This window comes from Callorhinchus milii, unplaced genomic scaffold (genome assembly GCF_018977255.1).
Source record: "Callorhinchus milii isolate IMCB2004 unplaced genomic scaffold, IMCB_Cmil_1.0 Scaffold6, whole genome shotgun sequence".
Taxonomy (NCBI): Eukaryota; Metazoa; Chordata; class Chondrichthyes; order Chimaeriformes; family Callorhinchidae; genus Callorhinchus; species Callorhinchus milii.
Window position 1 is genome coordinate 18284690 of NW_024704747.1, and position 144179 is coordinate 18428868.

At 41.8% G+C, this 144179-nt stretch overlaps 1 protein-coding gene across 1 annotated transcript; it reads left to right on the top strand.

The window, feature by feature from the left end:
• The first annotated feature begins 1187 nt into the window (after positions 1-1187).
• Positions 1188-117132, top strand: plcl1 (phospholipase C like 1). The gene is made up of 6 exons (XM_007900070.2): positions 1188-1654; positions 89958-92426; positions 93321-93524; positions 104192-104267; positions 105761-105870; positions 114992-117132. Exons 1-6 carry the CDS (start codon positions 1379-1381, stop codon positions 115169-115171), a joined length of 3315 nt encoding a protein of 1104 aa, XP_007898261.1. The 5' UTR covers positions 1188-1378; the 3' UTR covers positions 115172-117132.
• Positions 117133-144179: the final 27047 nt, after the last annotated feature.

Consider the following 144179-nt stretch of genomic DNA (forward strand, 5'->3'; position numbering starts at 1 on the left):
TAGTTCCAACCGGTCTTTTTGTGTCCCTCCTCTGTAACTTTAGGGAAGAGAGAGAGAGAGAGAGTTGGAGGAGAGCGCCGCCCTCCCTCCCTCCCTCCCTCCCCAGTGCTGTGAGGAACTCCCGCCCTGCGCTGAGTGCTGAGTGGCTCTGACAGGGACGGGGGTGAGGATGGCGGCGCGGTGACGGGCGCAGATCCCCGTCAATCACAGAGGGGTCCCCGGTGCCCGGTGCCCGGGGTGGTGGGGGGGGGTTTGTCCGCTCTCCCAGACTCAACGAGAGAAAGGAGAGTGTCAGTGAGTTGTGCTGTCACACAGCCTCAGCCACAGCGCTGTTTATTTGAAGTATTCTTTTTTTTAAAAAAAATATGCAATTGCTACTTTGCACAGTTTTTTTTGTTGGTTTTTCTTTAAAAAAGACTAGTGGTAGATATCATTTGCAAATGTAAGTTTTGCACTGGCACGTGGACCTGAGTTCCCCTCCTCTCCCTCTCTCTCTCCCTCTCTCTCTCACTCCCTCCCTCCTCTCTCTCACTCCCTCCCTCCCTCCCCACCTCCTTTTGCAGCACAGCCTGGAGTTGCGCTCCGCTCGCTGTTCGCTTCTTGTGGTGACTTGACAGCTGGAGGCGGGCGGGCAGGGACCAGGGAGGGCAGGGACAGGGCAGGGAGGGCAGAGCAGGGAGGGCAGGGACAGGGCAGGGAGGGAGGGCAGGGACAGGGCAGGACAGGGAGGGGAGGGCAGAGCAGGGAGGGGAGGGGAGGGCAGGGCAGGGAGGGCGGAGCAGGCAGGGAGGGCAGAACAGGGAGGGGAGGGCAGAGCAGGGGAGAGCAGGGCAGGGAGGGCAGAGCAGGGCAGTGAGGGCAGGACAGGGGCAGAGCAGGGCAGGGAGGGCAGAGCAGGGCAGGCAGAGCAGGGCAGGGAGGGCAGGGCAGGCAGGGAGGGCAGAGCAGGCAGGGAGGGGAGGGCAGGGGCAGGGAGGCAGAGCAGGCAGGGAGGGAGGGCAGAGCAGGCAGGGAGGGGAGGGCAGGGGCAGGGAGGGCAGAGCAGGGCAGGGAGAGCAGGACAGAGCAGGCAGGGCAGGGAGGGCAGAGCAGGGAGGGCAGGGCAGGGAGGGCAGGGCAGAGCAGGCAGGGAGGGCAGAGCAGGGCAGGGCAGGGAGGGCAGGACAGGGGCAGAGCAGGGCAGGGAGGGCAGAGCAGGGCAGGGAGGGAGGGCAGGTATGGGAGAGGGAGAGGGAGCCTCGCCTGGCAGCGCGGCTGTGGTAAGACTTTCCTGAGAGGATCTTACAAGGCGTTATTGGCTTTTTTTTTCACAGTCTTTTTTGGGGGCGGTTTTCTTCTCTATTTTTTTTCATTGTATATCTATATATCGTTTTAATTGATGCACAAAATGGCGGAAGGTCCGAAAGTGAATGAACTCTCCGGCGTCTCCGAGTTTTCTGCCAACAACGCCGGAGAGCAAAAGGAGAGGGGCGGCGGCGGCGGCGGCGGTGGGTCCCTCGAGGTGACGGCGGGAGTGAGCGCGGCGGCGGCGGCGGCGGCGGCGGCCACGGCGGGGAGTCACAGGGCGCTCTCCGGCAGCTTCCTGACCGAGGACAGCGAGGCGGCGCTCACCGAGGCTTCCAGGTCCACGGGTCGTAGGAGCAGCATCATCAAGGTACCCCTCCCCCAACCCTCCCCCCCCGGGGGGGTCTGCACCAGGGGTCTGTGTGTGTGGGGGGGGTCTGTGTCAGGGGTCTGTGTGTGGGGGGGGTCTGTGTCAGGGGTCTGTGTGGGGGGGGGGGGGGTCTGTGTCAGGGGTCTGTGTGGGGGGGGGTCTGCGTCAGGGGTCTGTGTGGGGGGGGGTCTGTGTGTGGGGGGGGGGTGGGTCTGCACCAGGGGTCTGTGTGGGGGGGGTCTGCGTCAGGGGTCTGTGTGGGGGGGGGGTCTGCACCAGGGGTCTGTGTGGGGGGTCTGTGTCAGGGGTCTGTGTGGGGGGGGTCTGTGTCAGTGGTCTGTGTGGGGGGGTCTGTGTCAGGGTCTGTGTGGGTGGGGGGTCTGCACCAGGGGTCTGTGTGGGGGGGGGTCTGTGTCAGGGGTCTGTGTGTGTGTGGTGGGGGGGGGGGGGTCTGAGTGTGTGTGTGGGGGGGTCTGTGTGTGTGTGGGGGGGTCTGTGTGTGTGTGGGGGTGGGTCAGTGTGTGTGTGGGGGTGGGTCAGTGTGTGTGGGGGGGGTCTGTGTGTGTGTGGGGGGGGTCTGTGTGTGTGGGGGGGGGGTCTGTGTGTGTGTGTGGGGGGTCTGTGTGTGTGTGGGGGGGGGGGTCTGTGTGTGTGTGTGGTGGGGGGGGGGTCTGTGTGTGTGTGTGGGGGGGGGGTCTGTGTGTGTGGGGGTGGGGGTGTGTGTGTGGGGGGGGGGTCTGTGTGTGTGTGGGGGGGGGTCTGTGTGTGTGTGTGTGTGTGGGGGGGGGGGTCTGTGTGTGTGTGTGATGGGGGAATGATCTCATGTGAAAGTTTTCCAGGTATTTTGCTGCACTGCACGTACTGTATTTCTTTGAATGAACTCTCTCTCTCTCTCTCTCTCCGCCTCTCTCTCTCTCTCTCTCTCCCCAGTGAGTAGCTTTCCCACAGACTGTGGGTAACACTGGCAGATGACTCGCGTCGGGGGTGGGAGGGGGGGAGGGGGGTGGGAGGGGGGCATCTAGTTTTAGCGCCCGGTGGAGGGTGGGGAATGGGGGAGAAAGTGGTGCCTTACGTTATTTTTCCTTTCGTCTCCGGGCGAGTTACCAGGTTGTTTGGGTTGTGATGGAGGGATCCCGTACAATACCACACGGGTGTCTGTCTGTGTGTGTGTGTGTCTGTGTGTCTGTCTGTCTGTATCCCATCGTGATGGTGGTGCAGTGAGTCAGGAGCACCGTCACAGCCTTCCTTTGCTGCAGTGACTTAAACTTCACAAACCCCAACCAGAAATGGATTTGAACCTAAACCCCCAGACATGTGTGCACTGTCCGGTTTACATCGCGTCCGTGCTGTAATAATAATAACAATAATAATAATCCTCGCATTTGATACAGCGCTTTTCACGTCGGGAGGACGTCCCAAAGCGCTTCACGGAACGCGCTGTAAAGTGAATTGACTGTATATTTGTGGGCGAACGCGGCAGCCAATTGCGCACAGCAATGTCCCACAAACAGTCGTAGATTGAAAATGACCAATTTATTATTGTTTTGGTTTTTTTTGGAGGGATTATTATTAGGTGTGTGGAGTAAGGAAACTTGCCCAAGGATTCGCCCTCTGCCTGGGATTGAACTCAGGTCTCTCACTTGCAAAGCGAGTGCTCTAATCACTGAGCCACAGGACTGTACTACTTGTACTACACTATCCGCACCTCCATGTATGTGTACACTGCAGTGCCCTATGTCCAGATGACTTACAAGGTGCATCGTGGCAGTGCAGGAAGTTACTCCGAGGTGCAGGTGACATTTGGCAAAGCTGATAGCCACTCTTGGCCATCTGAGCAACGGTGAGATAAAGGAGCAACTCATCTATTTTGTTGATCTTGGATGAGAGGAACTTTGGCCAGAATACCAGAGGAATGACTCGCTTCCCTCCCTCCTTCCCTCCCTCCCCCCCCCCCACCACCCCACCCCCCCAAAAAAAAGTGCCATACCATTTTTAATCTTCATCTGAATCCCGAAACAGAGCGGATCTCTTCATAGTGCTGAAATCCGCAACCTTTATATTCTGAAAGCAAGCGTTCCCTCGACTGAGCAGTTTGAAAAATGTCAAGTTATATTGCTTGTTTTATGGCAAAGAGCAAGTCTGTTAAAAGTTTCTTGTGAACTTTAGCTTCGGTGCGACTGTTTCCATTTTGAAATTCTGTTTCAAATCAAATATTTTGTGAGCTGAAACTGTCCTGTCATTCTGGCCTGACAAAGAGCGTCAGAAAATTTTCTGTTCACATCCTTTGAGAGAGGTTCGGTGACCAAAGTTGGATGTCGTAATGTTTTTATGGTTCACGCATAGATTTAATATTAAATATTTTATCTATTTCAAACAACGTGTAACAGTGATACTCAGGAAACTACATGTTTTTCTCCTTTGAAATCGAAGTGTCCACTGATAATCTTGCATCTCGATTATTCCAATGGCCTCGGCGACAGTCTCTCCAGCTCCACTATCCACAAAATTCGACTAATTCAAAACGCTGCACCCATACACTCACCTGCTCTAAACTCCGTACCCCCCTCATCAGTCATAGCCAGGCTCCACTGGCTCTTTATTACAGGACGGATCGACTTCAAGCTCGTCAAACTCGCCTAGAAAATTAATTCATGCCCTGGCGCCTCCCTATCTCTCCAAGCTGTTTGCTTCCCACTCAACCACCCGCCACCTCCACTTGGCTGGCTCCAGCCCCTTGTTTGTCCCTTATTCTCTCCACTATCGGCGGCCATGCTTTCAGCCACTACCACTGAAACTTTGGAACTGTCCCTCAATCCCTCCGCATTGCCCCCTCCTTCCCCCATTTCAGATCGGGCCTGAAGTACTTCTCTTCAACCGTGCTTACGGTCACCTCCTTCCTTCCCCCAGCTCGGCGTCAGGTGCAGCCACAAGACGCTACCCGACGTGAAGGGGGCTATATAAATGGAAGTTGTTGTGGTTGCATCTGAAAACTTGTATATTGACTGGGTAACTCTATGCAGATTAAATCTGAGGTAGGACTGCTGGCATGTGCTGATTCTATTAAATAGGTCTGCAGGTGTTTAACTGCTTACAATAGCTAACATTATCCAGGCCAGTAGCAAATAATTGATTTCACATTGTTTTGAGTTATGCTCCATCAACCTTTGTTCTACAAGTGATGGTTAACACTTAGACTGCCGATTTCTTCAGAGAATTCTGTGTTTCAAGATTTCAGCTAGTGTTCAATGATATAACACAATCCACATTTATGTAGCACCTTTCATGTTGTGACGATGTCTTAACAGTGGCTGTGCACCCGAGCTGGGAGTGAAATGATGCTGAAATGAACACTAATCGCTGCAATAAAGCGTCCCTGATTAGTTTTAATTGCGATACTTAACAACAAAAACAACAACATTTATGTAGCGCCCCTCTCGTTGCGTCTCAAAGCGCTTGACATTGGCGGAAGGTGACACTGAGCTCCAATTACTAAATTAATTTACTGAAGTAAACACAATTTTACCAACCCTGCTTCCCCCTCCCCCCATTCTCTTCTAGTTTCTAACATTTTCATTTTTTTGTAATTTTAGGTTTGATGTTTATTTAATCTTTGAATCCCTGTAGAAGGAATGAATGGGCAGCATTATGTCAGCCCTCTCGGTGGTGTTGACTTGGTGTTCTGAATGCTGTATGTCCAGTTCTGTCTATTAAGTCTCTTTCGCGATTCAATTTCTGATTGACTTTCCATGGATTGTTAACTACTTTGCAGTAAATTGCAACATCAGCTAAGAGATCAGTGGAGACAATGAGAGTGACTTGAATAAGCAAGTGAGCTTTCCTAAGGGATCCCTGGATATGTGTTTCAGGGACCTATTTAATCAGTATTTTCTGAGGAAATCCTATATCTAGTTCAGTCACTCCATCTTTGTAAATCTCCCCTGAAACTTCATCATATATAAAGAGTGTAATATCAATGCAGGTTGATGCTGTCAAATATACCTAAAAATGGTGCTGAATAGCCATATCATATCAAAGCGTTTTGAAATATTTGGGAGTATTACTGACTTTCTGATGAAAGAAAATTGCATTATTTTTGGCAATGAGATTAAAAGATGAGCAACTAGCCCTGAAGCCAAATTGGTGACAACGTGGTAGATTATTGTGATTAAGTTCTAACTTGGAAAGTGGTTCTGATAAGATCCTGATACTACTTAAAATAGGATTGCTGGTGCTTAGTGACTGGAGTTTTTGACTTATTTTTAGTGGGTAAGCAGCTTGGTATACTCTCAAAAGGGGAAACACCAGTTGATGGGAAGAGTATATACAGTATTACACAGAGAAGCATATATGCAGTGCATTCAATAAAGCATTGAAAACCCAGAGAACTGTGGTGCTGGGTCCAGTAGTTTGTGTGGGATCAAACTTTTAAAAATGTAATTAACTTTCTTGCACCTGATGTTTACTGGGTTCCCTCAGTGACTGAAACCAGCAAAACTTCTATTATGTTGTTTTCTATATTATATTAATAGTTTGGGTTTTCAGGGAACTGTCAGAAATTGTACGTAAGATGCCATGAATTATTTAAAAGTTCACATTTCTCTTGGCATCCTTCAGGATGTGTACTTTTGATATTGAGAGCTTGCATTGTATTTTAAACTTGGGAGGAGGAAGAAAGAAGTTAAGCAACTAGTAGGCGTAGAGAAACATCAGAATGCTATGTGTAAGCCTTTTTAAAGTGAGAATTATAATATCTGGTAGATCATCATTTGTTTAAAAAATGAAGTATTTTCTTTCCATGAATTATGACTGAAATATTGCAGTAGTTTTGAGAAGAGGCAAATACGTTTTGACGGATCGCTTACTGTAGTCAATATTGTATGGTGGCTGTTTTTTAACAACCATGGGCTCATGTATATTTATTAAGCAAATCACTTTTGTGTAAAATGATCAGAGTTCAAGTTTGATTTTCACCTGATTGTGAACTTGGAATTAAGTAAAATGAAAACAATGGGTTAGTTCTTTCTGATTTGAATGGCAAACTAGGTGGTAGAAGGTGAACATCCTTTGACAGATTCAAACAAATTATTGTTTGGGAATTTATACTGTAATTGGCTAGGCTTCTGAATGATATACTTCTCAGGTAATATTTTTCTGTAGCAAAGCTGATTTACACTTCAGCAGCTAGCATTTTTTGGGGGTAATAACAGCAACAATTTACATTCACAGAAGTGCTTTTCACGTCTGCAGGACGTTTCAAAGCACTTGATCACTTCAAATGCTTAAAAACAACTCATTAGATACACTTGCATCTTACCCTCTCGGTGATATACCTACAAATCTCAGCTTGGTTTGGATACTCTTAAGCATGATGATGGGTTTCTGCAAATGTCAAGACACCTGGCTGACCCCCCAAAAATACATATTCAGATACAATTGCTCAGCTATCTTAGTTGCTAAAAGGATTGTGATGAAGATTGCAATTTTTGATGGCGATACTTTTATTTGCCTGCCCTTGTTCTTTCTGTTATGTGTCAGTCAGGATGATTATTTCCCTGCACACCGTTCCAAGAATTACATCAATTTGTCTTCTTTCTTGACCTTTGAGTTTTGTGGAAACTACCATTCCAGTAGTTACGTTTTCTTTGAAAATAATACAAGTGACTTTCAGCCTGAGGCCTTTGGTTCTCCAGTGTCTGGGCAAAGAAAGCACTTAAACAACAGGAGTGAAACTGAGGTGGGTGAGTGCCTCAGCTGCACAGCCCACTTTGGACAGAAAGTGTGACAATTTGATGGCATTGGAGACAACCCTGCTGTTGTGGTGGTGGTCGGGCCAATTACTCACCTACTTTGCCACTGATCTTGGAGCTCTCATCGGTGGCAAAGTAAATATCCATAAATCCAGAACAGGCTGGTTCTATTCTGGCCGCACCTTAGTCACAAGCCTTGCAGAGTGCTTAATTTTACTCCTGCCGACTCCCAGGCCCCACAGAGAGGTAAACTCCAATCTGGTTGTTCCTTTATTCCCAACAGTACCTGGAGGTTAGCAGTTTGTTGTCTTATTTGTAAGTAAAGGTCAGGTGACCTGCTCCTCAGAGCTTCTTGAGAGTAATCTGGAGAAACTCGATTCCATGTTCCATCACGAACCAGCTCCTCCGCCCGCCCTCTCACGCCTCACCCATCCTCATCTCCAATGCCAACTGCGATCAATATTGTTGTAAGTGCTGGACTTCCTCGAATCCAAAGTCGAGGGAATCTGCTCAGCTGCCTCTGCCACTGCAAATGCTACCCCCTCCCCATCTCCTCCTCCCACCCTGGCCCCTACCCACTCTTCCTTCCACACCTTTGAACCTGTCTCCCCTCCTCTCTCATCACTACCATAACCCATATGAAACCTACAACCTGCTCCCTTGACCCCATCCCTACCCCTCTCCTTACCTCCAGGCTCCACTTAATTGCCCCTCTAGTCGCTGACATTTTAAACCTCTCCCTGTCCTCTGGTACTGTTCCCACTCCATTAAAAACCTCGTCCACCGCCTTTCATCTCACCTCAACCTCCACGGCGCTGTCCTTGACTGGTTCAGATCGTACCTCTCACACCGCCTGCACTTCCATCTCCTCAAACGGCTTCTCATCTAGCTCCCGGACAGTCTCGTGCGGCGTTCCCCAGGTCTCTGTCCTTGGACCCCTCCTCTTCAATATCTATATGCTCCCTCTTGGTGACATCATCCGCAGACGTGGGGTCAACTTCCATATGTATGTGGATGACACCCAACTCTACCTCTCTGCCTCCACCCCCGATTCTAGGACCACTGCTGTCCTGACAGAATGTCTGTCAGACATCAAGTCCTGGATGAGAGCTAACTTTCTTCAGTTGAATGTCAACAAGACCGAGGTTCTCCTGATTGGCTGCTGTCAGCGCCTCCTCACCTCAGGCGCTGACGGCATCACCATCCGTGGTTGCACAATCCACCTTGCTAAGCCAGTCCAGAACCTTGGGGTCCTGTTTGATACTCAACTATCCTTTCTACCCCACATTTGTGTCATGACCCTCTCTGCCTTCCCGCACCTCCGCAACATACCCGGCTCCGACACTATCTCACACCGCAAGCCGACGAAACCCTCATATACGCACGCCTTCATTACATCAACTATGCAAACTCATTGCTTGTTGGCCTCCCCAACTTCTCCCTCCGCAGATCATCCAGAACTCTGCAGCCCGTGTCCTCTCCCGCACTAGGCTCCGAGACCCTTTCACGCCCCTCCTTGCCCAACACCACTGGCTTCCCATTGCACAGAGGATACAGTTCAAGATTCTGGTCCTCACCTTCAAAGCCCTCCATGGTCTTGCTCCCCCCTAGCCCTGAAATCTCCTAACCCTTACCACCCCGTTCGTTCCCTCTGCTCAGCGGACTCCAGCCTGCTTCACCTCCCCCGCCTCGCCCGCCACTATTGGCGGGCGGATCTTCCGCCTCCCTGTCCCCACCCTCTGGAATTCCATCCCGCAGTCCCTCCATCTCACCCCTTCCCTTGCCACCTTGAAGACCCACCTCAAGACCCTCCTCTTCAACCTTGCTTTCGATCTCCCTGCTTCTCCAGCCTCTTTTGCCCTCCACCTTCCCCAACCCACAGCTCAGGTCCGTAACTCTGTCTGTTGCAGCGCCTTGGGACATCCTCCCGACATGAAAGGTGCTATACAAATGTAATTTTGTTGTTGTTTCCCTATCTGTGGAATAGGCTCAGTTTTCCTTCCCTGTAAACTCACCTGGCAACGAGAGGAGCCAGTATATGCAAAATGCCGAGTCCTTTCTGATTTGAATAGCAAACTAGTGATACAGGGTGAACAGGCTTTGACAATTAAAACAAATCAATCTAAACTATATTTGTATACACAATGCCATCGATCACTTTGGAAATTACACTACAGGCATAGAAATAAAATATTGGCAATCGGCGAGTTGCCTAAGCTGCTATTTTTGAATGTTGGTGAAAAACATATTTACTTGCTGTGATTTCTTAAATTTCAAAGTTGTTTCTTAATGTGGACATGTAAGCTTATCAATTGGGCTTGCACGTTCTCCTCATGCTGCCAATTTGCCTTCACCATCAAAACTGATGCAACGCATCAGCTAGAAAGACTCGAGGAATGCCAATGTATTCCTCACCATAGATCCTGGAGTGCAATGTGGAGCAGTCAGCACTTATGAGAGAGAATGGATATTATATCCACTGCATGGAGAGTAAAAGAATCGCATGTACTACATTTTGGTTATCAGATAGCGGTCAGATGATCTGAAGCAAACAGTTGTGCAATTTACTGCCCCTAAAATTATTTTATCTTAAAATGTTATTGATCTTGCAACCTGTTGGACATGTTCAGTTGCCTCAGTTATACTGTAGAAACATTGTGGATTTAAGGTGTGATGAAAATTTTGTCCACAGAGAGAGTATATAATAGTTGCATAAATGTAAAGCTTTTCTTCATAACTAAAGAACACATGTGGAATAGGTGCCAATGCATCCAATGCAATCTTGTTAACCAGGATTATCTGTTTGACAAACAGACCAGATTCCTTGTGTAATTCTCATTGTATATTTTTATTTACCTCCAGTTTAAAATTGCCCACGAGCACAATGAAAGTCCAGATGATAAAAGAAAGCTGTACGTATTTGGTTATATATGCTTTGGGTTTGTGTGGCTTCTGAAGGCATTTTGTAAACAGTAGCTATGAACATTGAGATTGCAATTGAGACTGTAAACAGAGTATTTTAGAGAATTCTAACATCGTTGATTGACGGCCTCCTTTTGGGAGCTATGGAGTCCTGTAGTTCAGTGGTTAGAATACTCGCTTTGCAAGTGAGCGACCTGAGTTTAATTCCAGGCAGCGCGAAACCTTGGGCAAGTTTCCTTACTCCACACGCCTAATAAAAATCCCTCCAAAAAAACAAAACAATAATAAATTGGTCATTTTTCAATCCATAACTGTTTGTGGGGCATTGCTGTGCGCAATTGGCTGCCGCGTTCGCCCACAAACATACAGTCAATTCACTTCACAGTATATTCAGCGCCTTGGGACGTCATCCTGACGTGAAAGGCGCTTTATAAATGGAATCTTGTTGTTGTTGTTGTTGTTGTTGTGAAGCGCTTTGGGACGTCTAGAAGACGTGAAAAGCACTATATCAAATGCAAATATTATTATTATATATTGTAAATAAATTCTGAAAGGGAATAGAATACTGCACTTTTCAAAGACTGTCATCCTTTATTTTGGAAACAGTGAGAATGTGCAAATTTTCTTATCTGTTCATTCTTTAGTGATATGTTAGTGTCCACATTACTTCTCTAATAGTCAAGTAGAGGTTTCCTTTGTCTCTGTTGTGTATGGCATTATATACTTCATTTTATAGTGTTGCTAATTGAAAAGACTTGCAAACATCACAGCTGTCATATTTTTCAAGCGTAGAACAAATTATCATTAATTTGAACACATATTAATTCTCTCCCTCTCTTCTCACCTGATTGTTGAATATTATTGCATTGGTGAGTCCTGATAGACAGGGTGGAGGGTCACAAAATCAATATAATATGATGTCAGGGCCATTGTCTTCAGTTATGTGCAGATCAATTCAGTTCACTCAAGCCATTTGCTCAGTAATTCCGCCAAGCCTTTTTCCAATGAAGATGTTGGGACTTATTACTTAAAATATAATGGCCAAGCACACAACAACATCAAAATTACATTAGTATAGCGCCTTTCACATCGGGAGGCCGTCCCAAGGTGCTGGACAATCGGTGTTTCGGACCCGAGCTGGGGGTCGGGATTGGAGAGGGTGGAGGGAGGGGGTAAAGGTGGATGACCAAAGGCACAGTCGATGAGGAGGGTCTTGAGACTAGTCTTGGAGGCAAAGGAGGGGCCAAGGTGGAGGGATTGTGGGATGGAGTTTCAGATGGTTGTGGCTGAAGGCCCACCTGTCAATGGTGGGGCAGGCGAGGCGGGGGACGTGAAGCAGGCTGAGCAGAGGGAGTGGGCAGGTTGGTAGGGAGTTAGGAGGTCGCAGTGGTTGGGGGGAGCAAGGCCCCGGAGGGCTTTGTAAGTGAAGACTAGGATCTTGAATTGTATGCTCTGTGTGGTGGGAAGCCAGTGGAGTCTTGCGAGGATAGGGTAGCGGAGCCTGGTGCGGGAGAGGACCCGGGCTGCAGAGTTCTGGATGATCTGCAGTCTGTGGAGGGAGGAGTTGGGGAGGCCGACAAGCAGGGAGTTTGCATAGTCAAGCCTGGATGTTATGAATGCATGTTTGAGGGTTTTGGCGGAACTGCGGTGTGAGACAACGGTGGAGCCGGGTGATGTTGCGGAGGTGGGGAAAGGCTGAAGATTACTGTATTATTTCTCAACGAGCTAATTTATAAAAGGGATTCTGATGATGAGACTGAACATATGCCATCAGTTTAAAACTGAATTGCAGGCATAAAATGAAAATCAAAAGTGTTTTATACAAGTGCATTCTATTACAGAAGGAATTTTGTTGCTTTAGAATTTCTAGCTGTGACTTTCAGAGGTTTGACATTTTCTCAAAGTCTCGGTCTTAAGTCTTGAAATACAAGCTTAACTTTAGGAAAATGTTCATTTAAAATCACTCTTTAATTTTGAAGCTGGGGGGGTGACCTGCAGTTATTTATAAGCGTTGCGTAGAAAACAAAAGCCTTGGCTTTCAAATTAGGGTTGAATAATCCAAAAAAAAATGCACAGTCTTAAAATTTAAGACAATTGTCTTGAGGTCGAAGACCCTGAGAGATGTCAGACCTCAGCTCCTTTCAAAACTCTGTCTTGATTGCTGTGGAGGTGGCGGGAGAGGAAGAAAGAACAGCTGGGATAGCGGCATTGTAATGTGTCTGACGCAGTAGCATGAATTGTGCCATGGCAAGCAGAAAATAACATTTGACGAGCACTTTTGAACAAAGACGTGAGCACCTTTTCAAGTCTTGGTCTCTATTCACTATAAAAGTGGCTGCCTTCTTTCCAGTTGTCTGTAACACAAGCTGTAGACGAATACCTTTCTCTGGCTTGGAATATACATAATGCATTGGCTGTTATCAAAGCTTGAATTGTCCAGGTGCCTGACAAATGTAGTGATTAGCAGAATTTCCTGTAACTTAACAGTTTTCTTTTATAAATGCACCTGCTTAGCTTGGAAACGTCTTGCTTGGCCTACATGGGTTTTATAAAGACATGAGATAATACCATAGTGCAATAATATATTTGTCATGCTAAATTGAGCCTTTTTTTGCTGCAATTATTGTGAAATGTCACCTGGGTCTAGATTTTTTTCTATTTTCCTCGTGATTCAGAGCATCCAGAATTTGGCATAGTCTTTAATGCAGTCTTAATTTTGAAGCTGTTTTTCCACAATTCTACACTTAATTTAAGCCGCAATATATAGTGTTAACGACATTCTGAACATCTGCGACCAGAGCTCTCTCTGTCTCCTTGTCCTCCTTGACCTCTCTGCTGCCTCTGACACTGTTGACCATTCTATCCTCCTATACCCAACTCTCCTCTCAGCTCAACCTTCGCGGACCTGCCCTTGCCTGGTTCGAATCTTACCTCTCCCACCGTCTCCACTTTGTTGCCACCAACGGGGTCTCCTGCAGCCCCTGCACCGTCATGTGTGGCGTCTCTGAGGGCTCTGTCCTTGGCCCTCTCCTTTTCAATATCTATGTATTCCCTCTTGGTGACATCATCCGCAGACATGGGATCAACACGTATGAGGATGACACTCAACTCTACCTCTCTGCCTCCACCCCTGATTCTAGGACCACTGCTGCCATCACAGACTGCCTGTCGTACATCAAGTCGTGGATGAATGCTTAAATGCCTGCAGTTGAATGTCAATAAGACCGAGGCCCTCCTGCTTGGCTCCCGTCAGCGTCTCCATACCTTGGGACTGATAGCATCTCCCACCATGGATGTACTCTACATCTCACTGAGGCAATATAGAACCTTGGTGTCCTGTTCGACGCTCAACTGTCCTTCATACCCCACATCTGTGCAATGACCTGCTCCGCCTTTCCCCACCTCTGCAACATTGTCTGACCATGCCACTGTCTCACCCCGCAGCCGCCGAGACCCTCAGACATGCATTCATAACATCAGGCTCGACTATGGAAACTCCTTGTTTGTTGACTTCCCCAACTCCTCCCTCCATAGGCTGCAAATCATCCAGAACTCTGCAGGCTCCATCACCCAATCACCCCATCCTCGCACGACTCCACTGCTTCCTATCATGCAGAGGAGTTTAAGATCCTGGTCCTCACTTTTAAAGCACTCTATAGCCTTGCTCCCCTACCTCTGAGACATCCTAACCCGCTACCAATCTGCTTGCTCCTTCCGCTCAGCGGGCTCCAGCCTGCTTCATGTCCCCCGCCTTCTGCCACTCTGCCCCAATCCTCTGGAATTCCATCCGGCAGTCCCTCTGCTTCGCCCACTCCTTTGCCTCCTTCAAGACGCATCTCAAGAACCTCTTCGACCTTTGGTCACTTTCCTTCCCCCTCCCCCCCCACCTTCCCTGATCCCGACCCCCAGCTCGGGTCCGAAAAACTGATTGTCCAGCATCTTGGGACGTCCTTCCAACGTGAAAAGCGCTATACAAATGTAATTTTGTTGTTGATTTTGTTATTAATACTGCTAATACTGAGTGGAATCTCAGGACTAAAATGCTGTACATTAGTTTATTTTATTGAGGGATATGAAATTCCAACAGATTTAAATCATTGCCTGTGTTGCTCTTGATGTATATTGTTTTCCATTAATGAATTTTTTTTACAGTTGTCATTTTATATGCTGTTAGTTTTGCTTTGCATGAGAGATGTTTTGGTAAATTATCTTAATTGTGGTTAATGTTGTTTCATATGGTCGCAAACCAGAAAGATTCCTGAGTTATTTTCAACTGCAAAGTGTGCAGACTGCAATTATATGTAGATGCACCTTCAGTTCTCAAAGCTTGCAAGGTTGTAGTTTGGCTGCTGGATTCTAAGGGATGTACAAGACTATATTGTGTGAAAGATAGCCTTATATGAGAATTGATGAAACCTTCGCAAAATGACTGATATTCTCAATTTCAGTTGTTGAGACTGGTTAAGACTGTGTGCTGAAAGGAGATAGCAAGTTACTGACAAACGTGTTGTTTCGTTAAGTGTTAATGCAGTTACAGAAAAGGTGCAAGATAAGGATTGTCATCTTTTCTCAGAAAGACTTTGAACATATTCAGACATTTGACATGATGGGTTTAGTGAGTACATTACCACAACAACAACAAATTGCATTTGTATAGCGCTTTTCACGTCGGGAGGATGTTCCAAGGCGCTGGACAGTCAGGGGTTTGTGAGCTGGGGGTTAGGATCAGGAGGGGTGGAGGGTGGGAGGAGGAGGGTAACTGAAGGCGTGGTCGAAGATCAAGGTAGTTATTAAAGTTGAGTACAGAATTGCAAGTTCATTGATCCTCCATAGAATGCGTTTTATGAGGTCTTTCTCAGTCTGTTTGAGGCTCTTAGTTTTTAATTTTTTAGCGCATATCATTACAGAAAATCCAGGTTTGCATTACAGCTTTGAATTCATGGGTCCCTCTGACACATTTACGAATGACACGCAGTATCAGTTGGTATGCATGGTGTTGCCTTTGCATAAATAATACACGTGTTGCATCTAAATGGACTTTTTAAAACAAATTGTACAATATTTGATTGTTTAATGAACCCCAACTAAGCAGGCTTCTGATTTTACTGGCACTCTTTAGCTCATGTTCTAAAATTACAAGCCTATGTTTAAAATTTGATTTTGAACCCTGCCCTTTCTTAACTTTCTTCACTTGTGTAAATATAAAATCCGGGCAGGGGATTTTGAAGTGTTTTAATAACTGTCTCACACCTAAGACTCCATCGTGGCCAGTATTGCAATGGCTGTTACTATAGTTTCTCAAATGTGTTGTTGAGATTTGAGAAGCCGCAACGGGTACAGCTAGTATATATAAATTCTCCTGAACCTGTTGCAGATAAGCTTGCAACCAAAGGATCCAATATGGAATGTAGATTCGATAGAATGTAGACACACGGATAGATAGACAGTCATTTCATCTTTATCTATACTCATCTTGGAAGACTCCTGTGGGAGGACTTATTTTGGCCGTGCTGTTCTTTGAGTGGGCAACTCATTTTGGCACGCTGTTGCAGTCCTTTCAGCATTGAAGTGCAGCAGCGCTGTTCTTTGTTCTTCAGTTTCATTTGATGGGCTTCTCTCTTTTGTCTTGCATTTTTACTTATCCTTGAAAGGTTTAGTTTTCGCTTAGGCTTCTTTATAATGATAAATATATAATTTATAATCACTGGGACATCCTCGTGAAAGGCGCTTTAAAAATGTAATTTTGTTGTTGTTGCCGCGGCTTAGCTTCGTCTGTGTTCTTTATTTTGTTCCCACCGTCGCTTGACTACGTGTGTGCTCTGTGATGCAGGATGCCGTAGCGCCACAGTCAGCCGGTGCGGCCACCAGGTGTAACTGCAGTGCATGCGAACATACGCAGGTGCACTGTGACACAGAATGCTACAGCACCACTTTGACTCGGCAACCACCAGGTGTAACGGCAGCGAAAAATGCAAAACTGAAATACATTTTAGGTGTTAGCTCATGAACGATAGGAGATAGCTGAAAACAAATATGCCCGTGTCACTCCCAGATGCGAGCCCTTTCCGATGAGGTATAAATCATATCTCTCAAGTCAATCAGTTATTGAGATCCTTCTTGAAGCAAAACAGATCCTTCTTGACAGACAGACAGATAAACATTGTTGTTTTATTAGTATAGATAAACACACACAAGAAAACTTGTGTACAAAGTACATATGTTACACATGATGCAGGGCAGTTTTATTTGTGGAAGTCAAGTTGTCCATACGTTATCTGATTTCTTCTTGGCTCCCTTTTCTCTACTAAGATGCTTTATGCTAGTGGTTCATGCTGGGTATGGGTTTCGTTGGCTGCAGCAGTGTTTCTGGTGTGTTACCAAACTGACCTTTCTTTAGAAATGAGCTAAGACACTGGGTGTTAAAAACTTATCAGACCCTGGGAAGTATGGCAGCTGAGCTTGATCGTGTCCTTGCAGAGTGCACACACACTCTCTGGGTGAGACCACTGTAACTTTCACTTCTGGATCAGACCTCTTAACAAATGGGAAGTGATACCCTCCTCTGCCAACTTATTTGACCTTTACACTGTAATAAAACATAACAGCCACACAAACAGCGTCTCTTTGATATGTTTGCTACTTGATGTATTTAAACGGAGGGGAAATAAAACCTGCTTGATTAGTTTGGTCACAATAATCCTGACTTGTCGCGGTTTGTCATTTCACACAATTCTGTCGCTGATGATTTTTATATATTGTAACAAATTTTTTCTTCCTGTTTAGAATAGTTTGGGTACCGAATGGAATGGTCAGATTCAATGCAATACAGTGTACAATACTTTGCAAATGTCTTTTCAGGTTGATGAACATTTATTGGGTGATGAAAGTGACTTTTGACGAGAGTGTGGTTTGGTATAAATGGCTCACGGGGCTATAACTTAGTGCCAAAGCAACACAGTGTGTTAAAATGACATGCAGGAATTCACACGTTTGTTGCTCGGCTTTCCTTCATTATGGGGGGAAATTTGCAGTATTTCTTGCAAGATTTCTTAACAAGAAACATGCCATTGTTGAATTTCTAAAATATCAAGCACATGCAATACATTTATAATAATGATGCTTGCACTTGATACAGAGCCATATCACATTGTCGCGATGCCTCAAAGTGCTTTGCAGGATTTTACTGTAAAGTGTAGTGACCCTCAGTCTGGTAGTCCGGTTGCTAACCCAGGCGGATCTGCAGTACTCCAGGGCACTGCTGATAACAGACCTGACAGCCAGACTGGATTCTTTCCACTCAGCTCTTGTTAACCCTGCAAATTCAAGCTGACAGGTGGTCCTAACTGGACAAGCAGCGGGAAAGCTTGCCAAACAGTTCTGTCAATAGCAAGCTATACAGTTTTAGTTGGTTAGATTCCAGCATTACCCTAACACCACTCTGGGGTCCCCAAACAATGGCTCTTGCCAACCTGTGTCCTAATACTTTCCGGAAATAGGTAAACAGGATATTTCCCTTTATGAAGAGAGTGGGCATTCCATTCCAATAAATATCTTGAATTTCCATGACGAAGCATGGAATTCTCAGTTTGGTTGATGGGTTTCTGCATGTGTCAGAGACCTGGCTGACCAAAAGAAAATTGACTGGAAATCAACACGAAACGAGAGTGCACATCTTGTCGGTTGTGGGGAAAAAATGGCTATGGTATTTTCCAATTAACGAAGAGAAACCCCAGGGGCAAACAAGCTTGTTATTTGTAAAGCAGCAGGCAGATTGTTCCCAGGGGAAGATGTTTTTAAAATGCAGTTCAGAAATGGTTGTGGTTGAATGGTAATTAACTGAAGAACAACTCTACATGGACCAATTATTGTTCAACAAAATACATTGACACCTGTACTGTCCTATTAGCATGAATAGTCTGGTTACAATGATGGGGCGCAAGTGTGTTTATGTCCATATTATTTAAAAATCTCTTAATGTAATACTTTGCTTCCATTGGAATGTAATGCATTGAACAACAGCAACTTGGATTTATATATTGCCCTGCAACCAAGGAGCATCTCGGAGCTCGGACCGTGTAAACAAACAGGATCACACCTTGAATGCATCTTATTCATTTTTATCTGGGTTACAAATACAGCTACGATAAACTCCTGATAGCTTGACCCTGTCTTAACTGAAGTATTGTAACTTAAGTCGTCAATGCTGTAATTATCCTGGCGGCATTTATTTATATGTGTGTGTGTGTGTGTGTATATATATATATATACGGGTAATAGAGGGGAGTAAGCATGTTGGAGAGGTAGGGAAGTGCCAGCCATGAAGGGACGTGGAACGAGTGAAAGGATCTTGAAGTTGATCCGTTCTGTGATTGGGAGCCAGTAAAACTTGGCGAGGATTGGTATGATGGGGGTATGCAATTTAGAGTGGGTGAAAAAACAGACAGCAGAGTTCTAGATAAGTTGGATTTTGTGGATAGTGGAGCTGGGGAGACCGGGGAGGAGTGCATTGGCAGGAACCTTTTGACATGAAACCGTCTGATACCAGCAAAGCCTTCATTCAGGCAGCTCGAATCTGTCCATCGGCATTTGAACTCCCGTCTTGATCTGCTGTAGTGTTTTAACTGCCAGTTTGGGCACAAGGGAATTGTCTTTCATGTTGCATTTGAAATATAATGTTTGATTGAATTGAATAACACCTTTCAAAATCTTTTGATCTAGTCAAACACGGAGTGATTAGATTTGATGTGTGTCTGGTTGGGTGGTTGTCTGGGTAAGGGGAAAAGTGAGTAAGTTTCAGTCAGTATCCAACAATGAAATTTCTGTATAAAATGCTAAGATTTCCCACTTCAAGTTTGTTTTATCCCGATGAATGGCAGCGGATGAATTGGTGCAAACGGCTGCACAACTACTCTGGGGACAGTGGATTATGCTGCCTCAACAGTCTTCCTGAATGTTGCAGCTTTCTGATTGCTTCTGAAACCTGTTACTGTCAATTATAAAGAGTGAGGCCCTCGGGATTTGTGCAATCTGCATAACCTGGCATCTGCGGAGTTCATCTTTTGGGATTTTTAAAATCACAGCTGTTCAAGCTGTTCGCAAGCTGAAAGTGTTAGTGGAGGTTGGGTTGGGATGGTGGGGGGAAGGGGTGTTGAGAGGTTTGGAAGGAGAGGGGAGGGGAAGGGCAGAGGACCCTTCCCAAACTGGATGGGATCTGGTGCAATAATGGTGAAATGAAATAACTGGAAGGATTTGCAAACGCTTAATGTGGAACTCCAGCAAATTTGGGGAATCAGTATTGCATGAGGCAAACTGGCTCTTGGGATCCCCTCAACCAAGGTTTGTAATTTTTGCAGATAAAGCAGGTAGTGGAATGAGATCCCATGACAAAACCTATGATTTAATAACATGTTCTGCACAAATTGGGCATCTGGTTAAAAGCACAATTAGCACAAGACCATTTGGGGCAGATTTTAAAAACTTTTGTCAAGCTAATGCCCGTTTTCATATAAAATCCTCTCTAAGAGTGTAGTTTTTAGTTGGCCTTTTCAGTTTTAAAAGAAAAGATGTACCTTTTAAATTTCATCACAGAACAAATTGTCATTTGAATTCAAATAAAATTATATCTTGTGTTTTATTGCCGTCCCCACCACCCCTTCCCCCCAATAAAAAAAATCACATTTTAAAGTTAAACAGCCATAGTGGTTAGTCAATTCTATTCAATCTTTAGCAAATTTTAGCTGACTGAATGCACCCATGGCAGGTGCAGTGTGAGACACTCTGAACCAATATCAATTTTCCATCCGAGTGATTGGATTGAAGAACAATCAATTATAATAAGAGTTTGTGAATGAATTTTTGGGAATTTCATTTGTGAAATGCTGAACTTTTTTGTGTGACGTGCAATGCTGGCGGTATTTTGGAAGGTTCGAGACTTAAATGTACACAACAAATCGTGTGCTTGACTTCTGAATCAAGTTCAATGGCTGATCTCAGGGTCTTTAAAAATGGTGTCAAAGATATTTTTGTATGTGCACAGTCTACAAGACATCTTTGAGGAGAAGAAGAAAGAAAGCTTGGCGATGAGACTTTGTACAGCAGCTCAGTAGCCAATTGAAGTGCTTGGAGATGTCTCGTTGATGTGATAAGGTGGTGTATCAAATGCAAGGATTGTCATTATTATTACAGTAAACCTCACATAAGTCGTATCGGTTGGGAGCATACATTTTAATGACTTAATGCAAAGTATGAGTTACGTCAAATGTACATAGAATATAAATTCTTGAATGGGAATTGGGCAGATATGCTACTTAGGCAATTATACGATTTAAATAGATCAGACTTGTGTGGGTTTTACCGTTCTCTCCACCCCCCCCCCCCCACCCACCACCACCCCCTCGGTGTCAGACTTTGTCACTGTTAAGCGCTCTGAGACCCGGGCCTGCGTGGAGGGCGCTATATATGTTGTGATTGTTGTTATTCTTCTTTAATTTCTCTCACTCCTTCTCCCCGCCCCTCCCTCCCTTCCACAAAACCCAAGGCCATAAATTGTACCTCTATCATTGCATGCAGCCACAAGGAGGTGAATGAACGGCACATTGGGGATGACCCATCTGATTTCTCCTCCACCCACTGAGTAGAAATGCCTGATCTCTCCGAACATTGGAGATGGTAGCAATAATAATAATAATTATTAAGAGATGAGGAAGTGAGAAGAGTAGAGGGTCAATGTGGTATATCATTTGAATTAGTCTCTTTGTGGTGTGCTTTTCTCTTTTCCTTGCCATTGTAAATGGATATGACATTAATGCAATCCAAACACAATGCAAATTTACATTTATATAGTGCTTTTCACATTGGGAGGTCGTCCCAAGGGCTTAACATTCCTGTCTTGGCCCCCAAGCTGGAATGCAACCTTTTAACTAAGTTGACAAAATTAAGTATATTTTAGCCTGACACAATACCTATAGCTAATAATTATTATTGTTATTATTAATAATAAATGCAGTGCATCATGCATATGTGCCACAAGACTGAATCTTCCTGCATTGAATCAGCTAGACAGATATTGCCAGTACTGGATACGTTGCAGTGAGAAAATGCAATGCAAACTACAGGTAATTCAATTTGAGTCCACTAACAAAATAGAACTGCAGTATAATTTGTGAATGCTAATAATGTCTTGCAACAGTATTTTCATTTTTATAGCAGGACAGCCGGAAATAACCCTAGGACTATCATAACTACAGTGTCTGTTCAATTATTCTTCCAATCGAGTTAGAATCACACAGGGTTACAGTGGAGAAACAGGCCTTTCGACTCATCAGATCCACACTTTTTTTTCTTTCCACGTGCTCTAATCCCAATTTCCTACTCGGGATTTCCCAAATCCTTCACCCAAACTTAAAAGGTACCCTGGGATATCCTCCCGATGTGAAGGACTCTATATAAATTTGTATTGTTGCGCTGTAAATTTAGTATTTTTCAAACATTTAACTGATTCCTTTTAAAATAATTTCTATACTCTGTTTCAAAACGGATTGAAGATGATTCTCTCTCTCTTTCTAAATATATATATGTATATTTATATATAGTGTTCTTTCTCTCTCTTTTATTTTGAAGTATATATTATATATACACCTGGATGTATGTTATATGGAAGAGCACCACAGTGTTTGAGTGTTTGTAGGCCAGTAATGGTTTGGCATTTAAAAGTGATTGAAGAAGAGCAGCTAGGCAGATCCCCTACATTAGAAGGATGAATGATAAAGAATGACTAGATAAGCTTGGGCTTTCAAGCTTAGAACAGAAATGTCTCAAGAGGAAATCTTAACGAGGTGTCTAAGATGCTTAACAGGGATAGATAAAGTAAACCTGGAACAATGCTTTCAAATAACATCAAGGTAACGGGATGAAAGAGCAGAGGGTCAGGGCTGTGATAAAGAATTGTGGAACAGATATCTGGAAGTATTTCTTTACACAGAGCACAACAGTACGAAAGGACTGATTTAAGAAAAAGTGTGATGCTGAAATGATTAGGTGGTAAGGTAAGACCTTTGGAAGGATGAGATCCAAAAGGCCAAAGGATCTTTATCATCCAAATCCCGCGTGTGATTATGCTTTTTCCATAGCACTAAAATTTGTGACCTCTGAAATTTGAGGAATTTGACCTCAGAATGTTATTGGCTTTGGCTTCCCAGCAGCACTGGAGTGGAACAAATCTTTTAAATTTTGCACGCTGCAGGTGGTTTGGTACCATTAGGTATCCGGCTTACTTCACGTCTTGCCCGCCCCACCATTGCAGGCGACCTTCAGCCTCTCTGTTCCCACCCTCTGGAATTCCATCCCATAGTCCCTACGCCCCGCGCCCTCTCTTGCCTCCTTCAAGACCCGTCTCAAGACCCTCCTCTTCAACTGTGTCTTTGGTCACCCTCCTACCCCTACGCTCTCTGCCCTCCAACTCTCCTGATCCCAACCACCAGCTCGGGTGCGGATCCCTGACTATCCAGCGCCTTCAAATGTCCTCCTGACATGAAAGGAGCTATACAAATGTATGTTGTTGTTGTGAAAACATTGAACATTGACCATTTGGTTAATGGAGTGTTGTGCAAGTAGTTGTTCGATATACTGTAGGGTGTGCAGCACAGGATGTGTACATTGTGGTCAAAATCAAACTGATTAAACTGCTCATACTTTGCTCTGATAGGTAGTGATATATTCTCAGCAGTTTATCTGCTGGATGGTGCCTGTATTCCTCTAGTGTGTGTGTGTGTGTACTTTGTCACAACCAAAAACCTATTTTTAGTGAAATAATGCCTACCTTTATCTTAAAGTGAAATGCGAGTCCTCCTACTAGAGATTGAATTATTTAAGCATTGTGTTAACACTGGAACTCCAATTTGTTTTTCATTTACTAACTTGATAATAACAAAAGAAGCTGTACAGTAAGGTACAGTACAAAAAGGTAAGTAAGTAAGTTTGAAGGACCTAACAACAAACTGCCTAATTGGTATTCATATTTAATATGCTGCTTAATAATGCAGTGAAGTGCTGCTGAGCTTGACAGGTTTTCAACAGTAAATAAAGCAATGTCAGAAGGGGGAAAAAAAGCAAGAATATATAGAATGTACTACACTATAATGATATACCAAAGAGGAGATCTTCATTTTATTCTAGCTCTGATGGAGGGAATTCACTGGAGGATTGAAATAATGGCAGTTTCCTTTTTTCAATTGTTCTGTTCTTTTCTTTAAAAAAAACTCTTCCGTCACTCATTTTGTGTGGTTGTGGTCCCTGTTTATAACTGGTCATACAATATTAACAATCCTTGCATTTAACTGTTGCTTTTATGCTATTTGGGTGCACAGCATCCACCCTGTTTGTGGGACATTGCTGTGCGCAATTGGCTGCCACATTTCACACCCAAATACAGTCAATCCACTTTACTACACATGCTGTGAAGCGCTTTGAGGCTTCTCAACAACGTGATAAGGCGCTCCATCAAATGCAAGCATTGTTCTTATAACACCCACCGAAAACTTTTATATTAATATTATTTCTAAAGATAGAATGAGGTATATTATGGGAGTTTATATATTTTAGAACTGTCTCACAGTGGAGAATTGCATTCTCTGTGCAAGTTAATAATCTGAGTTATAGTGGGCCATTTCATTATGAAATGTGTGGATCAACAAACCATGTAATTAGACTGCATTTTTTTCTTTTGCATTTCAAGTCAATGCAGAAGATTCTGTCGATTAAATAGTTGCAGGATTTCTTCCAATGTTATCGCTGACCTTGAAAAAGTTTGAAGGGTTAAACAAACTTGTAGGATTTAACACTGGAACTCATTGATGCCACCTTCTGAGCTACACAGGATGTTATGTGGTTAAAATTCTGAACGATGTTGGTAATTTAGTTGTAAGCAAAGTCTTGTGCCAGGCCTGGAAGACATAAAGACAGAACTAACAAGGTTCAAGATTGCAAGGAATTCTCTCTCCCTCCAGTCCAGGATAATTAATGCTCTGCCAATTAACACTTGTGGAAAAAAACGTAGATAACCAACTGTTCAAATAACAGGATGAAGGCTCTGAGTATATCGCATACTCTGTGGAACACAAATGATTCCTGTGTTGCAGCTGTAACCATGATGTCATCTTTGAAGAGTAATTGGCCAAAGTTGAATTGTAGGGTGTTGTAAAATTGTATTGATCTGTGGGGGGTGGTCGAGTGCCCTCAATGAGTCTGTGCAATGAGTGCCATTGAGCATGAGCAGGGCCGATAGAAAATTGCGGAAATATTTGCCAAAAATTGCAGTGAAATTTGACAAATTTGCAGAACATTGTGTGCAAATTTGATAAATTCTGCAAAAAATTACAGGGGCTTGATTGTTATTCTTGAGAGCATTTCACTTTCTCTGACTGCCAAATCCCTAACTGTCCAGGGCCTTGTGACGTCCTCCCGACGTGAAAGTTGCTATACAAATGTAACCGGATTTATGTATATTTTAAATAGACTTACAATAGAAACTAATTGGGACCTGGCATTTTGTCAGCGCAATTGGCTGCTGCGTTTGCCCACAAATATACAGTCAATTCACTTCACAGTATATTCTGTGAAGCGCTTTGAGACGTCTAGAAGACGTGAAAAGCGCTATATCAAATGCAAGGATTATTATTATTATAGTTTCCAAAGGAACTGAATTCTGATTTAAGAATCAGGGTGTCGTGAAGTGGGTTGACGTGCGTTTAACCCTGTTCTAATTCAAAGCAATTTTGTAGAATTAGAATTAGAATTATAAGGTGTCTCGCTTGCAAGGCGAGTGCTCTCCAATTAACCGTTGTAGCTCATCCCATTAAAACGACTGAAAACATTAGATTGGTTGGGGTTTCTGTGCCTTACTGAAAACCAATTTCCCCCCCTTCCATTCTGTTTTTTTTGCTGGAGATGTTCCCAATACTTGTCGAATTCAAGATCCTCACCCTCACCTACAAGGCCATTCACGGCCTTGCTCCCTCCTACCTCTCCGACCTACTATCCCCCTACCTACCTGCCCGTACCCTCCGTTCCTCTGGCTCCGGTCTGCTCCAAATCCCCCGCCCCAACCGCCCTACTATCGGTGGCCGGGCCTTCAGCCTCTCAGCCCCCAGGCTCTGGAACTCTATCCCCCAGTGCCTTCGCCGCCTCCTCCATTTGCTCCTTCAAGGCCGGTCTCAAGACCTTTCTCTTTGACTGTGCCTTCAGCTCTCCTCTCGACTCTCTACCCCTCCTCGCTCCCTCCCTTCCCTCCCCTCACCCTGACCATTTCCCCCCAACGCTCGGGTCCTGACCCAACTGTACAGCGCCTTGGGACGTCCTCCCGACGTGAAAGGCGCTCAATAAATGGAATCTTGTTGTTGTTGTTGTCTGTAACTGTCTCTCTCCCCCACCCCCACCTCTAACTGTGATTGTTGGTTGTGTGCCAGGCGTTCCAGAAGCTCATTTGATGTATTGTTTTCAAGCTCCTCGATGCTCTTTTGTGTTGCTTAATTGACTTGAATTCTCAGTGCATCGTACATTGTCTGGAGTATTTTCTCTATAATTGTGAAACTAACTTGTTTTGTTAAAAGAGCTAACTATACCAAAAGCAAATTATCACCAACTTGGCCTTTGTTTATGTTTATGATATGCCAGTTTAACTAGAGTGCCACCAAGGGTACATTTTAAAACAAACTTTTTTGCGAATGTCTATGCTCTTGTCTTCATCTTAAAAAAAATCTGTGCTCAAAATTGTTTTGTTGCATGCACAAATGCAACATGTGAGCCTAGGAGTAAGACCATTCATTTTTAATTCACAGATCTGCTTTTTCATCGAGCTGGTTTAATTATTCAGGACAATTGGAGTGTATCACTTCCATACTACCTTAGTTAAAGGAGCGGAAGTTTAATTACACTTTAGGATCCATTCTCTGGGCAGGGCCACAGTAACTGAAGCAGGTCTATTTAAACCTCCCCTACATCTTGACTTCAATGGGATTGGGGCCGTGTTTTTACACACGAGTTATGAAAGTGACTTGTGAAGTTCTTTGTTGGCCCAATTGGAAAAGAAAACTGAAACAGATTCACACTTTTGCTCCTCATTGTAATTTCTTTCAAAACCAACATATTTAGTTAATCTAAGAGTTTCCAGAATATTAACTTCACGTGGAAGACCCGTAAAATAACCTGTCTTAATCCTGACAGAAGGAATGGTGGGCTGTAAGCAAACAGTGAAGTAAGTTGCTTTACCTTGGAAGGGCAAAGGAATTCACCGCACCAAAGAATGATGCTTTGTTTATAGATTCTTTGCGAAGGGCACCAACCCAGAAGAAGACCCTCTTTACAGCATGCTTATTGTGTTACTCAAAAGCTCGTCATACACAGAAGTGTCAGTGTATTTTACATGCACCCTGTCATGTCTGTTGCAAACATTCTCTATGATTACAGTCTATAAATTGTCCTGGTCGTTCAATCCTACTCATGAATTTGTGGTTGTTGCACTATGTAATTGGTGCAAGAGCTACTTCATGTCGTGATTTATTTTGTTGTTGTTTCAAAACCCAATTATTCACAGAAGGATCTGGCCAATGCATTGTTTGAATACTTTATATCAATTGCACTAAATCATGCTGGATAGTATTTTCCCCAAAAAAGTAAGTTTGATTTGTGTTGCCTAGTAAGTAGGAGCTCATGATTTAATGTATGCGCGCACGCCCATGAATGAACGGTGTAGAGAAAATGCGTATGTGTGGGTGTGTTTGGGGGGGGGGGGGGGCGCGTGTGGGGGGGGGGGGCGTCGCTGTGTGTGTGTGGGGGTGGGCATGTGTGGGGGGGGTCGCTGTGTGTGTGTGTGTGGGGGGGGTCGCTGTGTGTGTGTGGGGGGGGGTCGCTGTGTGGGGGGGGGGGGTCGCTGTGTGTGTGTGGGGGGGGGGGGAGGGGTGTGGCTGTGTGTCTGGTGTGGCATATTTCATGGCTCTGGCACAATCTCTGAGTCAGAAGGGCAGTGAATGAATAAACCGAATGCAGACTCTGTTTTGATTTAACATTTTTATAGTTTTTGATTACTTTTGTGACATCTTCCCCCTTTGCTAACATAATATAAAGAATTTACTCATAAAAACACAACAGCTTAAGGCATGGGGATTTGGGTCCCATTTTGTTTTTTTTACTAACTTTCAAAGTAACTTTGAATGATTTCCATCAAAAATAGCTGGCTGCATTTTTTTGAACAGAAGTCATTTTAAAATGAGTTTCTTTTTTTAAAAAAAAAGATTTGAAGCCCTGCAATGAAGTGTTCCATTAGATTATCTATCGACAGTTTGTGGTCACACAAGGTTTATTCTCTGACACCTGCCAGAATACCTGCAACAACACAGCTACAAGAACATACGAATTTGCTAGGCAAAAGAAGTTCGCCTTCCACCATCCTGACAGTCTCACGCACGTGTAGGTCATGTGCCAAACTACATAATATTGTATCCCACGATATTAATTCCAGCAGAAATCTTTATCGAATTTCTTCTTGAAAGAATTGACACTTTGAAGGGAAAAAAGCAGAGATTTTTTTCCCCCAACTAAGATCTATAGTGATATTCATTCATTGGCAGGAAAGAGGCTGACAGCAGCCAACTGCTTTAAACAGTTTTCCATTATCCTTGTTCTTTATCCTCATTTTCCTGTTTACTGTGTTCATGCTTTGACTGGGAAACATAGCTTAGAGAATGCCGTTGTCCTAAAACAGCAAAATTAAGCTTTGAAAAGTTTATTTGGTGAACTTGCAGTTAATGTTTGCAACCCGAGCTTTAATGCTGAACAGAGTTAAAGGTCAGACTTAAGTTTTTTTTAAATGCTTTGGTAATTTGTTTGTAAGGAACTTACTTTCGTCACTTTCGCCAGCAAATTTGTTTTATTGAGGGTAACAGTTTGCCGAAATGTGATAGTTGCATTAGGATTGGATATTAATAGGGCTTCCTTGTTCTTTTGCCTAATCTGTTATTTTAGAAGGGGAGCTAAGGACAAACATCCCTCTGGCTCAGAGCAGAGATGGTGCAACCGTTGTTTTGGCAGTGAGTAATCTTGGGAGAAAATGAAGACAACTTTAAAAGATGGAATGTCTCGAAGACGTGAAAAGCGCTATATCAGATGCAAGGATTTTTTTTATTATTATTTGTTTAGATGGTGAAAGTCACGACTGCTGTATGACACATTGCCACTTTCAAAGTTTATGCTGTGTGAAGATTTAACTCAATTGATAGCCCTCTTAACTAAAAAATAGCCACTACACATAATTAATTGTTGAGGATTTTTTTTACTAACATGGAGTGTTTTTTAAAAAAAGTGTGGCAAAAATTTTTCTTGTGTGACACCAGGAGACTATCACTTTGACTCAATTTGTCATTCACTTCATGGCTGTTTGTGGGGCATTGTTTCACACAAATTGGCTGCCGTGTTCTCCCACAAATACACAAGTCACAACACTTTTACAGTAAAATCCTGTCTGTGATGCGCTTTGAGATGTTGCGACAAAGTAATAACAGATGCAAGGATCATTTGTGTTATTTTATGAAGTGATCATTGAACCAATGTTTCATTTCATGTATTTGATGGAAACTAGAAAGAAGTTTTTTCTGGATGGCTTTACATTGTATAATGGCAGACTACAGGAACATTCAGTAATTGGAAGAATAACATTAAAATATACTTAACATCTCCATTTGAAAATGATTAAGGGGCGTGTTTGAAATATTTGTTCAATGAAATGTAACCTGTGCATTGCTGAAGGGTAAATGTTGCTTCATTTTGGTGATTGTGCTTTAAATTTTTTTCCACAGCACATCTGAAGCGTTGATTTCAATTTTAGTTTCTTTTTCTAGTATGACAGTGATCAACGGTCATATGGCAATGCATTTATCCTTGTTCTTCCAAATCAGTAACAGATGCGTTGATTTGACCGTGCATCTTTCCCCAGTGGCTGTTCGTCACCTTTTCATGCGTAGGAGAACAATTGCGTCCACTGGGACCAGACCAGGACTTGATTACGGGTTTGGCATTCACAGTGCAAGAATGCCCGCCCATAAGAAGCTGCAAAAAGAAACTTCTCATCACAGTTTGTCGAACTTGTACTACTTTCTTCGAATCCCGAATAAAGGTGTTAACTTGTGTAGGCTTGTGCTAGATTTTTGTTTGCTTTGAAACACTTTTAAACGTTTCATTTTAACATACTTTAGAAATTCCCATATTGTTTCGCTGACTTTAATTGTATCCAAAGTCAATAAAGCAAACTCTTAACAATGCTTTCTCCTGAGGGAGCCCATTGAGTGTTGGTAAGAAGTTTAAAAACCCAAGCCTGAGACAGTACAAGGCGTTAGGATGGCAGAGTGCATGGAATGTTTTGTCTTCACTCACTTGAAAATAGAACAGCTGCACATTGCAAACTGGGCAGGTAACTCCCCCATTCTGTTATAAACCAAAGGTGCGGGTAAAAATTCACCCTTTTAAGCAACATATGGAATACAAAGGAGAGAGCTGAGCCCTTTTTTCGGAGGGGGAAGTGACGAAAATAGGCAAAACTCAAAAGAAAAAAAAGTGAAAAGAGTCGAGCCTTTTTAGCTTCCAGACAGATGACATAACCAACGTGCAAAGATCTTCCATGTTTGGATATTTATAGAGATAACAAACATTCTGTCTCTCAGCTGAACTTGATATGAACTGAGAAAATTCCACTCGGTGTCATTGGGTGGCCAAAGAGCAGAATATATCAATTCTGATGTGGATGCATATTTTTGTGTGAAATGCACACATTTTTAGATTCCTTAAATTTGCATATAAATATAACTAAGTTAGTTGGTTCACAATTCTGAAAAAGGTGCTACAATAGGTATGTTGATGGATCCAATGAGAATGCCACAAGTGCGTTGAAAATTGAATTGGAACCATTTGACTGAAGGCCGCGGGTTAATTTGTTTATCTGAATGTTCCATCTCAGGCTGTGCAACCAGTGGTGGGATTGTGTCCGAGAGAGAAATGGTTGCGTACCAAGTTTCGACCACCAAGTGAGGGAATCTGCGGAAGTGAATGTTCCTCAGGCAATATTAAATGTCAGCAAGCTTGCAGTTCAGATTGTTCTGCCCTCGTTCAGTCTTGTCTGGTTAGTGTCAAGCCAATGCAAATTTTGTTTTGCTATTTATTATTTTAAAAGCAGGTTATTCACTTTTCATGTAGTAAATTTCAGTCTGTACAATTCTTTTTAACACAATCAATTCTATGAGTGAGGGAGACTGCATTGCTCCTGAATGAAATAATTGAAAATCCTTACAACTTAACTTAGCTGTTGTGAATTGGATTTTGGTTTGTTGTGCTTGTTTTGGCTGTTGTGTACATATTCTGTGCACTCCAAAATAGAAATGCTGTCTAAAGTGGGAAACCAAAATGCTTGGAGGCTTGTCATCACTGTGAGTCTCAACCTGTCATCAGTTGAACTCCAAGTAAATGTAATGAAGGAGTGTGCCCCCATGACCTTGATTGGTTCAGTTTCATTCAGATTTTATTTGTTTGTGGTATTATATCAGGTCCTTTTTGTTAGTCGTGGTGTGGGTGTACTCTGCCTCCAACTCCAGTTGTTATTATAATGTTGCCGTTCACTTTCTGACTTCCAAACCCCTTCTTTTTGCATTGAAACAATAACAACTTGTATTTACATGCGTGTTGCACCTTCACGCAGGGTGTTGACTCGGAGCACTTCACTGTGGCGGAGCTTGATCAAGCCACGGAGAGAGGGGAGGTAATTCTAGGTGAAATGTTGCAAAGCGCTTTACAGTAATTATTGTCAGGTGTGGTGTAGTGGCTGCTTTGGCTTGCAAACTCGGCAGCCATTCGAGCCAGCACAAAAACACAGGTGGTGGACGGCCAATTATTCTTTTCGAAGAGTGTCACGGGATCTTTAACTTCCATCCGAAAATACCAAATGGTCTTGGTTTAATATCTCGTACTGACAATGCAACTCCAGCATCACATCGGACGGAGTGTCAGCCCATACCATGAGCTCAAGTTCTGTTGTGGGGCTGTTACAAATCTAAAGCCTTCCAACCCATTGAACCAATCGAACACCCAACTCCAGTCCCCACAGTTCTGCCTTGAGTTGTAAGGTGAGTGAGAGGTGGGGAGCAGAAAACTTAACTCCTGTCCAGGAAGGTACTTCCATTTGCTAATATTCCATTGTGAACCTTTTTTGACCTTAATACTTGAAAATGAAACTTGTTTTTTGAGAATTCTACAATATGCTGGAATTCTAGCAGTTTTTTTAAACTAATGATTGCCACAAAAGTACAATCTAACCAAAGAGGTTTCAGCAGTCAATGGATTGATTTTTTAAAAAAAAGTCACCAAACAGTTCTCTAAATCTGCTATTGACCCAATTTTGATTAATGAATGTGTGTCGCAACTGATCATAATTAAACTATTCTATTAAATGGAGCAATTAACTTCTTATTACATTTCTGGTTTATTTATTGTATGGCGTTTATGTTCAGTCTCCCATTGATCAATACGTAAGAGAGAATGAATGAATGAATAAATTAGTGCTGCAATTGAGACAATTGAGCCACTTTAAATTGAACAGAGTATTTCCCATCTTAGAAATCAATGCACATGGATCCAATTAAACTTTCAGCTGAAAGGTATTGGGAGCTGTTAAACATAAAGCAGCCACATGCCAGAAGGCTTGTGTCTCTTACTACTTTCAAACCACATGGCTGATTCTGCATCGTAGTGGGAGCACGAGTTTGCCAATTTTTTTTTGCAATTGTTTCTCCAATTATTGTTCTATCCCCCCCTGCCCCACTAACATATGCCTCTCTGCTCCTGGCTCCCAGTCTGCTCATGTTGTGGTGCAGTTTCATGGGCTCCAGTTATCCTCCGCTGTCCTGCCTTTGCCAAAGTGTGACCCTTGACAGGGTGCTCCACTGTAGAGGGCATCACGGTTGAGTCTGATCTCTCCTTCTCCGGCTGCCACAAAGAAGGTGCTGAACAGGGCCGGGAACTTGGCAGGCTTCCCTGCTTGACCCTGGGCAAGTTGGGATCAATTTAGCCTCGCATGCAGCCTTACCCGAGATCAGCAAGCTCAGAACGGTCTGGGATATGAACCAATGAGCTCTCAGTCCGTAAACTGCAGCTCTGTCCAATACAACATTGGGGCTGCCCTGCTGGTACTCATTTTAAACTGGCTTTCCATACAGTTTGTAGGAAGCTTGAAGCTTTGGAACTCTCCCTCAATATCCACTTTGCCTCCTTCCCCTCTTTAAGGTCACGACCAAAATCCTCCCTCTTTGACTGTGCTTACGGTCACCTCCTCCCTCCCTCCATCTCGGTGTCGGGCTCTGCCACAGTGAAGCACTACGATACCCTGCCCCATGTGAAAGATGTTATATAAATACAAGTTGTTGTAGGTAGTATTTTGTTGTGGATATTTGAGGGAAAAAGAGGGAGAGGGGAAACTGGGTGAGGACAGATAACTGTGACCCAAGAGGATGTACATATAATGATTTTTTTTATATTGAGGAATATGGCATATTATTAAATACAGAATCTAAATGCTCAGGTGAGAAAGCGTTTTAATTAAAATGTTGCAGAACCCTTTTTTGCATAAGGCCCTACTATTTACAATGGTGTTGCACAGGGGGAGTATTGTTCACAGCCTTATAGAACTCTTACGGTTCCGGAAGAAGGCATTCTTCTGCGTAAAGCAACGTGATAACACACTCTGAACATTTCTTTGCCTAAGTAAAACATGCAGGCAGATTGGTTTCAGTTTCTCAGGCGTTGTTTTCCACCTTTTTTTTCCCCCCCCTGTATTGCCTCTGTTCTCCCTAATCTCTTGCCTTCCTGTCCTTGGTGGTTCCCTCACCAAGATGTATGTAAACAACTGCCACAGTTTTCCCTTTGAACTACTGCTGCCTCATCTTGATGCTGTGGTTCGATCTTACATGGCTTACAATGTTGTTATTGAACTATAATGGAAACAACTGAGAATCCACTAATTCATTACCAAAAAATATTTTATCTGCTGCTAAGTTTTTGAAGGTTTTTTTTGCAGTATGTGAAAGCACGGGGTTAGAAAGAGGCACTTGCATTTTATTGCACTGAATTCAGTTGAACTATCTCAAAAGTGCTTGACTTTAATTGATGTGAAGTCAGTGACTTGCGGAATTCCAGAGTAGCGGCAGGCGAAAAAATATAGGGTTCCAGTAAAATTTGGGCGTGTGGGAGTATTTGTTGGCAGTGGTGAATAATTTTAGTTATTTAGTTAGTCTGGATGAACTTTGAGTAAAAGTAGATTTGTGTCATGGCACTGTTTCACACGCTACTCCATGTGAGAAAATAAAAGTAGTGTCTGAAAGAATACTATTTATTGATGAAAGACCTGGGAAAAGAAATATTCAGATTGATTTAAATGTCATTTTCATTTCTTCAAAGCTCACCTTGACACAGTGGGCTGAATAGCCTTCTTCTTTGCTTTAAATTTCAATCTTGCAGAGGTCCCATTGGGACGAATTTGATAATTTACAGAACTATAAATACAGATTACTGAACTTTTTAAAAAAAGAACTTTTTTCCACGTCCATTCTGATTATACTGAACTGCATTTAATATTACAATTCCTTAGTTTTTTAAAAAAAAGGATCCTCACCACAAAACATTTTCATCAGTTACCAAGAAATTATGACTTAGGAGGCTCGTTCTTTTTGGTTTGATCCACCCACTCTCAATGAATCAGAAATATCTTTGCGTAAAGAACGATTGCCTCTAACATCACTTGAAGGACTTTTTTGAGGGTGAAGCTGAAGTTAGACCCAATACTTATGGTGTGGCTTCCAACATTGGTGTAATTTTCTGTAATGCACCTCAACCATGCAACGTTCTGTAATGCACCTCAAACGTACTGCATAGCACATTGGTATTTGCAGTTTTTCCTTCTTCGACAATGATGTACAGGTTTTAAGATGAACCCACATGTGAGCATCCAACAGAATTGTCCATGGGAAAAGCAGGGTGTATTCAAGAAAAGGCCAGCAAAATTTAGGCTCTGCCCCTGTGCCATGTTAATTGACATGGCAAAGCACATTCAAACAACAACAACATTACATTTGTGTAGCGCCTGTCAGGTCGGGAGGAAGTCCCAAGGCGCTGGACAGACAGAGTTTCGGACCTGAGCTGAGGGTTGGGGTGGGGGAGGAGGGAGAAAGGAGGGCAAGGGGGGAGAAGCAGGGAGATCAAAAGCACGGTCGAAGAAGAGGGTCTTGAGGTGGGTCTTAAAGGTGGCGAGGGAGGGGGTGAGATGGAGGGACTGTGGGATGGAGTTCAAGAGGGTGGGGGCAGAGTGGCAGAAGGTCCACCTGCCAATAGTGGGGCGTGCGAGGTGGGGGACGTGAAGCAGGCCGGAGCCCGCTGAGTGGAGGGAGCGAACAGGATGGTAGGGGGTTAGGAGGTCGGAGAGGTGGAGGGGAGCAAGAATGTGGAGGGCTTTGAAAGTGAGGACTAGGATCTTGAACGGTATCCTCTGTGTGATGGGAAGCCAGTGGAGTTGGGCGAGGATGGGAGTGATAGGGCTGCGGAGCCTGGTGCGGAAGAGGACATGAGCTGCAGAGTTCTGGATGATCTGCAGCCTGTGGAGGGAGGAGTTGGGGAAGCCGACAAGCAGTGAGTTTGCATAGTTGAGCCTCGATGTGATGAAGGGGTGTATGAGGGTTTCGGCGGCCTGCAGTGTGAGACAGTGTCGGAGCCGGGTGACGTTGCAGAGGTGGGGCAGGCAGAGCGGGTCATGGCGCAGATGTTGGGTAGAAAGGATAGTTGAGGGTCAAACAAGACCCCAAGGTTCTGGACTGGCTTAGCAAGGTGGAGTTTGCAACATGGATGGTGATGCTGTCAGTGCCTGAGGTGAGGAGGCGCTGATGGGAGCCAATCAGGAGAGCCTTGGTCTTGTTGACTTGTACTCAGTTTCTTGGCCAGGGATGTCATTGAGTAGCTGAGAATTGATCTTGTTGGCATACTCATTTTTTGAAGCAAGGATAGCTCGCTCACACAACCACTTATGATTTGCGTAGTTATGGCAGAGATTCGGGAAATCTTTGGTGTTGAACTCTACTATATCTTGTAAAAGTGGTCCCACAACCTTGGGGTAATCTGAATTTGTCCGTCTGTTGGATCCACTGGATTTTTGCAATCCCCAATTTCCAAAAAGAGATCGGCATATGCCCCAGCTGCGGAACTGCCATGAAGATGGACTCGCATGTTTGTCCTAAGGCTGATTTTCTCCACACGTGCCCACAGCCTGGAAGCTTTAAGGCTGGCATTCAGTTCATCAGCATGGGTACCACATTGTATGACAGATAGTGTCTGGCGGAAGCCTCCCGACAAAATAAGTGTCATCCTTCCCATCATCTGGGTGTTTCCCCCAATGTCCTGAAGTGTTCTATCGAGAGCCTCCAAGACATGCTTGTGCAACATGGTGCATTCATCCCATACAATGGTTTTACAGTCTGTGATCAATGTGGCCACAGCTGTAGCCTTCTTGATATTGCACGCTGTATCCTCTGTATGAGAAAGGTTCAGTGGCCCAAAAAACAGCCATACATTTGTTGCAGAATATATTAGTATAGATGTATCTCTTTAGAAGGGTGTGTGCTTTCCTCTGTCGCTACTTTGTTGCAGAATACCATGCATACCTCATATTTTGGGGTTTAATTAAAGTGTTTTCTTAAATATAGCTCGAAAAAAAAGGCTCATGACACTCCCGCATGCAAGACCTTTCCGATGAGGTATAAATCAATTGGTTATTGCGTTATTGGCGGAAACAGAGACACGCACACGGACCCTTGGTCTTTATAAGTTTCCGATGCTATGTTATATTCTTTGACTTTTTAACAAGCACTTCTTTGTAGCTTTTTGTAACGTATCGTCTATTTTGCTGATTCATTAATGTTTTGTTCATTTCCGATGCATCTTATTACTAGGATATCATCGCTGAAGGTAAAGGGTTTGAATGTCACAATTTACGCTGGCATTTTAAGATGACCTTTTGAGTCAGCAGTGTTTTTTATGTATTACTGGGGAAATGTGGACTCCTCCAGTTGTGCAGCAGCTAATACTCATTGCCTCTCTGAAGGTGCAATTTAGTGCTCATTAATTGTTATGGTAACAAATGGAAAACATTCAATAGGCAGCATATGCAGTTGAAGCCTGATGACAAGCAAAACCAGCTTAACCCAAGTATAACATCAAGGTGGATTTCTGTGAACTGCAATGCAGAATTTTTTTTTCCCGTTGTCCATTTAAAATTTCAGTTTCATAATTTAATCTAAATAAATTACTTCACAAATCTGTTTTGTAGAAAATCGAAGAAAGGACTTCTGAAGGCCCAAGTGTATTAGTATAAAGTGTGCTTGCATGAATTAGATGTACAGCTGTATGCAAAATAATAATAATCCTTAGAATCCTAATCCTTGCGTTTGATACAGCACCTTATCATGTTATCAAGATATCTCAAACCGCCTCGCAGGACTGTATATGTGTTGGTGGTCACAGCAACCAATTTGCACACACCAGTGTCCCACAAACATCCTTGAAGTGAGTGACCATATTATATTGGGTATTGATTGGCAGGTTTATTCTATGGTCAGGTTTCAATTTTCTGAAAATATTTGGAGCGGTGGGAGAAAAGGAGTAGAGATATCTGTTTATGTGTTCTATTACACAAAGGCGGGGAAGGCAGTTACGTAAATCAAAGAAAATGTGACATTTGGGCTTGGTTCCCGAAGTCGCATTCAAAACTCAGTGTCTCTCTTTGTTTTCAGCACTTCATGTGTGACTGCAGTGTGCGCGTATATACATACGTAGGTCCTCTGTGACACATGATGCCACAGCACCACTTTGACTCGGCGGCCACCAGGTGTAACTGCAGTGAAAATTGCAAAACTGAGAAAAACTCATGAATGATAGGAGATACCGAAAACAAATATGCCCATGTCACTCCCAGATGCAAGACCTTTCCAATGAGGTATACATCATGTCTGTACGTCAATCTGTTATTGAGATCCTTCTTGAAGTGTAGACAGACATTGTTTTATATATATATATATGTGTGTGTGTGTAATATGGATAGTTAGATGACCAATACTGTTTAACATATTGGCTACTGTGTACTAATTCTGAGTAGAAATGCCAAGAGATAATTCAAAGCTACATAAATATCCTATTCACAAAAGGTTCGATTATAAACTGCAGCAGTCTGCCATATCACAGTAGACACTGGGCACTGGTTGTACAGTACTGTCATGATGTCTGTGGGAAGAAAATCAATTCTGTAATTCTGTTAGCTTGCGATATTGTCCTCCTTTTTTGGTTTCATTTCCTTGTGAAAAGCGCATGAAATGTCATAATTCTGTCACTCATCTGTGAATACAAATTTACAGCAAGCACAGATGTCAAATCATGCTGTTACGTCTGGACGCAATGATGCCCTGGGACAAAAGATCTTTATTGAGGTTCTCTATTGTTGCTGGCTGGGAAATAGGAGAGAGTAACTATAAACTACACTACATATAGCTCTGTAGTCATACAGTTGATTCTGTAGGTTTTTTCCACAAGTACACCAGTCAAATTTCTCACAAATTTCAGCCTTTTAGTATTCTGCTTCCAGTCTATTGAATCTGGAATTTATTCCGACAGATTACAACAGATGGATGGAAGTGCTGCATAAAATCTGATGTATTGGTGTGAGTTGTTAAACAGATGTTACTTCTGGGAGCTTTTTTCAACCGAAACGTCAGGCAGTAATGGCACAATAGGGGTATGATTCCCGCACCGTGTTTCATAGTCGATTGTTTTGCAGTGTCACATTTAAGGCCAATTCAACTGTATCGTAGTTTTGTTGAATTAGATTCCTTTTACTACGTGGCTTTAGTAAATCTAGCGGCTGTGTTTGGGAGCTGAATGAATGCAAGTGAGTGTGCTGCGTGTTTTGTAGGGCTACAATAGAATGTCTGCTTCCAATAATAAGGAGTGCTTTTGCATATTTGTCCCCAGGGAGAAAAAGTAGCTGGATTTAAAAAATGTGTGATGGAAACCAGCATTCCTACATCCATTTTTCACATAGCATTTGTGGAGTGCATTGGAGACATTTCCTAATTGTGTTGTAAATTACTGCAGTCTGAACTATTCACTTCCTTCTTGTGAATGTACTGAAGAAGACTGGTTGACTGCTGTATCGATATTTTAATGAAACTAAAAATTACAAAGCTTTATGAATTGTTAGTATATTATTACCAGGCTCCACTGGTTCCCCATCACAGAACGAATCGACTTCAAGATCCATAGACTCGTCTACAAATCCCTTCACGCTCTGGCACCTCCCTACATCTCGGACCTGCTTACTCCCCACCGCACAACCCGCTGCCTCTGCTTGGCTGGCTCCGACCTCCTGCTTGCCCCTCGCCCCCTCTACTCCACCATCAGTGGCCGTGCTTTCAGCCATTGCCCCCCCCCCCCCCCCCCCCGAAACTTTGCAACCCTCTCCCTCAATCCCTCCTCCTCGCCTCCTCCTTCCCCATTTTCAGATAACGCCTGAAGCTCTTGCTATTTGGCCATGCCTACGCACACCTCCTCCCTGCTTGGCGTCAGACCACCACCGTTAAGCGCTCTGAGTTGTTACCCCCATTGAGGGGCTCCATATAAATGCAAGTTGTTGTATTATCACAAATATTTCTTTAGAAGTGTGCATGTTTCTCCATCTATCCCCTCCCTTTCCCAAAAGGATTGATTTTTGAGCTGGAAAGTGTGCCAGAAAAGATGAGTAGTTTCATTGTGGTGTTAAAAACTGAAAATGAAATTTTGTGGTGGTTTTAGGAACTGTATTTAGAGATGCAAGATTGTATGATCTCATCTCCATCCTTTTCAAAGTCTTTTGTAATACTGTTTTATGCATAAGACACCTACCAGACATTCTTTTATCAGCAGGTCTGCTATAGGACAAGTTGAAAGCAGATAAGCAAACTTAGGATGTATCGTATCCATCTTTATTTGCTCACTGAGCTGCAAGTCTTTTTTTGGGAAACAATCACTTTTCTTCAAGCTAATGTATAATAGTTGTACCTCGGCTCAATTGATCAGTGATGCTGAATCAAAGTTTAAATTAGTGTAATAATTGCAATAATTTCTCAGAAGCGCAATATGCATGCGTAACCCAACTGAAATGCTATCACAATTAGAGAAGTAAGATCTTCACAAGCTCTATGTTAAGATGTTTTTTTTGATGTTTAGAATTCGGTTCATGAAACATTCAACTCACACAAAGGGTTGTGAAGATGTGGAATGCGTGTTGTGAACTCAAGTAATGTTTTTTTTAAAAAATGCTCCACTCAAAAGCTTACAATGTTTACAACTCGGATTTTGTTTTAAGCACTTGGAAGCTTGAATTGCACGTTATGTTTTTATTGTGTATTTTTGCACTGTAATCTTTCAGTGTCCAATTAAAACACACTTCAACCCCTTGAAACTAATAAGATGGAGAATGATAACTGAATGTAACTTGACACCATGGGAGTCTCATAAAATAAAATTGACTGCTCCTGGTCCAAGAGCTGAGCTGTTCGTCTACTGCTGTAGTTGAACGTATGAGTTTAATATCTTTCCAACTGTGTGTATTTCGAAACATTTTTCAAGCATATCGAGCCGCGTGTCTTTGACACATGTGAAAACCCATCACTGTACTTAAGAGCATCAAACCCATTCTGAGAATATATATATATATATGAGAAACCACATATGGTTGTCACTTATGCATGGAAATTTACCTTGTCTGGAACGCTGTGCTCACTCAACAGTTATTCTGGACAGTATTAGGTGCTGGCTGGGTGTCGAGAATCAATAAGCCTCAGGTGGATTTTCAAACTGGAGTAAAAAGAGTGAAAATTGTTGAAAGCAATGTATGTGGGTTTTCCCCTTGAGGTTTACAATATTCCATAATTCAGTGAAAAGCCACAAGCTGCCCCACACATTCCTCATGAGAATGGAATCCGTTTAATTTCACTTCCTTACAACACTGTTAATATGCGCTCGTCATATCGGTTTTGTCATTTATTAAAATATCCAGTTGAAATTGAATGGCCTTAAAAAAGAGTATTGATAATAATAATAATCTTGCATTTGATATAGCGTTTTTCACGTCTTCTAGACGTCTTAAAGCACTTCATACTGTAAAGTGAATTGACTGTATAGTTGAGGGAGAAACGTGGCAGCCAATTGCGCCCAGCACTTCTGTCCCACAAACAGTCGTGGATTGAAGTGACCAATTTTTTTTTCTTGAGGGATTATTATTAGGTGTGTGGAGTAAGGAAATTTGCCCACGGTTTCACCGTGCTGGGAATCAAATCCAGGTCTCTCGCTTGAGAGGCGAGAGCTCTAAGTACTGAGCTACAGGACTCCACAAATATTATAAGGAATTCTAAAATAGGCACAAAAAAGAGATTTTTTTCTCTGTCTCAAAAGTCGATGGACGCACCTCTGATAATTCAGCACTCACTAGACATTTCACTGGACTGTTAGTCTAGAATATTAATCTCAAGGCCCAATATTTGGGCTCACAACCTTCTAACCCAGAAGTGAGGGAGGAGCAATTCCAACTGAGCCACACTGACATCCTAAAATACTAGAAAATCAGCACTACTTAAACATTCCGTTAGAGCATAATCTTAACCAAAGCAATTGTTTTCTTTAAAATAGGCAAGACACATTAAATGACTAAGAGCCTGAACAACAAAGTCAATAACAAAAATCATTGTCACATCGTAGGGATATTGATCAGATCCACTGGCATATTCAAAGACTATCACATTTCATTTGGTTGTCTGTCTGATGAAGGCACAATATTATTGTAGCTTGTAGTATTATCAGCCATGTGCACCAAATTACTTTTACTGTGAGGTGAGCTGCGGTTGTTATTGGTGGAAGTGGATCAGGGTGAAATTTCCTCAGTGCAAATTAGTTTAGAGATAACATAAACTGTGCGCAGGCCTTATAACTACGCTTCACAGATGCTTAGGCCTCCTCTCTTCAGTTCTGCTTTCTCTCGTTCTGTTAATGTTATGGCATGTCACATAATACAATGGACATAGCTAAAATGTCCAGCATAAATAGAAAAAGTATTTGTGAGCAGATTCAAAATATACAGTAGACTTTGAATAATATAAATATGTTTGAGGTTTTAATTCACATTTTTATAAATTAGGAATCAATGTAACAATCTTCACTGATATTCACTTTCATTAAAGCAATGGCAATTCAAAGCAGCTGGTACTAAAATATTGATTGAAGGTTTTAGCATTTTGTCAGGCCGTGAACAAAAATGTCATTTCCATATCAACCAAAGCGTTTTGTTCGCGTAAATGCCAGCTATCGATTAAGTCATTTACCTTTCTCCAGGTTGGATGAATGTTACTATCATTGGATGAAATTTCTTCAGCAAAACCCTTAGTTATTCTCGGCAGCAGTAAACATCAGTGACAAAGCAATGAGCATGTAATGGTCGAGAAATAACACCTTTTCGATTTTGCTTACTATCACCAGCGAGTGAATTTCCAAATAATATTGACAGACACGATATAAATATATAATATTGATATAAAGCAATTTTTTCTTTGAATGTATTGCAGGGCTTGGCCAACTGTCAATTTCTATAAAATCTAAAGCTGGGACAGCAACGCTCATCTGTTTGTATTTGGGATTTTCAACTTTATTTCTTTACTGGATCTAACAAAGTTTTTTGAGTGAGGTCATAGCATTCCAGTGTTAACAATCTGTGGTTTAAAAAAAACTGTATTAAAAGAAGCTGGAGACTTAAGTGTTGAGAGTTTCCTGATCTTTCATATCCAAAATGATCAGAGACTCTGTGAGACTCTGTGTTTCAGCCTGAGGCATCTTAATAGTAATAATAAACCTTGCATTTGATATAGCGCCTTATCGCGTCTTTGAGACGTCTCAAAGGGCTTCACAGAATATACTGTAAAGTGACCTGACTGTGGGTGAAACGCGGCAGCCAATTGCGTACCTTGGGCCAATTCTGCCCACTTTTACAGATGGCAGAATTAAAGTCCCCTTCAATGTTCAGAGATTCTTTATTCAGAGAAATTATTATAGATACCATTCAGGGATGTATTCATTAATTTAATAATCTGGAATTTTGTCGGCATTTTTTTTCTGTCCACCTAATTATCCACTGATTTGTTATTGATTGTACAATTATTTTTAATTAGTCAGGCTCAGCCATCTATCTTTTGTGTGACTGTTAGGAAGCGTGACCTTTTAGAACATCAATTCTTCTGCATTCAATTTGATTTCATGCATTCTTAATTGGTGAAACTTTACAAGAACTTAATTTACTTTTTAAATGCATGTTCTCAGAGTCAGTCAATGGATGGTATGAAGCATTGCTGGGAGAGAAGGAACATCTGGATAGATGTATTTTTATAGTAGTAATTATTTTTAGTTGTAAGTTTATACATGTATACAGTGTCAATATCAGAGTACCGAGTACGGAAATCAATCACTGCTTTTCACAGAGCTTGTTTTATTTGGGTCTGACATGTGTCGACAAGCCCTTTTGTGTAATTTTCTGGTTCATGTCTTATTCCTGTTTTGGATCTGGTTTTATCATTTTTTTTAAATGGTGCACATTTGTAATCTTAAAGAATCAAAACATTTTCTGCCTTATTTATCAATGTGGATGAGTCCCATTTTTATTTTCTGGCACTTATTTATTTTTGGCTTTGATCTGTGCTAAAACGGGAACGTGTTCACATTGCAGTCCAAAAAATAGATTTACTTCTACTCCTCTGCATCCTTTTCAGCCTTGCTTTGATTCATTATTTCCGAATGGAGACACCTGCCTAAAGAAAAGAGATGTGAAAACTTCTGCTTTGATGCATCTTGCATGGATTTTACCTGATATATTTGCCCATGTCACTGAGACTCAGATTATACTCAGACCACATACCAAGGTGATAAACCAGGTGTAACTCAATAGCCTTCTTTAACAGATTTGTGAATATAAGCCCAACATGGATTTTCATCTTCCCTCAAATACCAAGTTACTTTTACTGCCTTCAGTACTGACGCTATCTGTTGGGATTGGGTGTTATTTTGAGCAGCACCACAGTCATTGCACTGCTGTGACTTCCATCAGATATAATGGGGTTTGTTTTGCCACCAGTACTTGCAATCAATTACCTTCATGTTCAAAACAATGTGGGCAAAGAGGAAATAAGTCAATCCAGTGGTTATGTGAATTGGCAGAGGCTGATAAGCAAGTTGGTTACTCATTCTTTCAACTTGTGTGTGTTGTGCGAAAGCTCAGGCTGATGTGCTAAGCAGTTTTTTTATAACTGAACTGTAGATAATAAAGCAAAATCTTGCAAATGCATTTTCTTATTGCCTACGTTTTACCCACAAAATATATTCAATTCACTTTACAGTATATTCTCTGAGGCGCTTTGAGAAGTCTCGGAAGACGTGATAAGACTTATTTCAATATATATATATATGCACTAACAATGTGCTTTTTATAACTATGCAATCATACTGCATAATATTTTACCTGATGTTTATAACCATGGTGTCCTGCGTGCTAGGGAGAATTGGATATGAGTTTTTCAATATAGCAAAGCCTGTTGTTATCCTAACTAACTTTCAGTAAACTTTAAACTACTCTTTCCATGACTGCCATGATGGCGAGGCTTGATATACTCTCTAATGACATAGTCAGTGGGCTCGCCAGGCTCCAACTGGTTGCTACTCGTTGGGCAGTGATATCAGACGTGAATATATCCCATAGAATTTTTGTACACTACCAAACCAGGGCTAAAAAAGGCACAAATGCATTCACTTTAACCATTTAACTACGTGAATTTTTCAGCCAATGTGAGAAATGGGATTGCTTTTTGGATTGAACTCCTATTTGCACAAGCCTTTATCTCTGGTTAGTGATCATATGAAGCGAAACATGCCAAGTGGAAGTAAAGCTGTGCAATTTGAATGTCGCTTGCGGTTGACCTGATTACATAGTTCTTTAGTGTAACGACATTCAAGACCTGACTTTTTACATTGCAACTTGTTAAAACACAAGTTAGTTAGTCATGCTGATGTTTCACATACAGTACTGCTGTATAAAGTTACAACAAAGCACAGAGTAATGAACCTGTCAGTGCTCCACTGTGGCTCCACAACTGTGGGCCTTTTCATTGGTCGGTCAGGTATCTGACGCATGCAAGCTTTCCTGCTGCTTGTCCAGCTAGGACCACCCTACACGTCCTGACGCAGGTTTGCAGGGTTAACAGGAGCTAAGTGGGAAAAGTCACTGCCCCCAGGCTGCCCTTCCAAATCCTGCCAATGAGCCAGCCTGGCTGTGCTGTCATCAGCCAGTTCAGCTACAAGGAGACCTTGCTTACCTCCCACGTCCCTCTAGGAGGCTACTACAAGTTAGTCATTCGACATCCTAGCAGGGTGGATTTGAACCCTCACTAGGTAGATAGAAGGTTCCAGAAACTCCCTGCAAGCTTCCTGCGGTAGTGGGACACTTGTTTTAGCTCTTGTTGATAACGCCCCTGTACCACAGAACAGAATGGTGCAAACAAGTGTGTGGATGAAAGGGTCTCTTCCTTATCTGTTATTTTTCTTGTTCTGCTTGAAAAACAAGGTGTTTTCAAGATGCTGCAAAAGCAGAGGTAGAACATCCTCTCACATAACCATTTTTTTGTATATTTTGCCCACAAAATATACAGTCAATTCATTTAGTATATTCTGTGAAGCTCTTTGAGAAGCCTCAACAACACGATAAGGTACTATATCAAATGCAAGGATTATTATTGTTGTTATAAAAATCTAGAAAGTGGAAAAACAACCTTTGTAAAGTGAATTTCAGCATAAATCTCACTAACACAAGCCAGGTGAACACATGATTATCTAGTGAACTGCTCGCTTTGATGCTTGTCAGCAAAAAGACATGGGTTTGCTCCTGTCCTTGAAAAACCTGAACTTGCAGCACTCGTCCTCTCCCTCCTGCTTCTCCTCCTCATTCTTGCACAATCGTATCTGTCGAGTGGTGCTAAACGCTGTTTTTTTCTCTTTTTTTAAAAAAAAGCAACTTGTTTTCCTGTAACTTTGCTGAGCAGGTGTTCTCCGTCAGCATTGCATGTGGCAGGGTTGGTTGGCATCCTCGGAATGAATTGAGACAACAAGATAACTTAAACACATTGATTTGTTTTCTTTGACTTTCCTGTTCTTTCTGCAATTAATTCTTTGCTTCTGTTGTTATCAGATTTTCTTTTTTTCTTTCTGGGGTGTGAGATAGGTTTCCTGCTGTTATCTTTCTCCTGATTTTCACTTGCTCCATAAGTGCCAGACAACCTCTTGTACCTCACCCAATTTGCTGTTCTTCCATGTTGTGCAACCATTGTGTCTAATGGGTTGTAGAGCCATAGATATTCACAGCACCGAAGGTGGTAATTTGGGTCATCATTATCCTTGCTGGCTCTTTGAAAGAATAATCCATTGAGTCCCATTTACCAATATCGTGCAAATTATTCCTAACTAGTTCCCTCCACAGTATGGATATTGCTTCGACCACCACACGCACCCAGCAGGGCATTCCACATCTTAACAAATCTGTGTGTGAGATAAGTAAATTTTCCCAATCAACATGTTTGAATGTATTATGAACAAAGGAGATGAAGATGAAGTGTGACCCAGTGCAAAACAGGGCAATCGTCTTGTGAACATGAGGAGAAATTACTTCTGTTGAAAGAGCCAAGTGCCACAACAACAAACTAGCATTTAAATAGCGCCCTTCAAGCCAGACGGCGTCTCGGAGCACTTAACGGTATGAGATGTGACAGCAAGTCTGGTGGTTTATAACCCGGAGGGGAGCTTGATTTTTAAAATAGACTTTCATATTTGTGTTGAGAGGCTGCTTGTTATTTTTTATTGCTGTAGCTCACAGTGAATATCCAGCAGTTACTAAAGTCATGCTGGTGCGGATCCCTGACTATACAGCGCCTTGGGACGTCGTCCTGACATGAAAGGCACTATACAAATGTCATTTGTTGTTGTTGTAATCCCTTCAGTGGAGTTTAGGTAGCATACTTGGGCAAGTTTCCTTACTCCACACGCCTAATAATAATCCCTCCAAAAACAATAATAAATTGGTCATTTTCAATCTACGACTGTTTGTGGGACATTGCTGTGCGCAATTGTCATTTTCAATCTACGACTGTTTGTGGGACATTGCTGTGCGCAATTGACTGCCGCGTTCGCCCACAAATATACAGTCAATTCACTTTACAGTGTGTTCTGTGAAGCGCTTTGGGACGTCCTCCCGACGTGAAAAGCGCTATATCAAATGCAAGGATTATTATTATTATTATTATACTAAAATTTCAGACGCTTTTAAAATCATGGACTGACACAGAAGGAAATATTATCGTCTGTAATTCTCTGTGAATCCATGGATTTTTTACAATGTGTTCTGCGGAGCTAGTGATTTGTCTTTGAGGTTGATGTGGTATTAGCTGTGGGTGACATGGTGGGCACAAGCTGTGATTGTAAGTTGATCTCCACTGTCAGCAGGACCCCACCATATCTCATAGGTTTTTGCGAAGTTGAATAAAGTATTTTGAAACTCTTAAAATGGATCTTCTCCGTGACTTTTATTTATTTGTTAGATACACAGAGTTTCTTTGTAATCAGCAGGCGTAGGGTTAATTCAGCAACAACAGCTTGCATTTATATAGCTCCCTTCACACGGGGTCATGTCTCAGAGTAGTAATTCACTGATAATAACATGAATTGGACCAGCTGACAAAATGTTACAGCTCTTTTATCTGCAAAGAAAAAAATACATTCAAAATCATCTTAAATGTCAAAATGCTGTAAATAAATGTCTTCTTCCTTCTAAAGGCAAATGACGTTGCAGTGAGATCTTTTATGCCAAGTGTGGCATAATCGCCTCATCTCAATGCTGAGCTCTTCAACATCAAATCGTAAAATAGTTTTTCTGTTTTCTTTTACAGTATTGTTTGGTTAACATAACAGCGTAACGGTCACTGTTCAGTATACACACTGAAGCCTCCTGTAAGTATACGATTGAAGGTCCACAGTATTTATACACTTACAAGCAAGGTCTACTTTAATGTACAGAGTAAAGCATTAGAAGTATACTGCAATGTTAAAGTAATAAAGAAATTGGGTAACAGGATGCTTGAGGAGCGCTCTTAAAAACTTCCATTCTTACATGTTTAGTTAATGTTTTCACTCTCCATGATGCCACCCCTCTTGAAGGGCGCGTTATAAATGCAAGTTGTTTCCTTAAAAATTAAGGGGGACAGTTTCAATTAAACAAAAAGTGTTGAAATGGACTTACTATTAGTGGAATTTGATGTTCCGTATTCTAAATTGCAAACAAATTGGTCTTCATAAACAAATGTTGATGCACTGCAATCTGATGATTTGCATTTCTAGTAAAGCAGTAAATTGGTCAGTAGCATTCTGCAAGATTTAGCTTCCCCACCCCACTCCCCAACGTTATCTGGTTAAATATCTCGTTGCCAACGTTTTAGTAGTGAAGCAGTCCTCCTCTCCCCCACCCTCTTTTTATTCTGTATATTAAAATAGACATTACTTACGTTCTTGAGCTTCAGCCTTTTTCTCTTATGTGAGTGAACAGGATCTGAAGTACACTAACATGCATTGTCCCATGACTTCCTTGTGATTTTGATGAGACTACAGATTGATTCTTCTGATTCTTGTTCTCTTCTTTCTCCCCCCAATACCATAGAATGTTTGGCAAATACTTTTCTTCCCCACTGACAACAGCTTAATCTTCCTCTTAATGTTATTTAGAAAAATACTTCCTCACAATTCTAAACCCCCAACTTTTGAATCTCCTGTTTAGTTTAGCTTTCCTTTCACCCCCCCCCCATTCTATGGATGGAAAGGATGGCCAAAATGTTTTGGGATTTGCATATTCCAGTAGACCAGGACAGTCCTCGAAAACTGAACATTTTGTGTGGGCTGAGCAGGTGAGTGTGCAACAAAAAAAAAGCCTTCAGGCCACCTAACTGGTTGCTTTCAAGAACGTGTCCAAATTTGCACCACCAAGGATTCTATTTAAACTCACTCTATGTCCTAAAGTAAGCAGCCAACCACATTCCACTTTGATAAAATCCTGAGAAATTTCTCTCTGATTTCCAAACGTAATCTTAACGAATCTTCAGGATTCTGGTTAATCTGATAATAATAAGTAGTAATCTATTTCATCCAATGTAGCATTTTATTATGTCTGTGATGTCCCAGGCTGACACAGAGTGCACTTTACACGAGTGTTGTGAATGAGAACCTTTAAAAATAGGATAGAAACTTATAATAAGATACAGATGCTCAAATATTTCAGAACATAATGGTCAATCTACTGGGAGCATGTTATTTCGGAACACAACTTCCGAAATGGATTGATATCCTGGAGGTCTGCTTGATTGTGTTTTGATGATTGAGGCTGAAACTTCACTGATTTTATCATTGTGCAAGTTTTATCTAAGGATTAGTTGCTTAGCAGATTGAATCGGTTTTGAAAGTGGTCCATGATAGGGAAATGATAATAATAATAAGTCCTTGCATTTGATATAGCTCCTTATCACGTCTTTGAGTCGTTTCAAAGCACATCACAGAATGTACTGTAAAGTGAATTGACTGAGGAAATAAGGCAGTTGGAGATGTGAAGTTTGGTCTTTGTGTGTGTTTCATTCTCTTAGTGAGCTCTAAGTCGACAAGCTCAGTCCTTACACAGAGGCAAACAAAAGAAACCAACACTATTGGATACAGTGGAGAGGACCTCCCTTTCTCCCTGGGCTGGTTTGTCTCCCTGCCTCCAGATACAGCAGTGCTGCCTTCTTTTTACTGTCCAGGACAAGATCTGAAGCTAGGTTAAATAATCTCTACATTTCATGTCAAGAGAACGTCTCAAAGCCTTTCACTTTGTTCTGCAAAGTATAGTCCCTGTGAACTTTGTTGGTGAACGCCTGCAAAACGTACTATCTGCTGTAGTGTTATGGATTCCATGAACATAACGTTGAACAGAACAAAGTACAGTAGAAGCCAGTCAACAAATCATATTGTTTGTTGCAATATAGCCTAACTGAATTATATATTTGTAATTGCATTTACAGCTGAATAACCTGCAAATACTGAAATTAAACAGTTTTTGTACCTTCACACATGGCGCCAACATCACATTTTGACTGTGAACTACAGTGCATCGATCGCCTCGCTTTGCAAACAATTTCTCAGGCAAACTTGTTTCAATTATCATCATCCTATCACAAACAATGAAACAATGAAATGCAAAGAAACTTGTGTTAATCATCTCCAGAATTTCACTCATTTTTTAAAAAAATTCTGTCCAGATGTTTATCTGACACATTGTCCATAAGTGCCGATGAGCAGTTAACATGCTATAGAGCAAGATGGAGTCCAGGTCAACGATTCTATCAATGAAGAGAAAAGCTCAATTGAGGTTAGAGTGTGGAGAAAATAGATAGCATTGAATTTCAAACACGGGATATTTGCCAGCAAAACTCAGACATGTTTTTGGCATCCCTCACAGCTTTGCTGAATAGCTATATATGGAAAATAGTCTGAATGGAGTATCTCAGATGTGCTTGGATCAGGTTGATTCTGTGTAATTAGTGTGAAATGCCTGCACTCACGAAGACTAATTGCTTTAAAATTTACAGTTGCTGTATTCACGGGGTGGGGGAACGGTGGATTTTCAAGGATTATAGAAGTGAGAAATGGTCTCACCAGTAATGTACCAGTTCATTAATCTGCTTAATGTAGAAGCTTCCCTCTAGATTTTTATCCAATGATCTCCTCACTCTCCCTCACCCGCCAGAAGTGTGCATATAGATGCTGGATGAGAACAACAGCAACAACAACTTGTATTTATATAGCCCCCTCCACACCTGGCAGTGTCCCAGAGCATAGAATTTGTCTAGAGCTATAGTGAGCCATGCTGTTGACCAGTTTAGCTCACTGATGTTTTCCATCTGAGTTCATGAATGAGAAAATGACTAGGTTCAGGAAAGTTACGGATTCCTTGCATAAACTTGTGTTTTTGCAGCACTGTTTCAGTTGAAAATATGCTGAAAATACTTCCAAGCAAAGAAGGTTTCCCTAAACCCAGATCAGGATGTAACAGGACATTAGAACAAAAGGACATAGATTTCGAGGTGTCAAGAGCATTTTCAGGACAGACACCAGGAAGATTTTCGTTACTCAGAGAGTAATCAACAACTGGAGCAGGTTGTGAGGAAAGGTGGTAGAAGGCAGAAGACTGGACTCATTTAAAAAGAAACTTGTGCAGTGAATGGGGACGGTAGGGTGTTCGGTGGGATGTATCTTTTTTTATCCAGACTGATCTTGTGGATGTAATAAATAAACCGAAGGGGTTGGACTGTACTGTGATTTAAATGGAAGGACAACCAAAATACTCTGTCTATTCTATTGGGTTTCTGTGTAGTTTCGGACTTTCTCACTCCAGACTCATTTCTGTGTAGCTAGTTGAGAAATGTTCACTATTTCGGAATGAATGTTTGTAGAAGTGTTGTCATATATCTACATACTTCTAAAGTTGGATCATTCCAAATATATCTGTTTATTTATAAAGTGGTTAATTGCAGCAGTTACTTATGGAGCAGAAACTCAGCTAATGTGTGGAAAAGGAGAAATGACATTTACCTTCTTAAATGTGTATTTGTTTGCTAAACTAGAACCTCAGGCTATGCATTACAGCTAATGAATAGTAATTGAATAGGAATTCAAGCTGGAATTTTATTTGCGGTTCTTGGTAGAAGGCAATTCTGGTCAAAGCACTTAAGCTGTTGGCAATACTGTATATCCAGTGGAAGTTAACATCATTCCAGAGAGATTTCAACCTTAATTTCTGTGAGAAGCAAGTATTATTTCTGTTATAATATCAGGATCAAGTTATATAAATGAAACATTTTCAAAAGATGAAAAAGATTGTCAGCCTGTGGATTTTGCAAACAGGCTGTTTGTGTCAGTGGCTCAATTGCCTCAAAGCACTAAATTCTGCAGAGTTGGCTGCAAAGCGATGCAGTCTGTCATTCCAGATTTGAACTGTGTGTTCTGTGTGGAATCTTGATTTCATTTCAGTGCATGCAATGGTGGATCGGGCAATTTCATAATTGTTTAGTCTAAGCATTCTTGTAAGTGCCATGTTAGTGATTCAGCAAATAAAATTCAACGCAAGGAAAGCCTTGTAACAAAAGGAATGGCCGGAATGTTTACTGTACCCTCTCTTAAAATGCAACCTCTTTTGAATAAAAGTCCCTTAACATTCACCTTGGCGCCACACAAAACCCACTTGCTGGGTAATGGACTAGGCTGGAAATCCCACAGAGATCACTCTATGCCCAATTACCATTATATTTGATTCCTGCGTGGGGAGAAACCTTAGGCAAGTTTCCTTATTCCAATTGCCTCTTTTTACCTAGCAGTAAGTAAGAACCCACTTATTATTCGATTGGCAGATAGCTTCCAGGGGTAATAATCCCGCCCCCCCCCCCCCAATAATTTGGTCACACAATCCATAACTGCTTGTGGGACACTGTTATGTGCAATTGACTGCCTCATTTTGCCCACAAAACACACCGTCAATCCACTTTACAATATCTTCTGTGAAGCGCTTTGAGACATCTTATATCAACTAAGGTACTGTATCAAATTCAACGATTATTATTATATGTGGGGAGAAAGTTTGAAAACCTTACCTTGTGATTATTCCCATTACTTGGGGATTAAATAAATTGGGAAAGGCTCATTGTCAATTGTGCATGGGACTAGCAGGCCTCACAAGATCACGAGATTGGTTTGGATGAAGAAAGCTCTTCAGCTCATCTGATCTTCTCCAACCAGAACACTCAACCTACCATCCCGTCAACACAGCATCAAGCTGCTTTTTAAATGAGTCCAGTGCCCTGTGCTCTAATCAGCTTCCCTGGTAATCTGTTTCACCGGATAGACCTAGTGGCTTTTTCCTCTTCACGCTGTTTTATAATAACAATAATAAAACTCACATAAGTCTTATCTTTATAAATCCTATAATTGCCTAAGTCACACATTCACCCGAGTCCTATTCAGTTTCTTATCAAAAACACTTGGATTTCTTTGCACTATTTAATCATTAATCACCTGTAATGTCTTTCCCACATCCTTATGTCAGGAGGACATCTCTGAGAGATACACGCAGCAGACTAGGGGTGGGGGGGGGGCGGATGCTACTGTGTTACTGTAATTTCTTTTAAAAGAGTTTTGATGACCCTCAAACACTGATTTAAACTTAGATATCTATAAATAATGTCTTGTACTCCCTCCGCTAAACCTTATTGTTCAGATTTAAATGAAAACAAAAAAAATCTTTAATCCAATTCAGTCATTGATCAATTTATGCACTTTGGTCTTATTTAAATTGGGGAGTCATTCTCTCCCCAGCCTGTACTATTTTCCATTCTAATGTTTCAGGGAATTTAATCTGCAGCACTGTTTGGCTTTTACAGCACACTGTGAAATTCCAGCTCACTGTCTGGAAACTCTCAGGATGACTTTTACAGCACTTTGGTGCAGAGGATGTCACAGGATATTTATCTGTCACAGGAGTTCAGGAAACATTTAGTTGGTGGTAAGTGCATTCTAGATAGGATTACTTTAATTTCCCCCCCCCTCCATAAAACCTTAATGGCAATGCCACCGGATGAGTTAACTGGATATTTGTATGCATGTCTGCAGGTCCTTCTGTGGGTTGGTGATTTCTTGAAGGTTACAGATTTTCCGTCTCTTTTCCTTCCCACAGTCCCTCCTCCCAATTTTCGTCTCTTTCTCATCCTACTTCCCTAAATATGGTGATAATAACCACAACAACAACAAAATTACATTTGTATAGCACCTTTCATGTCGGGAGGACATCCCAAGGCACTGGAACAGACAGAGTTACAGACCTGAGCTGGGTGTCGGGGAAAGTGGAGGGCAGAAGAGGGTGGAGGGGGGGGGGAAGCAGGGAGATCGAAAGCACGGTTGAAGAGGAGGGTCTTGAGGTGGGTTTTCAAGGTGGCAAGGGAGGGGGTGAGACGGAGGGACTGCGGGATGGAGTTCCAGAGGGTGGGGGCAGAGTGGCGGAAGGCCTGTCCACCAATAGTAGGGCGAGCGAGGCGGGGGAATTGGTTCAGCCCCTTATCACGTCGTTGAGACGTCTCAAAGTGCTTCACAGGATATACTGTAAAGCGAGTTAACTGAGTATTTTATGGACGAAACGTGTGATTTGATTCATGCCTCAATCCTTTGGAATCACACCAAGGGTCAGCAAGCTGAAGATCTATTCAGCACTTTACAGCTGAGGCTGATCCTGTCCTCCCCAGCACTTTACAGCTGAGGCTGATCCTGTCCTCCCCAGCACTTTACAGCTGAGGCTGATCCTGTCCTCCCCAGCACTTTACAGCAAAAATCACTGAAGAGCCCTCAGAAACAGGAATCCTGGTAGCTTTACTCTCTTAGTGTAGATACTCTGAGGGCAACTGTTGTACCTTCCCCAGCTTCTATGTTCTATGTACGCGTTGTCCCGAGTATAAGAGTCCTCATGGGTGAGGATTGACCAATGAAACAAAAAAGTACTATCATGCCAAAGTCTTCAAAACTGTTTACAATATTTTTATGGTGTTTCACAGCTTCCAACGGAATGCACTTAAACGTGCAAAATGTACTTTGTGGTGTTTTGAACATTGTCGTGGAACATCCTTAGTGTGTTGTTTCGATGCTGACTTCTGATCTCATAAAATAAAAGCATTACATTTCTAAAAACTGGTTGTAAAACATAGGAAATTCCATCCTGATTAAATCAGCGTTTCTGCAACTTAACGCGCCACACTTTCTTTAATGCTGTTTCTTTTGGCTTTGATGATCTAACTGGAGCACTTAGCATTAGATGGCCAATGCATCCAAGTTATTGGAGCATGGCGATTTCGTATAATTTTACCACCACCTTTTACTCCTTTCCCTCCCCTCCATGCTGAACAATGCTGCCTAACTAGTGAAGGAAGGCAACTTGAACTGCAATAGCCAGGAAATGCATCTGAGTGCAACAGAACAACGCTTACTTAATACCAAAAAATTGAATTAGCTAACAAAACACGGTTGTAGTCTTCTATTAAATATTGTGCTAAATTGTAATTGTTGATGTGGCAAGAATTCACACTTGGAGGGGTAGATGAGTCACTGGGAACAGGGATTTTTGTGTCTCGGTGTCTCCCGTTAACCCTGCAAGCCAATGTCCTAACATATAGGGTGCTTTCAGCAAGTAATGCAGCAGGAAGCTTGACAGATAGGGGTTGCATTGCTTTGCTACTCAGGTTTAGGTGGTTAGACTCCAGCAGTACCCCAAAGTACAATCTGGGATTCCTAAACCTTGGCTTCTAGCAATCCACAGTATTCTTCTTGGGGAGAAAGTACTCATTCCATTCCAAGTGGGGGGAACTTTTAATTTAGCATTACAGACGTGGAACTCTCAGTCTGGCTTGTGTATACTCTTAAGGATGGCGATTGGTGACCACAACTATCCAGTAGGTTACAAACTGTTCTATTTTCAGAAAAAAACAACAGGTTCTCATGTGGACAGTCCTGATAAGGTTCAATTAGCCAATGGTACAAGCTTTACCTGGTACAGACCTCTCAAGGAATTTGGAAGTACATCTTGCTTAACCTTATCATAGAAAGTTGTAAAGTTAGGTCACTTGGTATGAATGTTTCATGAATTTCCATGAACCATCGGTTAACGTAGTTTTAAGTGATTAGGCTACAGCGGTAGCCCAACACACACTCTGGGGTCCCCAAGCCTTGGCTCAGGCCAACCTGGACCTAATACAGTACTTTCCGGAATTAAGTAAGCAGGATGCTTACTCCCTCCCTCCATGGAGAGAGTGTGCATTCATTCCAATAAATACCTCTGTAATTTTCATGTGTAGGTGGTGATGGGTTTCCGCATATATCAAGACAGACAGCTGATCCAAAAGAGTGAATTTCAGAGGAAACGATCAGCGCTATAGTTGACGGCATTTCAGAAATTCTCCCGGGTGAGACATTTTTTTTGATCAGCCGGGTCTCCGACACGTGCGGAAACCCATCACCATACTTAAAGTCTCCAAACCAAGCTGTGCAGTCTCTGACCTCAACTACTCCTGTGAAAAATACCTTTTAGTGTGCAATTTTGCTGTTTTCTTTATACATAGTGTTTTGGGAACTTGTCCCTTGGCTGGTCTTCTGATTGTCGCTGCTCCCTTCTCAGTGTCACAAAACTCCTCTTCTTTTAACCAAAACACCCACCGAATGCGGCACTGAAAGAAAAGCACAGAGCAGCTGGGAACTAAAGCTCGGCTCGGAAACATCATGTTTCAAGATTACAGCCTTGGCAATGGTACAAGTGTGGCAGCTGCTACAATTTTCAGCCTTTTCAGTATCATTGCATCTTGGAACAGACCTGCAACAGTTTCCACAAACTTACCATCTCCTCCCCCCACCCAGTGATCTCTGGTAACCTGTGCTTCTGCTCTTCTTGGCCTTATAGCATGTGCCCGAGGGACTGACAATTACTGTGCCCAATTATTCTATGCTTGGATTTTTTTTCAACATGATCATATGAGGCACAATTTTCACGTCGCAAAACCTGGAACAGTAAACTCATCTTTGGCACTCGAAAGGGTTAAAATGATCCAGTAAATGGGTATAAAATTAATGGGCATCTGACGAACACCACTCATATTCTGCAAAGTAGTGGCCCAGTTTGTGGTGTTTCTTAATGCAATTTCTTAATAAACCCCTTCCTCTCTTCTCAGAAAGAAATCCAGGGTGCGTAATTCTGTTTTACAGTAGAGTTGATGATGGTATTTCGAGAGTAAAATAAGGCAATCAGAATTAAAATCCTAGTGAAATCACATCAATTAGTCTTAAAAGCCTTAGCTCTGTAAATTCTGTCATTTAAGACTATTAAGTGTAGTGCTGATTAATGGTTGATAAACATTAGTGTAAACATGCTACATTCTTCAATTCTGCGGATTGGATGGCAAATAAGATGGGCTGCAGGTTCTTTAAGTAAACCTACTTCAGCTTCCCGAACCTCGGGGTCTTGTTCAACCCTCAGCTAGCCTTTCTACCCCACATCTGCGCCGGTACCCGCTCTGAGTTCCCCCACCTCCACAGTGTCGCCCGGCTCCGACACTGTCTCACACCACAGGCCTCCTCGAAATCCTCATACACGCCTTCATTACATCGAAGCTCGACTATGCAAGCTCACTGCTTGTCGGCCTCCCCAACTCCTCGCTCCACGGGCTGCATATCATCCAGAACTCTGCAGTCCGCGTCCTCTCCCGCACTAGGCTCCGCGACTATATCACCCCCTTCCTCGCCCAACTCCACTGGCTTCTCATCACACAGAAGATATAGTTCAAGATCCTGGTCCTCAACGTCAAAGCCCTCCACGGTCTTGCTCCCCGCTACCTCTCCGACCTCCTAATCCTCTACCATCCTGTGCGCTCCCTGCGCTCAGCGGGCTCTGGCCTGCTTCACGTCCCCCGCTTTGCTCGCCCCACTATCGGTGGGCGGGCCTTCCGCCACTCTGCACCCACTTCTGGAACTCCATCCCACAGTCCCTTTGTCTCGCCCCCTCCCTCGCCACCTTCAAGACTCCCCTCAAGACCCTCCTCTTTGACCGTGCTTTCGATCTCCCTGCTTCCCCTCCCCCACCCCGACCCTCAGCTCGGTTCCCGTAACTCTGTCTGTCCAACGCCTTGGGACGTCCTCCCGACGTGAAAGGCGCTATACAAATGTAATTTTGTTGTTGTTGTTCCCTATGCCAGTCTACCAGCTCCCCAGTGATTGAAACTGTTTCCTTTATCATTTGTGACAGTAAAATTGATGATTTGTTTATTGTCCCAAGTGTCAGAAAATCCTTCCAGGAATGAATCTCAACCTTGTATCGTACTCCAGCTTCAGTTTTATCACAAAATCATTCTTATGTTCCTAAGCATCCAAGATCTTTGCCCTCCAGACACGAAAGGTGCTAGACCAAATGCAAGGATTAAGCATTATACAGGGTAACCAAAACGTTGTGATAACTACCTGTTATCTAAAAAAAATTATTTAAGACTTACTATAGACATTGTAATGGTATCACAACTTTTTGGTCACCCAGTACAATTGTGTTCTTTTTTAATGTTTTCTCATGGTAAAATCACTTCACTTGGATGCTTTTATCTGAATATACAAAGGGTGTAAGTGAATTTGGGATCTTGGAAATTGCTGTTGACTGGACCTGTTGTTTAGAGAAACATGGTGATAGATTACTGCTTGTATCCATGGTGGACACGCACCAGTTCATGTCACTGAGCACATGAATTGCCAAAATGGACAGGATTGAGTTTTGATGGCCACATTAAAGGGTTATTAATCTCATTTGCTTTTAAGAATAATTTGCTCATTTTGACTCTCAAGATTTCAGGGTTAATTTCTTGCACCAGATTAAAACTCCACACAATGTTCTTCCTATTGAAGTATTACCATCCCTTCCATTCCTAAGGGTGACTGTTTTATTGCTGATTTCATGTCTTTAGTCATAAATGCTCTGGTGATCTTTTTTTGTGCAGTTGCCAATATAAAATATGCGCTACAAATTCCACTTCCTATCTTGCATTTGGAGGCAAATCCATGTAAAATTAGTCCTTTTATAATTCTGTTACTTTAGATTCCTACTGCCTTGGTTTGTCTTTCAGACAAAGCTTGACGATAAGATACGTAACTTTTCTGAGCTGCTGCACTAATTCTCTGATTTGAATCAAGGTGTACTGTTGTGAGATAGGCTGATCCAGTGTTCTCTCTCTCTTCTTTCCTGGACAATATCGGAGGTGCATTGAATGAGTATGCTGTCCTTTTTGACTCATGAGAACTCGGAATGCTGGAATGAAATGAATCCTCCCATTCTAGCTCCAGAGGTCGTCTGTGAAATGAATTTGGATATTTTCGACTCAGTTCCTTGAAGGGACAGGCCATAATTCAGCAGACGGTAGTAGCTGCACTGTCATGTTATGGCTACACGGATGGGTTGGGACAAGACAGGAACGTTTTATCCTGTTGCAGTACAGGTCTGTGGTTGGGGTTGAGGCACATTGGGGCAGAGCACAGCAAGCTTCTCTCTGAGCTTTACCAGACTTGGGAAAGTAACAGGAAGCTTGCCAGAAATAGTGCTCTCAAGGGCAAGGGTAAGTTTTAGCTGGTTAAACTCCAGCAGTACCTCAACTCACACCCTGAGGTCCTGACCGCTTGCCCCTAATACTGTCTGGAATCAGGCACGCAGGGTGTGTCCCTCTGAGGGTGTGAGCGTGCATTCCATTCCAGATGCAGGGAAATTTACAAGTCCAAGTGGCGTACTTATGCGTAATACGCTGGAATTTGCACACATAGGTGGGACTCATGTAACTTGTAGTTTGGTTTGGATAGTCTTAAGCAAGGTGATGGGTTTCCAGCTGACCCCCCAAAAATGTTTATTGCTCAAAGTTGAATCTGAGATCATTTTGTCATGCTGACTGTGGCATTACTAATTGCATTTATCTCAAGACTTATGTTTAAATGACAGAGAAAGAGACTCACATGTATCATACTTGCCTTCAGATTCTGAATCGAGTCCATTGCTGGAACTAAACCATTTTGTGCAGCAGAATTGACATTTAACATTTCTATCAGATCTATTTCAGTGTAGCAAAACAAGTTCCCAAATGTAATTTAATGAAGTTTTGACTTTTAGTTCAGAAGAGAACTTTTCAAAGACTGTCAGTCAAGCAGAATGCTACTACAAATCGGATGCATGTGCATAGATTACCAAGGAAACTGTGTAAATACCTCATAGTAATCTTATTATACGGGATTATAATTTGCTAAAAATACTTTGTCTGCACAGAAAGAAACCTGCAAGATGACGCACTTTCTGTTTGAAAAATAGAGAATGTGGCGTGCTAGTCTGCATATTGATTCACAGCTGAATTGAAGATCTATCTGGTAAACTACATAGTGATTTGTATCTCCATATTTTTCCTCTTCATGTGCAGCTGAAATGAGCCTCATGGCTTGATAGACGAGGGCTTTGTGACGAGGAAGTTGTTGGGGGTCAATAAAAATCCGTAAAATCCAAACCAACCTTATAACAGGGTGAGATCGCCAGTCAATGTTTTAGTGTCACGCCAGCTACATGATCAGTGATATTGCTGCATGTACAGTGGCCAGCTTCCGGTGCTGACAAATGGCCAACTACTGGGTCACCAAGTCGCTGCTGCCTTCGCTTCTTGTGGGCTGCACATACAGTCTCGCAATACAGAACCTAAGCTGCTACCTGGAATAGGTGAGGTTGCTGCAACCTACCATCTAACCTACCAGTGTGACTGGGTTAAGTTGTGCATTGTCACCTCCTGTAGGAGGCACACAGAGCCGTAAGGCAAACCTGTGCTCTAATGCAGTGTGCTGTAGTGGAGTTCCACTGTGTTAGAGTTACCTTTAATGCCTTTACAAATGGATTGGGTTAGGTTTTTTGAAAATAAATGCACATTGTAACTATATATGGACTTGCATCGAAGAATCTCCCACTGTGGCTGCCTTCAAGAAAAATATGCATTGCAGTGTAAAGTGTATAATGTGCCTTTGTGTGGATGGAGTGCTGCTAACTAGACAAATATATGGTTTAGCTCAAATTGGTACCAGTCCCAGCTTGTTGCTCACATTGTAAACATTGCGAAAACTATTCCTATTTTAAGCTAACGGTTTGTTGTTTGATTGCATAGGACAGGGATCCATCCCAGTGCTAGTCTTGTGCACAGTTAACACAAGAATCTTGTATTGCCTAGGTCTTTTTCACAGGACACATTTAAAAGCATCCCCAGGAGCTTTATTATTGAGTTATTTTTCATATTTTATATCAATCACATTTTTGTACAATTTCCAGAGAATAAAGTAGGGCCATCAAGATTTTATTTAAATAAACCATTGAGTGAGTCCACCTCGAGCAAAACAGTTCATCTTCAACATGTACGTACATGGAGCAGGATTGTTTTTAAAGGATAATAATTGTTTGATAAGAAATGTTTTGTCAGAACCATATTGTGGTGCAATGGTTGGTTAGCAAAGAGCTAGCTCCTGCTCTGTGTAAATTCTAGGTGTTGGGATGCTAGATATTGAAAACATGGGAGGAATTTTGCTTTGTCTTTGATTGAGGATCGAAATTCATTCATTTTTGCACGTGATAATTGTACAGCTACTCCCCCAGTCAAGTGTTTTTCTTGTCCAACGTTAAAAATGAATGGAATTTCTTTTGTTGATGTGTCTGTGTGTTCTTGAGTGTCTTGTTTTCCACACATTGAGAAACAGCCTCCTATTCTGAACCTCCTGGGTGCAGTGTCTGGTATTAGCTGCCCTGGGGTGATGCTGTGTCGAGGGAAATGCAGATGGAGGGGTTGCCACAAGGTCTGTAATTCAGAGGGTTCCCAGAGAAGATGCAGAAATGCACCATCTGTGAACTTGGATTATGAGGACCATTTCACTCGTGGTCATATGGAACTCATTAAAAAGTCCTTCATATCAATTACAGTTTGGCATGAGCGGTGCCAACACATTGGTTTACAATGTGTCCTACATTGGTCTTGTCTTTCTCCAGTTCCCAGGGCTTTTTCGCTTTGCCCTCAAAGGCACGTAAACCAATGAGAAAATCCTTTCTTTAGTCTTTCTCCAGATCCTTCAAATCTTTGAGGGATGTGTTTTAATTGTTCTTCACAGACCATATTATTTTACACCATACACAGGAAATGTGCATAGTCCACAAATTGTTTTACTATGGTTGAATAAATGCGCAATGCTCACTTTTCTGCTTGTATTGATTCAGTCAAACTTAGTTCTGACTTAAGTGCTTCTTTCCTTGTGTCTGTATTAAAATTCGTGACTAGTAGCAGAGCTTCCATATACAGAGCTACGTGGGGGTAATTAATGTAAAAGCTTAAAGCTCGCTGTGCTGTTAAAAAGCACCGTGGTGAAGCTGAGTCCAACCACTTAGTAAAATTAAAATGTGAAAGTCCACTTTAATTTGTACAATAATAATTTTTGACTTTTCACTTGCCAGCATCTAATATCCTTTTCGCAATGGTGGCTGCGTTGCCAACCTGGGCTCGTGCAGAACTACTATTCCAAAAGATTGAAGAATTCAAAGTCGCTTGACTGCAGCAAAGTGCTGTATGGTTTTTTATTGCACACGTGCTTTGTGCCAATAAAATATTTTAGAACTAGAAAGATTGTTTGTATATAGAAGGATCAGTCTCAGCGGCCAACTGAAACATAATTCTTCAGTCGATATTGCGTCGTGGACATATTGAGTGAATTATAATTACTTAGCTATCCTCTCCATTTAGTGGAAAATCCCCAAGTCCCTGCTCTCTCGTCTGTTCTTTTACCACACGCACACAGCAGACTTTTTACACCAGGACTCTCAAACAGCCACAGAGATGAATAATCAATTCATCTGGAGAATTGTTGGCCCAGTGATTGAGAATGAACATACAACGTAGGAGCATAGGAAAACAGGAAGAAGCTATTCAGCCAACCCAGCGTATTCACTAGTGAAATAGATCTTGATAGATCTTTTAATCCCAGTGCCCTTAACGGAGCTGAGTTCCAAACTGCTTTGTTGGATGTACAGTAATTGGAGATTCATGTTTGCCTGGGTTACTAGGTTAACAAATACACTCATCAATTGAAAGGCTTAATTTAACTTGTAACAGAAAAGAGCCTCCGATGCAACAGCTTGCAGTGATGAACTGCTTCTTTTGCATCAAACTACCTGAGCTTTTCAAATTTATTTGAACATCTTAATTTAGGGAGAGATATGCCACTTGCCATTGAAGTGTAGCCACTTTAACAATGTGGTCTTAAAATGGCGAAATCCCACTGTAAGGATAAATTACTGAAGCATGCACACTTAGTAGCATACAGAATATCATTCAAAACTTTTTCTTTGCTTTATCTCATCTGTGGTGGAGTTTCTGGAAACAGAAGTTTGTTTTGTTGGGGGAGTTAATTGTAATCCAATTTAAATGGCTGCACAAAATATAATAAAGAATAAATTGCTTTCAGTCTCGCTGATCTAATAGACATTAGGTCTTAAAACAGTGTAAGTCTAATACTGTTAGACCAATGCCTTCGCTCGCCTCCTCCTACCCCATCAGGCTACCAATTTTGACCTGGATGGACTGAAGAAGCTGCATTGCCAACTCAGCCTGTCATACAATGGATTGCCTGTCCTACTGAACAGGCGGCAACTTCAGTCAATTGGGCTCTGATTTAAAATGATAGTTTTATGAGTGCATTGCATTTTTAAAAATAAAATAAGACAAATTTACACTTATTATAACACCTTTCACCTCGGGAGGATTTCAACCCATACTCTTCCATACTAACATCGAAAATCTCAAAAATACTGGTGGATAATCTGCAAGATGTTAAAGAATTATAAATTGTATGATACTTAATTGGTTCTTTTTAACTCAATATATGGCAATTTTCCATTTTCAATCTCACAATTGGTTTGTACAATCTCAGTGATCTAACTGGGTGAAGTCCGACAGTAACTGCCACGTTCCTTTCTGTTCAACCCTATCCATGGTTGTTTAGACCATCGATAAATCTCACAGATCAAGAATGCTCACTTGGGCCAGATTATTCACATGCTTGTGATTGGCAACTTGGTCATTTTATTCCTGTATTCCTTTATTACTGTTTTCAGGAGATGAGGGAATGAAATTGGGACGGAAAGAGAGATGGAAATTTAAAAGGAAACTAAGCAGAAGAAGAAAAAAAGAATTTACCGAGCGAAAGTTCACAGCTTTAAACGTCTAGATGAAGAATTTATTTAGATTTTCTTTTAAGAATCTTGATAGGAAAGCAGAAAACTGAATACAGTTTACAGGCGTTAAATGTTCCTGATTATCTCAATCGTGTCTTGTGAAATACTGTATTCTTGGCTATTGCCTGTGTTTCAGTTCTGTAGCAGGGAATAGTCGCTGCATGTGTTGGGTTTGAACTTGGCACATTGCGTTAAAAGGAATGTTTCCATAAGAATTGTACCTCTGACAGCAGAGAGAGAAAGTCATAGATAGACAGACCTAATCATTTCCCCATCACTTCCCGCACTGTCTCCTACTCCCGCTCCTCCCCCTGGTACACCACCCACCTCCGCTCACTGAAATGCCAGGTGCGGGCTGCTGAGCGCACCTTTGTCAAATCCGGCTTAACGGTCCACCGACAAATCTGGCTGCACCTCCTCAAAATTTACCGCTCCACTCTAGCCTCGGCCAAGTCGTCCTTCTACTCCAGGATAATCCTGGAGGCGAAGAACAACCCCAGGCTACTGTTTTCCACCACATCCCGACTCCTCCGTCCCCCCCGCCACCCCGCGCAGGTCATCTCCTCCAACCTTCACTGCGAGGAGATGCTGGATTTCCTTGAATCCAAGATCAAGGGAATCCGCTCCGCGGTCACTTCCCCTCCAACTTCCACCCACCACCCACCCCTTCCCTCCCACACTCCGACTCCTACCCATCCTCCCCTACACACCTTCGTACCCGTTTCCCCACCCTCTGTCACTGAACTCATCCTATCCCTAAAACCAACCACCTGCTCCCTTGACCCCATCCCCACTCCACTCCTTATCTCCCAGCTCCATTTTCTTGCCCCACACATCACTGACATCATAAACCTGTCCCTCTCCTCTGGCTCTGTCCCCATTCCATTAAAAACTGCCATCATCACGCCCACCCTGAAAAAACCCTCCCTTGATGCGTCGCAGCTATCAAGCTACCGGCCCATCTCCAACCTCCCCTTTCTCTCCAAGGTCTTGGAAAGAGTTGTCGCCTCCCAACTGCGCTCTTTCCTCTCCACCCATTCTCTTTTTGAACCCCTTCAGTCAGGTTTCCGTGCTGCTCATAGCACAGAAACTGCCCTGGTCAAGGTCACCAATGATATCCTGACTATCTGTGACCAGGGCTCCCTCTGTCTCCTCGTCCTCCTCGACCTATCGGCAGCATTCGATACGGTCGACCACGCTATCCTACTCCACCGCTTGTCCTCCCACCTCAACCTTCAAGGCACTGTCCTTGAATGGTTTAGCTCTTACCTTTCCCACCGTCTTCACTTCGTCTCAACGAATGGCTTCTCCTCCACCCCCCGTACTGTCTCATGTGGTGTCCCTCAGGGCTCTGTCCTCGGTCCCCTCCTCTTCACCCTCTATATGCTCCCCCTCGGTGACATCATCCGCAAACATGGGGTTAACTTCCACATGTATGCGGATGACACCCAACTCTACCTTTCCTCCTCTACTCTCAACTCCACGACCACCGATGTCCTGACAGCCTGCCTGTCCGACATCGAGTCCTGGACGAGAGACAACTTTCTTCAGCTCAACGTGCGAAAAACCGAGGCCCTCCTGATTGGCTCACGTCAGCGCCTCCGCACCTCAGGCGCTGACACCATCAGCATCCAAGGCTGCACTCTCCACCTCTCAAAGCCAGTCAGGAACCTCGGCGTTTTGTTCGACCCTGAGCTGTCCTTTCTCCCTCACATCCGCACCACAACTGGCACCGCCTTCCATCACCTCCGGAATATCGCCAGATTACGGCACTACCTCACCCCTCACGCTGCTGAAACCCTGGTTCACGCCTTTGTCACCTCAAGGCTGGACTATGGGAACTCTCTCCTCGCCGGCCTTCCCGCCACCTCCCTCCACAAGCTGCAGGTCATTCAGAACTCTGCAGCTCGTGTACTGTCCCGCACCAGGCTTCGGGACCACATCACTCCTACCCTCGCTCGCCTCCACTGGCTCCCCATCCCCCAGAGGATTGATTTCAAGATCCTCATCCTCACCTACAAGGCCATTCACGGCCTTGCTCCCTCCTACCTCTCCAACCTACTATCCCCCTACCTACCTGCCCGTACCCTCCGTTCCTCTGGCTCCGGTCTGCTCCACGTCCCCCGCCCCAACCGCCCTACTATCGGTGGTCGGGCCTTCAGCCTCTCAGCCCCGAGGCTCTGGAACTCCATCCCCCAGTGCCTTCGCCTTGCTTCCTCCCTTTCCTCCTTCAAGGCCGGTCTCAAAACCTTTCTCTTTGACCGAGCCTTCAGCTCCCCTCTCGACTCTCTTCCCCTTCTCGCTCCCTCCCTTCCCTCCCCTCACCCTGACCATTTCCCCCTCCTCTCTCCCTCCCTTCCCTCACCCTGACCATTTCCCCCTGCTCGGGTCATGACCCAACTGTGCAGCGCCTTGGGACGTCCTCCTGACGTGAAAGGCGCTCTATAAATGGAATCTTGTTGTTGTTGTTGTTCTTTATCCAGAAAATGAGTGAATTCACTCTGTTTTGAAACAGGTTTCCCCTGCAAATAGATTTTTTTGATTTTGCCTTGATCCTTCCTGTCCAAAAAAATCCTTCCTGCTCACTCAAAATTCATGAACTATAAAGAAAAGCAATGTTAAGATTGTTAATGCTGTGCTGCTCTTTTGTTTACTGAAACCTAAAAGTTCCCACCGGTTGCTGCCAATTCCCACCCAACTGGCAACGCTGGCTTCCTGTGGGAGTAAGTTGGGCTCTGTGCGTCTGTTTCTTCTTCCTCTCCCCCCGCCCCCCCCCCCCCCCACCCCCGACCCAGTGGCTGGCTGGAACAGTGAGAAGCACCAAGAGTTCAGATGTCTTCATTTCATTACCATTCATCTTGCCCTCTAAAACTATTACACTATTCTCCCATGTTGAGATGTGAATTCCTCATCTGCTTTGGGAAAGCTGCTACATCTTTATGCAGAATATAAATATTGATTAGCAGCTGGAAATGTTATTTAGTTGAAGATAGTGCTTTGAAAAAAGTGCTAGGTTAGTAAACTATCTATTTTATATTTGCTTTGCAAAGAGAATTCCATGAGCATATTACCAGTTACTTTAAGGAGTTGCACATGAAGCACATTTTGCAGTGCAAAAGAGCTTTGTTGTCAACATCAGAAATAACTGTGTGTGTGTGTGTGTGTGTGTTACATAAACAGTGGAATCTGTTTTTGCCGGATGCTGGTTAACCCAGAAGTCGGGTAAATTGAACAAAACACCCGGCTCCGATTCATTCATATTCTTACCTGTTGCAAATATGCCTGTTTACCCGCATATTTGCAACAGGTAGGAATACGCATTTTCAGCTGAAAATTAGGCTGAAAATGCGGGTAATCTGGGCAAAATGCCGCGCTGGTCACCGCTGAATGTACTCGGGCTTCCTGTGTGTCCATTGGGCCACAAGGGAATGTAGATGGGAAGAGTCAAACTGCGATTGACAGTGGACTCCAGCTATTCACAAGCGGCTGGAGTTGGGCTGTCAATCAGTGAGGATGGGGGGGAAATCCACCATAGATTGACAGCTGAGCGGTGTGTGAATGGGTGGAACCGGTCTATTCACAAGTGGCTGCAGGCTGTCAACCATCATCTCAACCTCGCCGCTATTCCAATGGGAATGGCAATGGATGGGAACAAGCGCCGCCACTCCTGCTGGGCAGGAAGGTACTTCACTGTGCTCATCAGCAGGACCTGGAAGAGCAGACCAGTCACTGGGGGCAGGGAGTCATCCCACTCAGTTCCTGTTAACCCTACAACATGTAGGGTGGTCCCCGCTGGACAAGCATCGGGAAAGCTTGCCGGACAGCAATATCAATGGTAATCTCTGGGGTTTTAGCTGGTTAGACTCCAGCTGTACCCCAATGTGCCCTTGGGGGTCAACAAACCTCGATTCTTACCAGCCTATGCCTAATATTTTCCGGGATTAGGTAAACAGGATGCATCCCTCCAGGGAGAGAGGAGGCATTCCATTCCAACAGTCTATCTCTAGAATTTCCACATGTAGGTGGGATGCATGGAAATCTCAGCTTGGTTTGGATACTTTTTAGCATGGTGATGGGTTTCCGCATGTGTCAGACACCCGGCTGACCTCCCCAACAAAATGCTCCTCTAACACAGACCTGCTACTTGTTCCTACTACTTACTTGATGCTTCAGTCGTCAAAAATTTGACAAGGGAGCTGAACACTATATCTTGTAGAATGCAGGCAGAATAACAGTGCATTTGGTCACTTATTCCATGACTGCTTGTGCGACACTGTTGGGAGCAGTTGGCTGCTGTGTTTCGCCCACAAAATATACAGTCAATTCACTTTACAGAATATTCCGTGAAGCGCTCTTGAGACATTTCAACAATGTGATAAGGCGCGATATCAAATGCAAGGATCATTATTATTACTGGCTTCTTCGTGAAGTAATTTCTGTGTCCAGATGGGTGGAGGGAGGGTCGTGTTTAATTCACCTCCAACCCCTTGCGACATTAGTTGCTGATTGCAGCCATGTTGCTGCGGCGACTTGACGAGCAGAGGCCAAGCTCGCAGGGAGAAGAAAAGTATTGGACTGCTCTTGCCTGACTCCTGATGACTGGTTGAAGAGCATTATTGACAGAAGCCACGGTCTCTCCATTGCTGACTTTCAAGTATCGGATTTGGCAACACTTGGGAGTGTGGAGTGAGTAAAGGCAGGAAATCATACCTACTCAGGCAGTCCTCCCGGCACAATGTGCCAAATTCATTTTGGAGAGAAATACAGTTAGCCGCGGAAGGGAGAGTAGCACTGGCTCTACTTTGGGTCCTGTTCAAAGGCACCTGTAGTGCCTTTTTTTCTCTCTCTGCTCTCAGCAGAGCTGATGGATTGCAGCAAAGTATGACTATGGTAATTGTTTATCAACCAAATTCGATGTGTAATAGTTGCGCGGTAGTGCACACCAAACCCACTACTGGTCAATACCAATCCAATCTCTTCCCCCCTTGCATCCTGAAGGCGTTTTTAATCGTTTTCCCTTCCACGAGGGCAGAGTGCCATTGGTAATTTCTCCAAATGGCCTTTGTTGATGTCTGAACCTTGACGGTGAGTCTTGGCAGGCTTTTCAAAAGAGGAAGTGTTGCAGCTGAGCCTGTCAGCATCCTGCACACACACACTCACACATACGCGCACACACATACACTGTCCATCAGGGATCACCGAATAACAATCAGGACAGAGAACCATGGCTGCTTGTACCTCGCAGACCTGGGGTTCTGACACCAACCTCTTCTCTGGATGACATCAACTAACTTAGCACAGATCGGGAAACAAACCTGTAACTTTCTGATCTGCGCACTCTAAATAATAATAATACTCCTTACATTTGGTATAACGCCTTTCACATTAGGAGGACATGTCAAAGGACTTCACAGGATGTACTATAAAGTGGGTGGAGTGACTGTGTTTTTGTGGGCGAATGCGGCAGCCAATTTGAGCAAAGCAAGGTCCCACAAACAGCTAAAGTTAATGACTAGTTTTGTTGGGGAATTACCTCCCTTCTTTTCGAGTAGTGCAACAGGATCTTTTAACATCCATTTGGGCAGATGGGATATCGGTTTAACATCTCATCCAAAGGTTGATCACCTTCAACAATGCAGGGTACTCCTGCCACTGCATTGGAATGCCAGCTGAAACTAAATGAGTTCCAACATGGAGCTCGACCATGACAACCTTTTGACTCAGAGGTGAGAGCGCTACCAATTGAGCCAGAATCCATTGTTGCCCACTTAGATCATTGGGATTGCTCACACAAACTCTTAAATCCGGGCTGTGTTGATTCCAGCTGCCATTGAGATTGGGTGGAGCTTCATGTGTGCTTGGGTAAGATCAATGAAGCATATAAGTAGACAAGATGACCTCGTATGAGTATACTTAGGAACCAGTAGTAAATGTTTCCTGTGGAGTGAACTTGAAGACTTGGTTAAAATGAACAGGAACTCGAAGGAAGGAAGGAATCTTTCCGCTTTTCATTTTGCTGTTAAGTCAGTGTGAGGAATTGCTACCCTTCACAGTGTATCACCTTAATCATCTTGATCAGCTTAGCCTGGAGAGGGAGATCCATGGACTTTTAGCTTTCTGTGAAATAATAAACTTGTCATCTTAATACCTTAAAAATGCTTCTCCAATTTGTTAATGCCAGTCAAGAGGTGCCTACGGTGTGAATGAGAGTTATGGTAGCTTAACTGGATCTCATAAAACCCGCTGTGCAGATCACATCTTTGTGTATGTTTGTTTCTAAGGCCTGTAAGCCTAGGGTGTAGTTTTTGCAGTGTATGATCAGAACGCCAGATTTTATATTACATTGGAGACCACAGCTGATGTATTTACTCATGAACATAGGAATGTAGGGAACCGGAAAAGCCCATTACACTCCATCTGGCCGGTTTATTTAACTTGCTTTCCCATGTGAAATATTCACCTGGTGCACACTTAATAAATTAGCATTTTTATTGAACCACTAACACACATCCTGTAAACGCACAAATTGATCCAAATAAAGTAATTGCTCTCCCATGATGAGGTAGAATTAGAATTAACCTTTGTGAGTCATGATGTGCCAGCGCAGTTGCTATGGAGATCTTCCAAGTCCTGCGCTAGAGGAAAAGTATAATTGTGTTGCCTCTGTTTCTTTGCTCTGAAAAGGAGCATAGCCTTAATTGCGAAAGTCATGACTTCAGACCAAGTCCACCTGTGAGAAGGTATACAAAACCATGCACAAATCTACCAGTGTCACCAGCGCTTTGTTATTCGTATGGTTATATTGGTTGTCCCTCTGGATGTGATTTTAGCCAGTAATTGTCACACCATTCTCACTGGCCACGTGCAGCTCGCTAAAGAGAATGTGTATCTGTCTGAATTGTAGTTTTCTAAGAGTTGTGCGAGAGTACGTTATTGTGCACTCATTCGCCAGTAAGCCTGAGTCTTTCTCGTCGCTTGGGGAAAAGAAGACTGAGGGGAGATTGTTGTACGGTATTTGGAAGATTGAAAGATATAGGTGAGGTTAATGTAACCCAGTGTTTACGTTAATTAAGTGAAAGTTCGACCAGAGGACTTGAGAGATCATTTCCCTCCTGAGGGTAGGAGATACAGTATGTGGAGCAGACCACTGATTAAGTAGCTAATGTTCATACGGAGAATGATACAGCAAGGAAACAGGCCATTTGACCCAACTAGTCCGTAGTCGGCATCTGACGAGGAAAGATCCAAGAATCAAAGCATCTCTCCTTGGTTGCCGTAGGGTTAGGTTAGGAGAATGGAAAGCTTAGAGGAAATGTGGAGGTGGACATATTGATAATTGATGATTACGCATGAGCTGTGGAGGGAATGGAGTTGGTAGGTTGAATGGCTTTCTTGTTCCAGGTTTATTGTGTTTCAATTAATTCATGCATTAGCGTCCTTTGTGCTGCTATGATTGTGGATTTAAGGTTGTAAAGTCAGTCTTCAGAGCTGCTTCCTTAGAGAGTCACCCACCAAATAATACCGTAATGATCTCTGCAATAACACTATCAGCTCCAGTACAAAACTGCTGCAGAACATCTGTTGTTCAACATACGTTATGGTGTGTTGTGGAATGATTTTGTATCAACTAATTTAGGGTTAACTCCTTGGGACATTGGCCTTGCATCAGCGGGTTGGTGTAAAATGTGTAACCAGGTCTATAGGATATTGTATTCGGACCTGTACGCAATCTGTTGTCCAAATGGTCTGGTGTAGGTGACAGTGAATCTCAACAATCATTTTGACTATGGGTGGTGTCACAGCAGAACCTAATCCTGTTCCCATCTAATATCCACACATGTGCCTTCCAAAGGTGGCCACTATTTAGCTCATGAACCAGTTACACAGACAAAGGCAATCCCATTCATAGTAGAGTAATTACTTGACCAATTCCTGCTCATAGGAGATTAATTACTTTACCATTACTTGTGACTGAATTCTGGATGCTGTGATCTGAATTGAAAACGTCAGTCAATCTGTCCTGGTAGAGTTTGATTAATAGCTGCGATGGCCTGTATTTCCATTACACCCACTTGTTTTGAAATGATCCACCCGGCTGTTCACTCTGAACCAACTATGAATCTCTTGTTTTTTTTAAAAAGCACGGTTTCCCTGTGTATAATTTTTCTTGAAAAAATTTTGAATCACTTACTGAGTTTGGGAAACTCTCAAAAATTGCCTGGCTTCCTGCTTACTGTGATGAATGCAATTTTAACCCTGACTGTAAGACTATTTTCAGCTTTCAAAGAAATAAATCAATTTAGAGTACATCTGAATATTCAGATGCATCTTAGTGTTTTTTTCGATCCAGAATGAGGGAGTGGGTTAAGTGTTGATTCTCACTGAGAATGCTATTTTACTGGATCCAATAACTGAGCAAGGGGAAGGTTTCCATTCCATTGATGCCTAGTGCCTTGTGCTCTAAAGGTAATACCTTGAAGACGACTTCTCTGGCTATTTCTCTTTTGTCAGACAGAGACTGCACTTTGTGAAAGTGTTAGGTGTACAATAACCATGGCTGAATGTGGGTTCCGTGTCTTGAAGATAGGACTTTGGACTTCAGCCAGTTCTGTTTTCTGTTGCAGTCTGGGATCTGGACATTTTATAGGATTAATCCCTTTTGCAGTGGAAATATTGTGGAAAATAAGGTGATGGAGTGACTGGGTATATGGATCTAGTTGTTCTTATTACAAAGATTTTCTTTTCTGTTTATGTTGTAAAAATCTTAAAGTTCATTTTTCCTGTCAGCAATGTGTGTGCGTGGTGCTTGGGGAACCACATAATTGGAAAATGACGGTTTTGCCCAGTGGTCTTCCTGTACTTAAGTGGCTTTTTTAAACAAAGCTAGTTTTGTTTCAGTATGCCAAAATCGAAATCCGCATATCCTAAAGGATATAGTGAAAAAACAAAATACAATGCCAGCAGATAACAGTGGGAGAGAAACAGCATTCAAACAGATAGACAGACACAGGCAAAGTCCTGAGGTTCACTGTGTTCATCGATTATTGGTGACTCTGGATTCAGACACAGACCACGAGAGACCCGGTCCCCAACAGAAGCAAGAAGGAATGACATTTATTCTGTAGGAAAGGAGGATGTGGAGAAGAAAATGTTGGCAAGGATTGGGGAAATAGATACCTACCTCGAGGGAAAGGTTTGGCTTTCCCCGCATAGGAGGAAAACATAAATTTGACGGCGACTTTGATTTTATTTATCAGACCAAACCAGAGACCCTGTTATTGCCAAAATATGACTTCCGTAATTGTCAATTCATGAATTTTGGTATCAGCACTTTACTGAAGCAGACCTGCCTCAGGCCCCCTGCTGCTGCTTTCCTCTCCCATCCCACCCTTATGTTATTTCTCTGTGCTGCCAGATAAAAGTATATTAAACCGCACATCAAGTTGCCCAATGCAATCAATTTACTTTTACACCAGTCACGCAGCTATTTTAATGTCCTTATGGCTAGCAAAATGAAGCTGCTTAACTTACAGTTTTACATAAACAAATGTGTCGCATTCAATGCATTGATGTGCGTGATATGTAGAAAGGTTCTTATCTTTTATTATGAGAAGCTGCTGAACTCGCTTCATTTCTGTGGAATTTTGTCCCAATCACTCCCTTTCTTTACTCTACGTTAGAAAGACCACAATATGTAAAATAAATGGGAGTGGATTAATAGGAAGCGAAAGAAACATTGCAAGAACTTATTGCACAAGCAGAACATTTCTTAAATGAATTTTGAATAATTATTGATTAAAAAAAAGGAAAACTCTGAGGACCGCTCCAGACAATTCCAAAATAATTTAGAAAAACTCATTCAACTCTCCAAAAGGCTTCACAGAAAGATCCTCTTATAAAATGCTCAATGGGCGGGTTTTATCCTGCACTGATTGTTGAATTTAGCCATCTGCTTGCTGCGTCTTTGTAGTGGGATTATTTGATTATTTGTAATAACTGGGACTGTTCTTAGCTTTGAAGTTCGCGGAAACTTTAAAGATTTGGCCAAAGAACGTTCAACTCGTTAGTCTGCACCTTGTGTTTTTCTTGGATGAGTCGGTCGTTTTAGTACCTTATGAACAACTTGTTTTGCAACAGCTTTCCTCTCCCTTTGCTCCTCTCCCCAGCTCAGGTGCCCATCCAGCATAAGAATCTTGAGACATCCTCCCGATGTGAAAGGCGCTGTATAAATGTAAATTGTATTGCAACATTGTCACTCAGAAGGAATACCTGACAACGTAATCCTCATTCGTAACACCTCATGTCAGCATCAAAAGCTCCCAGGAGTGGTAGATGCCAGCAAGCACCTATTTAACATTTGTAACTTAGCTGGGCTGCTAAGTTACTTGCAGCCACATTTGTGTCCGTGTATTGAGGTCTCTTCATCTGACCCGGTTTTGAAACTGAGTCTCTGAGGTGAACCCACAAGTGTTCTATCCCAACTGTGCCATGATTTTAAGCTTTAAAGGGAGGTGCTCTCAGTTTAACGTTCGTCTGGCTTTGTTTGTATTTAGATGTATTACGATTTCTTGGACGAGCTTTGTGTTCTGCCCACAAACTGCGGCACCTTTCAAGCTTCAATATTAAGACAAAAAAGGTCTTGCAGGCTAAGAGTAGGTGGAATTTTGGAGCTGCTGCTGTCAAGCGTGGGAGACAGGATATGCTTGCGTTAGATCAGCCTAACCGCATCTTGAGTTGCTGGCTGCTGTTCTAATTCTCAGCCTCAAGAATGAATTGCACCAAAAATGTAACCTGCAAATAATTTGTCAAGCAAGTTAGCATGTTTCAGCTGTGTTTATTTTAAGTACGTCTCATTACAAGCAAATAGTTTATGGCTGGACAGAACATGATAAGGCTCTGCGTGATCAGACGTTATAAAAGATCAGACGTTCTTGTCATGTTTTTTCCTTATATTTTCTGTGGTATAAAAGCTGCTCAACGGATACATGACAACGTCATTCGCCTTATCCTTTTCTTCTACACAATTATTGCTGCGTAGAAGTAGCATTTGCATCCCAAACACTTTTTGGCTTCTGTTTATTCTAATTATTCTGATTATTTTAAGACTATAACGTTATTGGTTTAGCAGGTTTGGAGCGGTTCCCCTGACAGCCTGAGGCGCATAAATGAATGTTGAAGCTGAAGCCACTCTGGTTAATGAATTGTACAGCAACTTTACCGAAGGGAAGCCAATGCCAGAAATGGCTATGAACTGGGCACTTGCTCTCCATAATAGGAACTCCACATTCTCTTTAGCTCGCAGACAAGTTGAACAACACGTAAGATTGTGGTTCTGTGTTTACTCCGAGGATCCCCATCAGGGCAGCAAAAGATTAGTTTTGAGTTTATCCTAAAACAAGAGTGCCATTAATTTATAGCTTTTCTCTTTTCAGGACGAACACTCTGTGGGTGGGAAGTTAACTAGGACCGTCCCCTCTTTTTGGGTGGGATTTAGTTAGAATAACCACTTTTGTGGGCAGGCTTTAGCTAGAACCGCCCCTCTTTGTAGGTGGGGTTTACCTCGGGCCACCCCTCTCTGGCAGTGGTTGAGTTGAGTAACTTCTAATCACATTCACAATTTTATTATTAAAATTGCTCATTAGCTCATTCCTACTTGACTCGCTCTTCTTGGGCTGCTTAACTATTCAACATCAGGAATACCATTGTATTCCTTAAGTGACATCTCAGTCCTATGGTTTGGATGGGAGGCTACGTTTGCTTGTGAATACACAATTTGAACATTGAGATGTTTCGAAGTGATAAGATGCATTAACAAATGTGAAGGAAAGTACCATTACTGAGTCCTGAGATTTTTTAAAAAATGCCAACAATACAATTTAATGGAATTCATTCTTGGATTTAGGTCTTGTTCTTCCGTTCATAGTTTTACATAAATTTGAACCAAACAGATTTATTTTTGTGTTTTCCTGCCCTCGCCCAAAAATAGACTCAACGTAATTCAGTCATGATGATAATTCATGTTCATTACGAGCTCCTTTGAAATGGATGAGAACTTATGTTTTTTATTCAGATAATATCTTGAGAGAGATGGCTTCATGATAGCAATTGAAATGATTTAGGTATGTATTGTCAGACTAGTTGTGATGGGAACCATTCTGGTAACTAAGCAACTATACAGTGCAATCTCAGGTTTGGTGTGTGTTTTTTTTGAAAAAATAAGTAGAGTGTTTCTGAGGAAGAAGAATTTTACTGTCTTAACTTTCTTATCAGTGCAGATGTTTTTTTCTTTGAACGATAATGCTGAAAGAATCAACAGCGTGAAATGTTGAGCAATCTAGTGAAAGGCACGTTAAAGTTTCAGACATTACAAAATATGATAGAGATTTTAACTTATTTTTCTCTTTTGCATGCTGGTTGACCAGCTGTCGATTTTCTTTTATATCTTAAAACTTCCAGCACCTGCAGTTTCCCTCTTTGCATTAGAAAAATCAATAGATTGTAGAGCTTTAGCTTTCTTTGTTACAAACACTGTCTACATTTACCAGGGGAGCAACAATGTGGAGCACATTTATGGGGCGGAATGGAATGTGGGTTAAATTTACTGTGTGTGTGTGTGTGGTGGGGCATTTAATTGAGAGTTTACTCTGAGAAATTAATTCAGAGAGGATACATTTACAGGTAGAGTGAGCAAGTGGAGTATACTAATGGTGTAGATTGGATGGGATACATCATAATAATAATAATAATCCTTGCATGGGGATTATTACCTCTGTAAAAGTGATCTGCCAATCGACTAACACCGGGTTCCTACTTATTTCTAGGTGGACAGAGGCATGTGGAGGAAGGAAACTTGTTTAACGTTTCACCCTGCCCGGGAATCGAACCCAGGTCCTCTCGCTTGCGAGGCGAGCGTTCTATCCGCTAAGCTACAGGGCTCCTCGGTGATTTTATGCTTCCGTTAGCTGGTCACCTACTTCAATAATTGTTGCAGTCTGATCTGCATGTAATTATTCAAATAATGAGCAGGGACGAACCCGTTTTGAATTCAGTGTTACTTCACTGTGAGTTTCTGAAGGGTGTACGTTTCTCCCATATTTTACATTGAATACCAGAGTGACAAGGACATAAATAATTCTGAGGAACACTGTTGTCATACAGCTTTACAGGCCTGTGTTTATTACAGCTCACAGTCATTTCCTATGATGCATTACACAAATTAACTTCACAGGAATTTATTACTGGAAGGTGTTAATGAGTCTCAGAAATGTTCTGACCCTGCTGTTACCAAATGCTGCTTTTGGAGTATTTTGCAGTCCAAAAACCTGTGGCGCTGACTCGATTTGTATTCCTACAGCTTTCGTTAAATTTTCTTTCCATTTGCTCCAGTAAATCACCTGTTTCTTTGGCAGCTGGTTTTCCCCTGCACTGAGAGGAGAGGACGTGTGAGAAACAGGCAGGGGCGCAATGCACTTGCTGTTCGTGCATCGTGGAATCCTCTCCTCTTCCCCCATCTCTCCTCTCCTCTCACACCTGCCTCTCCTCTCCCCTCACACCTGTCTCCCCTCATCTCTCACCCCCATCTTTTTTCTCCTGTCATACCTGTCTCTCTTCTCCCCTCACCTCTCGCCCTTGTGGTCCTGCAGAGAGCAGACACTGAAGTACTTATCGTTGGTAGACTGGCGCTTCAGCTGTGCCATCCCCATGTAGAAATACTCGTTGCCAGTAAACTTATGCTCGCACAACGACTCGATCAATTCAACAGTGCAATAAAGATTATCATAGACCTTTAAAATATTGCAGCTGTGCGCAAAAGCCTGTTATTTACGGGTGCTGGGCTTTTTGGTGTGACTTTGGCGTGCACTCATGAGTTTAGAGGAATGAAAGGATGATACTTAGTTCGTAAATGTCTTTCAAACCTGCTTTATTACTTCCATGGGTTTTGGCTCTTTGGTGACACTTAACTGATGTTTGGCAGTCTGCTTTCTCCCACAAAGCTCCAAATGTTTTTAATAGAAAGACCGTCATAAATGGCTTTGCTGAACTGTAAATGCAATAACTGCTTTATGGATACCTGTCTTGTCATTTTAATGTGTTTGGTCAATCGCTCATAGACTATTTTGGGATAGCGACAGAGTTGTGTGTCGAAATGTTTGGCCAAATTTTACATTGCTGGTCTTCTGGGAAAGCCATTGTTAATCTGATGTCGAAAAGTAAGGGCACCTTAATTAAATTCAAGTACTGACCCTTTGAGAGGAAAGGTTTTCCGATTCGTGCTCCAAAATCTTTAAGCAGTCACTGGCTTACAGTGGATTACATACAAATCTTCATTTCATTTGTGCTCTCATTGCTTAAGAGATTGCCTTCTCTGTTACACTGTTAGCCACTGAGCATTTTTTTGACAATGGCTTATTGTACTTTAGAATAAGTAATTCCTCGTGTCTAGAAGACTATTGGTGAGAAACTCCAACTGGGTTTACTAAATTTACTCTGTTTACATAATACTGTAGAATTTGACAAATTGTTGAAATTCAATTACAACTTTGAAGCTGCTCTAGGTACTTCTTAAAAGAAACTCATGGAAAACCAGCTTCAGATTAAAGCTATGTTTTAAGAATTTGCCAAATTCTGTACATCCTGAAATGGCGAAATGCTCCTTAGTTGGAGTAAATCTGGACCCAAGTGGAATATTCTTTCCTATATTTGTAAAGCGCTAAATGCGTCTGCAGCTTGTTTTGTAGGTTTGTGCTTTTGAACAGGATCAGCCCGGTGAAGTTACTGCCGAGTAACCGTCCTCGTTAATAATGGTACAATATATACTGACTGTAGAATTTCTCTTTGGACATCTGTATAAATTTGTAGCCAGAAAGTCACAATTGTTAAACGAGCAATTTGATTATCATCACATGCACCAACAGTTGGCAATAAACTCTAAGAATAAAAATAATAATTCTTGCATTTCATATAGAGCCTTATCACATCGTCGATACGTCTCAAAATGCTTCACAGGATATACTGTAACCAAACAGCCATGGAGTGAGTGACTATTTTTGTGTTTAGAGATTTATTGGCCAGGGTACTGGAGAAACTCCCTTCTCTTTTTCGAATAGTGACAGGGGATCTTTAAGATCCACCTGGACAAGCAGACAGGATCTCGGTTTAACTTCTCATCTGAAGGATTAACAGCACAAAAGAGGAAAACAAAATGGAATTTAAATTGCTGTGTTAAATTTAAACTTGTGTCTGTGCAAGGCAGTATCTCAGGGCTGTAATTTATTGTCTGGTTCAGGCATTGGTTATGAGGCACTTGACCTTTGGTATTGTTTGATATTGTAGTTTAGGAAGTCATTTAAATCTCTTGATTAGACTACTGCCTTGAAATTACTACAGGTATCTATTGCTTTGCAGATAACATTAGCCCAAAGATAGTCATTGTGCCACAGAAACTGAACCTATGCCTCAGCTGTGGAAATATTGAATGGATGAGAGCTTAGAGCTTCTTTGCGTGGCCGAAGTCATGATACCCACCTCGGCAGTAATTTATGCAGTACAACTTTCCATCACAGCATCGATCCGTGAAGCTGCCATTGTATTATTGTTGCTGTGTTCATGTTAACATTTTGTTCTGAGACACTCACTGACACTGACTGACCTGTCTTACCCTCCCAGATGATGAAACACATCATACATTTAGTTGACTTATGCTGGAAGTATTAGCATGGGAATTTTCAAATATATACGTCCTCTTTTACCATAGTCTACGAAAACAGGCACTCCGCTTACTCCACCTAGTACTGTCTTATTAACGGTGCTATTAAAGCTCCTATTTCAATTTCCTCTTCCAGTTAGGCAGGAGCTTTGTTTTCCAATTGTTTTTAAGAATAACTCGCTAGAATCCTTCACTACTTTAGGATTTCAAGACACGCACAATGGTTTGTGTGTTAGGGGAATGATTTACAGTCATCTTGACCCACTTCTTTCTGTTGCAGTTACAACCTTTCATTCTTGAGGTGTTAAGCCTTTGATTGTTTTCTTCAGGCGTTCAGTAAAGATAAGATTGAACCTGGTAAATTCACTATTCTCGTGTGAGACGTGGACTATTTTTCTTTCCATATTTTAAAATTGTGAATTGGACATGAGCTGTTGTTTTATTGGGGCTGAGAAGGTAGAAAGTCTTATTGTTTTGTTTGTGCTTCTCCTTCTTTTGAGGCATGAAACATATCTTTCAAGTTGTTGTTCGTTAGCAGTACCTGCTATCAAACACATGACTGTATATATGATGTTATTTCTGTTCCCACCTTTTGTGCATAACTCAGTCTATGGTTTGAAGGCTATAGAATAGACAACTTTCACGTATTTTGACTGGATAATTTTTATGTTATATTTTCATAACCCTCCTGGATACGTGAGTGCTGTGATTTTCTTGTTGAGGTTTATGGCATTTCTTCACAGCAGATGCAGCTCCCAGGACGCTTCAGACTCGATCGCAATACGTCTTCTTTCACTTTCTGCAAATAGAATTAACATTTGGACCATTTTCTGCTTTATTATTGAGAGTGCTGTTGAACCCCTGTGCGATATTACATTTATTTTAAGAAATCCTCCTAAATCAAGCGCTTTTTCAATGCAACAGCTTTTACATGAGGAAACTGCCCTAATCTGAAAGAAACAACCATATGGTTTTGTAAAAATGTTTTATCATGTTTTTGTATCTTGTGGATGGATATTACTCACTTTCAGATTGCACTTGGTCTTAGTGACCTATGCTCTTCAAGCTCAGGGAAACATCTAGGAACAGAAGGAGGCCATTCCTCCCCTCGAGCCGGTTCCACCATTCTATTAGATCATGACTCAATCTGCACCTCAACTCCAATTACCTGCCTTTGCCCCATATCCCTTGATACTCTTACCTAGCAAAAATCTATCCACCTCAGTCTGGAAAATGTGAATGGCTCCAGCATCCACGGCCTTTTGGGGGATAGAATTCCAGATTTGCTCTGCCGTTTGCGTGAAAAAATGCTTCCTTGCTCAGTTGCTCAATAAGGGAGGTGCTACAAGTAGCAACAAAGTGGAAAATGTCTCAGAAGTTGTTGAAGCGCAAAATAGCTTTCAATAGATACATGACAGATCATCCAATGTACTTGGCATATACCGCGATCTATTAGAGCTGGCAGCCACTGCAAGGCTGCGTTTTCCACGTGCAATTTAACCTCAGTGTAATGGCTTGCTGCATAATGTGTAAATTCCCTGTGAATCCATTTGTTCAATTTGTTTCTATATTGCAGACTAGTATTTTTCTTTTTCATTTGTGCATTAAACTTCTGCTATAAATCGCAGAGTTAAATATAATCTCGTTCTCAGACTGTAATTATTTTTAACATCGTACAATATGTATTTTTCTACTGATTAGTACTCAGCTGAGATGAGGAGCCTCTAGAGAAAGTAATGTATCATTGACATGGCACCACTGGCCAAGTTTGTTGCTGCTATTAGCAGCAGTGATAGTCTTATAAATGTCACATTAGACCAGCTACATTAATCTATAAACTTTTAAATAAATAGTTACAGCGCCTTATCACGTCGTCAAAACATTTACTGCAGAGTGCAGTGACTGTATTAGTAGGGCAACAAATATGCACCACAAACATCCATTGAAAGAAATGCACAATTTTATCTGAGCGATCGTTGGCCAGAACAACAGGAGAACCTCCCTTCTCTTTTCCAATAATGTCACAAGATCTTGAACATCCTCCTGAACAGAAATCTGGACCCTCGGTTTAACATCTCTTCTGACGGACAGCACCTCGGACAGCGTTGCACTGTTTAACAAGTATTCAGTGATGGAGACCTAGATGATTTTAAATGATCAGTTACAAATCTATTGCTCACTATCACTCGAGTCTATATCTAACACTTAGGTCTAAAGCAGATCAGATGGAACAGTGGGCAGTAAGGCTTATAGGCAAATGGAGCAATAATAAGTGTAATATTATACAGCTTCTCCAAATGCGATTTTTTCTATAGCAAGTGAAAGAATACTTTTTTTTAGACATGATTAATGGGAAACTTCTTACAAATATTTTGCTCCATTCAGCACAAGTATTATTCTTCAGTAGATAGTTGGAACTTGACTCCTGCCCAGTATAAACAATGAAGTCTTTTCAACCAGGCAAGAGCTGAATGGTCTGGATGTAGGAAAATTTACAGTGATGTACATTGTTTGGACGTTTAACAACCTGCCAGTTCTTTTGTGGTGAGAGTCGTTCTGCTCTGTTGCAACAAGACACTAAACACACCGTGTAGACGTTGCATTTATTTAAACTTTGAAGAAACATAGATAACAAAAAAATGTATATATTTTTAAAAAATTGTTGACAAAGATAGCAGTTCCCCCAAAAATTGGTAAAATGACCATACTCTTTTAAGATGTTGCCAGAAAGCTTGTCTGACGTTTCCTGTTAGGTTACTCTAATAAAAATTATTTAACAATCAGCTTGTCTTTAGCTCAGCTAGAGTAGGCAAGATCAGCTGAAGCACTGACATTTCCACTGCCTGGGACACTGTTGCCCTGTTTCGTCTGACTGAGAGCAGGACTACCTGTCATAATAATAATAATAATCCCTGCATTTGATATAGCGCTTTATCACATCTTCGCGACATCTCAAAGCGCTTCACAGAATATACTGTAAAGTGAATTGACTGAATTTTGTGGGTGAAACTATCAGGAGTTTGGAGTGATTCAGGAAAGGATGCATTATGTGTTGTGCTGGACTCGGCAAATCTTGTATGTTTACCGAATTTTGGTGTTTGTCATAATAACAATAATAATCTTTGCATTTGGTAGAGAGCATTACCACATTGTCTAGACGTTTCAAAGCGCTTCACAGAATATACTGTAAAGTGCATTTTGCGGCCGAACTCCTTTACCAAACGGGATACAGAAAGGCTCAGGCCATGCAGCAGTACAGTAAATTCATATACAGTTTCTAACCTGCCAAGATGCAATTCCTCTGGTGCTAAACTCCCCATTCCTCATAATCACAGTAATTGCTGGGAACACGCAGCAGGCCAGGCAGCATCCACGGAGAGAGGAAAATGACTTAACGTGTCAGGTCAATGACCTTTCGTCAGATTCTGACAAAAGGTCATAGACCTGAAATGTTATCTCATTTTCCTCTCTCGATGGATCCTGCCTGAGCTGCTGTGTGTTCCCAGTGACTTCTGTATTTATACCGGATTTCCAACATCTGCAGCACTTTGCCTTATTTTTCCCGCAATCTTCAGTTGAGTTAAAATCTTGCAATACACTTGAAGTATTTTCCCACCACCTGCAAACCTTGTGGCTGGTAAGAGGGAAACCTTTTAAAGTAATGGGAGCTGGTTTGCTCGCCCACCCTCATGGACATATTAATCTGATGTTTGATTGTGGGGAGAATGGGAAGACAGAAAAATCTAAAGAGGGGGAGCAACGAGGATGATAATACAATCAATGTGCAAATGTTTAACATTGGTTTCAAACTTCCCTTCACGTGTACAGGATTGCAGTAGTTATATCACTGTTTGAGTCAGCTGGATCAGCCGATAACTTTCCAGCTATGTTCTGATGAAATCTGACAATTTACACTTGGGAGCAGAAATTAATTTGAAATAAATACTACGTCTACGTACTTGATGTGTTTGGTGTCTTGTGGTGCTGGAGCAGAACGACTTTCACCACAAAAGAACTGTCAGTTTGTTAAATGTCGCAATGAACTCGGTCCTAAGTGGGAGTGGGGGCAGGTGGGGGATAGCAGGGGGAGGAAGGAATGATAGCAAAGACTTGTTTCAGTGCGATAGTGAACTGAGTTGCATTGAAGTGCCTTAAAAACAACCTTTCATTGTAAAAAGAGAAACCAATATGACACTATCAGAATTTCAAAACCGCACAGAATCCCAGATACTATACTTGTGGTGAGATTTAAGTGGCAGCTTAATGACTGAGGCCAGTGTGTGTGGTGTGAGTACAGTGTAAAAGACAGACCATACCACCATGTGCATTGCTGGAAAGTAGTTTCTAACTGATGTGGATTGCCCAAGAACCAGATTAATGTAACTTCAACTAATCCTTCGATTTACATTTTTTCGGCCTGTTATTCAGACTGCTCAGAGATGTTCTTAAAATCAAAAGCAGATTAAAATTTGCATCTGTGTCGTATTTGCTGAATTTCAGCAATAGATACTGTACTTTGCTTGGTGATTGTCACTAGTTCCCCTCCCTTTTAGGTCCTTGAAGAGTCATTTACACTGTGCATTGTACTTTTTTTTCTATCGCCTTACTGAATTTGAAAAGGTGCAGTCAAGGAAGATGAGACAGAATTTGCATTCAATATTCATTTTACATTGCTGTGTTTTTGACAACCATTTAATTAAAGTCAAGCTTCAGCATCTACAGGGTTGCAACAAGCTTTGTGATCTATGTTATTCAGAAGAATGGGGGGTTATATAAGGAAATTTTCTTAAATATTGGTTTCTTATTTTAGCTTTTGATTCTGTGTTTGCTGCCTGCAAAGACTTGGTTTGGGGATATGGAGAACTGTTTCTGAGTTCTTATAAGTTTATTTTTTCTCCTTTACCCTCTTCCTCATCTTGGTGATATTCTGCTACTTTCATTCGCACAGTAGTTTACTTTCAGTACTGGAATTACGCCTTGAACAACTGATATCTCCACAACATGTAAAGCGAGTTCCACAAATGGCCTATTTGGTTAAGCTGGCACTAAGTCACACAGTCTGATTGCTGCTTTTTTACATTTGGTTTAAAAATCGCTACTTCAGGATGCCCCCATTGTGGCCTAATGCGTTCCTAATAAAGTACAATTCAATTACATAGCGCCTTTCACGTCGGGAGGACGTCTCAAAGCATGGAAATGCTGGAAACTTCAGGTTTTAATTGTCTTTGAGGCACAAAAACTGAGATGCTTTTCCTTGTGAAAGCAATGACTTCAGTGTCAAACAAGTGAGGCCACAGTTCTTAGTGTACTGAGTAAGCCACATGTTCTTCACCGCATCTTACATAGATAGGGAGATTGTGGAGCCCTGTAGCTCAGTGGGAGACCTGGGTTCAATTCCCGGGCAGGGGGAAGCTTAGGCAAGTTTCTTTGCTCCACACGCCTCTGTTTACTTAGCGGTAAGTAGGAACCCGGTTGTTAATCAATTGGCGGACCGCTATTCCGGGGGTAATAATCCCTTTAAAAATAATTTGATCACTTAATGCATGATTGTTTATGGGGCATTGATGTGTGCAATTGGCTGCTGTGTTTCTCCCACAAAATATACAGACAATTCACATTACAGTATATTCTGTGAAGCGCTTTGAGACATCTTAGAAGATCAGCCATGATCTTATTAAATGGCAGGGCAGGCTCGAGGGGCCAAATGGCCTATGCCTGCTCCTATTTCTTATGTTCCTATGTCTTAACATCTGGATAAGACATTATATCAAATAATGCATTATATCAAATCAATTTTATTATTACTATTATAACCTGTTCTAATCTCAGAGCTCGCATCAAGGAAATTGACATTCCATTGGTAGAAGGCTTCTGCTTACAGTTTGCCTAATTGCTGCCTGCTGCACAGAGACAAAACAAATGGGATAGATTCAGAAATACGTGTTCTCTGCAGTTCATCATATAATTGATTTGCGCGAAGGAGACTTCATGGGAAGAAAATCCTGTTGAAATGGGGTGTGCAGAATTCCTCCTCATTGTTGTTTTTCTTTGTGCTGTTAGTGGCATTGTGTCATGCTTTCAGCCTCCCTACCACCCTACTATGTCCCCTCCCTGCCCCCTAAACACAGTGAGTTCCTAAACTCAACATCACCATCTGGGGGTGGTGATGATTGGACAAGAGGAGTTTTGCTGGAGGGAAGTGGGGCAAAGATGGGTTGACCTACATCAATTCCAATGCATTTCCTTCCCAGCTGGCTAATTTCACTATATATTGACAAAGGTCTGGAAATACATTGTCTTTTCCATGTAAAGTGCAATAACTGGATTTTGTGGGCAGAAGTGTTTGTGAATACTATAGGAGATTTGGCACAAGGTAAAGTGTATATTTTTCAGTATGGTATTAAAAATGTCCAACTGTGAGCTTTGGTCACACAATTATTCAAACTGACTACATTATGATGGCAGTACTATTATAACAATCAAGGCGATTAATGTGTCAGTTGCATGCTGCAAAAAATATTTAGCCAGCCACTATTCACAGAGAGTGTTGACAGGTTTTAGCAATCCTACGGAAGGCTGTTTGATATTGAATGGTGGTTGTGCAAGCAAGAAAGGAATACACAAAGAAGTCCCTCCAGCCTATTTGATCTCATCTCTCTAGAATACTCACTTTACTTCTGATTACCGCATCAAGCTATTTCTTAAATGAGTGCAATGCCCTTGACCTCATTGATATTTCAGTGACTATAGACTGGATTGAAAATTCCCAATTCATTGTACTATAGAACCTTACAGTTTGAGTAGTGCCAAGGGATCTTTAACGTTCACTTGGAACAGGCAGGCGGGACCTTGGGTTAAACTTCTCGTTCGAAGGACGACACTGCCTCTCCCAGCACTGCACTGGAGTGTCAGCCTAGACTGAGATCCAATGTGGAGCTTGTACCCAGAAACTTTTGATTTAGAGGCAAGTTACCAACCAAGCCAGGCTGACAACTGTGAAGACTAGAATCCACTTTATTTCTTAAGCTGTACATAAACTTTAATAATTCCCATCTGGACTTTGCAAATATTGATTGCACTGCCAGTGTTTTTATTTTTAAGCACTGTGATAGTGTCTCAAATCACCTTGTGGCTCCAGCAAAGCAAAATGCTTATTATGTCTCTCTGCATTAGCCCACATGATCTTATCCCCTCAGTAATTCAGAAGTGCTTCATCTTATTTTAGACAAGGTTTAATAAATTACTTCTGTCTTACCCAGCTTCGCCCTCTTGTTAAAGCCTGTAGTTTGTGACGTTTCCAAATCTTATCGAATAAACCTCAAAACACATTCCAAGACATCATTTATTCATTGCATAATAAGGAAAAAATCACACAGCTTCATTGCACCAGGAGGGTTGCACAAACAGCCATGAGAAGAATGACTAATTAATCTGAAGGATACCAAGAAAAACTCTTTAAGGCTAAGACTGAGAAACGTAATGCCTCTGGTGTGCGTACAGTGATGTGTTACAAGACTTTGGAACTTCAAGCTCACAGTTTAGGCTGTGACTAGGCACTCCAGTGCAGTGTTGGGGGAGCACTGCATTATCAGATATGCTGTCCTTTGGATGCGACTTTAAACCAAGGTACTGTCTGCCTGTTCAGGTAATAATCCTTGCATTTGCAAGCTCCGGGTCGCTACCCGTGAAGGGCGCTATATAGATACAAGTTATTATTTGATATAGCGCTTTATCACATCATCAAGGCATCTCAAAGCGCTTCACAGAATATACTGTAAAGTGTGTGACCGGGTGTGTTTTGTGGTGGAAATGAACAGATAGATGTTAGAGATCTCATGTCACTGCTCAAAAGAAAAGGGCGTTTCTACCAATGTCCTGACCAACATTCCCCCAAATTTAAATATATGACAAATTTCCAGTGTTAAGTTTGAGTTTATGTTTGAGTTGGGAGAGAGTTAAATTATGGTGAGTAAGAGAGCATATATCTGGGACCTGATTCAGATACAAAAGCGTTTCTCAAATTTGTTATTGAAATTTTGATTTCCTGTAGCTTTATTGATGCAGTGTTAGTATTAGAACAGAAGTGGTGAGGAGTTCATGGTTTTAGTGCAGGATTGCTTTTTCACCAAATCTATTACAAGATTGCCTCTTAACACTTGCATTTTCAATGGGCGGTTTACTAGGATGTTTGCAAGGATATTATTCAAATAAATAGGAAATTAATCTTTCTTAACACTTCTTGGCTTTCTTTAGTATATTCTGTTTGCATAATGAAGGAGATGAGTAAGGTTACCGAATTACAATATCTCCTTGTTGCCTTCTGACAAAATATTTCTACTGCACAATCCTCCTAGTAGTAATAATAAAAATAATAATCCTTACATCTGACAAATAGCCACAAAATGACTGACCAATTTTATTTGGGGGGTTGTTGGCCTGGACACCGGGAGAAACTCCCTTCTCCTTTTGCATAGTGCCATGGGATCTTTTAATGTTCACATGACCAGCAGACAGGACCTTGGTTTAATGTCTCATCTGAAAAACGACATCTCTGACAATGCAGTGGAGAGTCAGCTTTGATTATATGAGTTCCAAGGCCCGATGTGGGGCTTGAATGCACAATCTTCTGACTCAGAGGCGAGAGTAATAATACTAAGAATAATCCTTGCATTTGATATAACACTTTATCACATCCTTGAGATGACTCAAAGCGCTTCTCAGAATGTACTGTAAAGCAAATTGGCGAAATGTGGCAGCCAATTGTGCACGGCAATGTTCCACAAATAGTCGTGGATTCAGTGACCAAATTATTATTTTTTTTAAGCGAGTGCAACCAACTGAACCAAGATGATCATATTAGTGCACTCCACTCTTTACAAAACCATTAAAAAGCCTGGTAAAGAAAAATTGGCAGGGAAAAATAAATTCAACAATAATTGATGAATAATTCAAATAATTTCTCTCCAGATTCACACAATAAGATACTGTGTAAATATATACATATATATATATCCATAAGTATATGTCAGGCTGTACTTTAATATGTACTTCAGTTACTTGAAAAATCAGCAAATGATAGTCATTTCATACATGGGAAGTGATTGTTAGGAAGGCAGGATTGGAGTTGCCAGGCTCATCAATTAGTCATAAGGATGGAGACTTAACCTAATTGACATTGGAGAAGAAACATTTTGTCGATTTGGTTTTAACAAGTGCAACTCAAAAGGCACATCAGTGATGTCCTGTCAACATCGAAGACGTATGCTCCTGCAAAGTTAGGAACATAGGGCTGGGAAAGAGCGGTATTTCCAGGCCAGTATAGTGATCCATAGCTGGTACCCCGGCTCATTGTTAGCTTAATAGGAAGACCACTTGCAGGAATAATTGTCTATAACATTGAGAAGAGAATATTGAGGTGCATGTGCTGGTATCTGGTGACCACTGATCAGGAACTGGGTTATACTTATTACATGTATATCTAATAGGAAAACACCCAACTGGTAAAAATGTTTTGAATAATGGATGGAGCTGGGGGGAGAATGTTCAGCTGGGTGTTTGTCAGACACGCGGAAACCCATCACCATAATGGATTCCGACATATTTTTTATGTGTGAGCAAGACTAAAGTCTCCCAAATCTTCTGTGTTCAGCTGATGTTTTGGTTGCTGGCAAGCAGCCAGGACAAACCATGAGACTTTTTCTCCTGTGTTGATATTCATTCACATCTGCCTGCTGCTTCTCTGGAACTGCTGGAGTGCGAGCGAGCCGTAGGTCCTCTGCTAAGTGACAGACTATTAGTTAATTGATATATGCTCCCCTGAGGATTTTAAGTGAAAGAAAAGAGGTGTTGCCCCTTATCTGTCATGTAAATAAAGTGTGTTTTATGTTTGATAAAGAAAAGCTGTGTTTTGAGGATGGAACACATTTGTAACTAAGTCCTCACCAGATAACAGTCTTAAGTTCAGTCATGATTTTTTGCATGATCTGCGGCATTATATTGTTTGCAGCGTCTTGAAAAACATTAAAGGCACGTCAACCTGGTTAAACTCGGCAGAGTGTCGTATTGCCAGATGTTTGTGAACCACAGACATACATTGATCTGTGTCTGCAACTGAAACGTATTCAGGTTTAGTTAAAAGAGTGCCAAGATATTTCCAACACATCTTTGTCTCTCTCTCTCCTCGCAGTTGGTGAGAAGGAGCAGAAACGGTCCTACTGGGCACTTGAACTCACACAGTGCAGGCTGACACTCCAGTGCAGTACTGGTGGAGTGCTGCACTTTTGGAGGTGCCAGCCTTTGGAAGATACATTTTAGGGTCTCCATTGAGGTCCTGTTTGCCTGTTCGGGTGGATGTTGATTGAACCGACTGACACTATTGAAAAAGAGAAGGGAGTTTCTCCTGCTTGCCTCGTCCTTGTTGGGCATCATCCTGGGGGAACTATTTTCCTTCTAAACTGCATATAGAACTAATGGTGTGAGATCTCGCCATTCAGTCAGTCAGCAGCTTCTCCTGAAATATTTGATGTAAATCGTTCAGGAATAGAAGAAATTAGTTCATTAATATTTATCCATTGTGTAAAGGCAAAGCCTCACACTTCCCTCACAACACACACAAGCATCAGTAACAGTGTTATGAGTTACTGAGCATAGAATTACATAGAACATGCACTTTTTGAATGCAGTGCCCAACATTCAGTGAGAATGAAAACTAGGTCTGTATGTTTGGTAGCACGTGTTTGGAGTTTTATAAAACTGATGTATTTTTCGGTTCTGACCGTATTTCTAAAATAACACTATTTTAAAATAATACATATATAAACCTTCCAACAGGATGCAACGAGACAGAAAACCGAAAGAAAGAAAACTGTCTCATTCAGCAGCATGCCTTCCGAAAAGAAAATTAGCAAGTCAAGCGATTGCCTGAGTTTCATGCAGGCTGGCTGTGAACTGAAAAAAATCCGTTCAAATTCACGCTTGTACCATCGTTTCTTCATGCTGGACATTGACTTCCAAGCTCTCCGCTGGGAACCTTCCAAGAAGGATCCTGAAAAAGCCAAAATCAACGTCTCATCTATTAAGGAAATTTGGGTCGGCAAAAACACAGAGATTTTCCGAAGCTGTGCTTTTGTGGATCAAATCAGCGAAGAGTGTGCGTTCTCTATAATACACGGAGACAACTATCAGTCATTGGATTTGGTGGCCTATTCTACAGAAGTAGCAAACATTTGGATTACAGGCATACGCTACCTGATTTCACACAGTAATCCCTCTGTAGACCTGGCAAAGGATCAGAACACGCTGAGGCAGAAATGGCTCACAGCTCAGTTTCAGGAAGCTGATGCGGATGGTTTTGGAATCATGCTTGAAGACACAGCAGTGGCATTGATCAAGAAACTCAATCCAGCCATGAAGGAAACAAAAATCAGAAATAAATTTAAGGAGCTCCAGAAAGGTAAAGAAAAGCTAATAAATAGGGTAACGGAGGAAGAGTTTTGTGATGCATATAGTGACCTTTGCACTCGGCCTGAGGTATATTATTTGCTTGTGCAGATATCTAACAATAAAGAATTTATAGGTGCCAAAGACTTGATGTTGTTTCTTGAAACTGAACAAGGTATGACGCAAGTGACAGAAGAAATGTGCCTTGATATTATACAGAGGTATGAACCATCACTGGAGGGTCAGATAAGCAATCAACTTGGTATTGATGGCTTCACTCAATTCCTTATCTCACCAGAATGTGATATATTTGATCCAGAGCACAATAAAGTCTGCCAGGATATGACCCAGCCACTATCCCATTATTATATCAGTTCCTCCCACAACACATACCTGACAGAGGGCCAGTATAGAGGACCAGCCAATCTACAGGGATTCATCAGGGCATTGACCCTGGGCTTCAGAAGCATTGAGCTCAATGTGTACAACGGGCCAGACAACGAACCGATCATCTGCAATCGCAACGCTATGAGCAATGCCCTTACCTTCCGCAATGTGATCGAAGTGATAAGCAAGTATGCCTTTATGTTCTCGGAGTACCCCCTGATCCTGAGCTTGGGGAATCATTGCTCCGTAGAGCAGCAGAGGGTCATGGTCCAGCACATGAAGAAAATCTTGGGAAACAAAATTTTCACCGAGCATCCGAATTCATCACAGACTTACCTCCCATCACCGGAGAAGGTCAAGAGGAAGATCATTCTGAAGGGAAGGGTGATGCCGCCGCACAGTGAATCCTCGGACGGATATCTGACCAATGATGACGAAGAAACTTACGTCACCCAGAAATTAACCGACAACTCTCACAGTGATAACCGCCTCATCCGATTATGTAAGGAGCTGTCTGATTTGATCACTCTGTGCCAATGTATACATTTCACAGACTTTAATACTTCGATGAAGAATCAGAAGTACTGGCACATGTGCAATTTCAATGAAACCATGGCCAGCAAATTGGCGAATGAATTTCCAGAGGAATTTGTGAACCACAACAAGAAATTTCTATCCCGGGTTTACCCCAGCGCAATGAGGATAGATTCAGGCAACATGAACCCACAAGAATTCTGGAATTGTGGCTGCCAGATTGTATCCATGAACTGTCAGACCCCTGGCCCAATGATGGATCTCAACATTGGCTGGTTTCAGCAGAACGGGCGTTGTGGTTACGTCCTGCGACCTTCCATCATGCGAGAAGAAGTGTCCTATTTCAGCGCCAACATCAAGGGGATGGTGCCTGGAGTCTTGCCTCAGACTTTACATCTAAAAATCATCAGCGGACAGAACTTCCCCAAGCCTAAAGGTGCTGGTGCAAAAGGAGACGTCATCGATCCTTACGTTTGTGTGGAAATTCATGGCATTCCTACAGATTGTGCAGAACTGAGGACCAGGACTGTTCACCAAAATGGAGATAATCCTATGTTTGATGCAAGCTTGGAATTTGAGATCAACCTGCCTGAGCTGGTGCAGGTTCGATTTGTGGTTTTGGACGATGATTACATCGGTGATGAATTCATCGGCCAGTACACCATACCATACGAGTGTTTGCAGCCTGGATACCGGCACGTCCCTTTGCTCTCCTTCACCGGGGAACTAATTGAATACGCTACTCTGTTCATTCACGTTGCAATAACTAACCAACGGGGATGTGGAAAGTCTCACAAGCGTCGTCTGTCTGTAAGGAAAGTTAAAAAGGAGAGAGAATACACCATATTGAAGACAACTGGGATCAAAGCAATCGATGATTTTTTCAAAAGTGCAAGCAATCCATTGCAGGAAGCTGCAGATATCCGAGAAAATATGCAGGTACCTAACAATTTGTGCCAAAACTACGTATTCCCTCATTAATTCCTACTATAGAATTCAGTCGGGATCACATTGCTCATTGATAAACAGCAAATCATTTTATTTCTTAAAAATTGTTTTCAGTGTAACTTGGTCTCCACCCCTCCAGAATCCAATCCCCAGCTCGGGTGCAAACCCTCACTGTCCAGCGCCTTGGGACATCCTCCTGATGTGAAAGGCACTATGTAGATGCAATTTGTTGTTGTTGTAACTGCATCATGACCACCCAACTAAATCTAATGATTGAACTGCTGTCCCATGTTTCTTTGTGAGGATTTCGGTAAAGAAAATAATTACAAATCTTTTGTTGGGCTACCTCTCCGGCGTGTCTCTTGGGGAAGTGTAAAGTGTTTAGTGCCGGCCATCGTCAGTGGGCACTGAGTGGTGTTTCTGTCCGTGCCCAATGGATCATTGAGTGATGCCAAAGGTTTAATGAAACCTGCATTGGAGTTCACGAGCATTGCATGTTGACGTTTTTGAGGATCAAAACTCTACAAACTGAGCTATTGGGGAAATTCCCAACTAGTTTTTGGATATAGCTTTATTATCATAATAGTAATAACAATAATAAATATATATCCTATACCAATTTGGACTTTGCATGATTTTACTTGTGTTTTGGAGTCGGTAATTATAAGCTCCCTTATTGTAAGCTTCTTATTGTCACATTAATGAATTGCCATTAATTTATTACTTTACTGATAGATTTTCTTTCCCCCAAAAGTAAGGTGCAGTTTCTGCTAGCCTGAGTTTTAAGACATTGCATATTGACGGGAGGAATTAAATCGTATCACGTATTTTGGTTTCTTTATTATTGCTTTTTTAAACTCTGCCCTTTCTCTTCATTATGGACAGAATGCCGTAGTCTCCTTCAAGGAAGCCTGTGGCCTCTCTCCCATTTCCAATCTGAAGCAGTGCATTAAGTCCTTTTCTCCACGATTGCTGAACAGTGACAACATCCCTATTGTGCAACTGACTAAGAAGGAACAGTATCCATTCTTGGAGACTCAAGGAACAATACCTGAAGCACAGAAGAAGGTCCTGATGTCGTATGATCTGGTTTGGACTTATTTTTTTAAGAGCTACAAGATAGATTATTTATGTCTTTGTGGAAATCCTTGGTCTATCCTTTCTGCTTTGCTGGTTTATGTGGAAGGGAAACAGGAATGTATTTCCTGGATTCACTTTAGAGCATTTGATTTTATGAGAAAATGCATTAATTTCAACGTGAGGCTTGTCAAAATTACTTTGTGGGTTGGGGAAGGAGAAGGTAATAGGTGAATAATCTAGGTCTGAAAGTTTATTTTAATTAAATTCTGCAGTAACTTCCTTTCATGCCAAATGGAAGCCTTTTGGCATGCATTGAAATGGCACCATGACTGTGCTTCTGTATTTTCATAAATAATGTGGAGGATTTTTGCTAAAAAACTGTTTGTATTCTATAGTTCAACAAAGGGAGCTGGTCGATTTTAACAATTAAGATTGCTGATTTAAGAACATGAGAATATAAGAATTTGCTAGGCGAAAGAAAACCAAGGTCTATCCTGAGCTATTCTTTCCAAACAAAAATCTATTTAATTTGTTCTTGAAAGAATCGACACTTTCTACTTCCACTGTCTCCCTAGGGAGCCGGTTCCATATGTTTACTACTTGCTCACTGAAATAGTGATTCCGTTTCGATAGTGCCCAGCGCCTTGGGATGTCCTCGTGAAATGAAAGGCGCTATACAAATGTCATTTGTTGCTATTTATTGAAAGGTGCAGCATCCTTTTGCTTCATTTTTGGGTACCATCCAGGACTAAATTCATGAAACCGCTTGACAGTGTTCATAGAATCATACAGTACATTCGACCCATTGTGTTCGGTGCATGCACTTTGAAAGAGCTGTCCAAGTTCATCCCACTCCCCCACTCATTCCCCGTAGCCTTGAAAATTTGTCCTCCCCATGTTGTGGGAAGACAATAGAGTGTCTATTCTGGAAGGATGAGATCAAATGGGTCAAAGAATGTTTTTTTTTATCAGTACCCCCCTCGCAATCAAACCATTCCTATCTTCCTACCTGTATGAATTGGCATTGAAATGGTCATGGCTGTGTTTTTTCTGCATGTGAAATATCTCAGAAGAATGAATCAATTAGAGGTGAAGATCTCCATTTGCCGATGATTTTTTAAAAAAAACTTAACTGTTTGCAGATGACTAGAAACACAGTGAAAATGCCTCCAAGTCACAGAATTTCATAGGAGAGCGTTACAAAAGCGGAATGTTGCTAGATGCTTACTAATTAAGGAGTGATGAATAGCTTTGCTTTTTAAGGTCTTCTCACTCTGGTCAAAATGAATTGAAATGTCTCACACTTGCCTCAGAAATCCTAATCTATTTCTGACAGCCCTTAAAACCATTTGGTAGTTGATAGTGACTCCTCCTGGCAACACTTGGATCTTAAGGATTTGCTTGGAATTCAGCTGAGCTACCACATAAGCTCTCAGCATGACATAGCCCTGGGTACACGAAGCATTTCGGCTGTTTTGCTTTGCTGATGAAATCTGCTGTGCTTTAATTCAGCATCTGCTGCTGGAAGCTCTGTGACCCAGCTGCTTGAGCCTTGTGCGTCTGGTGAATGTCTCCTTCCATGGGAAACTTCAGAACGGTAGTCTGAGGGGCATTTGATATCAGCTAAGAGCATTAAGCGCCTCTCTCTCTCTGTTAACAGCTTCCTACAACTATTTTAAAAATATTTTTGAGCAAGTAAATCAAGAGCGTGTAACTTGTCAGCTTAATTAAGGCATCACTGATCTTGACACATTCAGTATCCTGCACAGCACAGTTAATGCTCCAGCAATATGGCTTCTACAGTGGGATCTCATTGTAAAATGGGATGTATAAAATCCCAGCCTGTACATTAGAGTCCTGTAGCTCAGTGGTTAGAGCACTCGCCTCACAAGCAAGAGACCTGGGTTCGATTTCCGGCTGGGCAAAACCCTGGGCAAATTTCCTTACTCCACACACCTCCACACACAATCCCTCAAGAAAAAAACAGTAATAATTTGGTCACTTCAATCCGCGACTGTTTGTGGGACACTGCTGTACGCAATTAGCTGCTCACAAAATATACAATCAATTCACTTCACAGTATATTCTGTGAAGCACTTTGAGACGCCTCAAAGACGTGATAAGGCGCTATATCAAATGCAAAGATTATTGTTGAAGGAACCAGCACTACAATGAAGCACATTAGAATTTCCCTTTTGTCTCACCATGAAATCTGTGCCTCAGAATAGGCTGCGTTACATTGCCACCAATTGGAAGGGCAGTATTTCTGGGATTTGTCTTGCAGCTTATAAAAAGAACCAATGCAGTTTAGGGGCTGTATTAGCACCTAATTGACAAGAAGAAATGGGTTCCCTAATACAAACATTTGTGTGTTTTGTTTATCCATTAATCCATTAATTAATGCTGTTGATGTGCTTATGCAAACTCTGTCGCACTTTGACTGCATTTAAATGTTTCGCACATTACAGCACATTCTGGAGATGTGGCTTTGCAGCTTCCTGTTAGGTAACTAACCTACCCTTGCAATTGACAATTCCTTCGTGCCAACAACTGGGGAAAATACAGATACACAGCCTCATTTACATGCTTTTGTACAAAATATTGATACAGTATAGAGTAAACCATTCAGGGTGCAGAAATGAAGTTTGCTCGGCTCCAGGCCTCTGTGGCTGTTTGCTTGACGTCTCTGTGCTGCTCCTGTGGCCGGACCGGGCAAGTAGGAACCCAGGGTGAGGGTAGGCCGTTATTTTGTTGTCACTTAAACATGAAACTTTCACCACCTGGAGGCAGGAATTGTAAGCCCAGCATCTTCAATCAGCAAATAGCAGCTTGCTTCATATCTCCTGCGCCCCCCCCATCTCCCCCTCCCAAAACCCCCAACATTGATGAGCCATTCTACAATCGCTCTCTGCAACTCCATCCTGAAGTCCCTCCACCTTGCCCCTGCCCTTCCCTTCCCACTTTTAAAGCCTGCCTTCAGACTCTGGAACACTCTCCCTCAATCTCTGTGCCTTGCCACCTCTGTCCCCTTTTTCAAGTAGTCCCGCATGAAAACCTTCCTCTTCGACCATGCATTCGATAAAACGCCTTATCACGTTGTTGAGATGTCTCAAAGCGCTTCACAGGATATATTGTAAAGTGGAATGACTGCATTTTGTAGTTGAATTGAACCAGCCCAGTACTTTCTCCTCTATATTAAAATATCACCATCATTGGTGTTCAACTACACCATTTGCAGTCAAGGAGACTGTCTTTCACATATCAAGTCCACAGATTAAATAAATGGTCCTGTTACCCACAGATCAATGACTGATACAATCAGGAGTCGTGTTACAGTGTCTTTGGTTATTATATCAGAAAATTGATTTTGCAGGTCAAGTTGTTTCCTCTGATGTCATTTCGAATACAGTCAGCAGGGGAAAAAAGATAAAACATTCTGTCAAAATATTAGTTACTGAAGAGACTTTAAGAATCTTTCAATTGCTCCATAGCTACTGATTTCTGAATACAGATCAGTAACTGGATTATCCAAATCTTTATTGCAATACAGAAGGATCCAGTGCACAGGGAATGGTTAAAGTACCCTGATGCTGGCCAGACCAAAGGCACAAACGCTTGTTTTTGATTGGTAACTCATTGGGCAACACATCAAATTTTATAGTCCAATTAACATATTTGTTGGGTGAATCATGTTGATTTAGATGCGAGCAGCGTTGGTCAGTATTTTACTGCTAAGTGCAGTTCAATTTCAAAGCAATATTTCTGAAATTTTTTGTAAAGCAATTGCTAAATTAAAAGCTGACCAGAGGAACGAAACAGGACTCAGGATATTGAGTCAACATTTTTTTTCCGCCTCAATTTTGACTTCATCGAAAGACCTTTTTCCCCCCCCCCCCTTCATTGTGGTGATCTGGCCGAGACCACACACTGAACTGATGGCAAATCCTGCCAATCTATGGCAAAGTGCCCCGAGTACACGAAGGCTCCACACTGCTCAGTCACATTTCAGAGTAGAACTTACATTTCTCTGTCCATTTTTTTTTGTAAGATAAGTGCGTTTTATTCATTGGTGCTCAGAAGGTGTCAGGCTCGCTTAGTTGGTAGCACTCTCTCTCGCCTCAGACTTGTGGATTCAAGCCCCACCATCAGTACTTTTAGCTCAGAATCTGGGTTGACACTCAACAGCAACAACAACTTGCATTCATACAGCACCCCTCACGCAGGGTGGCATCTCAGAGCGCTTGACAGTGGCGGAGCACTACTCCGAGCCGGGGGGAGGGGGAGGTGACTGTAGGCACGGTCGAATAGGGAGGTCTTCAGGTGTGACCTGAAAATGGGGAAGGAAGGAGCAAGGTGGAGGGATAGAGGAAGATAGAGGAAGTTGCTAAGGACAACAGCTCCAGTGTTGGAGTTGCTGTCCTTAGGAATGAGATGTTAAATCGAGGTTCTGCCTGCCTGTTCAGGAGGACTTTAAAGATCCCATGGCACTCTCTGAAAAGAAAAGGAATTTCTCCCTAGTCCTGGCCAACAATCCCCTAGATAAAATTGGTTATTAACTTAATTGCAGTCTGTTTTGTGGACATGGCTATTAGGTGCCACACTCGCCTACAGAGTAACGTAGTTACTATATGAAAAGTTATAAATACCCACCAAATCATCATTTGGGGATTTCCCTTGAGATAGTATTTAGGGCATCTGTGCAAACCATTTCCTGAATCAAGATATGATTTGCAAAGATTAGGTTTTCCATTACACTGTTTCTCTCCTCTCTTTATAGTCTTGGTGGGTGTATAATTGTTAAAATACCTCTTCACATTCAACTCATAATTTCTTTATTCAACTAGAATTCTTATTCATCCAGATGAATTGTCTTCTGTTTTGTTTTTATGATTTTCAAACCCGGTGGAAATAGGACAACAGAAATGAAACAACTGAGCCACAAAAACAGATACAGTATATCCATGCTCATTTTGCATCTCTTTCTCCTCTCTCTCTCTCCACTCCCCCCTTCCCCAAAGGCCTTGTGTCTTTAGTTTCTTTTTGCTGCACTTCAAAAAAAACAGGATATCTAAAAATAAATGAAACTCTACAGCATTATTGCATGGTACATTTTGACATGTGCTGACCCTATGACCACGCTCTTTCCTTGTGAAGTGCAATTACTGTAATGTTCTTGGATCCCCCGAGGTGTGAAGATTAGGGAGGGAATGGAACATATGCCCCAGATAGCAAAAAGCCGGCTAGTGCTTTTAACCAAAGTTGAGCAGTTTTTTCTATCTCACTTTCCCCCGCTCATACATTTCCAAGAGTGTGAAAATACTGCCTGAATTTCATGTATCCTAAACCTTAATTTAAAGGGGGAGGGGAGAAATTATTGTCCCAAATGAATTATGTTTTAAAATATGCAGTGAAACAGTGGTGACCATACCTCAGATTCATGTTTTAAAAAAATTAAGATGTCCAATTTGCTCTGAATTTTTCTTCAGTGTGCATTTGCAATAACCTGATGATGGAGCTTGTCAGTAAGAGGCTTATATCACAAATACTGTGGTTTTGTATCAAATAAACGGAAAGTATTCAGCTCTCTAATCTCAGCCACAAATCACAAAATAATATCCCGTGTACAGTACATTATGGAGCCGCTTTCAGAAAAACAAGCTCTACAGTTGCAAAACACAAAATACTGCAGATGCTGGGATCTGAAACAAAAACAGAGAGCTGGCAAAACTCAGCAGGTCAGGCAGCATCTACGGAGAAAGGAAAGTGAGTCAAAAGTTTCGGGTCCACGACCCTTTTTTCCTTTCTCCGTAGATGCTGCCTGACCTGCTGAGTTTTCCTAGCTCTCTGATTTTGTTTCTACAGTTGCATTGTTGGTCCACCGCTGATAAAATTGGTCCATTTAGAGCGCAGAGGGGAGCAATTTCATCGGTAGGAGGGAGAAGACATCCACTGAAACGCAAGGCCACAGCAAGCCCTTGGGCTTTGTTATGTGTCAATGAAATATCTTAATGGTGTGCGGTGAACTTTTTCCGCCATTCAGGAAACTCTTCATTGCTTCTCCTTCAGACATTGTATTGTTTTACACAGCAATCTGCAAACCTTGCTTATTCTCTGGTACAATTTCACCTACAAAATACTCAGTCAATCCGCTTTACAGCATATTCTGTGAAGAGTTTTGAGACATCTCAACAATGTGATGTGGCGCTGTATCAAATGCAACGATTATTATTCTCTTCTAACTGTCTGACAAAACACTACATTTTACTTTGAAGGGGAATGCTATACTAAATGTAAAGATTATTATTATTGTAGATCTAGCTCATTCTGCTAGTGTAATGAAGGCACATTAGATTATGGATTTTTCCATGGCTGCAATGTGCACTCCTGAGTTGTTAATAAATAATAATAATAAACCTTGCAAATGACAAAAGTGCCTTTCACATCAGGAAGATATCTCAAACCCTTCAAGGATGTAATCCTTACATTTGATTTAGTATCTTTGACGTCTGATGTAATACATAATGAACCCTATTGGGTGGACATTCTCAAAGTGCTTCTCAAAGACTGTGTATTTTGTAGGTGAGCGGGTCGGCCAATTTGCGCATAGTGACTCCCACAAAGAACAAGTGATTTTGAGAGAAGAGCAAAATATTATCAAAAAGCAACGGAACCCGAAATCTTCCATTCCATTTGACCCTTCTCACCCCCTCGAAAAGGTCATCAATCTCATTTCCATATAGAACAGCACGTAGCAGCCCCGGCTGACACTGAGGAACCTCGAGCCGTCAGAAGAGAAGAGCTTGGTGTGACAGGCAGCTCCTGGACTGTGATTGAGAGACAAGATCCCAACCATTTGAGCCGCAGGTTGGCCCTGAGCACTCGTCACATTTGATGATCGCTGGAATGACTGAACCCGACACACGGGAAGTCGCATTTTCCGTCAAATCTCTTGCTGCCTTTCAAACAAAAAAGCCCGTGGTTTAGCACTGAATAAAAACGTGACTCTCTTCTCAGCTTTCACTGGGTTTATTTTAAACAACATTTTTCCAGTCGTTTCACTGCACGATTTCATGTTGTCCATGTTATCACTTCACAGGACCACAGTCGCCCTGCTACCACTACTCCCTGTAGCGTGTCCACTTCATAATGCTTTTAAAAATACATTAAATGTCCAATGATTTTGAGCTTGTAAATCAGTTGCTGGATTCTACTGATGTTGCTAATCCCTGCCTGCTCGCCTGTTTCCCCCTCCTTCCTGAGGCACTCAGTTAAATGACTTCCTTACAGGTTCTTGCCCACTATCATTTATTAACCTTTTTTCGCTAGATAAGTTAATTTGCTGATAATTGTACTCTCCCAATGGCTCAGCGTGCAAGGACCAAACTTGGCTTTGCAGCCTCCATTTTTCTTTTAAAATGAGTTCCCTGAAACGTCCAAAGCTGCTCTAAATTGCTCAAGAAAACTTTGGTCTCCTGCACTCCTGATAAGTGATCTTCTCCCCTCCACTGCATCCGACCATCAGGGCCTCACCCTATCAACGCATCTGTTCCCTTCACTCAGCTGCCACTACTCCCGCTCCCCCGCTCAGCCTGACACAGGCAGTGGTAACACTCGCCTCTTGTGGGTTCAAGCTCCAGATCAGGACTTGGAATCACAAAGTCTAAGATGATACTTCAATGCATTGCTGCAGGTGTGTTGCGTTATCGGAGGTGCTGTCCTTTGGCTGAGACCTTAAACCAATGCCTGTTCAAGTGGATGTTAAAGATCCCATGGCACTATTCGAAAAGAGAAGGGAGTTACTCCCGCTGTCCTGGCCAACAATCCCCTAAATAAAATTGGTCACTCACTCCTTGGCCGTTGGAACATTGTGTGCAACTGGCTGCCATGTTTCGCCTACCTTACAGTATATCCTGTGAAGCGCTTTGAGACGTCTCAACAATGTGATAAGGCGCTATATCAAATGCAAGAATTGTTGTTGTTATCCGCCCACCGTCAGCGGTGGAGCTTTCAGCGCCTTGGGACGTCCTCCCGACATAAGAGGCACTATACAAATGTAATTTTGTCGATGTCCTCCGAGTCCTCCGCTCCACCCTCAGCGGCTGTGCCTTCAGCCACTATGGCCCGAAGCTCTGGAACTGCCTTCCTCACTCCCTTCGCCTTCCTATTTTCAGGTCTCTGCTGAAGACCTTTCTTTTCGATCGCGCCTTTGGTCACCTTCCTCCCTCTCCCCCTCCCCGTGGCTCGGCCCCGGGATCCATTACTGTGAAGCGCTCTGAGACGCCGTCCGGCGTGGAGGGCACTATATAAATCCAAGTTGTTGATGTTCAGCCACTTGTCACCCGCTTTCTGGAACTCCATTCCCTGGTCCCTGTGATTTGCTCTATCGCTCCCCAAGGTATGGCTCAAAATGTTCCTCCTCGACCATACTTTCCCTTTCTCAACATCCAGCCTGAATTGTCAGAATTGCTAAGTGTCTTGGGATGTCCTCGATGTGACAGATGCATATAAATGTAAATTTGAATTGTAGAAAGGAGGGAAGGAGACAAACACATTACGTTTCCTTGAACCCTTTAAAGCAGCTTTGGTATTTCAGGGCTTCTTGTTTTAAGAGAACAAAATGCAGATTACAGTGTGACATTATTCTTTTATCTCATCCTCTTTTCATAATATATCTGGCTTTCTAATTTAACCGAGCAGCATTCCTGTGGAGGAAAGAAAACAGAAAAGAGTTCAACCTAAAGAGCGAAGTGCCAGACAAATATAGAGCCCAGAGGATTAAAAGGTTGCAAAGAGCTTTAGTTTCCGATTACATACAAGGATAACCCAAAGTATCAAGCCTGCCAAACATTTCAAACAAATCCGTTTTGTCATACATTAAGACCTTAAGGCAGGCAGACTTGGCCCATAGCTTTTCATATTAAATTGAAAGGCAAGGTATCACTTCAAAATTTTGCGTGAGCTAAATTAATAAATGGCATTTAACTAATACGTGATGCATGAGCCAGTTGTTCAGCAAGGAACCGCTCATTAATGGAACAAATGAACCACGCTATCCTTTTACCTGATTTTAAATTACGCTTTTAATTCTCTTTGACAGAAGACTGTGTTATACCCTCATCGATGCTTGGCAATGACACTGTGTGCTATTGAAATAAAGGAGTTCAAAAGTATTTTCTGTTTTTTTCTGAGGGCAAACAGGTTAAGTTGCTCTGGTAGTACTTTATTTTGTGAATGTTTTTAATTCAGCTGGTTCGAAGAGTTTGACTTAATTTCTCATGAAAGTCTGGCCACAGTAAAACTGCCCTTTAAAGGAGATAGAAATTGCACGTTATTTGCATGTGAGTATCCAGTGGATTTTCTTCCCAAATTATTCTTTTTTATTCCCGTTTATAATGCGTTGCAGAAAGCCTGCAATTAAGTGTGCACTCTTAATACATACGTTAAAATTTTCCTTAAAGATGTCTCCAATCCTTGTCTCTTGCCAATTTACCCCGGGTGTCCTAGCCAACAATCCCTCAAATAAAATTGGTCACTCAATCCATGGCTGTTTGTGGAACGTTGCTCTGTGCAACTGACTGCCGCGTTTCTCCCACAAAAAACACAGTCAATCCAGATCCACTTTACACTATGTCCTGTGAAGCGCTTTGAGACGTCTCAATGGCATGATAAGCCGCTATAACAAATGCAAGGATTATTATTATTATTAACTTGTACCTAAACTCTCCGGGAGCAGTTCTTTTCCCTCTAGGAAAATTGTGCAGTCCGTTCGGGACAAATAGAAACCAAACATATGAAAGTCTCAGTAAGTTTGGTGATGGAGACTTTCAAGTACAATTTCTGTGTATGTGTCAGGCATCCGCTTGGATAACCAAAGAGAATCTCTTATGCTTTGTATTATCCAACTGACTGCTTCAGCATTATCCTGGAAACCCATCCATGTGGTGGGATATCGTTACAAGGATTGCTTTGTAGCCCAATTCTGAGAAAACAATTCTGCCACTTGCATTGAAAGTGTATATCCATGTGTAAGTTTTGTGGGTACATTTGGGGTGTCTGTGTGTTTCTCCTCTTCTGTTCATTTTCTCCGTTCCTCTTTTGCTAACTCATGCAGAGACACTGTGGATAAAACTGGGAGATTTCAGATTACAACAAGAACAAAATTACATTTGTATAGCGCCTTTCACATCAGGAGAACGTTATTGTAGTAACCAGAGAGAGAGTGACAGAGCAACAGGAATATAGTTGGAATATAGTTCTGAAGGCTATTACATGTTTACATAATGATAATCCTTGCATTTGATATAGCGCCCTATCACGTCTTTGAATCGTCTCAAAGCACTTCACAGAATATACTGTAAAGTGAATTGACTGTATAGTTTGTGGGCGAAACACGGCAGCAAATTCCACACAGCAGTGTGCCACAAACAGTCGTGAATTATTATTATTATTTTGCATTGTAAAGTCTATTCATACAGAGATGAAAATGAACTGGAATTGTGTGGTCATGGTAGAGTCCTGGTTGATGCTAAGTTTTTTTTCACAGAATGAAAGGATCAATACAAAATAAAATACAATCAATTGAGGCATCGAAGGCCACTACATTGTTTCTGTGATGAATGGAAAGAATCAACCTTCAAGTATGGGATCTCACTCATGTTTCAATTGTTTGTTCGCAGATGATACAGGAGTCAAAATACCTGATTGAGATGGCAGATACTATATATGACAAGATCAATCAGAGCAAGAAGACAGGTGATGAATTCCATTGATTATTACCATTCATTTTGTGCAGATCACAGTGCAGTTTGTAGCCCACAGCAGTTGTCAAGCTAGAACTCTGAAAACGTGAAATGATGCTTGTGCTAAATAGTTGGATAAAGGGATTACAAGAGATTAAAGGAACATTTCTTTATAAATGAAATCCCAACCTATAACATTGAGTGTGGGAGCCTGTCTTCGTTTTTGGGGGAAATATGAGGAAACATCACAGTGCTCTGAGCCGTGGCTGATTAAGTACAACGGGGAGTAGGAGACAGAGGTTTACATGAAATCTGCAGTGAATCTGACAAGAGCACTAAGTTGAGAATTGTGTTTTGTCTATTTTGTCAAAGCTTCCTGTAGAGAATGAAACAAGAAACTCAACATGAAATCGCATGCGGCAATTTGCCATTGAATGTTTTTTGTCATTTCTAAAATTAAATATTTAAGTTCGCCGAGCACGATGGTGGTATTTGGCAGTAATTAATATTCTGTAAATAAATTGAGGAATCTGTTATCTCTGAATATCTAAGTGTCCTCTTGCACTGCGGATTCTATGTTTGCTGTGTTCTCAGCTGTTTTCAGTGTGGCTAAACCATTCTAACAGTGCAAACCTGTGAATGCTGGCATTAAACCGGGAGTGTAAGTGGCCGTGCTCAAAAGGTGGCTCTGCAGAAATAGCTTGTGAGTGGTCTGCCTGCACGTCCCACAGATCTGTCTTGCCTAACCTGCTGCTGCTTATGTTAAGCAGCAAATCTGATCAGACCAGGGCATGAATTGGGTCAGGGCAACAATCCGACCCGATTGCAGCTCCTAATGCGAAGATTTTGCATAGGAAAGACTAAGACTGATTAGGAAGATTTCTTCCAGTCTTAATGCTCTGCTGCATCAATGCCCTATGATGTGTCACACAGCAGAGAGATGTGCGGTGGGTTTGTGCTGTGGGGAAGGTGCCCAGTGCCCCTGTGAACGGTGCAGAAATCAGGCCAACTTGGGGGTCGTGCTGCACCCAGTAAATGTTTACAACATTTTGTAGATTTAAAACCAGAACCTGCGAATGCTGGAATGCTCTTGTTAGTCTCGCGTGAAACATTCATTGAGGTTTCTCGTTTCAGACATCCATCAAGTCATTTTGTATCCACAGAATTTTCCTTGTATACCTATCTGCCTGTCACCACACAATCTCTCTGGTCAGCAAACATCTGTTTGCTTCATTCCCCCGTCCCATCCACCCCACCACCTGCGAGTCATTTTGCTGCTGACTCTATCCCAGAGTCCCTCTGACTCACTCCCTCCCTCCTCTAGTTCTTCTACATCTCAAAACATAGCTCATTAACTTTCAGTCATTTTCCCCTCCCCAACCCTCTCGTCTCCCACGACCAACTTGAGTGCCCATCAATTAGTGTCAAGTGCATTGAGACGTCCTTCTCGTGCTGAATAAATGTAACTTGTACTGTTCACTCCATGTACTTTTGTTGTTTGAACAGGACTTGAGTTTCACGAGGACCTTACTAAACTGGGATCAAAGGAGGGCCTGAAGGGAAGAAAGTTAAATAAAGCATTTGAAAGCTTTGCCTGGAATATGACGATATTGAAGGTACAGTAACAACCTGAGTGCTCGCTGGGAAAGTGTTTATTGAACTGAGAGCAGAGAGGGAACGGTCCAACCTTCACCATGGGTGTGAGAAGGGACCATATGGGTTTGAGCAAATTATAAGTTTGCATAAAGTTGCATGAAATAACAAGGAGGCAAAGAGCTGACATTTCAATGCAAGAGAGAGCCAGCGTGTGTTTTCTTTCTCTTTTCTCTCACATCCTCCCTCACCTCCCTCTCTCCTCACCACCCCCCCCCATTATAAAATGTATCAAAACAAATCGTGGCATCATATCTATTGATTCCATGCATCAAGTGGAAATGCGCATTGGCACAAAAAACTTATAAATTATTATAAACTGTCCTTTTTGTACGATTACGTGTTAAACTTCACGAATATGCCGAACGGGGGAGGAGGGAGGAGAAGAGAACATTGTGGAATAAAGGAGACTCCAAGGGAAGACACTTAGATAAAGTAGCTAAAAGTTTTGCCTTGGACGTGACAATTTTGGAGGTAGCGTGACAATCTGGAATATCACCAGGATGTGGTTAAGATGGGTTTCTATGACCAGAAGAAACCCTGGAGGAAGTGTTGTAACCTTCCTCTTTAGCTGAGATTCCCAATTGCAGACTCGGGTTGGATTCGCTGGTGAGAAGGCCAGACTGGCTAAATTAATGCTAGGTTTAGCCAGGCAATTTTCAACTCTGTACAATTTTTCTTTAGGCACATTTTGCTTTTGGTTTCGGAGGCATCGATTTCTGGACTGGATATTCTGTGTGTCTGAAACAAATGAAACACTGTCCCATCTATTCCAAGAGCCCATTAGATTCTTGTGCTCTAATCCAACATCTTTCTTGTTGAAAAGATGTCTTGATGTGCCTCACCAGCAAAATTTCATCCAACAACAATTTCAACAACAGCGCCCTTTATGCAGGGTAGTATCCTGGACCGCTTGACAGTGGCAGAGTCTGAGCCTGAGCCAGGGGAAGAGAGGGATGGTAGCTGAGCGTAAGCACCATCAAAAAGGAAGGTCTTTAGGCAGGATTTGAAAGCGGGGAGGGAGGGGACAAGGTGGAGGGATTGGGGAGAGAGTTCCAGAGTTTTGGGGTGTAGTAGCTGAAAGCACGGCCGCCGATGGCAGAACGGAGGAAACGAAGGGACAAACAGGAGGCCGGATCGGGCGAGTGGAGGCAGCAGGTGGTGGAGGGGGGAGTAAGCAGATCAGATAGGCAGGGAGGTGTGTGTACATGAAGGGATTTGAAAACAAGTGAGGGGATCTTGAAACCGATCTGTTCGGTAATTGGGAGCTTGTGGAGCCTGGCAAGGACTGGTATAATGGTGGTACGGAGTTTTGTGCGGGTGAGTATCCGGGCGGTGGAATTTAGATGAATTAAATTTTGTGTATGGTAGAACTGGGGAGACCAGCGAGGAATAGTCCAGCTGGGAAGTGTTAAAAGGCTTGGATTAGGATTTCAACTGCATTGGTTATGCTGGTGATTATTAGCCGTATTCTTAGCCCCATTCCAGTTGAGAATACATTAATCACATTACAGAGTTCCTCCGGTTGTTCCTTTGATAAAACAAAGGGAAAAAAAACTGTGCAAAATAGAAAAACTTGTCGTTATCACCAATTTCGAAGGCTCTGGAAGGGTTTCAGAGAACGATCCAAGGATCTATTATCACTACAAGAAGTTTGTGTTTGCCAATCTGCGCCTAATACTTTCGGAAATTAGGTAAGCAGGAAGCGTCCCAACAGGGAGAGAGAGCATTCTATTCCAACGATCTATCTCTGGGATTTCCATGTGTATGTAACAGTTTTTCAGTAAGATGTATGAAATTCTCATTTCGGTTTGGATACTCTTAAGCACGATGATAGGTTTCCGCATGTGTCAGACACCCGACCAACCCCCCAAAAAAGTTTTTGATCTTGGGTTGTGTTTTTTCTATCTGGAATGAGGTGCATGAAGTGTGAGGGTCAGTGCACTGTCCCATTTCTGCTCTCTTTTACACCCCCGCCCAGCACTATCTGTTTACCCGCCTACAATTTAGATTGTGTTAACACCGCTTGCTCTCAGCCTGAGTTTTGTTAGCTGTTAAGACTTAGAGGCAGTGCTGGTGTCAGCTGATGGATTATATGGATTTATTGGAAGTATTTTGTTCACCTTCTTAATGAAGACTTGATTGAGTATTTTAATGTTTTGTGACAATATAAAGCCTCTGGTTTCCATTATCTACGGCTCTTTGGGATTAGGCTTGTGCAATGTTCCATGTGATTTGACAGGAAACCCTGGACTTTTGATGTCACAGGGATATCAAAGGGAACATAGGAGTGTGTAGGACTGGATAAAGTCCCCAAAAGACTGGAGGCAATATTTTCAGGGGATTGTGGGCTGTGCTCTTCAATTAAGAGCTACACACAGAGTGGCATTGCCAATGATGAGTGTCATTCCTAGCCTTTATATTTAAACAACCCGGTCGCCTGACCACTGCTCCTCCAATGCTGGTAGTAACATAGGTCAGAAGCTGTGGCTGAATATCAGCTGAACTTACCTCTCTACCTTCCACCGACCGGGTTGGTTCCTCCACTTTTACTGATGCTGTGACAAACTGGAAAGCACAGTTCAAACTGTTTTCAGTGTGTAAGAAAGATGACTGATGGCTGGAAGTGCCATGCAAAGCCACCTCAATATGAGTTGATGCTTTGTGGGACGTTGCCTGCAATCAGGCAGTCTGAAGCCAACAAAAGAGAAGGTTGAACTCGAGCAGAGTTGCTGAGTCCTGAGGGTTGCACTTTATGCACCGCTTTCTCTTATTGTTAAAATAAAAACTCCAGAGTGGGCCTCTTGTTCATTTCTCTACTATACTCTCCCTACCTCCCCCCCCCCACACACACAACTATTTCCCTGCTGGCTACAACTTACTCCCCAAATCCCTGTGCCTTGCGTATCTTGTCCCTGCCTTCAAAATCTTGTTAAAATCTATGTCAAGGTTTTGTCCACTCAACACCCTCCCTCTCCCCTCCCAGGTTGCTGGGTGATCCATATGGTTTCTATCAAGTGCATTAAGCTATTATCGTAACTAAAAGACACAATACAAGTTTGAGTTTTTCACAGAATGAGGCAAAGGGTATTTTCTATATTTTCTCAGAACCAGTGATGTAATTATGTAAATGATACACGTCACTTGAGAGAATGTTTTTGCTGCACACTTTCTACTTTAAGCTTTCTTCTAACATAAAAGATGCTTGTGAAATGCTAGAATCACATGTTTTTGAGATCACTAGGTTTCTGTGAAAACTTGTACTGGTTTATTGCGCTTCTATAAAAACAGTCTGTTGAAAGTAAAGAGAGTAGATGACACCCCCTCCAGAAATCCAGCATGTACTGGAGTGTGCTTGCAGATGTTTTGACGACTTTGGCCACTGATCGCAGCTTTTTCCCAGTTCTCCCATTCGAATGTACACAGAGCTTTCTCACAGCGAGTTTCAGAGCAAAACAAATCGCATCACTGTACTTTGTTACTCGATTGCCTTCTCATAGAAAGCTGCTGTGATCAGACAAGTATAGCTGTTGGATCTCTGAAGCCTATCTGCAGAGTTGATCCTGTAATTAATTGGATTTGGGAGTGTTGTCCAGCTATAGATTTACATTAGCTCTCAATCTTACTTATATAGATATATAATACGTATACTCTTAGAAATAATCATATATTTTGCTAATATATCACGTTCAAATGAGGCAAATCCTTGTTGCTTGTGCCAGATTTACTTCAGAAATATTCTGGGTGAAATTTACTTTTAGGTCATTTGGGGATGTTTGTTTTTGTTTGAGGAACGGATGCCAAAAAGATCGCAGTGTTGTGGCTGCAGTTGTTTTCCTGAAATTTGTTTTTCCTGAAACCAGCGTTTTAAAGGAACTCTGTATTCACAAGGTCACAGCACAATACGTGTTCAGACGAAGAAGGCAACTTTAACCCATTTGATCTCCTGCTTCCTGTCTTCCCATTACAACATCAAGCTGTTCTTTTAAATGAAGTTAATGCCTTGGCCTTTGCCACTACTCGTAGTAACCCATTACAGCTCTCAATTCCTGGTGTCTAGAGCCTAAACTTGCCTTTCACAGTCATGATTCTGTGCCTCTTATCCTCCCTCATTGGGACATCTGATATTAAAATTCCAGATTTTCTTTCTTCGTACTGTTCAAGATCTTGTGCACCTCTATGAATTTCCCTCAGAAATGCCTCTTTATGAGACGAAGAGCCCAAGTTTATCTACTCTTTCCTCTCCATTCATCCCTCTAACACTGGGGATCAATTTGGATGAGACATTAAACCGAGGTCCCGTCTGCTTGTTCAAGTGGACGTTAAATACCTCATTGCACTATTTGAAAAGAGAAGGGAGTTTCTCCCGGTGTCCTGGCCAACAATCTTCTAAGTAAAGTTGGTGGCTCACTCTGTGACTGTTTGTGGGACACTGCTGTGTGGAAACTGCCTGTCTCGTTTCACCCAAACAATACAGTCAATCCACTTTACAGTATATCTTGTGAAGCTCTTTGAGACATATTGACGAGGTGATAAGGCGCTACATCAAATGCAAGGAGTATTATTATTATTTATCAATCATTTTGATATCCTCTACGAAACCTCTAGGGCCTGAGTAAACAGTGCAGTGACTAAAACTGTGTGTACAGTATTCCAGGTGGAGCTGCACCAAGGCATTATTCAGCTAGTAACGTCACTTTGCGGAGCTGAACTTAACTGATTGGCAATGCAGCCCTGCACTCCATTTGCTTTATTCATTGCTACCTCATGGAGAACCAGCTAACATTGCCAGATCGCTTTCAACTCACCCCCCCGTCCCCTTGTAATTTTTGTCCTGTTGAGTACATGTATATTTCCTATGAGCAGCATCTTGTACTTGTCTTTATTGGACGGCACCTGTTTGTGATTAGCCTTCTCCTGACAGGCTCTCGTTGAAAGATCTTGGATGACTCCTCCACAGGCCCGCCAGCTTGCTGTCATGTGCAGGTTTACCAAGCATCAAGTCTATAAATCCAGGTAGTTTATGTATATAATAGGAATAGGAAAAATCCCAGTAAAGACGTCTGAGGATTCCTACTAAATATCTCCCCGCTTACTTGATCTAGAATCTTTTACCCTCTGCTTCCTTCCCTTCAGCGAGTTACAAACTCACATCTTACGCTGCATACCCTGTTGTGTGGGCTTCTAAAGGAGTCTCTAATTTGGTACTTAGTCGGAAGCCTTTTAGACTCGTTCCTTGGCTCAACAATAGTACTACTTTTCCACTGTCAATTTGGAATGTCAGTTATTCAAGAAAACCCATGATGTTGGTCAACCAATATAGTTGGTTTGTGTGCCGTAACACTCTATAAATGAGCAAGGGAAGCAGTGAGATTCACAGATACCAAATACATTTTGTAAGTTAGTTTTAATTTTTGTTTATTATACCATGTCACATGGTTCTGGCCTTTAGGCTTTTGTTGAGAAACTGACAATCCAAATTGACTGGTAAGCAGTACCACTATTCTTGAAACAAGGAACCATTTGGGCTTTTGTTTGCAGGGGTGAACACATGTTTACACTTGCAGATCTATTATAATAATCTTTGCATTGGATACAGTGCCTATATTATACAAGAAACTTGTGAAGTGTAAGTGACTCTGTATAGACAATTTACCCACCTCATTGTCCCGTGTATGATCAATTTATTTGGAGAATGGTTGGCTAGGACACCAGCAGAAACTTCCTTCTCCTTTCAAACAGACTTCTGGGATTTACAACATTCTCTTGAACAGGACCTCATTCAAAGGATGGCACCTCCAACAATGCAATGGTTCATCACTTGAATGTCAGCCTCGACTTTGAACTCTTGAGTACTGTGATGGGACCCACAACCTTCTAAATCAGAGACAAGAGTGCTATCAATTGAGCCAAGATCACACGTAGATCTTCCTTGGATTATATGGATTTGCTCGGCTTTAAGTGTAGAATTATAGAAAATCTATGACACAGTAGAGGGATATTTGACCCTCTAGTTATGTTAATGCTCGTCATCTCAAAGTCAGTTTAGCTCCAGGAAGTCTCTGCTTCTTCCTTCCTCTAGCAGGATAACTTCAGACATAATCTTCCTTTTATGAAGTGCATCCATTGGGAGTTGATGCCAGAACCTTCTGATCTCATATCTGATGCTTAGCTAACCAATCCTCCTTGGATGTTGTTTTTGCTTATTACTAAGAAACTGCAAATGCTAGAAATATGATGTTTTTGATGCAACTTTCTTGAAATAGTCTTAATTTTTGAATCGAAAGAGCAAGCCAGTTCAAGAAACCAAACTGAAGATTTCAGATCAATTAATAAGAACATAAGCACCTAAGAAATGCTGGATAAAAAAAGACAAAGCAAGGTCCATCTTGTTTGCCTTCCACCTTTCTGGTGGTCGCGTGCAAATATGTCCCAAACTACCCATGTATTATATCCCATAATGTTAATTTCTAAAAGAAAACTTTCTAATCTGTGTTTGAATCAACACTTCCTGCTTCAACCATCTCCCAAGGGAGCCTGTTCCACAGGTTCACTATTCGCTCACTGAAATAGTGTTTGTGTAGATTCGTTCCGAGTTTACCCTCCTTCAATCGCAGGCCATGTCCTCTGTTGTTACTATTCTGGACAAGTTAAAATAGCCTGTCATGATCTATATTGTCTTGCCCTTTTAGAATCTTAAAGACAGCAATCATGTTGCCTTTCAATCTTCTTTATTCTAGTCTGAACGTGCCAAATTTACTTAGTCGCTCCTCATAGTCCAGTCCCTCCATTCCCTCAATCATTTTGGTTGCCCTCCTCTGTATTTTCTCGATTTCACCAATATCCTTTTTGTACTGCAGCGATCAGAACTGTGCACAGTGCTCTTAAGTGTGGTCTCACCAATGATTTATACAGTGGAAGGATTACCTAATGCTAAAAGAAATGATCAGAACACAAAAATATACATCTTAAATGTACCGTATAATCAGATTATGTGCTCCTAAGCATAGCAAGTGGCTGATAATGAATAGTCATCAAGTTGAATGTTACGAAACATCGTTTTCATAGAAAATTGCCAAGAAAAAAACAAAGACAATTTTGCCCACAAAATACACAATCAATTCATTTACAGTATATTCTGCAAAGTGCTTTGAGACATCTCAACGATGTGATAATATCAAATGCAAGAATTATTATTTTTAAGCCCCCCACCAACCCCCCTGTCCGGCCCCAATAAACTTATTTTTTTGAATTAGTAAAGAAAATGCCAAGTATGTCAAAAGTTTTGAATGTGGGATCTCAACAGTAAAAATTAAAATAAAAATGATACTGCTCTCTTGTTTATTCAAAGAACGTAGTAAAAGTGTATTTGTACATTTATCAAATTCTACTTTAAGATATTCAGCATTAAGTAATACCCACAACTGAAAGGCTTATTTCTAAAAGCTTTTCTCGATTGCAGTGCTTTTCACCAGATTAACCTTTTAAAGGGTAATCGGCTTAGTAAATTAGTTTTGCCATATTTGTTCAGCTGTTTACAAATGTGCCAGACATGAACAGCATAAATAACATTGAGTCACTTGATTTGAGTGTCGTCATGACATTGAATATGATGCACGCACCCAAAAGAGTTTGCCAAATGTTTTGTAAGAAGAATGTGCTTCTTTACAACAACAACAAAATTACATTTGTAAAGCGCCTTTCACCTCAGGAGGACATCCCAAGGCGCTGGACACAGTGTTTCAGTGTTTATGCACTGAAGTTCTTTCACTTTTAGTGCATATATCTGTTTTGTGGTATGTTTTACCTGAATAAATAAAAAAAAGCATCCTCAGCATTTTTTATTTATTCATTATTTACCTTATGCCGTTTTCCCACAGTATTCAGCCTTTATTGCATCCGAACTTGGAAATACCCTTTAACCAAACGTAATGCTGCCGGGTATTTATTTTCTATGTTTTTACAAATACAGTCACGTGATCCGACTGTTTTAATAATGTTAAAAAATAAGATCCTCAGCCCAGTACAATCTTGTACATGCTACATTTATACTGTGTGGGTATTAACTCAATTGTCTGAGGATGTTTGATAGCAATTCCCCATTAAACATGCAGTACAAGATCCCTACATCTATACAGACACACAAAAGAAGAAATCACATAACTTGATTTCTTCCCCACCCTCCCCAGACAAGGGCCCAATAAAATCCAGCATCTCATTCCTTTTAAAAAGAACGAGACATTTGACATTTCCAGGAAAATCTTTGATCTTAATGTACACCATAAACTGAACATTTTCAGCTTCTTATGAGAACATTTTTCCTGTTTTGAAGATGAAATATAACCTATTGCGGTATTTTGGTTCTTCTGTGTTAATATCTGCTATTTCATTGTTAATTGTCACACACCTTTTTTTTTCACAAGCTCTACCTAATATATTAACTTACCAAGTGGTTTGCCCAATCTTATTGGCTCTCATGGAATTTAACTTCTGTTATTAATGATGAGATTGTTAAAACCTTGCACCACAAGTCCGTAATTCCACGACCCTCAACACTTCAGATTCATTTATGGGCCCAGGTCTCTCTTCCTCTCTCCCTACACCACCACAACCAACAACTTGCATTGTTTGCACCTTCAAATTCAGTTGTCTTTCAGTCAGTATGCCCCACACCTCTGGAGCACCCTGCCTCCCCCCCCCCCCCCCCATCTCTGCCCCTCTCTACCTGTCTTTAAATCCCATCTTAAAACCTACCTCTTTGACCACACCTGCGGTCACCCTCCCACTTCTCCCTTACTCGCCATCCAATCCCGCCACTTTGAAATATTCTGAGACGTTACCTACATGAAGGGTCCAATATAAATGCAAGTTGTTGTTGCCCTCTGCTTTTATATTTATTGCTTTTTTNCCTTAACTATTGTCATGTGCCCTCTTTTTCATTGTGCTTTAGTTGCAGTTAATTACCTTTTGGGATGCTGTTTAAAACGTCCCTTAGAATTTGACAGCTGATTGTGTTTGTGAACATGTTATGTATGTATGTATGTATTAGAGTATTAATACACCAAAGTGTTTTGACATATGCAGGGCCAAGGGGATTTACTGAAAAATGCCAAGATTGAAGCTCTGGAGAATATGAAGCAGATCCACACTGTTTGCCTTTCGTGTGGACTGGTGGGAAGTGGAAGGACAGAGTTAAAAGCCAAACAAAATTCCGAGGCAACAAAGGAGAAAGAAACAGGAGAGGAAAATGGAAAGCTCAAATAATATCAAACCAGCCCCCGGGGGCTTAATTATGAAGTCAAAATTACGATAAATAGGTCACAGTCAGTTCCATGTGCTAGGTATTACTGCAAATATTGACAAAGCCTTTAAAGACTGTTGAAGGTACAACAATACTAGCAACATATTCTGGCATCTACCACAGTACAACAGTACGAGGGAATTCCTGTTCAAATTATACTATATTTCTCATACTGTATTCCCACAACTGCATTTGATCTTGTTCTTGCGACAGAATCACAATGAACTTTTGTTAACATTTTTCACTGTTTAGTTACACTTGTTTTTTACATCCATTTTAATATGAGAAAATTATTGTATTTTTCATGTTCATGTTATGTATCGTGTTATGCATCGTGTTTTTCCTGCTGTGAATCACATTGTCTGTAAATATTGCTTTTATTTAAAAGTGTGGTGTCCTACTTAGGTTGAAAAACTATTGCTTTGGGAAACAGCCTTCTGACTTACTTTGCAAACTGGCCAAGTGACAAACAGGGAGAGAGAAGAGGCTTAGAAGTGCAAGATTTCATATTTCAGAGCATTAAAAGATGATTTCTCCAACCTTTCTGCATCAAACACAAATTGAAGCAAGCTAACAATGTTTAATTGTTTCCCACAAAATGATGGGAGTAAATCCAGGTTTGGTTCTGTATATTTACTCAAATCTACTTTATTGTTGTATTCCACAACAGAAATTTTGTACAAATTATTTTTTCTGCAGAGGAAATGAGTTCCTTGTAGAAGGTAATCTCGTCATAACCTACAGTTAACCAAGATTACACAAACAAGAGAAAATCAGACTATCACTTAAGTAAAGCGAGGCTTTCTCCAGTGACCGTACAGCTGTGATGTTAGTTGGATTCCTTACTAATTTCAATGCAATTCCTCAATAGTATTTACAGATGGGCTTCTTCTTCAGAGCACATTGCACCAATCTTGGTTACATAGTAACTGGGAGCCCAGTTTCCCTCAAACCACCCATTTGCCACCTGGTTTTGGGTTGACAAGCCAGTTGGTGATATTGAATACACTTGACGGTTTTTAAGATCTTTATGCGCTCTGCTATCTTGTTCTTCTTTCTCGAGTGTCGGTGCCCTGGGTCACTGGCTGACATGCAAGGCAGGAAATGGTTGAAAGCAAAAGCACGGGAGCATTAACATCAAGTTAAGCCATTAAACCTATCCCCCTCTCCCCCCTTCACTAAATATCCATTAGAATGCCATTTCATAATTCTGTCCTATTTTGTAGCAGTGATGCTTTACATTGGAGTACTAACACATGGTACTGCTGCAATAAATTGCTCAGCAAGCAGCAGCCTAGGCTCACTTGATTGACTGACTGGCCTCCTCCTGTGCTGTAATTGCTATAATTCTACATGCTCAGAACAGCTTGAGAATATTAGCAGGTGGATGTGAGTGGCCAATGAAGAGGGGGTGAGAAGTAAAAAAAAGTACAGTATTTTTATTACACTTGTAGAAGAAGGGATCTTAAAACAATCGCGTCACCCTCTTTGATGGCACATTTTTTTTCAATTCATTTACATCTTGTACAAGTACAATTTTTTCTAGGAATAGCCTTTTCAAACTGCAAGTTGATTTTGACAAAAAAATGTCCCTGTGTTCAGTCATTCACTGTTGTAAGTATCTTAAGATGCAATGGTCTTTGATAATTAATGTAGCATTTTTTTTCTTTTTGTTACTGGGCTTTGATAATATTGCAGATTATACTAGTTTAGGTTAAAGAAGTCTCTTTACAACGAAATTCGTTTATCTACCTTTTCTAATGATTCTGCTTAGGATTTCTGTGTTGCTTTCCAGGTTAATCCTTTGTGTGATAAATGTCCTTTACAGATTTTTGAAACATTTAAAAAATACTCAACCAAATGTTCAACCGTGAAATATGCCCAAATTTACAGTATTTTCTGAATAAATTGTAACTTTATTGTATTCATTTTGGAATAGAAATGATGTTGTGCTCTCCTCAAAGGGTTAATGCAGGGTATGCAATGCTTGTTGAAATCTAGAATCTATGAGGAGTTGGTATCTGTACAATGAATTTAAGAGATGTATCAAAGATTACTTAGTGATGTACTTTACATGGCAATTACAATGATATAAAAAANTTCCTTTCGTAACTATTTTCCTATGGTTATATATAACTGATGAGATAGTCATCGTATTGTCATCCCATCTGTGCAAAGACAAATGCATTCTTCATATATTTCTATATGTGATTTTCTCGTAAAGAGGATACAGCTGAGATGCACAATAATGATAAACAGGCATGAAAGGGTTCCAGTTTTGTTGAGCACAGAGAAAATTAAGGGGGAAATCAAAATTATCAAAGGATAACCAAAGAGAGACTATATCCACCAATCAGCAAGTCAGTATCAATGGATTAAGCATTATTATTTTTATTGGAAGGAAAGGGAGGGGTTCTAAGAAATTGTTTTGCACAGAAGATTATTAATACTGTATATGGAATGTTTTGCCACAAGTAGCTGGAATTAGGTACGTACTTGAGTAAAAATATCGAAGGATATAAGACAAAACACATTTTGCACTACTGTAAACTATTTATCAGGGATTTCTTTTTTACTGATGGCCCGGATATTTTTGGCTGAATTTGAAGCCCCACGTGAGAAACTTCTCATTGTGACAGAATAATTGGTGAGGTGTGAAATTCAAGGTATCAAGTTCCCAAAGAATTTAAAGAAGACATCCGAACTTAAACCAGGATTCCTATCACTAGACCACTCCCTGGTATTATGTGGAGTGGAGCCTAATTTGCAGTGTAGTTTTGTATCCTGGCCTCCAAGGCCCGTCTCAAGATCTTCTTTGACCGTACCTTCGTCCACAATCCAATCCCCACAAACCAATCCCCACTACCCCTATTCTTGAACCATCTTGATTCAAACTCCCAGTGTGGGTCCAAATCGTTAACTGTCCAGCACCTTGGAACATCCTGTCGACGTGAAAGGCGCTGCATAAATGTATTTTGTTGTTTTTGTAGTCAGATTCTATCCTTTTATTTGAAATGACTTTACAGGTGGGTTTAGGAAGATGAATGGAAGGGAGGTAAGTAGAAGCATAACCCGTTGAGCTGAAACATTTACAACATTATGTGATCGTGGACAAGTACTGTATAATAGCTTAGTGGTTTGTCAACAGATTGCGGCAATCAATCAGTGTAGACATTCAACTTATAGGCACCTCAGTAAAGAGGTAAAGAGAAGACTTGCTATTCAGGTTGCACCCACACAACAAAGTGGGGGTACACAAAGCACACAATCACTCCAGTTTAAAGTATGAATCGGCCAGTCTATTCACTGCGCTTAAGAGCAAGTTTCGACCAAGGTGCTGAATAATGTGTTTCTGGATAGGAACTTGTATCACAGATTTCCAGGTGAGCACACAGACGGGTTGAATGATAGTCAGATATGTTTTTTTGAAGGAATCCTTATTCATTTGATGGTTCAGAGTCCCAGTATCCTCTTGAAACAGTTCATTTATATTTCATTTTGGTGGCATCTTTCTGATTTGCTAATCCACAAATATGTGTACGTATCTCGTGGACATGTGACGAAAAATAATTCGATTTGGTTTCTTTTCATTTGAGAGAGTCATGTCCCATTTTTAGTATGTGAAAATGTGAGATTTAGTTACTTGGTTTAATTAACTGCAAGTTATTTGTTCTTATATATTACCTTTGGTTGAATTGATCCTCCCTGGTGGTCTCAGTAATCCAGTTCCAAAGTCAGGTGAGTCTGTAATACTCCAGGACACTGCTGACGACAGACCAGCTACAATGGTTCACAGGCAGGACTTGGTCACCAAGGACTGGGATTCTCCCTACTCAGCTCTTGTTAACCTTGCAAGCCAAGGCACCGATAGCTAAGCTTGTCCAAGCTGGACATGCATAAGGAAGTTCAATGAAAAGCTGTGTGATTTCAGCTGGTTAAACTCCAGCAATATCTCAGCACATACTGTGAGGTCCCCAAGCCTTGGCTCTTGCCAACCTGCGTCTAATGCTCCGGAAATAGGTAAGCAAGATACAGGTGAGTAAGATAATATGTACTCTCCAGGGGGAGTGTGCATACTACATTCCGGATACATGAATTAGCATGTTTAAATGGTACCCATGGAATTCCCTATCTGGTTTGGATACTCTTAAGCATGGTGATCAGTTTCTCCATGTCAAGACACCCGGCTAACAAAAAAAACTGTAGTACTTTGTAATAATAATAATCCTTGAATTAGATATAGCACTTTTTCACGTCTTCTAGATTCTCTTCACAGAATAGACTGTAAAGTGAATTGACTGTATTTGTGGGCGAAACGCGGCAGCCAATTGCGCATAGCAGTATCCCACAAACGGTCGTGGATTGAAGTGACCAGTTTTATTTTTTTGATGGATTACTATCAGGTGTGTGGAGTAAGGAAACTTGCCCAAGGTTTCCCCCTGCCGGGAATCAAATCCAGGTCTCTCACTTGCAAGGCGAGTGCTCTTAACCACTGAGCTACAGGACTCCTGTAGTACTGTGTCAACAAATGAGAATTAAACACATTTGTCAGTTCTGTTATCTTGCTGTGACACCTTTGACCAACTGCACTGCAGTGAGATCAGAATTTGCAGTTTGTGTTAATCATGTGCAGATAAAGATGCAAAGGGAGAATTGCTTATGGCATTAAAAACCAATGGAAAGATCCCAGAATCGCGTGCAATACTTTTAATTAGATTACGAAGCACACCTTTATAAGGAACAACCTTAACAACCTTAACAAGGAACATATATAAGGAGCTTCCCTATATATAGGCCTATATTCTCTAGAATATAGAAGAACTAGAGGGGATCTTATAGAAACCTATAAGATCATCAAAGGGTATGTTAGAGTAGATAGTGGGAGATTGTTTCCCCTGGTTGGAGAAACTAAAACCAGGGGTCACAACCTTAAAATCAGAGGCCAGCCCTTTCGCACTGAGTTGAGGAAGAACTTCTTCACTCAAAGGGTGGTGAATGTATGGAACTCACTACCCCAAAGGGCTGTTGACGCTCAGTCCTTGAACATATTCAAGACTGAGATAGATAGATTTCTTATTGCAAAAGGGATTAAGGGATATGGGGATAAGGCAGGGTCAGGTTATTAGCTGGAGTTAGATTAGAAGATCAGCCATGATTGAATGGTGGGATAGGCTCGAAGTGCCGAATGGCCTACTCCTGCTCCTACATGTTATGTTTCCCAAGGCAGTCGATTCATTACCAGTCTGGTCAGAACTCATTCCACAAGATCTCACGCTTGGCTCCTCCTGTTTGCCATGTCCCGCAGTCTTCTTTCTATGTCATCTCTTAATAAAAATCTTATTATTTATCAAAGTCTTATGGCCTTGACCCATTCAGCCTTCCCCACAACATTGCCCACCTCTGTTAATGTCTCTACCTCAGGCCGCCGAGACCCTTATCCATGCTTTTATCACGTCTGGGCTTGACTATGCCAACTCTGCTTTTCACGCAGGCTTTTCACAGGTGCAGCTCATTCCATCAGGTTCCAGCCTTCAGCCTCCGACCTTTCAATGGCAATCATTTTGTGCTAGCATTGCCACAGAGGAGAATCTCCAGCTGCCCCTCGGCCAGGGAAAAGTATGCGACCACCTGAGAAAGGGTAGATGTGCGATAGTTTAACAGAAAGTAGAATTTGTTATCTTTTATGTCATCTTGATCGTACTGAAGGTCCCCACTTTGTAACGGAGTTATTGTGTGTGACTTAATTAAAAGCTCTCCTGCTGTGCTCATAGAACTGCGTTCCTTTATCTCATGACAAACAGCTTAACCAAGCTCTTCTGTCTGTAAGCCCCCCGTGACTTTTACAGCAACACTGACATTTAATCTACTGTCTCTCCACCACCCACACACACACACACACTGTTGACTGCAATGGGTCAATCTTGTATTACATTTACTTTAACTAAAACAAAACTTATTATTTATAATTGTAGATTTTTAACACCAAGATAGCCAAGCCCACAGAGATGGGTGCAGTTTCAAATGTTTTCAGTGGATTATCATTTAAATAGGTACAGCAGTACAAATTTCCAATAGCATATGTATGATGCATCACAATAATAATAACAATCTTTGCATTTGATATAGCGCCTTATCTCATCTTCGAGAGTCTCAAAAGCATTTCACAGTATATACTGTAAAGGGAATTTTGTGGGGATCATTTCTATGCCAAGGACAACTCACCCATGATGCTTTCCCCCCACCCGCCGGCCACTCTTTACTTATCGAAATTTTAACCTGCTTATTAACAGGACTGTTCAAGCTTCTGTATCCTTTGCTCAGATTGTATACGTTTTATTGCTAAAAGTAACAAGCATATCGATATATTGACCAGCATGAGTTTCATATTATCTCATAGTTTTATAGGTCGATATATTGACCCACTGGGAAAAGTGAGGCTGAGCAGCAACGATTGGTGGATTTTGTTTTTTTCTCTCTCTGACGGAGATTTGTCCTTATCAGCGGGGCCTTCACTAAACCGTGCTGATTAGCTTTGAGATCAGAGGCTTTGGCACCTTGCCTGGTTTATTTTAGTCTTGTTCATAACAAAGATTGCTGGGCAAGATATTCGCATAATTCAGGAGTACGTTACATTTGTTAGCTTTTCTGGGGCGTCTATATGAGATGATTAGAGCACGTATTTTTGAGCAATTACTTCAAGCAATGATTGTCTTAATATAGACTCAGGGTCTTTGCCCAGGAGGAGTCATGATCTTGAAAACACAGAGATCTAAACAATTCAGCCATGTCTACTCTTTGAACTGCAGTAATTACTGATATTTATGTTTTGTACAACGAGATGATAAATTAGTGCTTGCCCGTGATGACCAGTATTCGTTTTAAGCAACAGCAAATAAGAATTGGGTTGATGCAGGCAAAGTCTGGTGCAAGGCAAAGCTGAGAGTAGGCATGGCTGAGAGCACATGTTTTAAGCTATTGTTGCTGTTATGTCATGACCCTCAAAGAGTTTAAGCTATTTGATTTTCCATGGCCCTATAAACAGCAGATGTAGCCCCAATTAGATATGTCTTGTTCCTGTAGTATTACACAGTGTACATACGTGGAAGATTTACCTCTATCCTTTATTCCGATAAAGTTTCCAAAGGAGCTCACAGGACAATGTTATTTTTTCTCAAATATAACGGGGTGAACATATTTCACATTTTTCTTCTCAAAGCTTTTAGTGAGAAAAGCTTCCCAGTGATTTGAAGGAGCTAGACTGCACTGGATGCCCAAACCTCCTCCAAAGGTGCATCACCAATGTCCACTTATTTCTTCGGTTTGATTTCTGGATTCCAACACCTGTAGTGTGTTTCTTTTTATGTATTTTTATAATAACAATAATATTCCTTGTATTATTGCATAACACCTTATCACGTCATTGAGACATCCCAAAGCATTCACAGAATATATTGTAAAGTGAATTGACTGTATATTTTGTGGGCAAAAGTGGCAGCCAATTGTACACAGTAATGTCCCTCAAACAGTCGTGGATTCAGCGTCCAAATTATAATTTTTTTAAGGGATTATTATCCCTGGAAAGCGATCTGCCAATCGACTGACAAGCGGGTTCCTACTTACTGCTGGCTAAACAGAGGTGTATGGAATAAGAAAACTTTCCTAAGTTTTCCCCCTCCCGGGAATGAAGCCCAGGTGCTCACAGGTTTTGAATGATAGCTGAAAAGTCTGAAATAAAATACTTCCCTCCCAAATCCCCCAAATAAATCTACTGATGCTCCTTGGACTCCACAAACAGAAGTTTGGAGCAGTTTCAAACAAGAAGTCAGAGAGAGTGAATGCACTTAGCTGCTCAGAACATTTTTAATGCACTTTGCACGTTCAATTGCTCAAAGTAATACCACCTTATGCTAGTGCTTAAGCCGCTTTACTGTATACAGTGTAAGTGTATCGAATAATCAATGGAGAATATCGTATAATTTGTACTATATTATGGCAATCTCGACAGCGAATTGATGGTCACTTTAAATAAAAATTGTAACAGTTACGTGCAAAGTACAGTGGTTAGGCGATCGGACATATTACTATTAGCTGTTTTCTGTTGAACAGTGCTATCTATGCCAAGCATTGCCACAGCGTTCAAATAACAGACCTAGTGTTTTGTCACATCTGTAGCAATTATGCAATACTTTACCCTATTGACATATATTGTGATGAATAAATATAATAGCTTCAGGTCTGTTGAAACTAGTCCCCTGGGTCCGTCTCTGTTTAATGATACATGTATCCTACGTGGCTCTATCTGTTGTGCTGGCTCAAGGTGACACAAATAAACAAACTGTAGAAATATTTAACCTATTAATTGTTCTGAATGACGTTGTGCATTTACGTGGAGCTCCTGTTTTACAAACCTGAGCTGAAATTGTGATATTTTTCTGTTTCCAAAACCCTCCATAACAAAATAAATGTTGTATTTAAATTTTAAACAAAAGTCTGTTGCCTCTTTTTTATTTGCCCACCTTTTTTTAAAATATCTGTGTGAATTTTGTTAGCTGTGTGAAATCCTTTGAGACGTGAAAAAAATAAGTTTTCTTTATGTTTTCACATCCTCCTTACATTGGGTATGGCGCCTTTCATGTCGGGAGTACCTCTCAAAGTGCTTCACAGGAAATTCTGTAAGTTGTGTGTTTGTGGCTGTGACAGTACACGACAGTTAACTGTGTATGTGTGAATGTGACTACATGATAGTTGGTTGTGTATATGTGACTGAATGGACATGGTATTTGCCTGTGTGTGGGAATTAGCTGTGTATATGTGATACTGCAGGAAGCAGCAGTCAGCCACTCACCAACTAGCCACTCAAATGACGATTCGGATAGTTAAATCTCACGACAAAAAGTAAATGGTCTGTTGAATCAATCCCAAACCCAGAATATGTTGTTTATTCTGCAATTCAGACAGCTCCAATTATTTTGAAAGTAAATATTGATGAAAATTCTCCAGTGTCGCTCTCAATTTTAATAATACAAATAATAACTAATCCTTGCATTTGATATAGCGCTTTTCACGTCTTCTAGACATGAAACACATTCTATGCTAAAATATAAATTTGATTTATGTTCTTTTCCCACACCATCTCCTGACCGACAGATAACCATGGGATTGTCTCCCTGTGTGACATGGGGCGGCTGGTGAAAGTGGGGCAGATTGCCTCCATCCTTGAGTTTTTCTCCCTCGGAGGAAGCCTTGATTACACTTAGTGCTTCCCCTGGTTAGCGCAAAAAAAGCTCACAGTCACTCAGGGTTTGCTCCCCTGTCATAGCTGTTCTCTACTATCCTTATATATGGCGCATTTCACAAGCAGCCATTAAGCGAATGACTGATTTTACTGGGGAATTGTTGGCCAGGACACTGGGAAAGGCTCCTAGTTTTACTGTCATGGAATCTTTAACTTGCACATGAACAGATATCTGCACCTTGGGACCTCAGTTTACCGTCTCATCTGAAGGACGGCACCTTCAACAATGCAGCACACCCCGTCAGCCAGTGTCAGCCAAAACTGTGCGTTCCAAGTTCCCAAACCTTCTGACTCAGAGGCGGGAATGCTCCCACTGAGCCAGGCTGACTCACATTGTCATCAAGCCTGAGCAGACTCACCACTGAGTTGCTCCTGTCTTATTTGTCTCATTCCAAGTTTCTAACCACTCTCATTTTTCAGTCATGAATCTGTTTAGATCAGGCACAGTGCAGCTGTGCAAAATGTGCTCTCTTGCAGTTAAACTAGAAAAAATCTACGTGCAATAAATAGTGCTGCTGTAGTGGTGAGAGGCGCCATGCTTGTGCTACTGGGGAGCTGAGGCTTGTATACTATGTGGTTAGAGCACTCACCTCGCAAGGACTATTATTATTATTATTATTATTATTATTATTATGGGAATGGTTTCAGGGTAAACCGAGCTGGGAATAGCCGATTTATTTAGCAACATCATGAACTAAAAGACAATAAATAAGTGACCAAGGCATTAGTCAGCAGAACACATTATAAAGTGAAGTGTATGTAAACATTACACAGAAACCAAGAGCAACGGACCTCTCCTTGGCCTGGCATCAATCTAGCCAGTTGCTAAAGCAGTCAATTTCAGTGCAGCACTGCAGACGAAAGGTACAGTTCGGTCAAAACTTTTAAGTTTTATGGATGATTCAAGGCCAAGACCGTACACAAAACCAATGACTGGCATACACATCATATACTTGAATTGGATTCCACTGGTCAAAACAAATCTAAAATGTAATCCGAGTCCAACCTCAATTTCTACGTCAATACAAAACCAAAATAGTTGACATTTAAAGGAACAAACTGATCAAAGCAAGATACAGTATCTTGATCAAATCCTCTCTGTCTGTAGGATACATTATACCGTATTTTATTGGCTAAAGCTCTGTTGGTTGTACTACTGACATTCTGCAAAGGTTTCTATTGTTGACTTTGCCATTATATCACAGGCCTTTGCCGATGCTGGTGGAGAACACCAAGGTGACGGAAATCAATGTTGGCAATTACCACATGCTTCCCCTCAGACAGATACCCCTTTCAGAATATTTAGGACAAGATATTCCACCTGTTGCACTTTTATTCCATCACTAGAATTAGAAATCTACAGCGCAGATGGAGGCCATTTGGCCCATTGACTCTGCACTGGCTGCCAGAACAAGCAATCCATTCAACTCCAATACCCCACCGTATCCCCATACCCCTTCAAGCCTTTCTTTCATGTTTCTGTCTAATGGACTCTGCTTTTACCACCTTACTTAGCCAGTCATTTCATGTCCTCTAACCACAGTTGAAGAAAGGAAACCGCATTGCCTTTGTGATAGTTTGACCTATTTCATTTGTTCTTTTGTTATCCTATGTTATTATTATCCAATTATATATTATATTATTATAATATTATCTATTATCCAAGACAAAGCATTGGGCAAGTTTCCTTACTTCACACGCCTGATAATAATACCTCAAGAAAAAAATAATAATAAATTGGTCACTTCAATCATCAACTGTTTGTGGGACACTGCCGCATTTTGCGCACAAATTCACTTTACAGTATATTCTGTGAAGCGCTTTGAGACACCTAGAAGATGTGAAAAGCGCTATAATCAAATGCAAAGATTATTATTATTATTGACAAGATTGTCAATCTGAACCTAAGATAAATCCCATTAATTTGCTCAAAATACTGTCACTTCACAGTGAATCCTGTGAAGCGCTTTGGGATGTCCTCCCAAATGCTAGGATTATTATTATTATAATGGAAGTCTCCATCACAATATATAACTTTACCTCTATCAAATGTTAACAAATGGAGTGATAAGGTACTATATCAAATGCAAGGATTATTATTATATCTAGTATGCGGTTGTAAATTGAATCAATTCCATGGTGTAACACTGAATATGGGATTTATATCCTGAGGTAGGGACTGAATAACTCATGATTGAACCTTAATTAAAAATAAACAAGCGATTGCTATAAACCCAGTTGAGTCAATTTATACTGAAACATAATTTATAAAAAAGATTAAAAGTCGGTCATGAAACTTTTTAACATCTAATAAACCCCATAGATAGATAAAAGTTTATCAGTCCTCAAATTGTCATTCTTGTAGAGAGATCAAAAGTACATCTACTGTATTGCGAGTGGATGAACTGAGAGTCGCAGTGAAGTTGCCCCACAGACAAATAGCTCTAATTGTAATGGATCAAAAAAACAAAGTGGTTGTTTACTGTGATGGATGAGAAGCTTCAGGCGAGTTGTCTGATTTCATGTCCAATCAACCAGTTACTTTATTCTACAAGGACAAATATGCACCCATTAATCAGGTTCCATAGCATCCTGGAGAGAGAGTTCAATGTGATGGAAAATTTCTATCTTTGGCAATTTTCAGGGGGCTTTAAACTGGCTTACTCTGCATCATTCAATACGTAAGAATAATTCCAAGAATCACATTCTTTAAAAAAATGCTCCAATGTTTTGATTTCCCTGGAGTGTTTTAATGTTTGAAGGAATGTTGGAACAATCGCACAGGATGTCAATCTCGGAATCGTGGATATTAGGTCCACATGCTCCAAAGATTTATCCAGGAATTTGATACATACACAATGTTTGGCTTGATTGATAGTTGGGCCTATCTTTTATAATTGGTTCATTTTGTTCTTTCGTTATCCTAAGTTACTAAGATTGTGGATCTGAACTTAAGATAAAACCCATTCATTGACCCATCAGATTCATTACATATCTTTCATTACATATCAGATTTCCAGTGGCATGATGGTAATACTATTTTTTATTGCTGAAATTAAGATTGTAGCAATATTTTCCTTTCCCTCTACCCAGCCTTATCAAATAATTAGGATTAGTATCTTCAAGTGGCACCCTTTTAGTTTTGAGTAACGTTATAAGTCTTCTCTTATTGTGATAAGATTTGAATTTGTTTTTTGCATCTTTTCAACGCTTAGTATATTTTTGTGCTATTCTTTCCTTTTTTTAAGGAATCGCATTTTTATCATGGCTGACTTTTTCTTTGTAGATGAGAAATAAGTCAAACGGAAATATCAGATATTCCACTATGTGTGCTATTAGATAGTTTAACATTGTTTCGGACTTGACCATTGGATTCAATTTAACCTGAATGAGTTTTGTTAGCAATAATCAATGTGAAACCTGGGCTTTTCAAAACAGTTGTGAAAATATCAGCGTTTAACCTTCAAGTCACTGAGTTCATGACAGAACATAATGCCGTTTGTATGTAATCAGAAACCTTACCCTCTATCTTAAGATGAATAACCTTTCTGCTTGTGGACACCCTCCTGACATGAAGACTTTATATCAATGTAAATTTGTATTGTAAATGTGTTTCAGATATAAGCATATTCTAGCATGTGGATTGAGTGGTGTTGAAAAGCAAGCTTGGTTTGTGCCACTCAGGCTTAATAGTTGCTGGATGTTGGCCATTGTATTGAAAGCTACGTGGTAATATTCAATACCTCCATAGACATTGGTTTTGCAAGAAGCAGGTCAGTGAATGCATTAAGCTCACTGCCTGCAGTGAAGTCACTGGCAGGTCAGTCCTCTCAGACAGCTGTGGTATTTCCGTGTCTAGGTCAGGATCATTTTTCATTTCTCGGATTACATTTTGTGTAAAATCTGTCCACTGGTTGGTCTATTGATTCAAAGCTCGACTCAAAGGTGTGAAATGCACAGAATGCTGTATAATCCAGTCTTCTCTCACTTATTTTGTTCGGCTGCGTCTCTTGTTTTTTTAAAAACAAAATCAATAAACTGAGTTAATCAGTTCATCCCAGATGCTGGTCTGAACAAAGTATTTAAAGAAGAATCAGATTAATGCTGAATTCAGTAGGGAGAAGGGGCTATGGGTTTGGATGATTGACAAAGAAACTGCCCCTGTTCTCTGACAATTTGTATGAAACTGAGCCCACCATCGGTTGGCAAACTTTCAGCCATTCTGCTTCCTTCTCTGGAACTCTATCCTTCCACCTTGTCTCCTCCCTCGCTGCTGTTTAAAGCTCATCTGAACACTTAACACTTTGACTGACAATTTGAACCCATGGTGTGTGATGTGCCAAGGGTAGAGCTGTTCACAGTGCTCTTTTCTCTCCCCATCCTCCCCACTGTGGCATCCAACAGATGAGCCAAGTGCTGGTGAAGCCAGTGTGATAGGTTGCAAAATTATTTTCACTCTCATCGTTCTGATGATTTGACACAGCACTGATATCACTTGCTGTAGATTCTGCTGATTGCTACCCTTGCTGCCTGCAGGAAACAGAACCAGGTTGAAATAAGGATGTGGCAAAAATATAGAGGGAAATGTTACAGCTGAGAGTAATGATGTAAATGATTGGCCATTATAAGCAGTGACATTTACTAATTGTAGTCTTCCTCAAAGCAACCAACACAGCAGAATGTTGCAACAGATCAATAAGGGAAATTAAGCTTTGTGTTGGACGGGATCGCAGCGCGGTTAATGTTCTGCTGTATCAAGGATACATTGTCCTTGGTTTGGAATGCGTGGCTGTCCAGAGAACATTACACTGGTCAATAACTTATTTAATGAGACATGAAGTGAGTTCAAGGGCTGCGAGCTGTGAAAAATGTGCTGCGATGAATAAATCACAAAGAAAAGTGATGGCGTTAACCTGTGTGCATATGTTGTGTGCTTGGCTCAATTGGTGGTGCTATTGCTCCTGGGTCAATAGCTTGAGAGGTGAAGCCCCACGTGAGCTCATGGTCCAGTCCGATGCTCCATTGCAATTTGGGGGGAGCACTGTCTTGTTGGAGATAATAATCCTTCAGCTTGATATGACTCCATATCACTTCGCCGAAACACTTCAAAGAACTTCATAGGATTTACTTTAAGTGGTAAAGTACAGGGGAATGGGCAGCCAATTTTGCACAGCAATGTCCGACAGACAGCCCATGAGATGAATGACTGATAAACTTTGTCTTTGATCTTTGGACTTTGTTCTTTTCTAACCATTAAAAACCAAGGTGCCGTTGGCGTGTTCTTCAGGTGGACAGTAATGAACCCGTGACAACGTTCACAAAGGGAGTTTCTACTGGTGCCCAGGTAACTTGGTCATCCATTCACCTCATGGCTATTCATGAGAGCTTTGCTGTGAACAAAATAGCTTCAAAATAATTACTGAGATGTGCTTTGAGACATTTCAACATAAGCAACCATAAAAAGACCAGTACTGTATCCTGCTGTGATTGCAATAATTTCTTTGGGGTAATGTGAAGGCTTTTCTGCCCATGTTCCTGGCGTGGTCATCGGGAGCAGGTGGAGAATCTGCTGTCAGAGGCTGATGAATGTGCTGCGAGAGGCTGACAAATGCCATGTGTTAGCTGGTGCTGTCTGTTTTTATCACCAGGCTTCCATTGTGGGGAGGGAAAGACCTGTAAGTGATACCAACATATAGGTGGTCCTTGGAGACTGTATCTTGGCTGGCTTTCGCAGGTAGACCTGCAAGCTTCAAGTACTCAGAACTGCACAGGTATTCTTAGAAAGATTGGACATGGACTAGACTAGAAAGGGACTCAGGTGGCAAATAGTTTGTTGTCTACTGTCTGGAAGCTGTGGGGAGTACAAAGTCTTGGAGAAACTCATGACAACTTAAGATAGGTGTCCTGTGAGAGTATTACATAAATTTTATGATTAAATGCAGTAGAGATGAAAACGGTCTCCACAATGTGATTGTCGGAAACACAATAAAGACACATGGGTGACCAGCACTAACATGTTGCTTTCTTCCTGGATTGGTAATTTTAAAATATACTTGCAGGTCAGTAATTTATTTACAATAATATTAATCCTCACAGCTGATAAATATCTTTCACGTCAGGAGAACATTTCAGAGTGTTTCCCAGGCTTATATGGAGTCACTGTGTGTTGTGTGGATGAAATAAGGAAATTAAGAAATAAGAGGGGAGAACATGAGCATTTGTGGTCGAAAATAAGTTTTGTTATTACATTATCACCTTAAAAAAAATCTTGTTGGAATCGAATATCACAGAGTTGTGTCTGATTGCTTTGCAACTGAGACACACCATGTGTTAAGGCGCTATATCAAATGCAAGGATTATTATTTATTTAGCTAATTTTTTTTTGCTTTGTGATCCAAGAGCAATTCTGAAACATCAAATATTGCCTGCGTGAGGCCAATTGGCGCTTTCCGTCTTGCTTCAACGTTAAAAATATTATTGCTGTTTATTTTCAAAAGGATCTATGGCTTTACCCTGAGGGCTTCACACTTCTCGCTTCAGCTACTGTGTCACATTTTGGTTCAGGGAGAGAAGCTGTTAACTTGTAACCCATGTTGTTTTGTGCTTGGAGCAGCAAAGCTGTTGTGCTTTGCGGTTATTGCTAAATTATGCTTTCTGTGGATGAATTCTGTTTTTCAAGAAAAAAAAGCTGGTACAGATTTGAATGGGGAGGTTGGGGGTGGGGGTGCGATGTGCCTATGTCTTGTTTTTCCAGCTGAGGTCAGTTTCAGGAACATGTGGATTGTGTACTCATGACCCCAACCTCTGCTCTTTATCTATGGCTTCTGGTTGTGTAAATGGCAGGAATCCAGGGCTCAAGGGGATGAAAGTCCGACACTGCATCAGGGAAATGTTAAAAGGGAAGATCAGCAGCAGAAAACCGCTGTGTAGATACTCAGCAAGCCAAGGACATTCGTACGAGTTGAGGCCAACCGGCGAGAAAAGACAGAAAAAAATAAAAATGAGCAAAAAGCTGTTTTCTTACTCCCGTAACTATGTGTTCAGTGCCAAGCTATCAGTAATTAGCAATATAATTGCTACTTCTTGATCCATTGCAGACCGGATGCATACTGCATCCATGTAAACTCCCCATCACAAAGCTTTCAAAAGCAATGAGCTTTGAAGAACCAAATCAAAAACAATACCAAATCAAAGCCCTTCAAAGGTACAGAAAGACTAAAGGTATTAGATTTGTTTTGGTCAGCTGGGTGTTTAACGCACGTGGAAATCCATCAACATTGCTTAACAATATCCAAACCAAGCAGAGTTTCACATGTGTATGTCACCTACACATGGGAGCCCTGTAGAGTATTGGTTAGAGTACTCGCCTCACAAGCGAGAGGACCTGGGTTCGATTCCTGGTCAGGGTGAAAGTTTAGACAAGTTTCATTACTACACACGCCTGTTTACACAGCATAAGGAAAAATCTAGTTGTTTTTCGTGTGTAATAGTTTCCGTGGGTAATAATCCCATCAAAAGAGAAATATTGTGAATAAGTATTGATAATAATTTGGTCACTCAATCCATGACTGCTGTGCACAATTGGCTGCCGCATTTCGGCCACAAAATATACACTTTATAGTACATTCTGTGAAGTGCTTTAAGACGTCTTAACAACATATATCAAATGCAAGAATTCTTATTATTATAAGGAAATTTTCCTCTCCCTGGGAGGACACACACACACAAACACCCTTCTTACCTAATCTCAGAGAGTGCTAGGTGCAGGTTGGCGAAAGCCAACGCAGGGGAATGGCGATTGATGGTGAGCAGAGGGAGTGCGGAGTGACCAATAGACCAGAATTATCTGGGACTGTCAGGCAAACCCATGATTACGGAATGAGTGTAGGATTGGTCTGGATCAGACCAAAGTCAGAGCTGGGAGTTCTGATGATGCCTGTTATTCTTTCCGTGATTTGAAGATACATCAGTGTTGCAGCTTTTCAGACACTAATTAATTGTCTCAGTGATGTTTTCACAGCAAAAATTAGAAAAGTTGCTTCTGTGCTTTTTCTGAAAGGTGATATGAAAATAACACCCGCCATTCAAATGTATGTACACCCCATTCTTCTTCAGTTCCTTGCCCCACCCCTGCAAACGCTGGATTCCTTTTTCCTCTCGCATGGAAAATGGATCAAAGGATAAGCGCTTAGGAGTGCTCTGAGACGCAGCCTGAGTGAAAGGCACTGTAAAAATGCAAGTCGTTGTTGTTGTTGTTGCTGGATGTGCTCAAGTGGCCTTTATTCAAAGGTGTCAGTCTGGCACAGTGGTAGCACTCTCGCCTCTGAGTCAGAAGTTTGTGGGTTCAAGTCCCACATCGGGATTTGGAATCATGTAGTCTAAGATGACACTCCAATGCAGCGCTGGGTTCGGCTGCATTGTTGGAAGTGCAATCCTTTGAATGAGACGTTAAACCGAGATCCCATCCACCTGTTCAGGATGCCGTTAAAGAACCAGTGGCCCTATTCAGAAAGAGAAGGGAGATTCTCTCTCCCGGTGTTCTGGCCAACAATCTCCTAAATAAAATCGGTCACTCACTGCATTGCTGTTTGTGGGACATTGCTGCGTGCAACAGGCTGCCACATTTCACCCACAAAACGACAGACAACTCACTTTACCGTATATCCTGTGAAGCGCTTTGAGGCGTCTCAACAATTTGATAAGGCGCTATATCAAATGGAATTATTATTATTAATGCACGTGCAAGTGTTGACAGGCTATTTGTCTGGGGAAGCATTACAGCTGAGCAAGGAGCACTGAAGCCAATTGTAGCACTTCACGTGCTGTCCCAGTTGAGCTCAGGTAACTCCGTTTCGGCCCCGGGACTTTTCTGACACACTTCGACGAATGCTGTGTTTATTTTATCAACCTCACACTGAAAAGAAATGTCTTTTTTCTGTCTTTAATGAAAATAAATCTGTTTAAGAAGTGGGAAATGTAGTTAGATGGGCAAAACTATCGTAAATATACGATCGCTCGGTGATCAATGGGTCTTTCGCTGAATACCTGATAACAGCACATCCATTCGTGATACCAACTTTCCACCAGCAGTCGCAACCTCTCAGCGCTCAGTTCGTGGAAATGTATATTCAAACTGTGATGACCCCTCTGCTACTGAACTCAACATCTCCGTGTGGCTCACTTCCCAGCAATGGTGTTTACTGTATCTCTCTCGTCACTAACTGGGATAGTGAAGTTCACACGTTTCATTTCAGCATAAATGTATAATGCCCAATATAATCAAGAACCAAGTAGAAGCCTTACTAAACATGGGAGGAGACAATCTACACAGTGATCCACTTTGTTACAATAGGACGTACTAAGTCAGAAGGTTGAGGGTTCAAGTCTCACGTCAGGACCTTTAGCTCATAGTCTCCAGGTTGATGCTCCAAAGCTGTGCATGCAGGGAGTGTGATGCCTTGTTGGAGCTTGTTCTTCGGATGCTTCTTCCGGTAGACATTAAAGATTTGATTAAGATTAAAACTATTTGAAAAGAGAAGGGAGTTTCTCCCTGCGTCCTGGCCAGAAATCCCCCAAATAAAATTGATTGTTTGCTTCATGGCTGTTCGTGGGACATTGCTTGCATAAATTGTCTGCTGTGTTTGCTTACAAAATGACACATAAACTACACTTTACACTAGAGCTTGTGAAGCCCTGTGAGCTATTTTGACGACATGAAAAGACACTTTATCAACTGCAAGATCAATTATTATTGGTACAACAACAACAACAACAAGATTCCATTTATGGAGCGCCTTTCACGTCAGGAGGACGTCCCAAGGCGCTGTACAGTTGGGTCAGGATCCGAGCAGGGGGGAAATGTTCAGGGTGAGGGGAGGGAAGGGAGGGAGCGAGGAGGGGTAGAGAGTCGAGAAGGGGAACCGAAGGTATTAGTTTAGATGAAGTAAACCCTTCAGTCCATGTGATGTAATTTTTCCTGATTCCTCCCCTTACAGCATCAAGCTGTTTCTTAAATTAAATCCAGCACCCTGACCTCTTCTGTCGTTTGACTGATTGTTTATGCTGAAATTCTGAGTTTCACAGGCTGTCTTGTACATCTTTGGAATGTTCTGGTTGTAGCTTAATTTTTCTCCAGCTGTGCTCTCTTTTCCACTTACCTTTTGCAAAATGAATTTTATGCTCATCCAAGGCACAGGACAGGGAGAAAGGAAGGCCGTTTAAATCACCTGCCCGCTTTCGGAGTTTGCCAGCTTGCAGATTTAAGTATTGCAAATCTCACTGCAAATATTTACTGCCGTGCGCAATTGGCTGTCGCATTCGGCCACAAAATACACTACACTTTACAGTATATCAACAACAACAACAACAAGATTCCATTTATTGAGCGCCTTTCACGTCGGGAGGACGTCCCAAGGCGCTGTACAGTTAGGTCAGGACCCGAGCCGTGGGGAAATGGTCAGGGTGAGGGGAGGGAAGGGAGGGAGCGAGGAGGGGGTAGAGAGTCGAGAGGGGAGCTGAAGGCACGGTCAAAGAGAAAGGTCTTGAGACCGGCCTTGAAGGAGGAAAGGGAGGAAGCAAGGCGAAGGCACTGGGGGATAGAGTTCCAGAGCCTCGGGGCTGAAAGCCTGGCCACCGATGGTAGGGCGGTTGGGGCGGGGGATGTGGAGCAGACCGGAGCCAGAGGAACGAAGGGTACGGGCAGGTAGGTAGGGGGATAGTAGGTCGGAGAGGTAGGAGGGAGCAAGGCCGCGAATGGCCTTGTAGGTGAGGATGAGGATCTTGAATTCGATCCTCTGGGGGATGGGGAGCCAGTGGAGGCGAGCGAGGGTGGGAGTGATGTGGTCCCGAAGCCTGGTGCGGGACAGTACACGAGCTGCAGAGTTCTGAATGACCTGCAGCTTGTGGAGGGAGGTGCCGTGAAGTGCTTTGAGATGTCTCAAAGACGTGATAATGTGCTATATCAAATGCAAGTATTATTATTTTTATCATAAATCAGAACCGAATGGTCTTGTTTGTAAATCATTACCATTTAGAAGCAGGTCATTAATTTGTCAATTCTGGCCACCGGGATATAAGGGCCCACGCACTAGAGGTAGCGCAAAAGAGAGCAACGAGGATGATCCCCAGTGTCAGAGGAATGAGCTTTGCGCAACGATTAAACAAGCTAAGGCTATTTAGTCTTGAGTATTTAGTATATTTAATTAGTATAAAAATGGGTTTGAAAAATTAAACCCAGAATAATACTTTAGGATGCCCCAAGAAAGTAGAGCAAAAGAACATAGGTTTTGTGTTGTAAAGGGCAATTATAGGACAGATAAAGTTTCACTTTACTCCATGGGTAATTAACAGCTGAAACAGGTTCCCAGGAAAGGTGGTAGAAGCCAGTACACTGTACTCATTTAAAAAACAACTTGATGCTCTGATAAGAGGTCGAGAGGGTGAGGGTGGGATGAGATCAGAAGGGCTTTCTTTATCTGAATCAATCTTGTGATTCTCTCCCCAAATTAGTGGATACGCTAACAAATACAATCCCAGCAGTGTGGGCATGATCAACAAAGTGTTTTTCCATTTGACACAATTACTGGTAGGTAAAATATTGGAATATTAGCTGATACAAGCTAATTATAATAATAGCCGTTGCTGCATTTGATTTAGAGCCTTACCACAAAGCGCTTGACAGAATATTTCTGTGAAGAGTAGTGACTGTGCTTTGGTAGACAAATGCGGCAGATAATTTTTGCGTAGTAATGTCCCAAACAGCCACAAAGCTTTTGACCAATTTTATTTGTTGGCATAATGAACTGGTGTAAGCACTGGTAAGGTATGGGCAGAGGCACAAAAGTGATTCAGTCCAGCTCTCTGTTAAACCTCTGATGTAGTACTGCCATCTAGTGCTTATTTTCATTGTTTTACCCAAATATTTTTGGACACTTCAACAAGCAAAATAATATTAATTAGTGCAATAAAATGCCTGTGAGGAGATAAATAATAAAGATTAATAAGAAGAAGCTTCACATGTGGTGTAGCCTTTCATGTCAGGAGGATGTCCAAAGCATCTTCACAGGATATACTGTAAAATTCTCAATTAGAGATTAATGACCCTAATAACAGCAAATTTGGCAAAGCACACTGCACTGAAATGGGTATTAGAGGTTCAGTATTTTCAGCTTTTAATGAGAGTTTAGGATGTGCTCAGCTGAAGGCGTAAATAGGAGACAGATTAACTAATGAGGTGCTGAATTGATTCAGTCGTAGCGGTCAGTCTGCCATAATGTTCCAGCCGCTAACATTATAATAATCCTTGAATCTGATATATCACCTTAACACATTTTAAATATCTCAAAGTACTTCACAACAATATCCAACATCTTTTCAAAGCGTGCTATGGGATTTTCACTGTCCACCTGAACAGACAGACGGGACCTGGGTTTAAATAAGTACCTCCAACAACGCAATGCTCTCCCAGCAATGCACTGGAGCATCAATACAAATTAATAATAATAATAATAATACAAATTACCCTTATACTAGCACCTTTCATATGCCCCCTCACTCCCTCCATTTCAGCTGGCCCACCTGCTCCCTCCATAACCCATAAATGTTTTGTTTCTGGAAGGGAAACAGAAAAATATTGCTTATATGGCCCGGTGGATGTTTCTCCAATAGGGCATCCAGCCCTCAGCAGCCAAAAGGTTAGACCACCCTGGCCAAGGCCATGAGTTCAAAGTCCCAACACAGGACTGAACCCACAACCACATGACTCTGGTGAGAATGCTACCAACTGAGCCAAGCCGGTAATAGTTCACAAGCTGAAACCAGCCCCCAATCTGAGCAACAGGTGCTTTGTGTTGATCACACATTGATGTCATCAGAGGAAATGTAGGATCTTGATTGACATCCAGTGGTGTTCACCAGTCAGTGAGTGCCAAGTTGGACAGAGGAGAAAATGAGGTCAAAGTTGTTTTGAGCCATGTATCGTGCAGACACTTTTGGAAGTGGGCAGTGAAGTTGCTGAGTCTGTCTCTCTTTCCCCATCCAAACTGTGTGGTTAGTTACAAGTATTTGATGCCTTGATCCAGTAATAATTTTTAAATAGGTCCAATTTGCAATAGCTCACAACATGCTTAATCCCTATAGATTAACACTCACTTGGTATAATAAATCGCTGCCTTTGCAATACTCTGTACTACAATAGGATCAGGACAAAAGAGGAAATGTAATGGTTCCTGGCCGATTAACAATTCTAGCTTGTGTAGACAGTGTAGATCTATTGATAAGTTAGAATCCTTTAGTCCAGAAGTTAATGTAAAAGTCCTGACTCCATTTCACGCACCAACATTTATAATAATAATAATAATAATCCTTGCATTTGATATAGCGCTTTTCACGTCGGTAGGACGTCCCAAAGCGCTTCACAGAACACACTGTAAAGTGAATTGACTGTATATTTGTGGGCGAACGCAGCAGCCAATTGCACACAGCAATGTCCCACAAACAGTCGTAGATTGAAAATGACCAATTTATTATTGTTTTTGGTTTTGGAGGGATTATTATTAGGCTCTGTGTGGAGTAAGGAAACTTGCCCAAGGTTTCGCCCTCTGCCTGGAATTGAACTCAGGTCTCTCACTTGCAAAGCGAGTGCTCTAACCACTGAGCTACAGGACTCCATTTTACTGTGAGAAGGGCACTGTACAATGTAATTTGTTGTTGTTGAGAAACTGAGCTTGTGGGATGCAGACGAATCTCCTTCTGAAATAGTGGATGGAATCCCACTGGTTAGAAAAATTCATGTTCATGTTATCCTTTGGTGCTTATCCAGATTGGGATGAGCCAAGTCTGTAAACGTAGGAAATGATCTTCATGAACAAGAGGATTAGGTAGAAAAGATTCCAAACTTTATTGAGATCAAAGCATCCAAGTGAATATCTTGTACGTACACAAACTGTCCTTTTTTGTGACACACATCAGGACTCAAACTTGCATAGTCTAAGCTGACACTGTAATGAGGCACCAGGTGGTATTGCCATCCTTCATTAAACTTTCTGTTCACGTGGATGTTAAAGATCCTATGACACTATTCAAGAAACAGAGGGGATTTTCTCTCACTGTCCTGGCAAACAATCCTCCAAATAAAATTGATCACTTGTTTCATGGCTATTTGTGGGACATTGCTGTGTGCAATCGTGCTGCTGTGTTTGCCTTCACAGTCACTTCATTTCACAGTAAATCCTGTGAAGCGCTTTGAGATGTCCTTCTGATGTGATAAGATGCAATACCAAATGCAAATACTATTATTATAAATTAAACCATTATTGACTTTGAGAAGGTAGGATATAAATTCCTGTAAGAAAAGCAGCACTGAGCCCGTGCAATACTCTATGAAATAAACAGCAAAAAACAAGCATAATTGACTTTTAGGTTATCATATGGAGCAAAAATTAATCAGTTTCTAGTCTAGCCTCTTCACTGGAGTGTTGCTGCTCTGTATTCCAATAGAGTTGGTCTCTCGTGTCAATCTGGCTCAGTTGGTGGCTTCTGAGTCAAAAAGGTTCAAGTTTCACAACAGGATTTTGAGCTCATGGTTTAGCCTCACAGTGCAGTGCTGGAGGAGTTTGATTGTCAGAAGTGTTGTCTTTCAGATGAGACAAACCAAAGTCCCATCTGCCTGTTCAGGTGGCCATTAAAGATCCTGTAGCACCATTTGGAAAGAGAAGAATTTCTCCTGATGTTCTGGCCAATAATACAACCAAATTACATTTATATAGCGCCTTTAACGTCAGGAGGACATCCCAAGGCGCTGGACAGACAGAGTTACGGACCCGAGCTGCGGGTCGGGGTGGAAGAGGGGGGAGGGCAAGGGGGGAAGCAGGGAGATCGAAAGCACAGTTGAAGAGGAGGGTCTTGAGGTGGATCTTGAAGGTGGCGAGGGAGGGGGCAAGACGGAGGGACTGTGGGATGGAGTTCCAGAGAGTGAGTGCAGAGTGGTGGAAGGCCCACCCACCGATAGTGGGGTGAGCAAGGTGGGGGACGTGAAGCGGGCCGGAACCACTGAGCGGATGGAGCGAACAGGGTGGTAGGGTGTTAGGACGGAGAGGTAGGGGGAACAAGACCATGGAGAGCTTTGAAGGTGAAGACCAGGATCTTGAACTGTACGCTCTGTGTGATGGGAAGCCAGTGGAGTTGGGCGAGGATGGGGGTGATCGGGTTGCGGAGCCTAGTGCGTGTGAGGACACGGGCTGCAGGGTTCTGGATGATCTGCAGCCTGTGGAGGGAGAAGTTGGGGAGGCTGACAAGCAGTGAGTTTGTATAATACCCTGCATAATACCCTGGATAATAAGAATTGGTTATTCACTTCATGGCTGTTTGTGGAACCTTGCTTTGTCAAATTAGCTGTCACATTTGCCTACACTTTCCAGAATAATTTGTGAAATACTTTGAAACATTTTGACATAATAAAGTAGTTGCAAGTTTTTTTTAGTTTCTTCATAGAAATCAGGTTGTTGTACTTAAACAGGAATGCTTCAGGCAGTTAAACATGTATTCCTATGTGATACTGATTTTTGTTATTTATATATTCTAAAACGGTTTCTGGTGCTTTAAGGCTGTTGGTAAGTGTTTCCTGCTGTTTATCAATGCTTGCTTTGTATTTTGTAGATCACTTATATTCTGGACATGATTGAATTTATCTCCTCCATCAAATTTTCTAACCCAGATTTTTTTCTTTCATTTGTTGGGACTTGGAATTCAGATAGTCTAAGGTGACACTCCAATGCATTACTGGGGGTGTGTTGCATTGCCAGAGGTGCCGTCTTTTGGATTAAACCGAGGTTTAATTAATTAAATTGCTTGTTCAGGTGGATGTTGAAGATCCATGGCACATCTTGAAAAGAGAAGGGAGTTTCTCCCCAACAATCCCCCGAATAAAATTGGTCATTCACTCATGGCGGTTTCAGTCGAGACAAAAACTGTGTTTTGCTGTATGCAAATTGGTTTGTACTAGTATATCCTGTGCAGTAATAATAATCTTGCATTTGATATAGCGCTTTTCACGTTTTCGAGACGTCCCAAAGCGCTTCACAGAATAGACTGTACTTCGCAACATCCTCCCGATCTGAAATGTAAGGATTATAGATAATGGGGAGACCCCTTTTTTTGGAAAACAGAGCCACGCAGCTGTTGAGGAAAGAGAGGGTAACTATTCTTTCCGTTAGGAAATCTTGCCTCGTAAAGGGATATTCACCCTTGAGTAGCGATTCTCACTTCTCACCAGGAGATGGCAATCTTTACGGCCTTTTCGACAACAGCGGTTTCCAAAAAGAGAGACTGTACGGTTCATTAAAGCGTTTGAAGATTGCAGAATGTGGCAGGCTTCATAACTCTTGAGAATTATCCCAGTTTGAATGTATAATTATTCTAGCACACAATGCATTGTATGTGAATAGAATGCACTCTACTTAACCATGATAAATATCATTTTGTTTTATAAATAGTGGTATGCGGTGTAAAGTTTTAAAATATGGTGATGAGGTTAGAATTGTCTCTGCACACTGTATTTACTCACGTACTGTGACTTTAGGTAATATACCCTTTATTGCGTAGTAAATATACTGTTTTTGTTAAACCTTGTAATTTTGACTTATTGTGCTTGTGAATATGAGGGACATTAGCTGGGAACAGAACTCTGACATTTCAAGTGTCGCTGTGCAATGACCATTTGCATTTCTACCATCTCTTTCACTTGGGAGCCATTGGGAAGCATGTCACTGAGCCTATAGGGGTCACTGAGGAGAGAAGGGTGAATTGGAGAGCCTGGATGATCAAAAGAGTTGAGAGTTTTTTTTAAAAAAAGGGTTTTTAACACACGAACAAAGTGGAAGGTGAAGGAAATGTGGGAGGAGGTTCCAGGGCTGAAGTGATTGATGATGATGGGTCAGAGGGTGTGAGGAGCAGGCAGTATGTTGAATGGTGTGGAGAGTGGAAGAAAATGACTGGTGGAGACTGCATAGATAGGAGGGAGGGTTTTGCGTTATGGTCCCTCTTCTCTACCTTACCTCCAGCCACAAAATGGTAGTCCTTTCCGCTTAAGTTATCTGCATTTCACACACTAGGCAATGTCCCAACCTCTGAGGGAGAAAACCAATGGAAAATAGTTCTAAGATGGGTTTAGTTTTGCTCTGTGGCTTGTCACTAGGAATTTTATTTAAATTTTTTGGTCATCCGGGTGTCAGACACATGTAGAAACCCATCACCATGCTTAAGAGTATCCAAACCAAGCTGAGATTTCCATGCTTCCCACCTTCACGTGGAAATCCCAGAGATATTGTTGGAATGGAATGCGCGCACTCTCCATGGAGGGACGCTTCCTGCTTACCGAATTCTGGAAAGTATTAGGCGCAGGTTGGCAAGAGTTTTAATCCACTGGGAATAGATTAACAATTCCCAAATGCATTTCACATGTTTCAAGTTGCCAACTAGTAGAGGAAGGAGACTTTCACCATGGTTAGTGTGGACTGGAATCCACCTTCTGTCTTCTAATCCTCTGAGTAACCCAGGTTCTCACCCATGATGATGTCTCTTCATCTCTCCATAATAAACGGACCTACACAGACCACCTTCAGAAAGGACTGACAGATAACCTGCTCTGTCATCTCTTCCAGTGCTGGTCATTTGAAAGAATGTGGTTTCAGTAATTTTTTTCTCTCCTCTCTCTTCTGTTGAAGTGCCCACAGATTAAAATTATAAACTTACAATTTGGGGAATTGATACCATCTTCCGACCCTAAATTTTATCTATTTCTTACCGTTCGTGTTTTATTTTGTAATTTGGGGGTCTTTTAACCTCCTATTCCTGAGCATTGTCGCACTGAAGCAGTACTTGATGGCTATATGGCATAAGCATGTGCGGCATTTGCAAAGCATGTTAATGCAAAGTGGTAGGAATGCAGCGAAGCACAAGCTTAAATGAACCTGCCATTTTGACAGGTGGATATTTATTTTAACATGGGAAAGGGAAATTTTGCATGCCGAGCTTGTTTATAAATGCTAAGCACTGGTTCATCTGAACATTAGCTCTTAATTCCTCTATTCATGCTAACGAAACTAGATCAGGCTCCAGCCTGAATTGCCTTTCCCGAGAGACTATAATTATGGTAATCAACCTTTGCTGCTTCTACAGCCAACTTGAGGAACTCCTTACCCATTAGTATAAAAGATGTTCCTTTATCTGTATTTCAATGACTGGGGAGGGGATGCTGATTTTCTCATTTATTCCCCTTGTCTTCTGCAGACCTGATTTGATATATGAGTAGAGGTGATGCTGCAAACTTTATTTTGTTGCAGTAATCCTACTTTCGAGGTGCTATACTGCTGAAGTAGTATTTATTTCAAGGCTGCAATGTTGGCTGAAAACATTCATTTTTTAGAAAAATGGACAGGCTCGGCAGCATGGAAATTCTCTGGATCGGCTGGGAGTCCAAGAGTTAGGCTAACATAAATAACATGGCAATTATTCTGATGATATTAGGAACAGAACCTATGAGTGTACAAAGAGTTGTACTTTGAAGTCCCAGTTCCACTATAGAAACTGCAAGACTCCTTGTAGATTACAATGGACCCTTTTTACATTTATTTGAGTTAAACCCTTTTGCTCCTCTATGATAGTTCAGTGCATCCTTAACGTTTGTTGTGAGGCATTAGAAGAGTATTCCCCTCAGAGCAAGTTATCCCCATTCAGGTAAATGCACCTGGACCAAGTATCATTTTTATGCATCACCAGGAGCATTTGTAACAATGTACTCTCTGTTTATCGACCATCAGGCGTTGGAATCTGTTCCCATTGCCCTTTTTTATATGTTGTTCTTTTGTGCAATGATTTTAGAAATTATCCTTCTACATGAGGGGCTGTTTTCAATCTCCGACCATTCCCTCCACAAAATGAACACTGGCCTACTTCAGGACGTCTACCCGACCTGCCTCACCATTGACGGGTCAGCTTTCAGCTGTTCTGAGCTGACTCTTCGGAACTCCATCCCGGAGGCCCTCTGACACACTCCCTCCTCCCCACTTTCAAAGGCTGTCTCAAAATTTGTCTCGTTCACCACACCTTTGGTCATCTTTCTCCCCCCCCCCACCCCACCACCCTATCCATTTAAACTTTTCTCCATCTCTTTCCCTTCCACCCACCTTTCCAGGTTTGGACACCCAGCCAGCTGTGTGAAGTGCTTTGAGACTTCCTCCTGTTGGGAAAAGTACTAAAATATAAACTGCATTGTACTACCGTGTTGAGTATTGATCCCATTGCCACTTATCCCAGCCTGCATGTGTTCTGCAATGCTACACTAATTATATAGCATGATGGCTCTTCCCCGGAAATGGGCAAGCAGTGGGAATGGTTTCTGTGATAAATAACTTGAAGTCGTTTGGGTGTTTCCCGAATGCAACCACTTAATATAGATTTCACTGTATTGGTGAAACCGCAACACACTTAATAGTCTGTGAAACTTGCAATTGGATTGGTACCAGGAACCGATCTTCAAATCTGTTTTCAAATTAAATATTTTAAACGTCCATAAATGTACAAAGCGTCCAAGGGGATTATAATATTTATGATATTACCGACCAAATTGTATATTATTTATGAAAAGAGAAAGTTATAAAAGTTGCAGATGATTATAGCTT

Bases quoted from the DNA above. Each gene is read 5' to 3' on its own strand.
- plcl1 (XM_007900070.2), top strand. From the start codon at position 1,379: ATGCACAAAATGGCGGAAGGTCCGAAAGTGAATGAACTCTCCGGCGTC. The intron at 1,655-89,957 runs GTACCCCTCCCC...ACCTTCCAACAG, and splicing joins GTAGGAGCAGCATCATCAAG to GATGCAACGAGACAGAAAAC. The intron at 93,525-104,191 runs GTTTGGACTTAT...GTTTGTTCGCAG, and splicing joins TCCTGATGTCGTATGATCTG to ATGATACAGGAGTCAAAATA.